The sequence below is a fragment of the Haliotis asinina genome, chromosome 13 (assembly GCF_037392515.1).
Source record: "Haliotis asinina isolate JCU_RB_2024 chromosome 13, JCU_Hal_asi_v2, whole genome shotgun sequence".
Taxonomy (NCBI): Eukaryota; Metazoa; Mollusca; class Gastropoda; order Lepetellida; family Haliotidae; genus Haliotis; species Haliotis asinina.
The window spans coordinates 9,248,139-9,388,381 of record NC_090292.1 but is presented as its reverse complement, the minus strand read 5'-3'; the positions used below and the strand labels follow the sequence as shown (position 1 = coordinate 9,388,381).

Here is a 140,243-nt window from a genome sequence, read left to right as displayed (position 1 = left end):
CGTGCTACACGTGCATACAGAAGTTAACTCCTGTAAATGTACTGGAGAAGTCGCAATCACTAATGCAATAGAGATTGACACTTACTGACAGAAATGCCTCCGAGGCAGTGGAGAATTGTGGGGATGATAGAAGATGATATAAGTACCGTCAAACGGGTGGGGTTGCAACGAGACCTGGGCGTGGTAGACCAAAATCAACGACACCACGACAGGATCGTCTCATTACGTTAGTTGCTCTACGCGATAGGTTTAAATCGGCCCCTGCCATCAATAGAGAATTCCGCACACTCACTGGAAGACGCATTTCAATCTCAACCGTTAAAAACCGACTCTATCAAGCTCGTCTGAAAGCAAGACGGCCTTTTAAGGGTGTGACCCTTTCAGCTCACCATAAGCGCCAAAGATTGGCATGGGCTAGGCAGCATCAGGGACGGGCTATACGCCACTGGCGTTACACCATGTTCTCTGATGAGTCAAGGTTTTGCCTACGATTCACAGATGGCAGAAAACGTTGTTGGCGTCGGAGCGGGGGGCGATATGCCAGATCGATATGGAGGTGGTACTGTCATGGTGTGGGGTGGGATTACACATGACAGACGATCAGATTTGGTCATCATTAACGGAGCCATGACTGGTCAGCGATACGTTGACCAAATATTGCGTCCTGTTGTGGCTCCATTGGCTAGAGTTATCGGCCGAAATTTTGTATTCCTAGATGATAATGCCAGACCACATCGGTCCCGAATTGTCTCCGCTTATCTCCGACAAGAAGGTATCCAGACATTGGACTGGCCCTCGAAGTCCTCAGACCTGTCCCCAATTGAACATCTCTGGGACGTTCTTGGTCGAAGGGTGTGCGCCAGGGACCCAGGACCCGCCAACCTGGAACAGCTTGGTGCAGCTCTCCATGAGGAATGGCGGGCAATACCACGGGCAACCATCCGGAAATAGATTAACAGCATGCCATCAAGGTGCCGTGAATGTGTTGCCCAGCATGGTGGACACACCCAATATTGAACTTGACGCCTAAAATTGATTTAGTGGATATTTAAAGCAGTTTCAAATTCGCTATTATTTCATTAGTTCCCTTATTTCTTGTCGGTAGTATATATGTGAAGATTGTGTGTTGTTTATTGTCATTCTGTTCAGACAATTCAATTACATACAGTCAGGTGGTGGTTGTTTTTTGATGGATTGTGATCCCAAATTAAACAGTACCGTTGTGTGTTGCACTCTTATAAATGTAATGAGTGAGTTTAGTTTTCCGCCGCACTCAGCAGTATTCCAGCAGTCTGGAAATAATCGAGTCTGGACCAGACAATCCAGAGATCAACAGTATGAGCATTGATCTGCACAACTGCGAACCGATGATATGTGTCAACCCAGTCAGTGAGCCTGACCACCCGATCCCGTTAGTCGCCACTTACCACAAGCACAGGTTTCTGAAGATCAGTTCTTACCGGAAAACGATGGATGGAAAATTGTCAATACCCAAACTTACCTTTTTACGACAAGCTTAGTCGCCTTTTATGGCAAGAATGGGTTGCTAAGACCTATTTTACTCCGGCATTCACGGGTCCTTAGAAGCGCAGACCTCAGGCCTACGAACTAAAACAATTGGGCAAAAATAAATCATTTTTGACATTGAAAAAACAGTTCTTACATTGCAGGAAAATGAAGTTGATATTATGAAGTTATTCATGGAGGCATACTGAATAGTCAAAAATGAAACGCCATTTACAAATTTCTCCAAAATGCTCAAAGGTTTAGAAATACACATGACAAGAATTTCATGAGAATTTATTGACCTAATCAGTGTACCTTTTTGTCAGGATGTTTTGGGAGAACTTCGGGCAGCTGACGTTTTTCAATAATTTGTGATGGGTCAACAGACTGCAGTGTTCTGGAACAGGAAATCGTGTATGTGAGATACATTAGTTTGAACGACCCAACCCTGTGTTTGTGTGTATCAAAATATAATGCTGAAAGAGGTGGTGCTCTCCACATCAAGGAGTCGACCTTGAAAAATGTTAGATGAGAATCCTGATCCATCAGGGTATGACTGGGAAAGTGGTCTGGTTGGTTTGTGTTTTGATGGATCAGTCGTGATGATGCTGTGTAAGTCAGACGTGGCAAACAGAATGCAAACATTAGCTCCTCTTGTAGTTGCAATCCACTGCTGTACCCATCGGTCGGAACTTGCAGTTAAAGATGTCAAAAAGCAAATATCCTATTTGGGAGATTTTGTCCAAACGGTTGTGAACTTGGACAAGTTCTACAAGTATTCGCCACTGCTGTGACAAGGACGAAACAGCTGCTGAGGCACTGTATGTAAACCTTCTCAGGCCAGTTAGAATACTTTGTGTGATGTCACTCCGTCACCACGAGTGTGAAGTGAAGACCGTCTCTTGTTCATATGAGGCACTGCTTGTTCATCCTCAGAATGAATAAATAAAGACAGTCAAGAAACAACAAGATGCATACTTCTTTTCCTCCTGTCTCTGAAGTTTGTCACGGTTCTTAAGTTTCTGACCAGTGTCCTGAGAGTGATGTCAAAGCTGAGCAAATATTTCCAATGTGACAAATCTGGCTTGCATTCTGTACACGAGAATGTAGAAAAAAACAGTCGGACCTATTGAAAAGCTGACAAATAGAGAGAGAATTACTGAAGCCATGAGTTAATGAATAGGAGTTGCTGAGGGCGCCATCCAGAGTACAGGTTTCAAGGGATGACACTTAGTTTGCCTGAAAGGGGACTACCAAAGAAAACAGAAAAGCAACCTGAAAAAGGAAGATGCAAGTGAATCGGCTGAAATGATCATACAGAAAATGAGGTCAAATTTGGCATCAAGATCTGATATGACAGATGGTGTGCGTGGGGCATCCTTTGTACTATTTATTTTTTTGTGGCAATTTTGTACAATGCTAAAATTAGCAATTCATCGGTCCGTTTCTATTCAGAAGCATGTGAATGTGTTGACATAATGGCTGTCATTGGTGCAACTGTGTGCTTTTTACACGATCTTGAGGGCTTTCTTCAATTGTGCGTATGCTTCCAGTAGTTTTAGGATATAAAGCGATAGGAGTTTCAAAACAATAATATCATATCTATCTAAATAATCAATTGTAATCTTTAACACGAGGCAAATAGTTCACGTCTCTGGGGAGATGTTTGTCTGACTCCTTTTGGTCATGATTTGTTTGATTGGCATTATTAGAAGCTGGTAAGTGGTAAGAGGGTAAGATTCTTTATGGATAACAACTTCTTTATTACATATGATGCGACGTTTCGGTATACATCACAGAACAGACTTATATACATGGACAGGGATAAAGTAATAACATCATGTAGGTATGAATCAAAGGCAGGGGATTAGCAACAACAACAATGGGTGGTAGTAATGATGAGACAATAAGAGGAAGCCAATAGTGGCTGTAGCTGTGACAAAGTATACATGGCTGATAGGGTAATTAGTAATGGTGGCTGGTGAGCTCTAATCTGTTATTTTTATGAGTTCATTGTATGCAGTTGGGATGAGATATCCCTGATCTCTGTTGATTGAGGGCTTGTGTCTCCTGATTTGAACTGCTTCTGCCAGTTTTCTTTGAGTGAAGTCCTTGTGGTTTTTGGATAATATCTCTACATTGTCCCAAATTATGCTGTGACTGGGACATTTGATGATGTGGTCGGATATATAGCAGATTTCCGATCTGATTTGGTTGTAGATGATAAGTGTTCTTTGATTCTGATGTTTATAGGGCGGGAGGTTTCACCTACATATGCCTCGCCACAGTCGCAGTTGATTTTGTAGACGACACCTTTCGGTGGCTGTTGTAAAGTAGGTTTCAATGCCTGCTTGTTGCTTTAGGAGACGGGTGATGTGGTAGGAGGTTTTTCCAATGAAGGGTAAAGCGATGCGGATAGGTGCTGGTTCAGGTTTGTTGGTGGCCTCTTTCCTTGTTGGGTGGAGCGTGGATCGGATGATTTTATCAACTAACTTTGGTGGGTAGTGGTTGAACTTGGTGAAAACATGGCGGAGGTGTTCTATTTCTGCACTTGGACTGTTGGAGGAGAGGTTTATGGCCCGTCTGGTGGGGGTAGAGATGATCCCAGTTTTGGTTTTCAGGGGATGGTTGGAGCCGAAATGAATGTATTGGTCAGAGTGGGTTGGCTTTCTGCAGACACTGGTTTCTATCTTGTTGTGTGGGGACCTGGTTACAAGGACATCTAGAAAGGGAAGCTGACCATTTGTTTCTGTTTCTAAGGTGAACTGGAAACGGGGGTGCTGTTGGTTGAGGTGTTGCAGGAGGGTAGCTGGGTCTTGGTCTTGACGTAGGATGACAAAGGTGTCGTCAACCTTTCTGTACTAGCAAGTAGGTTTGATGGTCGAGGTGCTGAGGGCTTGCTTTTCAAAGGAGGTCATATAGATTTCTGTGAGTAATGGGGACAGAGGGGAGCCCATGGGCAGGCCGTGGATTTGTTCGTAGTAGTCGTCTCCCCAGGTGAAGTATGTCGAGGGGATGCAGGCAGAGGTCAAGGCAATGATGGAGTCAATGGTGAGGTTGGTGTCAAGGGGCGTTTCCAATTCAGATATGCAACGGCGGAGGGTTTGTAGGGTTTCATCTATTGGGACACTTGTGAAGACGGCCACAACGTAAAATTAGGATTTGGTCAGCTTCGGTAATCTTGAGGAGTTTGGTACAGAAGTCACTGGAGTCGGAGATAAAGGAGTCCGCTGTTTTTCCGAGTGGGGCAAGGATTTCTGTCAGGTGCTGGGCGGTACTGTAGAACACAGTGTCTCTGGAACACACGAGCAGTCTGGCCTTGGGTGGAGTTTTGTGGATTTTTATGGTGGCTCTGCCATACGGTGGCTGTGGATTGGATGTTGTTAGCTTGTAGTATAGTTGCTGGCTGATTTCATACTTATCTTTTAGTTGGTTGAGGCTGGCTTTGTGTTGGTGGTTGAGTTTTGCGGTGGCGTCTTTCTTGATCTTGCGGTAGGTAGTGGGGTCATTGGGGATCTTGTTGACCATGTTATGGAAGTCTGGAGTCTTCAGGATGACTGTGGCCTTGACCTTGTCGGCTGGGGCGATGGTGATGTCCTTGTCATTCTGGAGGTCATGGATGGTTTGTTTTTCGGCAGCTGTTAGGTTGGGTGGTTGAGGGCTGGCTTTGGCAAGGATGTTGGTTATCTGGTGTCGTAAGTAGTCAATCTAACAGAAATCCTTGTTAAGTGTGTGAGAGAAATGTACGAAAGACTTATAAATCACAAACAGTCGGTTTATATAGGTGGCTATTTATTGGTAGCATTGGTAGCATTGGGTGATCAGTAGAGATAGGTCTCTAAGGGCGTACGGTGTTGATGTTGGCGTAATAGAATTTATAGCATCTTGTCCTAATCACAGTAAATAGTACAGATCTAAATTTACAATGAATAGGGGTTTTTTCTTTCTTATTTTGTGAACATAATACCTTAATTTGGACTGTAATATTTGTTCTTGTCACGATATGGCTAAAATATTGCCCATGTGCTGTCTCAGTCATCCAATGGAAACACAGAGGTCTAGGGGACGACCGGCGTTGATGTTGACATAGAGGACTTCATAACACCTTGTCCTAATCACAGGGAAGAGAGCAGATCTAAATTTACAAGCAGGATTTTTATGGACATAAAACCTTCTGAATCCAACGTCATGGATATCCTTAAAGATCTTTAATCTGCTTATGCATTGCCGTCTATCACTGCAATCCCCATGGTATTCTAACAGCAGCTGCTTGACGTGTATGAGTTCTCCCGATGACGTCATTTCCGGCAGTGACGGCCTTGAGGACATTTATCACCTTCTGTAGACGTAATTCATTTAGATTTTGTAAATGTAATACGCATACAAAACAGACACCTCGAACCATCATATACAGTGGAAGCTGTCAAAATCGGCATCTGTCCAGTCCGGCAAGTTGTCACACCGGCATAAAATCACAGTCCCATTTGAGACTTGTACATTTATCATCAGCTCTGCAATCAGGCGCATTGTCTAAACTGGGTTATTTATTAAGTCCCGCTGAGTGCCGGTTTAGACAGCTTCCACTGTAGTTTAATCATTTGTCCCGTTTAATATTTCCACACCCAGATTTCACGAGACGATAGAGGCAACAAAGAAAACACGTGAGAAGTAAAACACTCATTAGCTTTGTCTCGCTTTAACTTTCTCGCTTTAATAAATTTCACTCTGTGACTTTTATGTCAGTTATTATCATCTCTTACTAAATTGCCATTCACATTGTTTTTGTCAAGACAGATGTTTTGAAACAAGCCTTTAAACATCAGTCATAGATCATTCGGTAAAAGTGTCAATATCACCTTAGTACATCAGTGTAGCAGTGTTTGCAATACTTTATAATTTCCAGTTGGCCCTCAGTGCCTGCTGTCGCTGGCAGGCTTTGAATCTACAGGCCCTGAATGAAATCTGCAGGCCCAAACTACTAAATACAGAATAGACTACTTTGTACAGTTTCTGCAAAGTCAGTTCACGAATCCTATGGCGTTTAGAGACATATTTATGTATTCAAGACTGGTGTTGATTTCACTTTGTGCAAAACGCTGAAATGCCAGGAAGTGAAAGTGTATGTTATTGTAACACAAAGGATCATGGATGCTTCCACAGCGTTAATAAAGAAAAGAAAATAAGGAAAACATTCCATTTGAAAAATGAGATAATTTACTGCAGGTGTCTGTGTGTGCGCGCGTGGGGGTACATATTGGGATGCTGCAGTTGGAGTCGGGGGCTGTTGCCAACGAACTTGGATGCATTCGTATCATGGTTATAAGACATATGCGGTGCTACAGACAGGGATCCCCATAGTCCACCATGACGTGAACGTCCACTCTTCACAACGCAGTCAAAAGTTTCTTCCACACTTGAGTAGATTTTACGAAATTCATTTCATTTTGTGGAAGTCGCGGTGGCTGAGCGGGCTAGGCTGCTGACTTTGTGTGCTGGCGATTAGGTGCCTGACTCTGAGGATGCGGGTTCAAATCCCGGATGGGACTCAACCAAATAAGTACTAGAATTTGTACTTTACTAAGAAAGTGAAATCCTAAATATGATATAAGAAACCTACAAGTTAAAGCGCTCACTTGTTATGGTGAAGACCCTGCGTTGATAATGCTGGCATGAAACCTCACTCACTCACTCACTCACTCACTAAATTGGACGCTTCCACAACGCCAGAATAGTCAGTCACTCGCAAACACGATTTCCATGCTACCGAGGCTCCAATGTCAGCTGGGATAAGAACACGATGGAAGCCGTTGCCAAGCAAAGTCACAGGGCACTACAGGAGCCCAGGCACTAACAATGGCGCATTATGTTTAAACAAGTACAGATTCCCAAGCAAGCGGAACCAGGGTAGCTGAATGTTGTTTCAGCTCCTGAGCCATGTGATGCATATATACTAAGGGTGTCACATGTTTGATTCTATTTTGGGTTATTTTGGGTGATTTTGTTTAACACAAGACCAAGCAATATCGCGGCAGCCTGTAACTATATTAAGGCTGGGAGAGAGGTTAAGTGAATTTAGTTTTACGCCTCGCTCAGCAATATTCCAGCACTTGGCTGTTACTATGATTCCTGAATACAGTGAGTGAGTGAGTTTAGTTTTACGCCGCACTCAAGAATATTCCAGCCATATGGCGGCGGTCTCTAAATAATCGACTCTGGGCAAGACAATCTAGTGATCAACAGCATGAGCATAAATCTCAAGGGAACCGATGATATGATGCAGCCAAGCCGACAGCAGAATTACTGACGTGTATGAATAGATGACTTTCTGATACGATAACATGTGGTGATGGAGCCATTAAATCTGACCACTGTTACCATGGATACATAGGGACGTAGTGTTTCCTGTCTTTCAAATCTGATTGAAAAAACATCAGGAATATTTTTCGGTGCTTCACTCTATTATTAAAACTATAAATGACCAAGCTCGTCCATACGATTTTCGCTAAAACGTGCTCTGAGGAGGAATGGTTTACATGACAAGAATGCAATCGAAGTAACGCAAGAAGAGCTTAAAGGTTCGACAAAATCGATCTTATAATGTAGAAGTAAGAGAAGAAACAAACTGCACTATTGAGGAAATAATCAAGTCATGAAACAAATATCCGAAGTCTGGACCTAAATTCCGGAAACGTTCGAAATACCACTAGTTTTGTGTATGCGTTAGGAAAGTGGCACCACGAGGCTTTGGTAGTAAACGTGAGGCCTGCATCCTTGCTCCACAGAAATATTCCAACGCTAAAATATCCACTCATTCACAAGTGAGTATATTTCGTGTCTGTTTGTTCATACTTGATGTGTATATTAAGTTTTATTCATACGACAATGTAATAGAGAAATCTGTGACACGATTCAGTCTGAGATTTCTTTCTGAACTAGATCTAATGAATGGATAACGGGAATTTCATCTCTAAGGTCAAAATCAACCCACGCACGTGACTTATGCATATTCAACACTTGACACATAAATTAGGTTATCTTTAGCTGAAGTCGCCCCACGGCGACACATACTTCCGCCACGTGCTTCCTCGGCTCCGCTTCCTCCTCCTCTAGTGTTGCTACTGAAGGGGAATAATCTCAGGAACACTCCAAGTGTCGCCGCACTCACGCTGGAGTAGGTCTGACACAGTTCCCAGTCATTGCCCCATACATTGTTAGTAAGCGGTTCAATGCCCGCTTGACCAACATGTAATGATGGCACAATGAATGGTTATTACTGAATGAAGATTAGATTATGTGGATATACTGAACATATACTTCAGTTATCAAGCACCTAGCTGGAATCTAGTGTTTAAAGCGTTCGCCAGAGTCTCGTGTTCGATTCTCCACATGGTAGCAATGTGTGAAGCCCATTTGTGGTATTACACCACCGTGCTATTGATGCAATATTGCTGAAAGCGGCGTAAAACGACATTCACTCCCTCCCTCACTCATTCACATAATCTTGAGAAAGAAGTTATGTGTACGCGATATTCAGGTTTTATGTTAGGGCGGTCTTATTATCCAAGAATAGTAATTTAATAAGGTTCGCCTTAATATTCCAGCATAGTAACAGCCTAATACAGCATGCCACCCTCTCGGTGTTCAGAATACCCGTGAAGATCCGGGTTAGAATAGACCTTCAGCAAACCATGCTTGCCATAAAAGCGACTTTGCTTGTCGTAAAAGGCGACTAACGGGATCGGGTGGTCAGGCTTGCTGACTTGGTTGACATATGTCATCAGTTCCCAGCTGTGCAGATCGATGCTCATGTTGTTGATCACTGGATTGTCTGGTCCAGACTCGATTATTTACAGACCGCCGCCATATAGCTGTAATATTGCTGAGTGCGGCGTAAAACTAAACTCACTCACTCACTATTTACAGATCGCCGCCATATGGCTGGAATATTCTTGAGTGCGGCGTAAAACTAAACTCACTCACTCACTGTATTCAGGAATCATAGTAACAGGCAAGTGTAGCAAGGCCCTCTCTCATTATATCAAAATAACAATAGCAACTTTCACATCACGCTCTCAGTTTCCGGGAATCATTATTACAAATACAAAATGTGAACCTTTCAATATCCCTGAATTTTGATGCCAGTCCAATAATTCATTCCACGGTCTGGTTTACAGGAGTCATAACAGCGGCCAAGTATACTGAACAGCAAAAGAAAATGAAGTTTCGAAAAAATGAAACCTTATGAAAGTTTCGTTTCTTTTGTTGTTCAGTATGTAACAATAGCTATATGCAACATACATCCTTGTCAAAATACAGGATTGATATGAAGTTACTTTACCTCACACATAATTAGTGCTGCTTCCTGATTGGCTGAGCGCTTTCCTGTTATTTTAAATGTATCCTGCTTACAAGCAAGGTGCATTTGCAATGCACCAGGTTCCCATTGACAACTCTTTCGGTACTTCGTGGTTGTACTTCTTTATTTCGAATAACACTGACTCACGTATGATGTACGGAAACTGCTGATGTTTTGCGAATTCATGCCGATAGAAGGGAGATTACTCTAAATCTTTCTTTTTTTCTTGTGTCGTCTGCAATATCTAGGGGTGGACACGTGAAGAATTGCCTCGCATTCCTGTAAATAACTTTAGACAAAACGTTCAGTTTTAGTGCATGTGAATGCTAAGAAGAGAAATTACATTGCGGTGACTTTACAAGGACAACATCTGCGGGAAAACAAGATTCATGAATCGTTTCATTCAAACACGATCTGAAATCCGTGCTTAAAACCGTTCAAAATTAACATTGAGGTGTTCGGTAAGATACAAAGACGTTGTTCACTGGTTCCACGGGGCCCATGGATTGATGTACTATCGATGTTTGTATATATTCAGGGCTCAGGGAACATAAACAAGCATCGACGGTACATTATAAGTTGTACAATGGTCGCGTGGGGGGCATGGGTTCATGTACCCTCGAGATTTATCTTCCCCGGGCCCGCAGGGCGAGGGGAACATAAAGAGACCCCGAGGGTACATGAGCCCAAGAACACCGAGGTACCGGTGAACAACGTATTTATCTTACCGAACGCTTTAATTTTAATTTTGAACTGTTTTGAGCACTTCTGTTGAATGCGAGGCGAATCGCCATTTTGCAGACGGCACAAAGTAAACAGATTTAGAGTTATCTCCCTTCCTTCGATTTTCAATCGCAAAACATCGGTCATTTCCGTGGTGGATGCGTGATTCAATGTTATTCGAGACAAAAAAGTACTACTATGAAGCACCAGAAGAGTTCGGAATCCCTAGCGGTGTACATTGAAAATAATACATCGATATCGCCTGTAAGCGGGGTAAGTTGGAAATAACAGAATAGCGCTTAGCCAATCAGAAAGCGACATTCATGTGTGAGGTATGATAATACATCTGTGCCCTTGGTGTCACAGGATACATGACGCCTTCTAATTAGGGGATGATAATGTATGCCGGGTACAAAATGACCCCATCTAGTTATGAGAGCCTAGTAACTTGGGATTGCACATTCTCAGTAAAGCAAAGAATCTAATGGTTTTGGTGGTTTGAGTCCCATCTGGGATTCAGTATAATATGGTGATAACAGTCATATCTCTGAAGCCGGGGATAGTAACAACCCGTACATCAAGTTACCCACTCAAAATCCATTGATGATAACAGTACATACATGATGCCAGACTCTCAGTATTCGGGGATGTTAACATCCCCTAAGTCATGTGACCCTGTCAGATTCCGGGAATGATAACAATCCGTACACCATGTCACCATCTCTGTAACCGGGGATGATAACAGCCCATACCTCATGTCACCTTGTGAGAATCCGGGGATAATAACAGTACATTTCCTTGTTATCCGGGGATAACAACGGGACACAACAGAACACGATACCACCTAAATATCTGGTTTTATCTGATGGACTAGTCTGAAAGACGTGGGTCAAGGATATTCCGGAGTTGCCCTTAGTGAGTGCATTTGAGTCCTTGACGTGCATGCTGTCGTTCACGTTGCCATCGTCGGTGACTTGAGTGATTGTAAATCATCTTTCTCTAACAGCTCACGACACAAGTCACCAGTGTGCCTGTATCAGACTCGAGTGTTTACCTGGAGACACAGTGTTCATAGTAATCACTGTGGAGTACGACGTCACACAACAAAGAACTACAGCTGAATCGTTGAGTGTGTATGCTCCGACAAAGACAAAACTGAACATCCGTTAACATCCGTTAACATCTGGAATAGAACTGGTCTGCAGCAACCCATGTATGTCGTAAGAGGTGACGAACGGGATCATGTGATCAGTGTTGGCTGACACGTGTCATCGTATCCCGATTTTGTAGATCAATACTCCTAATGTTGATCACTGGATTGTCTGGTCTAGACTCGACTGTTTACAGACTGCAGTCATATAGCCGGTATATTGCTGTGTGCGGCGTTAAACAATAAACAAAACAAAAACAAAAAAGCCACGAATGGCTTTCAACACAAGAGGCCATCTCTGTATCCCTGGACACTTGTACAAGCGGTAGCAAACTATCCAGGTTGAGATTTGTCGGAAGTTGATTCTTGAAGTAAGTAGAATGGTCACGAGTGTCTTATCGTCCTGATCTCTGAATGGTGGGTTGTGCCAAGCACGCATGTTAGCAGTCTAGATGTAGGACAATACACGGTATGGAATATGTAACTCGTGCAACAAACAAGGTTAGTATATATTTGTTAGATTATACTACTTGCCTATTAATTTGGTGAATCACGAATGTGAACTGCAACCACACTGTCATACGTTATGCTCAACGCGGATGTCTGGTGGGTAGCAAGCCATTTTTTTCGTGTAAACCCCATAGACTGCAAAGCTATATATTTAGATAGTATCACGGGCTTTCCCAGCCTTTTCGGACACCATGATATGTAATCCCGGGCTTTTCATTTTAAAGGTACTTACGCCACTGCATGTTGTAAGACCTAGCCTTTTAACGCATGTTTCAAACATTCGTTGATGGAGCTGAACCTTACTAGTGTTGCTAAAAATAACGACTCGCTGTGGATGTCTTTTCATGAACTCGACAATTACATAATGTGCTATGTTTAAGACTTCAGCAACCGCTACTTAAAGAAACAGGCGACTGATGAGTTCGTTGGCCCCGTTTACCTGGCGATGCAGGTCATCGTATCCTGATAGCGTTCAAGGTGTCAGTCACTGGATTATCTGGTCCAAACTTAAGAGATAGACAGGGCGCAACTTGTCCTGGTCGTGTACGACGTTAAACTGCTGATATGATAGAATCATGTCAGAGATAAGTCCGATAAATAATTACACTTGACCATATCTATGTTATTAACACCCAATTTCTTCCCATCGCTGTTTGTACAGTCTCCCTCCCGAGTACGATAAAAGACTAAACTCATTCACTCCACACCCACCTCGATAACGGCGGAAACTAAAGAAACACCTTCAATGATTCATGAACATGAGCACTTCATTGAAAATGTCTTTTAAACCCTTGAAGATCCAAGCATAAATACAGTCAGTAGGAAACGACTAACAGGATCGGGTGGTCAGGTTCGCTGACTTAGTTGACACATGTCATCGTATCCCAATTGCATAGATCGAAGCTCATGCTATTGATCACTGCAGTATCTAGTCCGAACTTGATAACTTACAGACCGACGTCATAGATCTGAAATATTGCTGAGTCCGGCGTAAAAATAAACCTGAAGGAGTGAGTGAGTGAGTTTGGTTTTACGCCGCTTTTAGCAATATTCCACCGATATCACGGCTGGGGACACCAGAAAATGGGCCTCACACATTGTACCCATGTGGGGAATCGAACCCGGGTCTTCGGCGTGACGAGCGAACGCGTTAACCACTACGCTACCCCGCTGCCACTTCCACCTGAAGGAGGGATAGACACTAAAATTAAAAACATCTTTAAAATACATAAAAATGAAAATTTTGTTGAAAATGTCTTGATGTTCTGTCAAGGACGTTAAGATAGCCATCATGGTGTAGTTGATGGAGCGCAAAGAATTGCTGGTTAGATACCCTCATAGCGATTTTGGTGTGGTGGCCTACTGCTTAGGGTGCTCGCCCATCAGGCCGGGTTATAATCCTCACATGGGCAGATTGTGTGAAGCCTATTTCTGGTTTTCCCCGCCGTTATATTGCAGGAATGTAACACAAACTATCACTCACTCACTCCGAAGGGCAGCAAGTGATATACAAGCGTTCGGCTTCAGTACATGGATTCAGTATACTGTGATGTGCGATGTCAGCGTTAAACTTACTCCGCCTTTAGCAACATTCCAGCAACATCACGGCGACGGACACGTTGTACCCATGTAGGGAATCGATCCTGGATCTTCAGCGTGACGAGCAAACGCTTTATACCCGAGGCTATACCGAAAAAAGAGAAAGATATATGATTGTAATTAGTTCGTACGAGAACAGCCCGCTGTGACATTGCTAGAATATTGATAAGAGCGGACTCGCTCGCTCGCTCACTCACTCACTCACTCACTCACTCACTCACTCACTCACTCACTCACTCACTCACTCACGCACTCACTCACTCACTCACTCACGCACGCACTCACGCACGCACTCACTCACTCACTCACTCACTCACTCACTCACTCACTCACTCACTCACTCACTCACTCACTCACTCACTCACGCACTCACTCACTCACTCACTCACTCACTCCTGGTAGTGTTCCGATTACTCGTATATACATATATGTGTGCATGGTGGTGTGTGGTCGTGTTAATAGCGCCCAGGTCACAGGGTAAGTTAAGAAACGGCATCGTGACTCCCGAGTGTCACACAACCTGCCCCACAACTAAACATACGGGACACATATGGTCTCACCTTAGAAAAGCGAGTTTGTTCAAAATTGGCTCCGTTCACTCAGCAATGATATCTGTGAGTGAGTGAGTTTAGTTTTACGCCGCACTCGGCAATATTCCTGCTATATATCTGTAAATAATCGAGGTTGGACCAGACAATCCAGTGATCAACAACATGAGCATCGATCTGCGCAATTAGGAGCCGATGACAATGTTAAACCGCTTTGAACATGTAGAACTGCTTGATATAAGCGCGTTATAAATGTCCTTGAAGAACATTATTATGTATTTTGACCTAACATAACTTGTGTTGTGTTCCAGATGTGTCTACATATGTCCTGTACCCTGGCCATTTGTTTCTTTCTGCCTATTATAACCTATGTCCACGGGGCTTATGAAGATTATTCTGACTATGAATACCAAAACATATTCACATACGGTGACTTAAAGGTGTACCTAACAGACTTTGAAACGCGTGTGAAGGATAAGATTGACGCTGATCTAGACACTATAGAATATAGGGTAAATGAACAGCTGAATGCAGAGTCTAGGCAAATGGAACAGCGGCTCAAAAAGGACATGCACACGCGAATGGATTCCTGGATGACGTCATCGCTTGAAGACAGAATCAATGACCTCATACAGTCAGGATCACTCAGCAAATACATTGATAACGCCATCGTAGAGAAGGTCAATAGACTGGAGCGCGGGTTGACCTTGCTTGAAGGTCACGTTAAAGGAAACATAATCGAGATTAGCAAATTCAGGGGGAGATTACTCGCAACTGATAACAAGGTACGCCGGATGCTGAGGAGATCATCGGTTTCCAGGAACAATGGCGGAGATTTGGAAAGAGTGAGAGAGGAGATGGCGAAAATGGGAAAGATGATCAACAGGACCAGTATTGACACGGAGGACATTAAATCAGCGTTGTCCATATTGAATTATAATATGAGCAAAGCCTCCTCCAATCTGACCGCCAACACGGAGAGTCTCAACTGGCTGAAGCTGGAATGGCATATCCTGAAGACAAGCATAGATGGTGCTGAAATTGGCATGAGGAAAATGCGATCTCAAATTGCGAACTTCAGTCGTGTTAATGACGCCACAATTGCCAACGTGACGGAACACCGGCAGCTGATACAAAGAATGGATTCAGAAATTATGGAACTGAAGGAAAGTGGTAACTCAAGCTCTGTTGAAGGGAAGGATACTTTGGATCTGTCGAACAGCATTCTTAATTCCACAGGAATAGTGTTAGATGTCACGGCAAATTCAAAGGACATCGATTCCATAAAGTCTCACTTGACCAGTAAGTAGGAAAGTATATATCAATTGTTTCATCTATCTTGTATATTTGCAGCACTTTTTTTATTAATATTTATTTTACAAAATGTCTTTAATTATTTTAGCTCAAAGCTAACATGTATCACACAGCTTCCCTAATGTTAAAGCGTCCGCTCGTCACGCCGAATACCCGGGTTCCATTCTCGTCACGGGTACAATGTCTGAAGCCCATTTTTGGTGTCCCCGGCTGTGATGTTGCTGCAATATTGATAAAAGCGGCATAAAACTAAACTCATTCACTCACTCATGGATCGCAGGACATCATGGTGAATTGACTTTGGGATATTAGCTTCGTCAGCTCTCCAGAAGCATTGAAACAAGTGATATAGGTCAGTCGGTTCTATCACAATGAATACCTCATCCAGCTGTAAGAGAATCATTGTCTGGCTGCTGAGCACTGTGTTTAAAGACCCGTATACTCAGTCCCACTTTACCGCAAGCTCCAATGACCATCCGGTCACTCTGTTACATTTAAGACAGGAAGCTGACCCGCCAAGGACCTTGGACTGCTAACTGTTGTCTCTGAATCTGCGTGTCCGGTTCTGTGTCAGCTGTTGACATAATCGGGGTATTAACTGAATATACATATCTTCATTTTATTCATACAGTGAATCATTATAAAAGGAGTACGTGTCTGCCCACTTTGATCGCTTTACCCATTACAGTAAATATGGTGGTTAAAGGTGTATATGGTGTATAAAGGTTAGGTCACAATCCAGATGAAGTGAAGCAACGCTGTTCACGGAGAGTCCTTGGGTGGGTGTGACCGTGCTCGACAGCTCGACTCCCGAGCATTGGGGGACTCCTGTCCTGGGTAGAAGCACTGTAGCACATACTTTGTCACACCTTTGGCAAGTGCTTTTGTTCAAAATTGACTTTGTTTACCTAGCACAGAATGGGTCCCCGGTGGTATAAGTCCTATGACTAGTGCAATATACATGAGTGAGTTTTGCGCCATGCGTGAGCGAGTGAGTGAGTGAGTTTAGTTTTACGCCACACTCAGCAGTATTCCAGTTGTATGGCTGCGGTCTTTAAATAATTGAGTCTGTATCAGACAATCCAAAGATCAACAACATGAGCATCGATCTACCCCGAGCATCGAATTGTAACTTGTCAGTGCTTTGAGCATTGTCTAATCCCGGATCTTCACGGGTCGCTTTATAATTATTGGTTTAGCAATCTGTTGATAAATCAGGTTTTCAGAATTTCATACATTTATTAGCATGTAAAAGGTTCATACATTATAATAAACGAAATTCTCATTTCCAAATACTGTAATATTGTTGAGTTATATTGCTAAAAGCGGTGAAAAAACATACTCACTCGTTCATTATGAAATGGATTAAAAGTGAGAGAGTTGAGTCACATTCAGCAATATTCTAGCTATATGGAGACGGTCTGTAAATAATCGAATCTGGAACAGACAAACCAGAGATCAACAACATGACCATCGATCTGCACAAATGGGAATCGCTGACCTGTGTCAAGCAAGTCAGCGAGTGACCACCCGATCCCGTTAGTCACCTCTTACGACAAGCACAGTCGCCTTCTATGACAAGCATGGGTTGCCGATGATCTATTCTACCCCGGGTAGATCTTCATGGGTCTAGATTAACAGGAGGATAGCCTAGTGGTAAAGCGTTCGCTCGTCATGCCGAAGACCAGGGTTCGATTCCCGTACACCTTCACCGCCTGACCACATTCGATTGGAGACATATATCGTCCCATAGTCATATGTGGCGCATGTACCAAATTCAAGGACAAAATATAATAATCAGGCCAAATACGGAAACAGTCGACTTGTATCTTCAACTGCCTGTTAAAACCAAACTTCCACCAACGCAACTATCATGTATACACCTGATGCAATCAAATCCCACCAGTATGCGAAAACACTAAGCAGAATTGCCCCACCAGCTCCAAATTCCAGGTTCCTCCAAAGCGCCTATGAAACATATATACTGTCCATCAGAATTTCAGATTCGTTTAAAGCACTCACTATATGATATGTATGCGTAAATATGGTTCCATTGAACCATCCACTAACTTCGAGGACCAGCTGCAACCTTATGCGGAATTAGACGTGGACAATGCAACAAATTGCTGAAAAGCATGTGAAAAATTGCGAAGAGCTGCGTTTTAGTGTTTTGTTCAGAATTAACCAATTTTCACTCAGTTTGCGATTGTTAAATGAACTCATACCGATAATCCTTTCAACCTTATAAATTTCGTTTACAGTATATCCGTTCATGTGTAAAGAGTATCTTAAAACGGAATGAAGTAAGTGAGTCCAAACGTTTGATGACAGATTAGAAAACTTTAGATTATCCCTGCTTGTATACATATTGATAAGTACTATTTTTTCCAGAAATGGTGTCTGATGTCAACTCGGTGAAGGTGGGCATAGGGAATATCCTCACCATCTTCAATGAAACAGGCACAGGGCTGCATCAAGAGATACGGGGGATTCGGTCCGAGCTGGACGAGGTGAAATGGAACACACGTGACGTAGCAGCAGAGGCAAGGACACTACAATCTTCAGTAGCTGGTCTCCAAACCAACATGACCCGAGCAAAAGGCGATCTGCAGGCAAACACGCAGGAGATCGCGGCAATGAAGTTTCAAATGACAGGTGAGCCTTAACTAAATTTAGATGATGAATATTTCCGCGGTCGTTGCAACGCTTAAATATCAGATTGTCTGGCTCAGCGTCGATTAGATGCAGGTGGCCGTCATATATACTGAAGAGCAACAGAAACGTAAGTTCAAAGAAATGAAATCTCGTAAAAGTAAGCGTTCATGTTTATGTCTTCTATTAATAATTTTGACAAAAAGACAGAGTTCCTATCCTTGTGCTGTTCAATACAGATGGATTAAAACTGAATGAACAACAAACAAATCAATGACGAAACTGCAATCAGTCAATCGTTTCAGAGTTGTACTAAATACTCGGCGTCATTAGTGAAGGGTCAAGCTATTGGTAGAACTATTTCTTAACTGTTGGAATCTTTGTTCTATTTTGAATTAACTGCATGTTTTACAAACCTTTCTTACTGTTAAAAACTGCCGTGACAAAAGATGTAAGAAATCCGATCAGAACCAGCAAAATATAATGCTGAGAAGTCACATTTCCAATAATTTTGGAGAAAGCATAATAATTATCACTAAAAGCACTAAACCTCGTTACCCAATAATAATTATTACTTAATTAATGATATAATTTACAGAAACTACACTCTCGTAACACTGTCTTAGTAATATGGAAAAACACATCAGGACGTTGAAATGTACCTATCATCTCGGACTGTCGGACACTGGGACGACTTGCTCGAAGTGCATATTCCACGGACCCATTGGCTTGAAATCTCCGCTTCAGTCTAGAACTAGCACTGTGACTCACGTTAAAACGGACAGTAGCCTGCCGAGGTTCTAAGAGGTCTACGGCGTGACCCCTTTCAGCAAGTATCAAAACCCGTCCTATTGTTATCTGCGATTTCAAGCAGGTAACTGAACAGTCATCAACTGTGAAAAGAAGATATCAATGCATGTGTATTGTCCTCCACTTTCCATGGATAGAGCGACTAGCACGTGCAAATCATTGACATTAAGTGGCAGGTGCATTTCCATACTGACAATCTGAATGAAAAATGTGTCATTGGAATATGCACTTCGAGCAAGTCGTCCCAGTGTCCGACAGTCCGAGATGATAGGTACATGCTTAACACTGCGTTCTGTAACATATTGCTGGACGCATCAGATCATCGGACAGAAAATGTCAGTGTTAACAATGTGAGGTCAGGGTAGCAGCCAGGGAACGCCACATTTCCCAGCCAGGGAACGACACATTTCCCAGCCTGGGAACGATACATTTCCCAGCAGGGAACGACACATTTCCCAGCCTGGGAACGACACAATTGATTTCACTGTAGTTTGCGGCGTTGCTGGGATTTTATGCTTGAGTGACTACCGTCTTCTGAGGAAGGAGCTCACTGCTTAAGTCTCATATGTATATAAAGACCAATCCGTTTGACACTCAGTTAAGGTTACAAGGAAAAGCACATGATATTGCTAGGTTATCTATCCATGAATAACTCGATCTTCTGGTGAAAAGTACGTTACCAAGTGTTCCGTATATTTCTCTATCAGTTTACATTCGTATATCGTTCTTCAAGCATTGTCCACAATCAGCCAGAACCAAGATACAGAAGTAAACTGACCCCGGAGGAATGGATAATATGAACAAAAGGGTTTCTGTGTTTCCCTAGCATTCTGTTAGACAAAGAAACATATTGGTATGAAGGTTTCACTCATTATTTGATCATATTTTGAGTGATATTGAAGATGTTCATTCATAGTTCTGCCACCAAGGGTGGTGGCACGGGGTGGGTCAAAATAGTGACGTATGCAAATGTCTCATTGAGCAGGACAGTGTTAGAATACAAAATCCCAATGTACTAGTAGCGTACAGTTCAGTAACGTACATTTCTTTCTGCAAACAATTTCACCATATCAGTTCAAATTTGTTATGGATTGAACACTAAATGTTGATATCGTGATAGGACCATAAATGTTTATAATCATCATGCAAGTTAAGTTTGGATACAGTTTGTTTACTTTGATATCATAATCGTGACGTACATTACATGCTTTGCCATTTGACAGGCCCAGTTCAAACAGGTAAAGGGTAGAAACATGCAAATTTTTAGGATCAGTGAGACCTTTTTTCACAACTCTTCAATACCGATGTATTACACTCGCATATAAGTTAAACAGAGCCCCAAATCCATTGTAAAATAAAGAAAACAGGCGCGAATGTGTGTGTATGTATGTATGTATGTATGTATGTATGTATGTGTGTGTGTATGTATGTATGTATGTATGCATGCATGTGTGCATGCATGCATGTATGCATGTGTTTCTAAGTGTGTCTGTATGCATGGATGGGTGGATGGATGGATGGATGGATGAATGGATGGATGGACGAGTTATATAATCATTAACTTATATTGGGTTCCTTTTACATCATTTAGAAATTTAGAAATGAATTTAATGAATTCACGTTTCAGAAAACTGGTCCCGTGTTGATGGAGACGTGAATTCTGTAAAGTCTATACTCTCGTCAATATCACTGAGTGTGGACAAAGCCGGGTCTGACGTGCGAACAATGCAGGAAGACGTAGAGAAGATCAACAACCGCTTGGAGGACATGAGGACCACCGCCAATAGGACATCCGCCATTGTCAACTCACACATCGTGTCCCTGCATCAGATTGTTAACAAATCAGCCCAGGACGGCGAGAAAGCCTTGTCGCGAGTGTCATTATTGTGGCAGATTGTGAACCAGAGTATGTCAAACACCTCTGATATGAGAACAGACTTGATGAAAGTGCAGCAATCTGTGAATACAACAACTTCAAATATCAATGGTGTTTTGTTACAACTTTCCACGCTTCGTCATGACATAAACAGATCAGAATCTGAGGCTGAGGACATAAGGTTAGAATTATCAGATCTCCGCAGTGATGTTAATAGAACATTCGTCACTACAGATACCTTCCAGTCAGGACTGAGAACTCTACGTCAGGATTTAACTATAACAGATAAGAAATCTAACAACTTACGGTCTAAGCTTTCAAAACTTCGAGAGACAGTCATCGAAACTGTCTCAGATAATAAGGATTTAAGGTTAGAATTATCTTCACTTCGTCAGACTGTCAGCAGAACAGCATCAAACGATGAAGATTTCAGATCGGAATTATCATCCATCCAACAGACTGTTAAGAAGTCTGTATCAGAAAATAAGGATTTCCGAGCAGAATTATCATCCCTTCGACGGACTGTAAGCAAATCCGTAATAGACAATACGGATTTCCGATCAGAACTGTCAAATCTTCGAGCAACAGTTAACAGAACTGTCTCAAACACTAAGGATTTCCAATCAGAACTGTCAGATCTTCGAGCAACAGTTAACAGAACTGTCTCATACAATAAGGATTTCAGATCAGAACTGTCAAATCTTCGAGCGACAGTTAACAGAACTGTTTCAAACAATAAGGAGTTCCGATCAGAACTGTCAAATCTTCGTGGAACAGTTAACAGAACTGTCTTAAACAGTAAGGATTTCCAAGCAAAATTATCCTCCATTCAACTGACAGTTAGCAAAACAGTCTCAAGAAATAAGGAGTTCCAGTCAAAACTATCAAAGCTTCGACAGACTGTCAACAGAACCGTCTCAGACAATAAGGACTTTCGATCAGAGCTGTCATCCCTTCAACAGACAGTTAACAAGTCTGTATCCAACAATAAAGATTTCCAGTCAGAACTGTCAAATCTTCGAGCGACAGTTAACAAAACTGTCTCCAGAGATATGGACTTCCAGACAGAATTATCAAAGCTTGGACGGACTGTTAACAAAACCGTCTCAGACAATAAGGACTTCCGATCAGAACTGTCATCCCTTCAACAGACAGTTAACAAGTCTGTATCCAACAATAAAGATTTCCAGTCAGAACTGTCAAATCTTCGAGCGACAGTTAACAAAACTGTCTCCAGAGATATGGACCTCCAGACAGAATTATCAAAGCTTGGACGGACTGTTAACAAAACCGTCTCAGACAATAAGGACTTCCGATCAGAACTGTCATCCCTTCAACAGACAGTTAACAAGTCTGCATCCAACAATAAAGATTTCCAGTCAGAACTGTCAAATCTTCGAGCGACAGTTAACAAAACTGTCTCCAGAGATATGGACTTCCAGACAGAATTATCAAAGCTTGGACGGACTGTTAACGAAACCGTCTCAGACAATAAGGACTTCCGATCAGAACTGTCATCCCTTCAACAGACAGTTAACAAGTCTGTATCCAACAATAAAGATTTCCAGTCAGAACTGTCAAATCTTCGAGCGACAGTTAACAAAACTGTCTCCAGAGATATGGACCTCCAGACAGAATTATCAAAGCTTGGACGGACTGTTAACGAAACCGTCTCAGACAATAAGGACTTCCGATCAGAACTGTCATCCCTTCAACAGACAGTTAACAAGTCTGCATCCAACAATAAAGATTTCCAGTCAGAACTGTCAAATCTTCGAGCGACAGTTAACAAAACTGTCTCCAGAGATATGGACTTCCAGACAGAATTATCAAAGCTTGGACGGACTGTTAACAAAACCGTCTCAGACAATAAGGACTTCCGATCAGAATTAACAGCTCTTCAAGAGATTGTAAATACGTCAACCTCAGACACGAGGAACGTCCGGGCGGATCTGTCAGCGCTTCATGAAACAGTCAATGAGACAGTTTTAAAAACGGATGACTTGAGGTCAGATTTCTCAGCTCTGCGTCAAAAGTTCAAACAGAGGGGAACTGCCATAATGCATAATCGCCAGAGTCTACACAGTTTACACACAGACCTTCTTACGTTACGGGCACGCGTGAACAGGACTGACATGGACATGGAGGACCTAGAGGCCGAAGTCACTGACTTACGTGTGTCCCTCCAGACGGGTTTGCAAACAGGGAGAGACAGTGTTCAGAGTCTCCAGAACGACCTTAGTGTATTCAGGACAGACCTACATAGGACACGTTCGGATGCGGCACACGTTAAGTCACAGCTACCAAAGCTTAGTGTGATACTCAACAGAACTGATTCAACAGCTACTGAGAATACAGAAAGGATATTAAGTCTGCAGCGAGATTCTGAATTAATGCAAGGGAGGTTGAACTCATCAATTCTGAATTTGGATGAAGTGATGACTGATATGTCAGCTTTACGGTTAACTGTTAACACCACAAATGATGAACTTAGAACCTTCAAAGAGCAAGTCCAGACAAGATTTACTAAGCTTAGAAGAAGAACAGATGGTTTGGGGAACAAGATTTTAATTCTCAGTACGGACGTCAATACATCGAACAGCAACATACAGGCAAACGGCAAAGACATACAATCGTTAAGATCTGCATTATTAGTAAGTGGGCAAAGAGTGAACGAAACGGTTATGAATCAGCTAGAGGTGAAATCTGACCTTGGAAGAGTCAACATTACTCTGAGTAGGGCACAGGCCAAGTTGGAGAGAGACTTGGAGGGTGAGTGCCTACATTCATTTCATTTATTTGCTTATGACTACATTCTTAAGGATTAGCGAATAGGGCCATATTCAGGGAATTAAATCCACAGAAACATTTGCTTTTAATTGAGCGAGTGAATGTGTGATTTTACGCCGCTTTTAGGAACATTTCAGAGATATCGTGGCGGGAAACACCAGAAATTGGCTTCACATATTGTTTCCATTTGAATGGGAGAGCTCGGGTCTTCAGCGTGACCAGTGAACGCTTTAATCTTCAGGTACACCACTGCCCCTGCTTGTAAGCAATGACCGAAAACACAATCTCTATAAGAATGATACCCAGCGATTTTCAAGATGGAATCTGATTAACTTTAGATATCTTGTAATTGTCATGAAATGTATAAATAGATGCTAATCTGATACAGGTAATGTATGATTGCATGCATAGTACTAATGCTTAAGATATGTGTTCCATCGGTATGATTTACTCAAAAAACAAATAACAGTGTGTCTCACTTTGTTAGATACAACGTTAGTAAAACTTTGTTTCCTCTTGTCAAATTTGTATTGACAGGTTTAGTTTGATTTCTTTAAGAATACGCTTAAAGCTGGCTAGGGTGACGTCATAAGCGTGCGGTCCACACTAACACGTTGTATTACAACTAAAATACTGTTTACATTAGGTCTGCCGAACTGCCGAATACGTGTCCGAATACGTGTCCTTATTACGTATGCCTGTGGTATGAATGTTGAATAAAGGTATATTTTGATCCACAAGTCAGTGGAGACGTTTCAAGCTGTAATTAGTTTATTTTGAATACATGTCACCATCTGACATTTTGCTGTCATATAATTCCACCTTCTTTGAAGAAAATACAGGTATGTATTTTGTAAAGCAGAGAAACATTCAGTTTTGTTTATATGGTTGGTAGCACTGAGGAAAACTTAATTATTTTTCAAACGAAAGCCCTACTTTCAGCTATACAATTGGACGCAATGTTTGAAGTTCACATCGTGTGTTCCGCTGGGCTGGTGTTTTAGGAATTTTGGTTAAACCATCAAATTCTAACACATTGTCCACTATTTATTTACAGACAAATTGAAAGACGTCACAGAGGAATTAATGTCCTTCAAAGCTGACTTTTCAAATAACACAGCTATCAGTTCCGAGGAGTTAGCCTTCGAGATGTCAGCACTTCGTCGTAGCCTGAACAAGACAGCCTCATCTGTGGCACACAATACAGGGGGGATCTCACAGCTGGAGTCCAAACTTCTGATGCTAAAGAGAGACATCAATAACACAGCCCAGAGTACCTCGGACGTACAGCAGGATGTGTTCCAACTGAGATCAGATGTGAACAGATCCACGTCCCAGTTAAAACAGTTCGAATTGGACATTGTAAATTTGCAGACGGACATAACACGTGTAGCATCAAACGTTAGTGCTATGAACAGAATCAGTGAAGACGTCGTGGGGGAGTTAGCAACGATACAGGTGGCACTGAATACAACGGTGTCGGATGTACGAGCTGCCAGGCAGGATGTCACCCTTCTTAATGATAAAGTCCTTGCCACGAGGACTAAGCTGCGCAGAACTAGACTCGATGCTGAAGAGACAAGAGCCGATGTGTCGGAACTTCGCCAGACAGTGAACAGGACCCACCGTCAAATCAGAACAACCAGTGAAGATGTCGCTACACTGAAGTTGGAACTGGTTCGTGTTGACGATGGTGTCAACACCACGATCCTTGACGGGGAGAAGATAAAATCAGACGTATCACATATACAGTCACAGCTTGAGCAGATGGGATCTGATATTGACGTGCATACCCAGGATATCCGCACTGCCCAGTTAAATATCTCAACACTATATTCAGGTCTGATTAGTGTTCAGGCAACTTCAGTGTCGAACGAAGTGGACATAAAATCTCTAAAATCTACACTGTCAGGTCAGTACATATAGATATCAGCTGCTATTTTGTTTGAGGGGGTAGGGAGGGGTAGTGAGTGAGTGAGTTGTCAGGCCCTAACAACTTTTGAGATATGTTCCATCGTCAAGTGTTTGAAAGACTACACCGATAGTTTCCAAATCGTTTGTGTTCGATTATGAGCAAATGCAATCGATTGCTTGGTCGTTAGGTCACTGCAAAAAATCATCGGTTATTTTAGTTAATCGGAACACTAGCAGGAGTGAGTGAGTGAATGAATGAGTGAGTGAGGTTTTACGCCGCTTCTAGCAATATTTCGCCAATATCACGACACTGAACACCAGAAATGGGCTTTAATATTTGTTTGAACGCGAGTGAATTTGTCGAAGGTTTAGCAATTGTCGTGTTGCGCCCCACTGACTTGCCAGATTCGAGCCTAGACCTGTCCACCAAATGATGTACTGACATCTGTCTTCCGTCGTGCAGGTACAACAAGAGACATCGCATCTGTAACAAAAGACGTGTCCTCCATTTTTACCCATCTCAACCAATCAGACGTAAACACCAGAGAAAACTCAGAAAGTATTAAAGATCTGATGTCCGACCAGGTCGTAGTGAAGGGACGAATTTATGGATTATTGAACGACACAGTGGAAATTAAGTTGGATCTTACAAGGCTCCAACACAATTTAGAAAATACCACGGGGTCAGTGGAAAGTAACAGGGACTCTGTCCGTAAACTGGGATCGGAGATGATGACAATGGAGAAACGTTTCCATGCAACAAGCAGTGATACGTACACCTTGAGGAAAGACATCATGGACTTAACATCTAAGGTAAATACAAGTCAGACTTTGCTGGACAAAACCTTCACCACTGGTGAGGCGACGAGGTTGAAAGTGCAGGGCCTTGTCTCGGACTTGAAGGTGATGGGAGAGAAGATTAACAGCAGCGAGGAAGCTGCTAGTGCGGTGAAATCACGAGTTTCCAGACTCCAGCAAAGAGTGAAAAAGAACGCGGCAGACATCAATGTCAACGCTCTGGGAATCAACTCCATAAAGTCGAATGTCGAAGGTACGTTCTTTGGCTTGAGTGTCTGAGTGGCGGGAAGGCTTTGACTGTGTGGGTGGGAAAAGAGGTGTGTGGTCAGGGATAAGATGGTAGCTCGAGTCTCTGAGAGGGTTCTGAAGGTGTGGATTGGGAAATCAAATTTTGACTTCATGGGTAAGGATAGTGTGTGAGTAAGGAAAGGGACTGACTGTGTTGATAAATGGATGATTTGATTGTGTGGGTAAGGGAAGGGTTTGACAGTGTGGGTAAGGGAGGGTTTCACTGTGTGAGTACGGGAAGGGGCTAACTGTGTTGGTAGGGTACGAGTTTGACTGTGTTGGTAGGGGAAGAGTTTGACTGTGTTGGTATGGGAGGATTAGACTGTGTGGGTAAGGGAAGAGTTTGACTGTATTGGTAGGTGAAGAGTTTGACTGTGTTGGTAGGGGAAGAGTGTGACTGTGGTGATGGGGAGGATTAGACTGTGTTGGTAAGGGAAGGGTTTGACTGTGTGGGTAAGGGTAAGGTTTGAGAATGCCGATGGGAGCATGAAGGTTTTGCTGCCTTGGTTTGATGCATGTCATCGTATCCTAATTGCCTACATCAATTATCATGTCAATCACCGGATTGTCTGGTCCAGAACCCACTAATAACATTGAGAAAGTACCGGATGCATCGTCAAACACTAAGCATTAAGTATCCTCCGACGTCAATATGGTGGAATATTGCTAAACCTCAACTCTCACACTGACTCACACACACACGTCTCAAGTCCATGATGATTACTTAACGCAGTTTACTTTTTCTCTTCAGGTGTGACCCTGCTTCTGAACGCTACAAGCTGGAGCACGCAGGCCAATACTGAGGATATAGGCCAAATAAACTCGCATCTACACCAAATACAAACACGACTCAATGTCACAGTATCACATACTGATAAAATAGACACAGAAGTATTATCTCTGACTGAAAGACTTAACAGAACTGGTATACTTGTTCAAGCAAACAGGGATGAACTTCAGTCCGTTGAGTCGGAACTTCGCGTTCACGGAGCTAGCATCAACAGAACGATACAGACTGGGAGGACACTGAACTCACGTATTAGGAACCTCGCATCGAGTTTCAATGAGACAGCTCGAGAAGTCCAGACTAACATTTATGACATCAAACGTGTTGGTTCCGAGGTCAATGTCATTAGGAAACTTGTCGATAAATCTTCAGTTGATGTGGAAGAAATTATAGCAGAATTGAAGAGCACGCAGTCGAGTGTGAGAGAAACTGCCTCGGAGATTGATTCCAATACTAAGAGAATTAACGCCGTTAAATCAGAGTTTACAGGTAAGAAAAAGAAGCTCTGGTAGCCTGCATAAACCTAGCACGCACACGGTTTGAGCATCCTGAGGTGCAGGTTAGAATTTGCAGCAAGCCATGCGTGTCGTGAGTAGCGGACAACAAGTTACTGAGTATGGTTTTACGCCACTTTTAGCAATATTCCGGCAATATCACGGCGGGGACATAAATGGCTTTACACACCCAGCCATGTGATGAATCGAATCCGGGTCAACGGCGTGACCAGCAGACTGTTCAACCACAAGGCTATTCCCACCACTCCCGGAGGAAGACGCTGGCGGACGTGGTCAGTCCGTGTCATATGCATCTTATCCCAGCTGCACAGAGTAACTCTCATAACGCCGAACTTATAAAGTGGACTGCATCTTTTTAAATGAATATGTATGTTTGATTAAAAAAATGCCAGAGAGTTTTCATGAGAGTTAAAATCCCGACGGTTAATGGTTTATCAAACTTACAAATCGACTGAAGATATGTTTTAGATATAATTTTAATGTTTGGTATTTACTGTTGAAATCAACTAGGATGAGACCGGCATCCGACACCTTACCTTGCACGCGCAATCCGCATGAGCTACCCGTGCTCAGCACGTGCTCTGCCCGCACTATTCTTCTTGTGATGATATACGATTTGTGCGCTGCCGGCACTACCCTTCTTGTGATGGCACACGATTCATGCTGACAAACAATCTCACAGCGATCCTTCGCAGCCAAGTGGATAAAACCGCCTAGCTGGGGTTTCAGGCTGAAAACCGGATATCGTACTGTATTTTGGAAGTTATCGATAATGTGATATTTTACGATCGCATTCAGTGATCGCAAGACAAAGTTCTATGAATCTTTAAAACATATAAAGTCATTAGAGTACCCCCACTCGTAACTACTCGTCTCTTTCCGTGACCTAGAAGGCGACTCGTGCCCCTCTCGTAACTACTTGTCTCTTTCCGTGACCTACAAGAAGACTCGTACCCCTCTCGTAACTACTCGTCTCTTTCCGTGACCTACAAGGCGACTCGTACCCCTCTCGTACGCCATCATTGCCAAGAATCGTGCCAAACCAACCAAATCGCGCATAGTAAAACGCATTTCAAACCATGACCTTTGAAACTTCGCTAAACTATACCAAGCACAATTTAAACATAAACTTTGAGCTTATGGATGAACAACTATCAACACTAAAAGATATATGTAAAAGTACTGACGGTATTGTTGTTATGTCATCGGGATGTAGGATATTGTTAGAGTCATGTTTGGAAATTCAGAGTTATCTTACAATTTACAATACTAGACAATTTTTATCTCCATGTCCGTTTGCGCTTAGACCGGACCCAGTCGTAAACATGGCCACGAGATGGGTACGAGACGCCATCCGGCTTGCCGGAATGACACGAGTAGTTGCGAATGTAGAGTACGCTTGTATCATGAACATGTGGTCAAACGAGAATGATATCACCACTCAATTCTGCAATGCTACATATATATTTTTTTTTTCAGGAAAATGGAAGGGTCTCACAAAAGGGTTAAACACCTTACAACTTCAACTGACCGGTCTCCATAAGAAAGCAAATGTCACCGATACACTGGTCAAGGCTAACGCCGGTAACATAAGCTCTTTGATGGCCGACCTGGGCGACTTGAGGACAAACTACACCCAAGCAGCTGAGGACGTGGAAACAGTCCAGTCAGAGTTGTCTTCCCTTCGTCAGAATATGAACGTGACTGGCACCAACATAGCGGCTAACACGCAGCTTATTCTGACTGTTAGAGCTGATATGAACCGTAAGACGTAGCTTAGCTTGGTGGTTGTTTTACGGCGCGTTCAACAACACCCCAGCAACATGACATCGGTCTGTAAATGGACCACACAATCCAGTGATTGATGCTGAATATATCACTGGAAGATTCCTCTCTGGACATGTGTACATATTAAATTCGATCCAGTTTTCTATATATGGAACCCTTAAAAACACATTTAAAAGGGAAGGTTGATGTAAAGAAGGATACCCGCATAGTTTTGGACTGATATTGTGTTTGGAGCTTTATGTAAATAATTATATGTAGCATAATTTTAATGTTTGAGCGATGATCAGCAGAAATCGACTTTGACATTGTACCAATGCGGGGATTCGAACCCTAGTTTGCAATAAACAAGGCTGCCCTACCACCACCCACATGAATGGCATCAATGTCATTCTAGCAATTCTAAAGTGGGACCTACTGGACATTCTCACCCTGCGAATTCATGGTATTATCGCTGATTTTCAGTGATAACAGACAATAAGATATTTCAGAACAGTTTTGCCTTTAACACACCATTATGTCATGAAATAATCTTGGATAATCCATGGCGGTGATTGTGTTATGTATATAGGAAAGGGTTCAGGGGTGTAGCCTAGGGTTCAAGCATAAATGGGTTCGATTCCCCCAAATCATATTTTTATGACGTATATCATCATATCATAGTTTTATGACAAATAGAAGTTGGCAATGCCTTTAACGCATGCAGGTTTTCGCTCCTTGAGCTCACTAAACTGGTAACTTTATGGTCAAAACGTTTGTTCGTCACGAAGACCCTGGTTCGATTCCCCCCAAAATGGTGCAATGTGTGAAGCTCATTTCCGGCATCCCCCGTCATGATATAGCTGGAAAATTTAAAAAAGCGGTGTAAAACTATAATCGTAGTAGTAGTTTATATGTCACATTCTAGAGCACGTCATGACCTCAAAATATTGACCATACCTCTTCCAGCAGGTACATTAGGCCTTCAGCAACCCATGCTTGCCATGAAAGGCGACTATGCGTGTCGTCAGAGGCGACTAACGGGATCGGATGGTCAGACTCGCTGACTTGGTTGAGACATGTTTATCGGTTCCCATTTGCGCAGATCGATGCTCATGTTGTTGATCACTGGATTGTCTGCTCCAGACTCGGTTATTGCCAGACCGCCGCCATATAGCTGTAATATTGCTGAGTGCGGCGTAAAACGCAACTCACTCACTCATTCTTGCACCATGTGCATCTATTGTGATGCCTTGTCATTCATATTGCAGACCAATGGAACAACATGTCGAAAGATCTCGCATCACTGAAGGACGACGTAGCTCAGACGTTAATAAAGATCAACAGTACGGCATCTGACGTCGACTACAGCCTCGGACGTCTGAGCGCCCAATTCGGACTGATAAAAGCAGACAGCGACCGAGCTACTAAGGACACAGGGGCGTTTCGAATCGAACTGGAGGCTGTTCGACAAACCGTCGAGAAGACGTCATCAGATGTGAAAACAAACTTTGAGGATATTGAGTCTGTTCAGTCGAACCTTGCAGTCCTTCGGCGGAACGTTAGTTCTATCACACCTACTGTATTAAAGACGTCTCGCATTCTCAACAATTTCAGGACGCGGTATTCAAGTAAGCGATGATTGTTTATCAGTGCTTTTGAAACAGGAAACATCTGCACTCACTCACTCACTCACTCACTCCTGGTGATATCCTCTGCACCACCCCATTTGCTGCAGACACTATGATTGGCCACTGAGTTAGGCAAGTAGTTCAGGCAGTTTCTTGTAATCTCTGATTCGAAATTCTTTCGGGATTGAGTGAGTATGGTTTTAAGCCGCTTTTACCAATATTCCAGAGATATCGCGGCGGCGGACACCAAAAACAACCTTTACACATAGTGCTCATGTGGGAGTCGAACCCGGAACGCTTTAGCCACTAGGCTACCCCACTAACCCTTACGTGAACAGAACAGAACTGAAAACGTGATTACAGACATAAATCAACCATTACCAGCGACTTTTCGGATTAGAATTGATCTTTAGCATGTCATGAGTCGTAAGAGACGACTAACGAGATCAGGTGGTCAGGCTCACTAACTTGGTTGACACATGTCACGTATCACCATTAGGTAGATCGTATGTCCTTGCTGTGAAATGCTGTATTGTCTGCTTCAGACTCAATTATTTGCAGACCGGCGCCATACGACGTGAGTATTGCTGACTGCGGCATAAATCTATACTCACCCACTCTCTAATCTACCATTAATCTTCCAGAACGCTGGAACACCATGACAAAGAACATCGGAACAATGGAATCTGACCTTAGGAATCTGCACGTCTCTGTGAATGAGACCCAAACAGCCGTTGGAGCCAGGGCCAAAGAAATCAGCTTTCTACAAACCAATATTTTGGCCATTGAATCCAGCGTCAATAGGTCAGCTTTGAAATTTGAGAACGTTGACTCCGAGCTGTCAGGCATTGAGGGCCGAATGAACACGACTGACAATAAGCTTCGAACCACCTCTTTGGAAGTTCTCGACATGGCGTCTAATATCTCCGTCATGGCCGGAAACCTGACGTCGGTAGCGTCAAACGTCAGCACCAACGCTCACGGAATAAAAACTTTAACAGAAAAAATGCGTGAGTATATCTATGAGCTATCATAAATCTAAGTGTCGGAAAAAATCAAATTCAGATATTACCTTCGAAATGACATCCGTGTACAGTGTTTGCCCTTAACCCTGAAAGACTGCAGATACTTAGGCCCATTTTTAACACATTAGCAACGAACAAAGTTAAAAATTCTTAAGACTACGAACGTTTTGAAATGGACAAATGTCTCTGTATACATATTATTTTGATATTAACACACAAAACCATATACATTTAAATGAAGCCCCAGGGAGACAAGAAATTCGGTTTTAGCATTGCCGAGAGTGCTTGGAAGTAGGGAAAGGAATGTGATTAAGCGACTGTGAGACAGACTAGTTTCAAAAAGAACAAATCCTGTGGGTCCGAGTGGTGTTCAGGACGTAAGAACCGAGGTTAATTTCGAAAGCTGTCCATGTGTTTTCCCACATACGATTCTCTTATCGTTAAGGAATGGCGCTGTTATACGGCATATTGTATTATTGCTTTTGGTTAATCTGGTGGTTTTTATAAGCATTATCACAGGATATTAATATAGCGAACATTTCCACGCAAATAGTGGTATTTTTTCACTCGATCATCGGATGTCAATTTCAAAGATATATCTTATCAATCTCAACTCCCCTGGGAGTATACAACTCGCTGCTCTAGGCGCAGCGAATTTATTGTAGCTTTTTCATCCTAACGTGGTACCCAGTCACAACTGAGTGAACTGGGACACAGAGTAACAGTACTTTGTCCAAGATCACTGTTTTTTATTGCTGTACCCGCAAGGTGTCTGGTATAACAGACATACAGCTTAATGTTGTTTTTTTTCGAAAAGATTCTCAGTGAAATTCATCCAATGTTAAGAAGTGTTTGGGTATGATTACGGTTTATAACTAACATCGTATATTTACATGTATGTCGGAGCCACGTGTACTATAATAGCTAGTGTACAGTAACGTGCTGACGTTCGAGTCAAGGTCAGTTGTGTTGACTTACCCTTGACCGGTCAGTATTGCCATAGGATCCTAACGGTATCATCAGGTCAGTTGTGTTAACTTACCCTTGACCGGTCAATATGGCCATAGGGTCCTAACGGTATCATCAGGTCAGTTGTGTTAACTTACCCTTGACCGGTCAATATGGCCATAGGGTCCTAACGGTATCATCCATGGTTATAACCAATTGATGTCCATTTAGCCGCTCTCAGAGAGATTCATCCGCTATGTCGCCATCATATAAAATCTCCCGGTATTAGCCTATTCTGATACTCCACACCAAATATGATGTGGTTTTGTTTTTGCATGAGTGTGAAAACCGTCCCCAAACCTAATCCATTCACTCATTCTTCTTCTAAACAGCTACCCCGAGACCGGATATAAAATTCCAAGTTCGGAATCTTCGTTATCAGCTCCCGCAGATCGAACAATCTAGCAGCACCACGCTGAAGTTCGACACAGTGGCCTACAACACCGGTAAAGGTTACGATACCACAACGGGGCGATTCACAGCGCCCGTAGCCGGTACATACCTATTCTGGGCGAACGTCATGAAGTATGGCGAGGAGTCACGTTTTGACCTTCACCTTCACAAGCGAGGACCAATTATTGCAGGAGCTATAGCTTTCACGTCGGCCAACAGTTGGTATGACACGGCCGTTATTAACTCTGTGACGGAACTCAACGCAGGGGACGAGATCTGGTTTGCTATTCGCAGTACAACTCCAGACGACTTGCATTTATTACTAAATTCAGTATACGGAGGGGTGTTGCTGTGGGCACGTTAAAGGGATACCAGTCTCGGGCAAAGTGGCAGCCCCAGCAGAATGTTACGGTGTATATACTGCTTATCAAGAACCTGCTCCAACATGTATATCGTGTATATATCCAACAAAAGTACTAGAACCCGTACTTTACTAAACAGTATAATCCCAAGTATAACATATGTTAAACCAGCTCCCTTCTCCAAAATCATTAATCACTACTTCACATGTCCAAATTATACACAGCAAAGTGAAGTATGGTTGTAATGTTGCACTTGACAAACCCTTCAAATTCAGTTATAATGTTTTCAAAATCTTATTTTGAAACAGCCATCAAGAGTACCGTTAAAGATATGAAATGAACACATCGCCCAAAGGTGAGGCAAATATGAGCAGAATGCGATACACTGTGATGCGTGGAGTCGCCATTTTAACTGCACACTGTCACTCCATGGGGGATTCCTAATGTATGGCTGTGGGGTGGGCGGAGGTAGGGGATGATGACGTTTCATATGGAGAAGCATATGCAACATAAAAGACCCCCATCCCTCACCCCCCACCCCCCCTAAAATGTATGCACAAATTGAGTGACGCCCGCAAGGCATGCATAGATTGTTGGAATTCAATGGCAACCCTCCCTTCCCATATTTTTCAAGCATCTTTTTTACTATTCCTATGTACTAAATTGATGCTCCCACTGCCCCAGTGCATGTGTGTACAAAACTGACCACACACGCACGCCCACACACACACAACATCTCCCCAGAACAAAATCGTTGACCCCCTTCAAATCATGACCCCTGGCCATAAATAATGCAAAGTCCCTAACAGATTAATTTATTACATCAGCTCATTTCGCCTGTTGTTTGAATGGCATAATGGTCGGAGGTCAAAATGAAATTCACCATACCACGGAAACAATCAGAGCTACCGTAAATTAGCTAAGGGAATGCAGCATTAAATATGAAGAAAATGGGAGATGCGAAGTTCAATAGTAATGTAAATATCACATAGTTTGTACCATGTTCCATATACCATGAGACACAGTTTTGATGATCTTTAATAAATGTGTTGACCGAAGATGTCATGTGTTTTGTTTACTTAGACAAAGGACGTAACGAGCGAACGCTTTCAACAACGATACGTTTGTGGGCATGGTGTACACGTGGTGCAGACTATATTTGTATCAGCCGTGCATGGCTGTTAGGGGTTTTCTTACACTATGTTACACTATGTATATCAAAACTATATTACTTTCTAAGGTTCATGTCAAAGCTCGTGCTCTGAACCCTGCCCCTTTGTAATCTGAATACTTGTCGCCCACGTCCTCATATCTTACACGTGGACTATCGGAGACGAACGGTTGCGGGTAAACCTTGCTGGCTGTCAGCAATATGGACATTCTGTGGCTAGTTCCATGGCGACAAGAGTTTCTGGAATGTGGAGGGGGTCACAGTGATTCTGTAGCTGACACGTTTACTGCTGGTGAGGGATTCTACACGATAGGCCCTGTTATTAGTTTGGGCCAAAGACGAAGATGTTGCATGTCCTACCGGTGGAGCTGGGCGACGTCTCTGTAGGCTACTGAACATAGAGATAAATAGACTGCGAATTGTTGTGACGATCAATTACTGTTCAGCCCCATGAGCCACATCAAAAGCTTTACAAACATTACACAAAACTGTATGTCTGATGTTTTCGTGTTACAAACTACTTCAAGTGATAAATAACAAAATGTCGAGACAGTCATTTAATATATGAAAGTGATTGTGCAGGTATGTTCACGAAGCCAAGTCAGAGGCTGCACCATTAAAGTCAACAGTGGTTTCAAAGAAACCTGCAGAAGTCATAATTGACGAGACATAAAAATGTACTTCTAAGCAGAACCACTGATCCATTGCGGTTCAGTCTCATGAGCAACAAGAAAAGCGATTTAAACATTACTCAAATTTTATGTCACTAGTGTCTGGCGTTTATGATTACATAAACATGCACACGTGTTTATAAGCTAGGATAATATCTACGGTAAGTGGCAATTTTTTCTCTTCCCACCTTGGTGAATACCTAGCAATGAGTGAGTGAGTAAAGTCACATGGCAAAACACTTCAGCCATGTCGTGACTAGGAAAGTTGTTAATTTATAAAGGAATAAAAAGAAATAGAGAATGCGCTTATCTATCTGCAAAGGACAGTAAAACAGCTAGATTATCAGTTCTATACATTTGAAACTAAACTGAAGTATGCCAAATTAAATCTCAAATATTTTAAGCATAAATGACAATACAGTTATGCCACATGCCACATCATGTGTCTGTGTCTGCAGGCCATAGATTGCCACCAACTGAAGGTAGATCACCATACTAGGGAACATGGAATCCATAAGACCATGGTATCGAGCTGGTTTTACACCATCCATTCAGCTGTTAGCAATTTGGAGCAAATCAAGCCATAAATGAAAGCTACTGTGAACATTTTGAGACTTACCTACTCTCTCAGAAGGACATTACTTTTGCAGTATTTTAACACCTTTGAGGCTACAGTCCTGAACAATCCCATCTGATGATCTAAACTTCTAATTATGGAACATTTTTATATTTACAAATCTTTGTGTTTCTTTTCAGAAACAATAATTGAATAGAAATTACCGTAGTAAAAGATCCTTAACAATTTTTACATTGAAATAGTTATCAATTATGTGGGGGAAAATCAATACACCCAAGCAGTACAACCTAGACGTGATTCTTTCATCACAAGTGATACAAAACGGAGGATCCTCATCTTTTAATAAGCTTAAGTATTCATATGTATATTGCGAATGGCCGGTGCGACATCGTCGCATAATGAACCACCGACAGACACGTCTGTGTACGCAGATTATGACTAATGTGCAACGACCTCTGAAATATCCAGAAAATATCCAGAAATATCAATAGAAAAATGTAACGAAGTGCTACATGTGACAGTGAACTAACTGCAACGCGTAACAATAGGGTGACAGTAAGTCCTACGTAGGTGATAGATAATGAGACTAAAAAAGGTTTTCACCGTGGCCCTAATACGCTTCCGTCGTTTCCTATTTGGTGAAAAGAAGGTGAATATTCTACACAGTAGTTTGAGACATTCAAAACCTTGCCATTATGGTGATCGTATGGAAGATGCCAATCATTTCCTGCTAAAATCCCAAAGCATGCCATCTCACGGGTTATTCTTACTGTTATATTTCACATACTTAAAGACATGGGTGGGGTGGTTGTGGTTGTGGTTGTGGTTGTAACGGGTATATCTGTAATATATGTTTAGGACACAACTCCCTACATCGTGGTCTGAATCAGAGCAAGAGATATGTCCATATTTGGGTCGTTAACACCCATGATATGGTCAAAAATATGTTCTGCTTATCAATCTACTTTCCAACAAAGGAAGGCTTCCCGTCAACATTGCACTGAGAATGTGTCTTCTTAGAAGCAAATGTTATGTCATAACATTGTTCATGATGTCATTTCACCCTGGGAATGTGATATTTTTACTTGATGAACATCGTAGGAAAACAAATGCCCCTGAGAGGTTATAAACATTGTCATTATCATTCTTTGAGGTTAACTTTACCCGTTGACTTCTTTCCTGTATTTTGGGCTTTTAAACTAATATTTTCCTAAATATACCAGTAACAATCAAGGGTCAACAAACATTGTTTACATTACAGAAAGTTTACCTTGATAATGGAGCACATAACTTCGATTCCATCAAACAAACTGAAGCAATTCTTTAGAGTTTCTACATTTTTTTTTCAAATGAATCAAATCAAATACAACAAATGAGTAGACAGGAATAACCAGGCACTTTCCGTTCATGATATCCTTGGCAAATGTACTCATACAAAATACAGTAATATGTAGTAATGTGATGAAGAAAACAATACGAACAAGGCTGCACTGCTATCGCAAGAATACTCGCTGTGACATTGAAAATTACCCGCAAGTCATAGAATTCGAATGGAGTTTAGACAATACACACAACACGTTTCGGTACTAGTTTCATGCAGAATAGATCAATTCTTGCTTGTGATTTCACACTACAAGGTTAAACATGTGCAAAACAATACAATTTTTTTGTGAATTTAAAATGCGCACAATGTCAAGGTCCCCAATTAACTAGTGCAAGGGGCATCCCACCAATACACATTGATTTTTAATTGGATTAAATTCTATTATTTCTTTCTTGAGTTATTCCGCTGACAATCTTTATACTTGCAACACTACCAGTTTTGCTATGTCCCAGCAAACTATCTCAACGTCATTAAATTCAATTGGTATGAGTGAATCTTGATACCAAATTTGAACAAAATCCGTCATTTATTTCTTGAATTATCGCCCTAACAAACCTATATGATATATGAAATGCAAAGTAAAACGAACACACGCGCATTTACGAATGATGACTGTTTATTAGAATTTACTTCAGAATATTTATTACATTTTCCCGCAACCAAACTTTTTACAATTTACGTCAAGGGTAATATTTGCGTATTACAATTTAAGCATTACAATTTGCGTTTTTATTTACAATTGTAAACCAAAAGTCACTGTGTTCTGTAATCTGATTGGTTGAAAAACATGATCAAATGGTATTAGATTCCCGGAAACTGCAAGACTATTCACTGCGTATTTACACGTAAACAATTGTTTTGTTGTGTCATCAACAGTGGTGACGTCATTCAAATCATATTGTGACGTAAAGTTAGAATGACGTCACAAATGAGCAACTCCAGCAACGGCCTGCTGATGACACTTTACTGCTGTACTCATACTCGATGTAAACGAGTGCAGACAGTAAAACCCCTTTGGTTTACTTTTGTGTTTACAATGTCGATAAACATCATGAATATTTCATTTGAAACCTCCGGCTGACGCCGTCGGTTCCAAATGCATTCCCGTGCTTCAAATACTCAATAACACCCGGAAATTGGCCAACACATGATGTTTATCTCCTAATTTACGTCGTTAGAAGGGACACTGCCTTGAGCTGATCCCAGTCTGACTGTGCCTGGGTCACAGAGCGCTCTTTGCTGAATCCGTTTATTTTAGAATGCAAAACTATAGACATAGAGTATCTCACGCGAGTGTCTTTTAATATAAAATATATACTGAAATATTGAAATATATCACCATGAGTTGATAAATTTTATATAAATTGTATAAATTTATATAATACATCCGAGTCTTGCCCAGTGTTGATATATTTGATATCAGAAGAGACGAGGGGGTAATTCTAGTAATGCTAAAAAGATCACTCTCGATTTGTTTTCAAAAATGTACATCTCTGAACGAGGTGCTGCAAAATCATCAAGTTTATGACGTCATAGCGTTGTGAGTCACGATGATGACGTCAAGTCACTATGCAAAATCTACTGTCAAAACGATATTTCACATAAGTCTATATCCCATGTGCAACACAGTTTTGGATGATAAAATATGTTGACTGAACGCTCATGGCAATGGCACTGCAGTCGAAGCAGCCAGTCGTCTTGCTGTGAGTGGAGTCACCATATCAAAGGCGAGACATCAGACATGAGTCACTGAGTGAGTTTAGTTTTACGCCGGTTTTAACAATGTTTCAGCAAAATCACTGCGGAGGACACCAGAGGAGGACACACGTATCCATGTAAGGAACCGGACTACTAGGCTACCCAACCCTCTCCGAGGTCCACGAAACTCACAAATTCAAGCCCGATTCTGTTTCGCGTCACTGCAATATGGCTGAGAGACGTACCAGACGAAACTCACTTGACCAGCGTTCTTGTTACTTGCGAAAGAGCATTATGACATTATACAAAATACCCAGCTTCGCACTTGACCGTTCATACTAATCGCATGAAGTGATTCGTTCCTCCCTGCCCCCAATCTTAGGTAATACCTGAACAGTTCATCTGATTTTAAGCAGGCGACATACACATAGTTCTTATGATACACAACTCGAACAGGAATTTGTCCATCTTCCAGAGAAAGCAACGTTGTCGGCTGATGGTGTGGTAGTAGGAGTCTTTTCACAGAGGTGTCCGTCCCGAAGTACAAAGCATTAATGACAGAATCATAACTGATACCACTTAGCATCTGTCCCTGATAGAGAACTTTAATGTTCTTCCCTTCAGCATCGGCAACAAGTATTCTTGTGGGAACACACACATAGATCAAGCCTTTCTCTACGTCCATTGCTATTGAGGTTTTTTGAGAACTGGAATCTGCTTGGCTCGTTGGGTGGAAGAGAAATGTTAGTGTTTTCCCATCAGTTGACATTGCATATATGGCCGACCTGGGCTCATTGATCACAAGCACAATCACGTTTCGTTTCCAATCTAGCAGCATGTCTGTACATTCAAGGTGAGTCCTGACTACATCTGCCGTGCTGTTGTCGAGAATTAGTGACGCTATGACGCCAACGTTCGTCTTCAGATATAGAGAAAACAACAGTGTTCGTGAATTCGCTATGTACAATAAACACATCACTTTCCTGGGGCTGATCACACTTCTCTGTAAGTGTACATCGGGGAGGGAAAGTTGAAACACTGGTTGTCTCTTAAACGCCATGAACGCTGTGACAAGAAGTGTCGATCTCACACCAGATTCGTCCTGTATCGAAGCTGAAAGGAAATGATTCAATGACTGGTATGTTTGTTTGTTTGTCTGACGCCGCACTCACCGATGTTTCAGGTCTACGACGGTAGAAATAATCAAGTGAGTGACATTCGGATTGTTGCGATTGTTTGTTGTTTACCTCAGCAATATTTCAGCTACATGGCGGCGAGTCTGGATGAAACAACTCAGCAATATTTCAGCTTCATGGCGGAGAGTCTGGATCAAACAACTCATCAATCAGTAGCATGAAAAATCGATCCACAGGATTCGATGACGAGTGTAAATACAATGAAATGATCAACATCATGAACAGTGATCTACGGGATACGATGACATATGTCAGCCAAGTCAGCGAGTCTGGCAACCCGATTGTTTTCCTCTTATGACGTACATGGTTTACTGAAGATCAGTTAGAGTGATTACTGTAAGAGATTTCAGTGGAACGTTTTGTATATTTCTTTACGTTCATGAGACTTGGCAGCTGCTGTAATAGATGAACCTCACACTCATGGAGTATTAATTGGTGGCCGTTGAAAAACCAAATTCACTCCTTGCATATGAAACATACTTTTCGGACATACAGGTATCTGTATAAATTTATCAGACTGTTTTCCCCACAGTGACATACCTACACGTCTCCTGCAACGCAGCTTCCCCGCATGGCTGAGGATGATCTTAGAATACAATGGACATGACTCAGGCTCCAAGATCTGAAACTGACTCAGCTGGATGACTCACTATTTTTCGATCTAATTGTTTGTTTGTTTGTTTGTGTTTTAATGCCGCGCAACACCAATTGTCCAGGTAAGTGATGACGGAATGAAAATAGGACCAGACAATCCTATGCAATTGAAATGATATTGAAAGAAATCAGCAATGCGGTCTGGAAACAATGATATTATGAGCAAAGCTTCATGCAATGGGATGAAACCATACAATCAACAAGGTCTGTTTTTGTTGTTTGGTGTTTTAAGCCGAATGGACCAGACAATCCAATGACTGGCACCATCTATCTATCTATTTGGATGCTATGCCTTTCAAGTCCCATTTTTCAATCATGAAGCTCTTTTTTCGGTTGCTGTTGGGTTGACCAGTGGTGGTTTAAACGTTCCCATTGTCCAAGACCGTGTTCGAGTCTCCACATGGGTATAGTGTGGGAAGCCCATTTCTGCAGTCCACCGTCGTGATATTGCTGGAATATTGCTAAAAGCGGTGTAAAACCATACTCACTTAATGGCTCTCCTTTTACGATCGTGCAGATTGTGTGGGCCACTTCTGACCAGAAACCTCAGACTGACAACTGGTTGGAACAAAACCAGACCATCTACCAAATCATTAAGCTTGACCAGCAAGTTACCATAGAAAGAGCGGAAACAGTTACACACCTTGTTCGTCAAAGGATTCGCTCCCAAGGACTTCCAAGGACTTCCAAGTTCCAGGCTGGTCAGTTCACAAATCAGGTTAGAACTTGAGGACGCGTAGGCCGAACATCCAAATGTGTGTATACACAGTTCCTCACACATCCTGGGGCCAAGTAGTGTCATCACCCGCCTGTCCTCCATGATAGTAGATACACGGACAATCAGAACACACCACCATAGAGCACAATGGACCACTGCTGGACAGCTCATCTACAATTACATACGGGATGTTGTCATGGGTTTCACGTGAAAAATGAGTGATTGAGTGAGTTAGTTTAGTTTTCTGCTGCATTCAGCAGTATTCCAGATATACGACTGCAATGTGTAAATAGTCGAGTCTGGATCAGACAATCCAGTAATCAACAGCATGAACATCGATTTTCGCAAATTGGAATCTATAACATGTGTCAATCACGCCAGCAAGCCTGACCACCCGATCACGTTAGTTGCCTCTTACGACAAGTATGGGTTGCTGAAGGCGAGTGTTCTAACCTGGTACTGCACGACGTCCTTTTCACCATTCATGGCTCGACGGCACTGTATCGACGTGAACACTGAGCTCCAGCTGATAAGTAAGTCAATCAATACACCGTAGACTTCAGTACTTAGGGTTTTTCTCTTTCATATCAGCCTGCCTTGTTTACGACAGTTTCATGTCGGCAGGTTAGCGATGGTCTTCAGCAAACCCATGCTTGTCGCATTGTCATTGTATCCCAATTGTGTAGATAGATGTTCATGCTATTAATCACTTAATTATTGGTCCAGACTCGATTCTTTACAGACCGCCGCCATATACCTGGAATATTGCTGAGTGTGACAAGAAACAAACAAGTCATATCTGGAACATGTTATCCTGGTTCTCAAATAGGTCAAATAGGTCAGGTGTCAAGGCAGATGACTTCACTTATGAGTTGTATTTCATTCTGAATGTTGTCAAGTGCGGTCCTAAACAACATACAACAAATCCCCTGACAGGTAAGGTCATGGAAATTCCAGAGCACTATCTACTTTGACCCGTGCAGGTCCCGGGTTAGAATAGGTCTTCAGCAACCCATGCTTGCCATAAAAGGCGACTGTGCTTGTCATAAGAGGCGACTAACGGGATCGGGTGGTCAGGCTCGCTGGATTGGTTGAAAAATGTCATCGGTTTCCAATTGCACAAATCGATGCTCAAGTTGTTGATCACTGGATTGTCTGGACCAGGCTCGGTTATCGCCAGACCGCCACCATGTAGCTGGAATATTGCTGAGTGCGGCGTAAAACTCAAGTCACTCACTCACTCACTGTCCATCAAATGACAGCTTGCTGAAGATGGAATTACTTCTTGTCCAGAACAGCCCATTTATACAAGGCAGTATATCATCCTGTTTCCTTCCGAGTCATGGTGAAACTTCAGAGGGTAACGGTGGTCTGGGGCTGTATTTCACCGAGCTGTCAAAAACGTAAGACAAGACAGTCGTTTATTATATTTTAGGCTACCGGTCCTCATACAAGAGAGTTACATACAGCGTTGTGATACGTGTTGTAGGGAGATACATTGTGACATGATCAATTGTAAGTGCTCGTTACTACGAATAAATACATATTTAACATAGAGAGCTAGGTTACGAGGGTTGATTCATCATTAGTTGTTAATATACTAGTAAGAGTTATAGATAACAGTCTTGGATGTACTTGTAACGTAAAACTTCATAAAGTGGACAGTCAAGGGTAAAATTTAGTTCATCTTCAGCTGAAAATAGCTTAAAGAACAGATTCTTTCAAATGTGGGGATGGACAGTTTCCTGCATCTCTTTACTGTAAAGTCCAACAAACCTAGTGAATGTGAGTGAGTAAGGGTTTAGGTATTTTTTTAACAATAATCCAGTAATATCACGTCGGAGGATACTAAAAATGTGCCTCAGACATTACACCCTTGTGGGAAATCAAACCCGGGCTTTCGGTGTTGAGGAAATGCTTTATCTTCTAGACTACCCCGCCGCCCCTGCAATGTCTAGCCACAGAAGCGTGTCGATGGTCGGGGTGTTCTGATTGGGTGAGTGAGTGAGTTTAGTTCGACTCCGCTTTTAGCAATGTTCCAGCAATATTAGGCCGGTTGTCGCTTCGAAGCCGAGAACAGTATAACAGACATGGGGATAACAGGGTTCCAGATATTTTTTCAACATGAGGAGTACTTACGTCGTATTTTTTTTAACATAAGAGTACTGGGAAAAGTTTGAGTACTGAATGGAATTTAATTGCGTGTAAGTAATATTTCATATATGCACCATGACACTGCTACTCTTGTGTAAACAGGTTAATAAACAATAAAGCAATACTTTTTTAGATAAATATGTCTGTACATGATTCTTAAACCGTACACCAATTCTAGGGTGCGTATCTGCTACGTTTTCTGATATTTTTTTCCACGGTATCCTGCATAATTTTTATCAGCACATATGCCGATACGGAACCAAATGGGATACTATACTGTAGGAATTAATGTACTTTTGAATTCAAATTTCTCGTTAAAACAAAATTGACAACCATGACGGGTAAAGGACACACATTCTTAGTCTAACTGATCCAAGGCCGGAAATATTATGGCGAATGTGACTCATTATACGATCTTTGTCAGAAGCTAACGCTCATAAAACATAATTGCAGGAGTAATTGAAAGTCCAACTTGTTAATAGTTCATGTCAGACCTTCGTTTTAAAACCCGACACTCTGCAATGTGACGGATTCACACAGTTTGAAATTCTAACAGATTGACGGGTAATTGTTATTCGTTTTTAATGGCTTAGAATCTGCAATGTGACGGCTAAATATATTTTCCAGTGCTACACGAAAGAGGAGTAACTGCTTGTTTAAATAGCTTGGCAGTTAGCAATACAGCTTCACGTACACTAAACACCGAAAGAAAGGTCACTCCCCTCCCTTCACGCACAAACTCACCCACACACGGACATTCAGGCCGGAACATATGTGCAACTGCATTGAACCCTTTGTTAAACCTCATTCCCATTCACACTCTTCATTTTGAAGGGATAGCTGTTGATAGCATTTTCCGAATACTCGGGTGCTATTCACTGCAGGGGAAAAACGTATAAAGCCGATTTTTGCTGATAACGACGGAATATTTCTAGAAGCGGCGTAAAACCATGCTCACTCACCCCCATTAACTCGTGAACAAATAGCAGGCGATAAATTCACGTGACCTTTTGAAGCTTTCGACTGCACTTGTAAACGTTTGAACTTTAGACTCTAAAATGATATACTGACCTCACCTCGTCCCCCATAAATACAGACTCTCGTAGCTGGTGTAGCGTTCAATCTATGAACTGTCTAATAGTACCTAACATTCAGACGTCGTGTACATGTTTTAAAAATTTCAGATTTTGTAATAATAGAATAAGACAAAACAAACGCTAATCTTAAAAAACTAATTTATAATGGAAAATAATGGTTCGATCTGCCGCGTGTTCAGCAGTACTAAAACGCGGCATTTAATACTAAAACGGCCTTTAAAGGTAACATTCTTAAGTAAAAATGTTGATTTTCAAACTAACCTAAAGCAGTAGCTCTGGGCAGATCTACATTGACGCGGAAACCATAGAGTCCAGAGGCTAATTTATGTAATGAGTCAGTTTAGTTTTACGCCGCACTCAGTAATATTTCCAGCTGTATTTCCGATATTATGTAAGGATCAGATAATCCAGTGATCAACATCATGAGCATTGATCTACGTATTTGGCATACGATTACATGTGCAAACCAAGTCAGCGAGCCTGACCACCCAATCCCGTTGGTGTTCTTTTACGATAGGCCCACGTGTCAGTTCGTGGAGGAGGCAAGGAAACAGAACTTGTTCAACACCTGCGACACACTGCGTCTGACTGCACATTTCTTAGTACGGTGTACTAAAAACTATAGGGTAGGTAAAAGGTTACGTTTATTCTCTGGCCTCAGCGCCATTGCATATTGCCAGAAAATGTTTGGAAGCGTGTGTGACATGACGTGGCTTGACTGGCAAACATCCTCATTATCATTAGAAGATTCGAAGTTATCAGACGATTACGCAACATTACTGAAACCTTTGTGCATTTCATAGATATTGATTCTGAAAAGTAAATAATGAAAACCATTCATATTTAATCTTTCATCAAAATATGGATAAAAGATGTCTACATGTTACCCATAGTCGATCTTGTCAACCCTTGCATCAGAAGTGGACAGGTGTGACATTTGACCTAACTATTAATACAGATGCGAAGCAAAAACAGGCATAATTTGACTAAACATTTTTCTGTTATACAACTTATTTTTTAGTTCTAGACGTGTCATGTGATGGTGTACATGGAGCTCAAATCACAATCAGATGAAGTTAAACAGCGTTGGGATCTAAAAATCCGTGGATGGGTGACAGTGTTTGACAGCATGACTCCTGGCAGTTAAAGCTCGTGACAAACCAAAAGTATTTCACTCGGGACTTAAACTTGATATGAAAGGGGAAGCTCGTTTACTATCCTATAAACATTGTAGGTTTTGCTTTGATTTTATCGATCATTTATAAAGGTGTTCACATTCTTTTATCCACTGAGGGAAAAATAAGGGATCACGTGAAAGCACAAGTGTTCTCTTATTTTTTTCAGGTTTCTTCACAAGCTATGCGATACTGAGCGTGTGAAGAAACCTTGGAAAAAATAAGGGAACACGTGTACTTTCACGCAAAACAAAGCGTGTGAAGAAACCTTGTAACATGAAAGAACACCTGTGCTATTATGCGATCCCTTATTTACTTCCCTCGGTATGTACACTATTTCAGTTCAAATGGAAACAGTATCTTTAAACAACATGGGATAGTTTGCAAAATCTAGGATAAAACAGCTGGCCAAAGAATAAGTGGATACAGTTACACTAGTGCGTTTAAACTTTTGATGGGTAGTATATCACATTCCGGTAGTCGTGAGTGCGGCGTAAAACTAAACTCACTAAAGTCCGGTAGTCGTATTGAAGTTGAACTGGTATTAAATGCAAATACAGGCTCCATGAACCGGACTCATCAAATGTGTTTGAAATGTTTGTGTTCCCTCCATAAATAACATTTCGTTATATTGCGACATGAGAAAATAGCCCAAAGTCATGGCTTCATCAGACATCAAGACGCCAATTACAGAAAGCAAAGTTGTAATTGATTTAAATAATTTGTGATAGCAGTTCTACAATGGCGGTTATGCTGCATATTTAACCCATCCTAAATCAACGGAATGTGAAGGCTGTCGTTGTGGAGTGGATTATTCATATACAATTGCTCAAGATATGACCAAACGTGATAGGGAAGTAGTGCTCCCGTTTTCTTCAAATGGCATTTGGAATTTCGCATTCATCTTTTTAACCTCATAATTTATAAATGACCAAAGTTCGTTCATTGAACTCAGATTATATCTGATTCATTGATAGTTATAAATAGTTTACATGTTTAGTTAATGATGATAGCATGTGACGTCACAGAAATGGCACTAAAACCTGCGATGTGAGTAAAATAATCCTATAGACTGTAGCAGAACTGTCCGATGTACTGAACATACAGACGAGATGTAACAGGGGAGATAACTCCCAAGAACAACCGCATGGCAACCGTATGTATGGAACAATGCTTGATGGGAGTGCCATACTTGTGTTCAGCATCTTACGTCATGTTTAGGTCCGATTTTGATGTACATTGTGTTTTTGGTCAAATATGCATCTTGTATTAGTGTTCAGGCGCTACTTTAATTTCGTAACTGTGTTGTTTCCAATCTTCAGGGACAATGGCGTAGCTTAATGATTAAAGCGTTCGCTCGTCACAGCGAAAACTCGGGGTCGATTGTCTACATGAGTACAGTGTGAGAAGTTGCTAGAATATTGCTACAAGCAACGTAACACCATACTCACGCACTCACTCACTCACTACTGTTCCAGTTTTCATGTCATCGTTGTGTTTAGGACCCCTTACAGTTCCATTACTCCATGTTCATTAAATAACTGTGTTTCGTTTCAATTTCCATGTCAGAAATGACCGCATATGTTATCGGCGATGCCCTACTGTTCCTGTGAGGGTCAGCCTTGAGTTACACTTTCAGTGTGGATCGGCCTAAAGTAACTGTTTCAGTTTGGACTGGCCCTAAGTTTCTGTTTCAGTGTGGTTCGGCCGTAAGTTATCGCCTCAGTGTCGGGCAACATTAAGTTGTTATATCAGTATGGTCAGCCCTAAGTTGCTGTTCCAGTTTGAGTCGACCATAACTTACTGTTTCAGTGTTGTCGGCCTTATGCTGCTGTTCCAGCTTGAGTCGACCATAAGTTACTGTTTCAGTGTTGGTCTGTCTTAGGTTACATTAATGTTAGTATCTATAGTGGAAAAAGTAAGTTCGGAATATTGGTACTTTTATGATTGATACTTCCTCAGTGTGTTAATGAATAAATAGATCATTATTCATATTTTCAAAATTTACATATATCCCTAACTTTAGTTGTCCAGTATATTTGCTGTTTGACGCCACCATTATTATACTCACCCTACTTGATTCACTGGCATAATTCACAAGAACTATACTATGTACAGACATCCGACTGCGTTGCACACTGCCACAAAAATCTCATTTAATATATATAAACAATAGATTGGCCTTCGTAGAAGGGTGCATCAAAAGCGGATGGGATGAAGAATTCTTGGTCTCGTGTGATACCCGTGAAAGTCCGGGTTAGAATATAAGCCTTCAGTAACCCATGTTTGTCGTAAGAGGCGATGAACGGGATCGGGTGGTCTGACACACGCCATCGGATCGCAATTGCGCAGATCGATGCTCATGCTGTTGGTCACGGGATTGTTTGGTCCAGACTCGATTATGAATGGAACGACGCCAAATAGCTGGAATGTTGCTGAGTGCGGCGTAAAACTAACTGCACTCACTTACGTGGTCTCGGTTGACGTCGGGTATCATTTGGGAAACATCCCCTGATGAATGTTGTGTATTTTTGTAGCTACCCGGATAGTATAAACATCAACCAACCGTGAAACAACTTGGAGGACTCGCGATCCTTGTCGAACTAGTGAGGTACTTACACAAGGGAAGCCAATGACATTCAACCTGGCACCCTCAAGCTTTGTTTGATACTGCAGCAGTCAATATTACATCTGGAACGTATAATTAACTACAAGACACCCAAGATGTCAGATTTAGAACTCATTTTCAGCAACCCTTGCTTGCCGTAAGACGCGACTAACGACATCGGGTGGTACGGCTGGCTGACTTGGCTGACACATTGTATCCCAGTTGCGTAGATCGATGCTTATGATGCTGGTCACCTGATTGTCTGGTCCAGACATGATGGTTCACAAACCGCCGTCATATACCTGGGATATTGCTGACTATGTCGTTAGTACAAGAATTTCTGAATTTCCCTAATTGACTGCACACATTGTACCAATATGAATTTACTTCTAATGACCTGGAATATTGCTAAAAGGGGCGTAAAACCATTCTCACACACAAATTGCCTCTACATTGTATGGATAACTGAAAAGGTATTGCACCCGACATTCTCTTCATACACCGTTTACTTGTCATAGCTACGTACGAACTTCTGTTCAATACCAAAACATGGGTCTCGTTAACCTATTGAGACAATGATCTACTTTTCAGTCGATCCCAATTTTCTCGTGTGAAAGTGAAAATAGACACCACAAAACTCTGGTTACACTGAATTCCAATTCCCTGTTTCAGAAGATAATTGTATTTACAAATATATTTGAATTTTGTATTTTAGGTACACCGTATGTCTACATTTTATGTCTAGGTTTAGGCAGCATACTTTAACTAAGAACACACTTAACACAGACTGACCCTCTTTGATGAGGTCGTAAAATGATTAACAATGCATCTTGCTTCCTGGTTACACCTATTACGTGTTTTTCCGCTTATTCAGTGTAGTTCTGTAACACACATTGAGACCGATATAAAAGCAATTCCGTACAATTTCCAGGTTTCCGTTTGTCCGAGCTCGCTGTATGACAGAGCCCGCTGTATGACAGAGCCCGCTGTACGACAGAGCTCGCTGTACGACAGAGCCCGCTGTACGACAGAGCTCGGTGTACGACAGAGCATGCTGTACGACAGAGCCCGCTGTACGACAAAGCCCGCTGTACGACAGAGCTCGGTGTACGACAGACCTCGCTGTACGACAGAGCCCGCTGTACGACAGAGCCCGCTGTACGACAGAGCACGCTGTACGACAGAGCACGCTGTACAACAGAGCTCGCTGTACGACAGAGCTCGCTGTACAACAGAGCACGCTGTACGACAGAGGCCGCTGTACGACAGAGCACGCTGTACGACAAAGCCCGCTGTACGACAGAGCACGCTGTACGACAGAGCTCGGTGTACGACAGAGCTCGGTGTACGACAAAGCATGCTGTACGACAGAGCTCGCTGTACGACAGAGCCCGCTGTACGACAGAGCCCGCTGTACCACAGAGCTCGCTGTATGACAGAGAACGCTGTACAACAGAGCCCGCTGTACGACAGAGCTCACTGTACGACAGAGCCCGCTGTACGACAGAGCTCGCTGTACGACAGAGCCCGCTGTACGACAGAGCTCGGTGTACGACAGAGCACGCTGTACGACAGAGCACGCTGTACGACAGAGCTCGGTGTACGACAGAGCTCGGTGTACGACAGAGCCCGCTGTACGACAGAGCCCGCTGTACGACAGAGCCCGCTGTACGACAGAGCCCGCTGTACGACAGAGCCCGCTGTACGACAGAGCCCGCTGTACGACAGAGCACGCTGTACGACAGAGCACGCTGTACGACAGAGCTCGGTGTACGACAGAGCTCGGTGTACGACACAGCTCGCTGTACGACAGAGCCCGCTGTACGACAGAGCACGCTGTACGACAGAGCACGCTGTACGACAGAGCACGCTGTACGACAGAGTTCGGTGTACGACAGAGCTCGCTGTACGACAGAGCTCGCTGTGCGACAGAGGCCTCTGTACGACAGAGCACGCTGTACGACAAAGCCCGCTGTACGACAGAGCTCGGTGAACGACAGAGCCCGCTGTACGACAGAGCTCGCTGTACGACAGAGCCCGCTGCACGACAGAGGCCGCTGTACGACAGAGCACGCTGTACGACAGAGCTCGGTGTACGACAGAGCTCGCTGTACGACAGAGCAGGCTGTAAGACAGAGCTCGCTGTACGACAGAGCCCGCTGTACGACAGAGCATGCTGTACGACAGAGCACGCTGTACGACAGAGCTCGCTGTACGACAGAGCCCGCTGTACGACAGAGCATGCTGTACGACAGAGCACGCTGTACGACAGAGCCCGCTGTATGACAGAGCACGCTGTACGACAGAGCCCGCTGTACAACAGAGCTCACTGTACGACAGAGCCCGCTGTACGACAGAGCACGCTGTACGACAGAGCTCGGTGTACGACAGAGCCCGCTGTACGACAGAGCACGCTGTACGACAGAGCACGCTGTACGACAGAGCACGCTGTACGACAGAGCACGCTGTACGACAGAGCTCGGTGTACGACAGAGCTCGGTGTACGACAGAGCACGCTGTACGACAGAGCTCGCTGTACGACAGAACCCGCTGTACGACAGAGCTCTCTGTACGACAGAGCACGCTGTACAACAGAGCTCGCTGTACGACAGAGCACGCTGTACGACAAAGCCCGCTGTACGACAGAGCTCGGTGAACGACAGAGCCCGCTGTACGACAGAGCATGCTGTATGACAGAGCTCGCTGTACGACAGAGCACTCTGTACGACAGAGCCCGCTGTACGACAGAGCTCGGTGAACCACAGAGCCCGCTGTACGACAGAGCTAGCTGTACGACAGAGCCCGCTGTACGACAGAGCACGCTGTACGACAGAGCACGCTGTACGACAGAGCTTGGTGTACGACAGAGCTCGCTGTACGACAGAGCAGGCTGTATGACAGAGCTCGCTGTACGACAGAGCACGCTGTACGACAGAGCATGCTGTACGACAGAGCACGCTGTACGACAGAGCCCGCTGTATGACAGAGCACGCTGTACGACAGAGCCCGCTGTACAACAGAGCTCACTGTACGACAGAGCCCGCTGTACGACAGAGCACGCTGTACGACAGAGCTCGGTGTACGACAGAGCCCGCTGTACGACAGAGCATGCTGTACGACAGAGCACGCTGTACGACAGAGCATGCTGTACGACAGAGCACGCTGTACGACAGAGCCCTCTGTATGACAGAGCACGCTGTACGACAGAGCCCGCTGTACAACAGAGCTCACTGTACGACAGAGCCCGCTGTACGACAGAGCACGCTGTACGACAGAGCTCGGTGTACGACAGAGCCCGCTGTACGACAGAGCACGCTGTACGACAGAGCACGCTGTACGACAGAGCACGCTGTACGACAGAGCACGCTGTACAACAGAGCACGCTGTACGACAGAGCTCGGTGTACGACAGAGCTCGGTGTACGACAGAGCACGCTGTACGACAGAGCTCGCTGTACGACAGAGCCCGCTGTACGACAGAGCTCTCTGTACGACAGAGCACGCTGTACAACAGAGCTCGCTGTACGACAGAGCACGCTGTACGACAGAGCCCGCTGTACGACAGAGCTCGCTGTACGACAGAGCACGCTGTACAACAGAGCCCGCTGTACAACAGAGCACGCTGTACAACAGAGCACGCTGTACGACAGAGCCCGCTGTACGACAGAGCCCGCTGTACGACAGAGCACGCTGTACGACAGAGCACGCTGTACGACAGAGCATGCTGTACGACAGAGCTCGGTGTACGACGTGTTTGCAAGAATTAGAAAGAGCGTAGTGTTGCAATATACAAGTCCTTAGACGTATGAAATCACACTATTTAATATATATGTGTCCATTTAAATGAATTAGTCTAAAACTTCTGGACTGGTTTTCTTACTAAGTTGCTCAACAGGAGCCCAGTAAACGGGAACCGTGACTGTTTTGTAATCAATGTTTTGACTTGAATACGATTATTTCATGGTGCGCATGTTCTGAATTTGTGATTGGTTGCAGTCATATTTAGTTGTTTCAAAAGTGATCTTTCATATGGCCTCGGTAATTTCCGTATGCCACATCAACACATGTTCCGGGTTGATGACGGATATTTGTGTCCCCACATTTACTTGTATTAGTCAAGTTGGATCTAAGTGATGTAACACTTGTTCTGATTGGGTACAAAGAAGGGAAATAGTTCATGAAGCGATGTTTTGCCGCTAGGAGTTTTAATGAGAACCGAGAACTATGGCCGTATTAAAACAGAGGCTCGTAGGAAGATCTGACAAGTAACCTCTGTGTGAAGAAAATGTGTACCTGACAGTCCGATGATAAATATATGCTCATGCCATTAAGTATTATCCATTTGTGTTTTAAGACATGTTACCCTTTCTCTTGTGTTTACGTCTTTAGTGTTAAAGACTGCGTCCTTTTCTTTCAACCTCGCATGTTGCTCAGATGGGCGTGTGCAAGAGCATAGTTGTTTAAACATGGGAACATCTATATTAAACCAGTTTGGTAAAAGCGTTCGACTCCCACTGCAGTGGAATAGAGAAGCAACCCCTTCCGAGTGTATTGGCTTACGTGTGCTGAAAAAGCCCGCTGTACGACAGAGCTCGGTGAACGACAGAGCCCGCTGTACGACAGAGCTCGCTGTACGACAGAGCCCGCTGTACGACAGAGCACGCTGTACGACAGAGCACGCTGTACGACAGAGTACGGTGTATTCAGGTTCGATTCCAGTGTGAATCTCATTTCGGGAATCGTCGTGATGTTGTCGGCGTAAAACTACACATTCCCTCTATCACATAATAGTGTGATGTTAAGTAATCATAAACTGCACAGGTACAATAATTGGAGAATACTCAAGCAGCACTTCTTGTAAATCTCATCAGTCTTAGATGACGCTGCATATTTTATGTTCTTCAGAAGAGCAGCAATGTTGTAAAATGTTCTTTTCTTTTGCTTATTTTACATGTCTAGGACCAAATAATGTTGTGTTATTTCACATATTTAAGGGGCTTGTGTATCTGATTGTGTGTGCATGCTTGCTTGCTTGCGAGTGATTTGTACTAAACTCCCACCAAGGTCAATTATAAAGCGCATCAAACACCACATGGAAAGGTTCCCTCTGTGTCAGTGACCTTCGTTTCCATGGCAGGAGGGTCATTACTATGTCACAGGGCTGGATAAGAAAGCACATTATTTGTGTCCTCGATGGAAGATGTGAACCGTGACAGTTCATACAAAGAGCGCTCCTGTCGTATGCAAATGGATCATACGGCGATGTTCTCTCAGAATGAGATTGGTGCTGTCACTGATGGTTGGCGGTCATGCCTCTTTGCGTATGTTCTCAACCTTCGGAAATCTTTGCTCCAAGGAAAAAGGGACTAGTCATGCAAGCAAACATTGTGACGTGATACTATATTTTATGGCAACCTGATTTGAAAACCAACCAACCATTATCACTCGACGTTTTCAGAAACATGCATGTCTATTCATTTCCGTCTCGACAATGTGATAAATACGTAGGCAAATGCTGCAAACTCAAAACCGAGTGAGTGAGTGAGTGCATCACTGAGTGACGTTTCATGACATTCCAGCATTCCATGGTTTTATTAATTAGCTATTCGTGAATATATCATTACACCAGCTTATTCAACACGTTTGTTCATATAAGGTTCTAATATGATAGAAAAATACTAACGGTTGGGTTACATAACTTTGTTGTACATTCTGACTGGTTGAAAAACCACGCAATCATGCTACATCCTGTAGTGCTCGCATCACAGCGCGACCCCATTACATTGCAGGGGACACCAGAAATCGAATTCCACCTGATACACCCCCCCCCCCCCCCCACACACACACACACACACACACACCCCTTTGTCTACTTGATGTCTTCATTATGTATGTTTCCGTGATATAGTTGGTAAAGTATTTACGAGAGAGACATAAAGACGCGTTCGTTTTGCCCAGAATGACACAAGCTGTCATGAATTATTAATAAGGTAGTGAAGGCATATTTACCTGTTGCATTGTATGAAAAAAGCAACATGTAAATTTAAAACTTACTTTAACCCATACGGTTTTAGCGTCGTGATCACATAGCCTATTTGTTAAAGTGATGACACCGGTTCGTGTCCCACGTGGGTACAACGTGTGAAGCTGGAGTCCACCGTCGTTATATTGCTGGAATATTGCTAGGAGCGGCGTAAAACCATACTAAATCAATGACAACCATCTTACAATCAGTATCGATTCTATGGGCCACTTCTCACCAGAAACTAATATTGTTAACGTTTTCAGGCCTTAATAGCATCGAAGATATGTTTCTCTGTCAAATGCTTCAAAGACTAAAACAGGAATTGCAAAATCGTTTTGTGTTCGATGTGGAGAAAATGTGAAAGATCGCTTGCTCGTTTGGTCACTGCGACCAATCCTTGATTATTTAAATTAATCAGAATATCACTACTGATGTGACATGATGTTCTGAATTCGGTTCCGTTCTTTTTTTACATGGACCCGGTTTTGTCGTGTTTCGTATGTTTTTTGCGAATTCAGCTTTTTATTATAACCCATGTCGATGTAGTAGAAGATTAATCTTAATTTTTCAACGTGGGCCAATCAAAAACATAACAACTACTGTCAATCACTTGATCGTCTGGTCCAGATTTAATTATTTATAAACCGTTAACATGCAACAGTAATACTATTTAGTGCGGCGTTCATCAAGTTTGTGATTTCAGGGTAGTTATCACTGTCATACGCATTTGATGGTACATCATCACGGTACACCACAGCAATGTTTATGTTTAAGGTGGAAGTATACTTCTGTATCACAAGGTATGGTTCATTAAAAAGGAATTGTTTTGTGACATTATTTTTGGTTATTTTAAGGACAACGGAGGCTATTTTGAAATTGTCGGTCGTTTAAAAAATGCCACAATGCGTGACATCAGTTTATTTAGAATTCTTGTGAGGTGAGCTTTTACTTGATGTATAATTATTGACAAAATATCTGTCTGCATAGTGATTTTAATGATTTTGGCTGCCATCTTGAAACTGGCGACAATTTTGAACATGCCACAAGGCAGAATTTGCAGAACTTTGTACTTTGAACACCTACAGGTCGTGTCTCAGTACTGTGTCTCGTACCCTGATCACCTATAAGTCGTGTCTCAGCACTGTCTCGTACCCGATCACCTATAAGTCGTGTCTCAGTACTGTGTCTCGTACCCTGATCACCCACATGACATGACTGAGTCGTACATTTGAAACGGAATCCCTGGGTCAAATAGATATGCTTAACTTTGACCTCCTCATAGGACAATTTATAAGTCTGGTAGCGCAGCTGAGATAACTGTACTTAGCTCTTTTATTTTAAAAATAGTGGCAAGCCACCTGCAGGCTAGAGCAACATTACACCTCAGTCATTCATAATATACAGGGTGGAGTGGAGGGAGGTAGGCGGATGGGGGTAGGGTTGGGGAGGTGGGGGTTTGGATGGTGGGGTGATATATGGTGGGGTGTTGGGGGGTAGGGGAGGGGTTGTTATTTGGTGGAAATAGGTAGACAATCCAGTGGGTCCAGCGAGACAGGATAAAATTAGTAACAGGTAAACTCTATTTCACCTTGGCAACCCACCAAGCGTGCAAAGGTTATTACATGTACATACATTCTGTGTGACTTACTTCTGAGCGAAGATTCCTTGACGTCACTGCCCTCTATTCTCCAACCTGTCATGATGATAGTATCTGGGTCGGGTAGACAAGGGCCATCAAAATATTTTCTGTGTTATTTCATGCGTTACTTGGGGGGATTAATAAAATTTTATATCCCCCAGACGGTCGCCTCACAAACAATCACTCACTCATGGTATCACGTAAGTGGATTGGATTGGCATTCTTTCATTAGTTCGTTTGTTCGCTCATTCATTAAATTCCTTTTTCTTATATCTTTGTCAGCACCGTATTCATGACAGTATGACAGATTCATGACAGTATGACAGATTCATGACAGAATGTCTCCCCGCGGCAAATAGTCGGTGAGAAACAGAAAACATGTGAAGGTCCTGGTTAGAGAAATCAGTTAAACAAAGCGGAAACGAGTTCAAACAATGTGAAGCCATTGTCGTTTCTTACATAGAGGGGTGTGGGATTGGGGACTAGCCTCAGCTGCCTCTACCTGGATGTTAGGACACGGTGATTTATAGACTCTTTACATTCATATTACTTAAGATCCATTGATAAACAATGTTTAATTGATGCCTAATAACAATATCCAATGAGGATATATCTGTAAATTATTTTATTCAATAAACTGACTATTTGCATGCCTGCAGTGAATAACCGAGTCTGAACCAGACAATCCAGTGATCAACAGTCTCAGCATCGATCTACGCATTTTGGATACGATGACGTGTCAACCAACTCAGCGAGCTTGACCACCCGATCCCGTTAGTCGCCTCTTACAACAAACATGGTTACTGAAGATCAGTTCTACCTAAGATCTTCATGGGTTCTGATAACCATCCACCGCTAGTGGAGGCCCGTGAAGTGATCTTCGACATGCTCAGTTGTTTACACATATCGTATCCCAGTTACATAAATCAATGCTCATGATGTCAGTCACTTGATAGCTTGGTTCCTTTATGTACATATATGTGGAATTTTGCGGCGTTAAACCAACACAAACGCACATAAACTGTTGGGGTTTTTGTGTTTTTTTAGAGGACGCCTTTAATGCTACCCGTAAATGTTTATTTTTGTTTCTCTGTATGACTGATTCCAAGCCTGTAAAAAGTCAATTGTCAACACTAAATTGTCTAGATTGATATTTTGTAGCATTTGTAGGAGAGAGAAACATCAACAATTCGTTACTCATCATTCTCTAACTGACGATACATTACAAACCCAGGCTTAAGGAGACATATACGGTAGTATATAAGCCACATTTATATCTGATAAGCTTTTAAAGTAAGAACGCCAACAGCTACCCATCAAACACATCCACCCTGACTCATTGGTGTCAGATGTCTTCAGAAGAAACCTATTTTCACCAAGGTCGCACAAGGGAAATGTTGTAGCTGTATGCAGCTGTTAGGTCAAGGATACTGAAATGAGGTGTGCGTTGCAGTGGTGTACATATCATGTTGTGATACATACAAGGATAGTGTTACTTACGACTGGCTAACACCCTCGCCTACTGATTACACAGAGTACGTGATATGTTGCACTTTGTTCCAAGTGTGATTTAAACATATTTTATTCCGAACCCTGGGTTGGTAAACAAGTATTTTTATGTTTTGATAAATACCGCCCCAGCAACATGACAATTTCAAGATCGTGACGGCTACAAATAAACGAAAACAACAGACAACTCATATGTGCATAGATAAAATAAAGTGTTATAAGTAAGTGCAACATAGATGAAATTAACAGTACAATATGATGGTAAATGCTGCAATGACGGCAGGTAAACATACAGTTCTAGCTTTGTAGATTTTGCAGTCGAAATACAGCGAAACGTGCCTTTACAAATCGATAACCTTTATTTATGAAGTGATGAACAGATTTTAATATATCCATCTGAACATTTTTGCTTAAACGCATCTTACCATATAGGACAGTTTCCAAATCATATCCGTGGATTTAAAAGAAGGCATTTTTGTCTAATTACACCATATTTTGCACAAGTAAACAAATAAGTATATGAATTCTCGATTTGGTGCCACAAGTGTAGACCGGGCCTTCTGAAATATATCTTTGAAATTTGTCCCAGTTAAGATCACTGCATCCTACTTTCAGTCGGCTGTGAATTATCTGACAGTTTCTTCTACCATAATATACATCAAAGTTAACATTACATTTATCTTGTTCTATGACAAGGGTTTTGAAATCAGGTAGGGACGTGCAATTTCTAAACTCGAGAGGCAGTGGATTCCAGAGTTTCACTGCGTCTGCGATGAATGATTTGATTCCAAAGAAAGAGCTTGCTGATCTGTACTGTTGTCCCAGATTTGAGAACAATATTCAAAAGACGGATTTGAACATAGCCTGTAAGGTTTTCCTAGACAGGCGATATTCAGAGCTTTTAAGGCCATTTATCATGGGACTAACATGTAGTACAAGAATCGCCCGGCATGAATCCCGACTGAAGATTGGAGAGTAAAATTGTTGTCTCTAAAGTGATTATAAACGTGCTTGAATGCACATTTTTTCAGACCATGTCACTAAGACCATGGTTCTGTATTGGAGCATTCATTTGTGCTTCCTTTCTTATGGAGAGGAATTACATTCGCTTCCTTCCACAAAGACGGAATATCATTTGCTGAAAGGAAAGATTAAAGAAATTAGAATGGGTGTTAGGGTATTAGCCGTTATTTTCAGAATTTTGTTACCGATCCCACCAGGACCAGTAGCTATAAAAATATCAACTGATTTGAGGATGTCCTCCACTTCCCCTTGGTGTATGAATATATCTGAAAGTGAGTACCTTTGGCCTGAGATTGGGATTCGGCACATTCGATTGTTCGGTGAAATATTCGTTAAAAGCATCAGTTATTTCTGTCGTATCATCAATAATTAGGTTTTTGTATGACACTGCTGGGAACATAGTGATTCTAGATGTTTCAGTCTTCATATAGTCTTTGACAAGGCTCCACCATTTCTTTGTGCCGCGAGAGCTATTTATTCTCTCCTCTATGTTAAGAGCGTGTTTCTTCTTTGCAGATCTAACAGCTGCGATTACTAGATTTCTAACTGATCTGAACTTTTCCCAATTACTCGCTAAGTTTCTCTTTCTTGCTAGTTATGTTGTCGGTTGGGCTTCCTTATGAATGATCTTATATTATTATTCTGTCACAGAAGACTCGAGGGGCGAATTGTGACTATTTTGTTGGGAGTAAATGTATCACATGCGTCTGTGATTAATTTTTGTCAGTGATTCTGCAATGGTATTAACATTTTTACTTGAAAATAAAACATCGGTTTTAATTCCATTGATGACATTGTAAATACGGTCTATGCCGACTGGCGTGTAATCACAAATCTTTTAAAACGACATATATTGGACAATGATCGCTACATATCGGGTGTTTGAAGCCAGAATCATAGATGATATTTTCGTGGTTTGTAAATATCAGATCAATCAACGTAGAAGAATGTTGGGTAATTCTGATATGTTCTATATACGTAATCTGAATAAGTCCATCTAATTGTTGAAAGTGATCGATTTATCTGTGTTTTTCCGGAGAGGATGAATTCCCAATATGCATCACTTTTGCCTGCCCTGTACACTGTCCAAATCAGACAGGAGCGTGATTTATATTTTATCAGTACCGATATAGCCCTTGTCCTGCAATGTCTAATTGTTGCACATGTTGCACTATTACATTTCCTTCACGTATATTGCCACTCCACCTCCTCCCGTTGATCTATCCTTTCTAACTGGAGGGTGAAACCCCGGAATATGGAGAGTTTTATTATCTATATCAGCCCGCAATACATATTATGTCGTATTACCGGAATTCCGTTTCCGATTTGTCTCTTAGACGTTCCGGTGGACTATTATTAGATGTAAATTAACTTGTCCAGGATTAGGATGAACATCACCACAGCAAAGCAATAGCATTGATAATAGCATACTTACTGTTGGATTGTATAAGTCAGTTGAATATGGTTAAGCGTGTGAACGTTTTCGGATTAATTACAGATTTCCCATCACTGCCTGATGTATTGGTCTATACTAACTGGCATCAGTACAGAATGTAGTGAAAGGTGTGCAGGCAGTGGAAACTAGACCTGATGAATGAATGCATAAGTGAGTGCAAAATTACATGTCACAGCAGCAATATTGTCAAATGTGAAAATGTGTAGGAAGTCCGTTATATGTGTACCCATGGATACAAACCCAGCAGTGCTGTACTGTGTATTTTATACCGGTCTCCAGACAGAGGTTGTGGTTTTCAACATTTCTCTGACGAGATCATTTACGTTTGTATTTACAAACAGGTAAAACGATAAACAGGAAGAACAGCAAACCAGTTTCATCTGGTTGGAAAGTGCAACGGTGGAAGACACGTACAACTATATAAATACAAGTGTAAGACACAGACAAGTCAACGCTGTTGTGTCGAAATTGAAATGAACTTCGAATTACCAGAGGGTTGACACAGATACAAAATTATGACACAATAATGAGCTTGCACGGGACAAACGGTTACTTCGAAACAACAGTAATATTGACGATTCAAAGTTCGACACAACAGTTTTTTATATGTACTCAAGCACAACGTGTGGAGATCCGTGAAGATCCAGGATAGGCCTTTAGCATCCCATACTTGCCACAAAAGGCGACGACTATGCTGTCGTAAGAAGTGAGTAACGGGATCGGGAGGTCAGGCTCGCTGACTTGGCTGACACATCGGTTCCCACTTGAGCACATCGATGATCATGCTGTCGATCACTGGATTTTCTGGTCCAGACTCGATTCTGTACAGCCCACTGCCATATAGCTTTAACATTGCTGAACGTTACGTAGAACTAAACTCGTTGGCTCACTCTCAACGAGTGAATAATACAGTTTCTCTCTCCGCTGTTCGAGGCAACCAGGGTGATAAAAGAACTATTGAATTTGTTTTCACGGAGGTTATGCAACAACCTCGTAAGGCCTCATAGAGGGGAACAAGAGGGGGTTGCAGTGGTGAGCACCCCTTCTTTTCACCTGATGGTTATTGAATAATGGCCATTCAAACACTCGTGACCCCTCCTACACCACCCCCATCCCCCGCCCCAGGGTAATAGGAAAACTGCAGTCTTGTGAAAAAAATCAAGAGAATTCAGATGTGTTCTTATGTTATAACACGGAGAACAGATGACGCATGTTGCTGTGGGCACGTCCTATATTGACAGCGTACCCTGAAAACATACCTCCCGAAAACATCCCCTCCATATTACTACACGAATGATGAAGTTTTCAACTCAGTTTCTCCGTTCTACTAGTCATGCACGATTTTTTTTGAACAAAATGTGCTGAAGATAATAATTACAGTAGAGGCGTGATCTGTAGATGGTAATTACTATTATTTCGCATTATATAATCTGTCATTCAAGATGCATTTTGATTTATTGTTGCTCATCAGCTTCTTTGTTGGCAGACAAACAATGATCATGAGAAAAAGTACATCATGTGAGGCTTGTATAAGATGGATGGAGGTCGAAATATCTCAAAACCAACAGCCCAGACATTGCAAACTAAATGCACTCATGTCACGTTCGGTTAGAGCCGAGTAATACATATCACGTGCAATGGAATGTAACAGTTTATGATGATCTACTTGGGACATCTACTTAAACTGTCGGGAGCGAGAAAGAAGGCACATGGAAAGTGAAGTTCGCCCAAAGCAATCTCCGAAAAGTAAAGAAGTTGACAGGTATAAATCTACTTCTAACTGCCCTTCAAAGATGTTTGTCTTTAGTCAATGTATGTTTGAAGGCCGTGTCATCTGTAAACTGTCGCTCGGTGTTTTGTATCACTCTGTTGTGGTTTGAAAACAGCATGTCTTATTTAGTGGTCAACGCATTTTTTAGTTACACATGGTCAGTCTTTTACCGTATTATGCTACATGTGCACGTAGTCTATGTTCGTTGACAAACAACCGCATTAATACATTTTACAGCGAGCCCTGACTATGGATGCTTATTGTTTGCAGCGAATGAATAATTGATTCTTTTTCGGACGATCAATGCAACTGCACTAGAGCGCCAGGTATTATTCGTCCAAAATGTCGCTATGAACGACTTTAGTCAGGGCGATATGAATAGATCCAGCTTATTTCCACTAGGGATCAAGGTCGTTTGCTTAACAGAGCGAAACATGGAACGATTGGTTGAAATATAACACACCCTCTGCAAAATACGATTTGGATGGCCTTGAGCTGTTTCATCCGGTCCCATATATTCCCGTGAGTGTACTCAGCTACATTCTCAGCGGTTTTAATCGCCACTGTTATCCATTGTGTAAAGACAACATTTCATCACTGGCGTTACGTGACACTGTGAGCAAAGGACTAACAACGACTACGTTCTGCGTGACGAAAGCAGTTAAGTGCTTTGAGAGATAAAAAAGGTAAATTCCTACACTACATATGTCCCCTTCAGTATTCTGTTACCACAGCCTTATCGAATTGTCTAGGTGGCCATAGAGGCATTCTAGACCATAATCATGTGACAGCCTAGATGAGGCGTTTAGACGTGTTCTGTATTCAGGACTTCATTTCCATTGTGAATATAATGTTCAGTTAAATCTGAAAAAAAATAAAACGCATCAGCAGATCGAGTGACTGTTGACAGTACATTGTAACAGGGTTCAGAGAAATGCATTTCTGTTGCCCATTTGCCACAATCTGTGCAATAATGCAGAAGAATGGCTGTTCACTGGGGAGTGTAACTGTATTTTGTAATTTGCGTTACTATTGCTCCTTCGCTTCAGCCTGTACTATACATGCATCCGGGCATTTCATAAGTCTTTTTCATTATATTAATTCTCTGTAGATTGTGATCGTTTTGTGAGTATAGATACAATTCGGTTATGATATGTGAGTGAGTGAGTGAGTTTTACGCCACACTCAGCAATACTCCAGCAATATGGTGGCGGTCTGTAAATAATCGAGTCTGGACCAGAGAGACCAGTGATCAACAGCGTGAGCATCGATCTCTGAACGCTTACTTCATTTGAAACTTCACCTTTGAAACATAAGGCCATCGTATATCCCTGTATTCACAAGCACCTTTCAAGTAACCCGATATCCTGATTTGCTGACATTTACAGATGTGAGTTCAAAAGTTGAAACCACAGGAAATGCTTCATTACAGAGTGTTTCCAATACATTCCTTTCAGTTGTACAGTATAGTGACATTTCTAATCGTATTTACTTGATAGGAAATAGATGAGGAATCATTTGTAAATGTTACAGCTTTCATGCTTTAGAAATTTGCGTGTCATCCCTTATATTAAGAGTATGTATTTGAACAGTTTAATGTTTACGGATCACCAGCGCTCAAACATGTAGGACCACTGAATTTTCCATTGGGAGGCCTGAAAGTTTGTTATCTGACCATTGAAACTAGGGCGGGTGAAAATGCAGTGCACACACACACACACACACACACACACACACACACACACACACACACACACACACACACACACACACACACACACACACACACACACACACACACACACACACACACACACACACACACACACACACACACACCACACACCACACACACACCACACCACACCACATGTGTATGTGTATTCCTGCGCATCAGTTATGCTTGTTTTAAATGTCAGTCTAATTTTGAAAAAAACAATCAGGTTAACTACTGGCTGAAGACGTGCCAATGAATTACGACCTTGCACAGCGACCTCTTGTCCTTTCCCTGCTTCCACTACCCCTTGGATAATTGGAGAACATAATGCCAAACAAAATATCGCACGCGCACATCAGACATACAATAAACGAACCTGTCATCACACATGCGTATAGCCTTTCCTCATTTCATAAAATCAGACATTTTTTCAGTATTTTCCTCAATTAATTAGAAATGATTCAATGAAGTTTAAGATTCGGATGTGCGACACTGCACCAATAAAGAGAACAACTTGCGGGCTAATGGAACATAGGAACCATTATTGCAGAATAATGCCATTATGATTACTGATAAATTGTTGTGCAAGAGCCGTGGTAACAGGTGTTACACACAGCGTGAACACATTCGGCTCTACTATCACTGTGTGTACACACACAGGGTCATCAGAAATACACGAGAATATATAATGCAACTATACCAAAATGCATTCGCCACGTTTTTGGTTGTCAAGAAGTATTTCTGTCTGTGGCAAACATACACAAAGTCACCAGGAACATACGGGGACATATACCGAGGGAAACATGAAAGAACAGGTGTTCCTTTATTCGTTTAAGGTTTCTTCGCAAGCTTTGTATCGCACTGTTCAGTATATAATACAAGCATCACAAATGCATTAGATTCTTCTGTGGTTGTCACGAAATGATCGGTTTCCGCTGCTAAAATAGCTTTATCTTACACACAAGGATAAGCCACGCTGAGTTCAAGTTGAAATCGTGGAAACAACGGCGGCCATAAACGACAAAAAAAACCAACAACATTAAACACATCTGCTTTTTCACACGTCCATCATACAGATAGTTTGACGCAGTTTGACATGCAGGTTAACAGACTATAGACACATGGAATATTGGCCGATGCAATATAAAACATGAATATCCAAATTCCTAAAATGAAGTTGTGCACATCAAATAAACAGTCCGTGACAAAACTTATAGAATGTGCATCATAAATATGTTGTAAGCACCAAATGAAATGCAGTCATATGACTTCAGTGTCTACATGTATCATAGCAGTGAACATTGGTCCATATTTAAACAAAGATCTGGGCAGGTAGAAGCTTTTGTCCATTATGGAACACACGCTCTGCTGATCGCAGCAGGTGACTTTCTCATCTCAACTCCAGACCCAAAGTTTAGACTCACTAATGTAACTGTAGCTACTGACTACAGTCAGCATTTCTGAACTAGAGTTTGCAAACTATTCCATGCTGGTTAAAGATAGTATTTACACATGAACTCGATCATGTATTGTCAGTAAAATTTGTAAGGTTGAAAAGATGATTTTCATGAGTTCATTAAATGACGCAACTCAGTGAAAACTGTTCATTTCTAACAAAGCTATACATCACAACGCACCTGTTACCATGCGTGATATTTGCACATGCTTCACATCAATTTGATGCATGATCCTTGTGCAGTTGCTTGTATGTATGTATGTATGTATGTATGTATGCATGTATGTATGTATGTATGTATGTATGTATGTATGTATGTATGTATGTATGTGTGTGTGTGTGTGTGTGTGTGTGTGTGTGTGTGTGTGTGTGTGTGTGTGTGTGTGTGTGTGTGTGTGTGTGTGTGTGTGTGTGTGTGTGTGTGTGTGTGTGGATGGATGGACGGACGGATGCATGCATGCAGGCAGGCAGGCAGGCAGGCAGACACGCAGGCAGGCAGGCAGGCATGTATGTATAGGTATGTAGGTATGTAGGTAGGTATGTAGGTAGGTATGTATGTATGTAGGTAGGTAGGTAGGTAGGTAGGTAGGTAGGTAGGTAGGTAGGTAGGTAGGTAGGTAGGTAGGTAGGTAGGTAGGTAGGTAGGTAGGTATGCAATCGTGTATGTGCGTGCGTGTGTGTGTGTGTGTGCGTGCGTGTGTGTGTGTATGTGCGTGTGTGTGTGTGTGTGTGTGTGTGTGTGTGTGTGTGTGTGTGTGTGTGTGTGTGTGTGTGTGTGTGTGTGTGTGTGTGTGTGAGTCACTGAGGTTAGATTTACGCCACACTCAGCAATAGTCCAGCTGCATGGCCTGTAAATAGTTGGGTTTGGACCATACAGTCCGATATTCAGTTGCATCTGCACAGCTTGGATAAGATGACATGTGTCAACCAAGTCAGCGAGCCTGACCACCCGAGTCGCCTTTTATGGCACGCATGGGTTGCTGAAGGCCTATTCTACCCGGTACCCTCACGGATCATGTATGTGTGTGTCTGTATTTGTGTCTGTATGTGTGTGTGTGTGTGTGTGTCTGTGTCTGTGTCTGTATGTGTCTGTGTGTCTGTGTGTGTTTGTCTCTCTCTCTCTCTCTCTCTCTCTCTCTCTCTCTCTGTGTGTGTGTGTGTGTGTGTGTGTGTGTGCATGTGTGTGTGTAACTATCAGGGACGTTTTCCCTACCTACTCAAACGTCCTAACTGGACACTGTCCAGTGGTGTAACTTCACAGTGGATAGAGTATCAGAGAATTTGTTCCATATATAACCCGTGCATGTTACTGTAAACTTAGATTATAGTTTTATCAACATGTATTTGCCGTAATATCTGGAAACTGGTATGACGAGGACGGCCACTTTTATGAACAGACAGCTTCTCCATTACAGTTTAGATCCTAACACCATTATCAAACAAATGATTTAACGTTACCTATCCATAGAATAGATCTTATATCACTATACTCAGTGTATGAAACTCAAAAAAGACCAGCAATCCCACGGGACTAATTACTAAAATATGTTGCCGGCCCTGTTAACATGTAACCAGCCTTGTATTAAAAATAGGAAATTAACATATAGTGTTAAAATAATGTAATCAATGAATTACTTTGTAGTCAGGTAAACATAAACATCTGCGAAAATAAATTTAATAAAACCATAACCCGGTGGTCACCCACATTATTCATTGGCTGGACGCATTCTCTGGACAGTCACGGAAAGGCCAGGGAAATAAATGGGGTGGCATGTCTGGAAGCTACGGTTTGATTGATCATGAACTATACAGACGTCGTCAAACTACCACATTTGTAAAATATTTTCGAAACATTTCATGTAGTCAGTGATATTGTAAAACATATGTAAAGTCGCAGAGGGCCGGCCATAAAATGAAGGTGTAAGACCGCTATATAACTGGCAGCGGGGCACACGCTATTTCATACAATGCTATACTTTCTGTGAAGCAAATAACTCTTACTAGTTGGGTGCAATGCGTGGATGAAGTCCCAGTTAACAAATGCTTAGCCTATACAGGAAAGCGTAAATGTATGTTGAAATGAGGATCTCCTCTCCATATGTTACCAGTTACATAATTATGTTAAACGAGCCATGGTAATATGAAGCAGTCATATCACCCAACCATTGAAATCAATTATTATTATCATATAATGGAGGATGTTATCGTTGCAATAAAGAAGTCTGATAAATATGCAAATTAGGACAATACACGATCGACTACCACAAAATCTACACACGCGATGCAAATCCTTCAAGGTTAACATTTCGCTGATGATCGTTGCGGTAATTTTCCATTGCGACATGGACGCCAAGGGCTGGCATAATACCACTGTTATTCCTAATATATATATGATATATGATATATGATATTAATGGTGCAGAATCACACGAGGTTAATAATAATAGTAATATTTCCATGAAGTGTGGATTATCCTATTGCATACGGCTGATGACATCCTGATCTTCACACACACACACCCCAACTCTCAGGAGTCGCGCTACAAAGCACGGTCACCCATCCAAGGACTCTCCGTGCACCTTTTTAACTTCACCTGTTTTTATTACCTAAGTTCTATGTACAGGACGACACACCACCTGCTTCGTTGTGGGGCAGGACTGACGTTCTAGAAACACAGGAATCAACCTGTTAAACACCGTCAACCATCAAAGGACTGTCCGGGCCTCACTTTGCTTAAATTTGTTTGATTTTTGACCTGCGTTCTGTGTACAGGACTACCCACCACCACATTGAAACTGTTGCATGTAGAAAAAACTTTCCATTCGTGGGCTGACTATTGTTACGTTTGGAGACCCGGGCCAAGGACGCAGCAACATGAGAAGATGTATTGCTGTGTATTCTTACTTCCCTTGGGTATTTCACGAAGACCTTTGTCCAAAGTCTGTATGCTTAAATCATTGAGCTACCCGAGGGTAAAAGATGCTCCCAGTTTTGTAGGCCTACACCTCGCGACCCTCCTTGGGGTCTTCTTGTAGTTAAAACGTTCGCACATACGTCAATGATTCGGGTTCTGTTCCCCAACTGGGTACAATTTGTGAAGCCCGTTTCTGGTCTCCCCCGCCGTCATTTTGCTGGAATACTGATAAATGCGACGTACAACCAAAGTCCTCAACTGGCAGAAGTGTATCGGCTGGTCCCACTTCTGCACTCTAATGCACTCTAAAACGCCTGTTAATTTTCTGGTAGGGCTTGTTTCTACGCTTGTGCTCTTGTCTGGTGCATTTAAGAAATTGCTGACATGTCTGTATGCTTAACACGCTGGAATAATGATGTGTTACGTCTGATCCCCCTTTTGTACACTTGTTTCCCCTGGTAAATGAGGTTTAAATCTACTACACTTCTGTATACTTACCTCCTTTTAATGTTGAGGTATGATAGGGTAGCCTAGTAGTTAAAGCGTTCGCTTGTCACGCTGAAGACCCAGGTTCGATTCCCACAGGTACAATGCGCGAATCCCATTTCTGGAGTCCCCCGCCGAGACAATGTTAGAATATTGCGAAAAGCGACGTAAAACTAAGCTCTCTCACTCACTAAACGTACCTCCATTGTTTACATCCTTACCGGATTGCCATAAAAAGCGACGGGATCGGTAGACACATGTCATCGGTTGTTCATGCTGTTAATCACTGGATTGACTGATACAAACTTGATTATATACAGACCGATGCCATATAGCTGACATATTGCTAAGTGCGGCGTAAAACTACTCACTCACTCACTCTTTTACCAGGTTAGTGACGTATGCAGTAAGCTTGCACATGCAACAGTATCTACATGTCATGACACAAATGAGCGTGTGTCACAGCAGCCCATGATCACGCAGAACGGCCAAGTGCAGATTATAATGTTTGCATAACCTACAACTGTACCACTTGCTGGCTGTGTGTTTAGTCTACAAACCTTAACGTGTGGGAGCAACAACACGAAGGTGTTGAGTGATTGTCCATAGACAGCATGCGGTACAATTAGGCCCAGAGATTTATTTGATTTACGTCTTCACGTAAGTATGCTAATTTATGAGTGCCACTACTGGGACCCAGGCAGAAAAGCCAAGTGACGCAACAAATAGTTTAGTACTTTTAACCGTGTTAGGCAGCTTTAAAAAATGATCGACGACACCCTTGGGTCACTGTTTTCGGTCATCACGTCCTGAGGTCACATGGCGGGAATATTGCTGTTATGGGATTGTTACAATTGTAATAACCTTCATTTGTGTGTTAGCCTTGTTTGGGTGTCAAGCAGAACTTTCCAAGATTGATCGAATGGTATGGGATCGAACAAATTAAAGAGTGAAAGACGGATTGCGCTATTCTAACGTCATAAATATTCGGGTTATTTTCTCATGTGATGTGTTCTAGCGTTCGGAATTAACGTCGGTCCTAGGCCCGTAACCGACTGAAAACCAGTCGGACCTACAGATGTTGTTTTCTAGAGGTCTTTATGGCAGACAGGGTATTCATCCCCCAAATCTAAGATCACAGTTTCCATATTATAATTTAGGGTCTAAACATTCTGAACAGGATCCTGAAACATGGTTCTGGGTCGTCAGCAGCTTTTCATAGCTAAGGGAAAGCACTGTTCTGGCGTCACATAGCGAGGACATTGCTGCAGTGATCGACCGCTATCTTGGTTCGCTATTTTAACGTAGGAGACATTAGCTGTACGCGTATTGTGCGTAACGTCACACAGGAATATTGACACGTTTCAGTGGTTGGTAAGATATGAATATTTGCATACTTAAAAAAGTGTAATGTCACGAACAGTAATTCTCAAAGGTTTGCCTGTAGACACATCAACTGGTCCTCTGCAGTGAAAGCTTTGTTTGCCAAAACAGAACTGCACGGCGGAATCAAGTTTTAGACTTTCACGCCTGAATGAAATCTTTTTGCAACCTCTGGACTTAATATTCATGTTATTCTTATACAATAACCAGGTCGCACAATAATCTTCTTTCACACGTTTTGATTTGTCAGAAAGGATCCAGTCATGTTGGTGCAGTTCAGAGTGAACACAATGCACGGGAAGGCAAGCGCAGCCATACACCTACATAAAACCAACTGCTCCACGACAAGTCTGAAGTCCCTGTCTTTACCAGGCATTGCGAATATTAATGATATCATCCGCCTGGATTTATTAACGTCAAGAGATTTCAGTGTCAGCTAACAATGGGGGCGGGCAGCGGCGAAAAGAGAGAGTGCGTATATTAAGAAATATTTTGTTTCTAAATGATTGGTGTAATGCATTTCGTTTTCTAATGTGACGATGGTTGTGATTCTGAATTTAGATTCTGACTTTGTGACCACCCCCGTCTGGTCTTGTTTCAAAAGTAAATATGTTGTTTCCCCGAGGGTTGTTATCAAGGCATAACAAGCTGACTGGTCGACTGTTGTGTGTAAGTTATTCAAATTCAAATGTTTGTTGTGTGGAAGGCCATAGTCCCGTATACATAAAGTGCACATGGCACAGTATAGGATCAATTAAACACAAGACATACATTTCATTTCTGCTCTGGAAGGCATATTTGAAGCTTAAGATAATAAATAAAAACTTGATAGTTTGTGATCGCAAAAAAGCGAACAATTTGTTGCACTGAAGGCCCAACTAAATATTTATTTGGTATGCATTTCTTTCGAATATTCTTTAAGGATGGACATGAAATGGTGAAGTGGTACGGTACTTCGACAATGTTACATGAACAATGTGTGTATACCATTTCAGACTGTTCAATTTTTAGATGTCTCCCGTTATCAGTGTTTAACTTTGCACACCCAACTCGAGAACGAGCAAAGTCGGTTGCTTATGTACACGAGGTCAAAATTATTACATATTTCTCATAAAGTTTAGTCTCATTTCAAAACTTCACAGTATGTTATGAGGCCTGTGTATGTGGTTACAATGTAGACTGATTTCTCAGCTAACTTTTCAACCAGCTGCAAACTTTATGCAGATGAATTACACGAGGATCATGGCTGGAAAACAGATATCGTGCATAAACAGCTGCGTTTGGCTGTAACGTTTTATTAACAATTCGCAAATTTTCACCGATTTTTACCATCTGTTAAACCCGTGACAATCTTTACGCTCTTTTTGCAAAGCATCAGTTCATGTGTAAACAGTACCTATAAACAGTGTGGGATATTCGGCTTTATTAGTTTGGAAGTGTTGCTTGACGTAAGTGGCGATATTTACTCTGCTGAATCTAAACATTTAATGGGCATTATATATTTGTCCATTCATGAGTGTGCACATCTTTATCCCTGTCTTTATCGGCGACAAGGCCAATGGGTGGACTAACACTCTAAAACCGGCATATGTCAAAAAACGCCATCATGTACAGCCCCCACACACTTGAACTCGACCGTCATCTCAGTTTTATCTCACCCTCCGTCAGTTGTCTTCTCCCAACCTTTGACCTTTATGGGGAAGGTAACACGTGACAGCATTGAACCCCGGGGTAGCTGAGGGGATTTTTTTCATTTACAACCTACCCGGAAGGAGAGAGGCAGGCAGAACGAGCGTTCAAGAAATGTATGTACATATTCCGTCATATAGCTATATCTTGATTACCTTGTAGCTTACAGTTTATGTTCCATACATTGGACTTTTACACGGTATTTATGAATTGTTGCCCGCTGTGTTGTATTACATGACATTCTGTTTCATGCTGCATGTTGGATACGACACGAGATTTGAAGCGTGTCCAGTTAATTATACACACCAAGGCTACCCTTGAAGAAGTTTAATGCTATGCATTGCCAGTTGATGATATATCTGTAGGTGGTGATACGTTTAACAGTATGCATTGCCAGTTGATGATATATCTGTATATATTGAGACGTTTATTAGTATGCATTGCCAGTTGATGATATATCTGTATATACTGAGACGTTTAACAGTATGCATTGCCAGTTGATGATGTATCTGTGGGTACTGAGATGTTCAACAGTATGCATTGCCAGTTGATGATATATCTGTATATATTGACACGTTTAACAGTATGCATTGCCAGTTGATCAGTTGATGATGTATCTGTGGGTACTGAGATGTTCAACAGTATGCATTGCCAGTTGATGATATATCTGTATATATTGACACGTTTAACAGTATGCAGTTGTAAGTGTAGAGACTAAGGCCCCCCCTTAACAATACCGTGGTGTAGTTGTTGTAGTGCACCACACTACTCCCTACAATGGAAGTAATCGACAAAATTATTACCATGCATTCATAATACTCTTACGAAACAGCTGGACTACACCGTCTGCGCATTTTATTAATTGTGGACCGGTACCATGTCATATTTTAGTAGGGCAGAGGCATGTCATATTTTATTGGAGCAGCGTCATGTCATATCTAGTGGAACACTGTCATGTCATAGTATAGTAAAGCAGTGTCATGTCATGTTTGGTTGAGCCATGTCAAGTTATAGCTTAATGGAGCATTGTCATGTAATATTTCCGTGAACCAGCGTCATGCCATATTTTAGTGGACGAGTGATATGTCAGTGGTATGTCAGTGGTATGTCAGTGGTATGTCTGTGATTTATTAGAGCAGTGTCATAAATACATACGGCTTCTAATGTCATTGGAAATCTGAAAGAGAGCCTTGTATGTAGTGTTAGTTATCTAGAGAGCTTGGATGAATGGTGTGCGTTTATCCCTGGTTTACCAGTAGGGAATAACTGCCTGCAAAGTAACATTTGAAACAGCGGGTCAGTGTGGACGGGTCACTGTGCCCTATACGACAAACGTATGACAACACAGTAGGTGTCCCGCAAGTGTGACATGAAATGGGTGTTTGGTGTGTGTGATATGTCCAGCTATGCCTGTATTGTAGAGAGGGTATTCCATTCTCCCTTATCTGTACCTTTGAATTTGCAGATTGTCTCCCAGAACGAGTCACTGACACTCTTTAAGACTTTTTTTGTTTCGTGAAACTTTAAGACGAAATTAAAGAACTTTAGTAATGACGGTAGTAAATGTGAATTATATAAATGCACAATATATAGTTTAATTCAGTGTCCTTGTAGAAAATATCTGTATCAGTGATTAACGAACAATTTGTTTTTTATCGCCTGTTCACATTGACACTGGTTTGTCATTATAGTCACAGCGACACTGAGGCCGGGAGAGTATTGTGTTAGGCTGTACCAGCTATTCTCCAAATATGGAATCAGTTGGTGGTGATCTGTAGCCTGTTTTTGCATTCATAGCATTAACTGTTAGTTTTGAATATAACTGATATTCTAGTTGTTTCCTAAAAGGAAACATTTAAAGTACATAAAAACTTACCACTGGTAGCATATGTGTAATTTTAATTTCTGGCTAGATGTGTCTAAATTGCAAACAGCTGAAGGGATGGTGCAAATCCAACTAGGGTCCATGCAGAAGCAAATGTACTGTAACTCCCCTTAGTCTCTAGTATGGTGATCTACCTTCTGTGGTTGGCGATCTGTAGCCCATTTATGTACTGTTTTGTCCGCATTTGAAATCAAATTTTACATATAGATGCTACTTATACTTCTAAATTACTATGATATTCTTGTTGGTTTAGCTGTCCTTCGTACCCATTTGTGTCATAATTTAAATGTATTTATGGAGAATTTACAACGTGTTTTAGTCATGATATAGCTGAAATATTGCCGATGTGACTTTAAAGTTTACCTCACTCACTCTCTCATTCTGGTTGTTTTGCTGTCCCTTGAGGACATGTTTTATATTATTCCCCATAAACGTCAAAATGGTTAACCTCAGGAGACTGCAGCATGAGCCGGGTAACAAAGGCTATCCCCAGCCCGCCTGCCTAGACGCTGTCTGAAGGTCCAGTCCTCTTGCACAAAGCATTCTCTATTGACCCATGAAGGTCGATCCCTGGTCAGACTGTCACACGTGGCTTTGTGACAGATGTGTGGTCAGTCTATAGTATCCCGTACCTCTCTACACTATCATGCTATAGTGGCCAACCGGTCATTGTATAACTGTTATTATTCATCCAGTTGACCTGCAGATGACTGGCCGTGACCTCTTAGCCATGGTTGTCACGTTCAAGCTGTTTCTATTTCGTTTGTACTGATAGCAAGACCGTTATTCAGAGATATAGTCAACTCAGGCAATGTACTGAAGATCATAAGAAACAGAAGTTTCGAACAAAGGAAATCGCATAAAAGTAAGCGTTCATGCTTATGTCTTCACTTTAAAAACTTGACAAGGTTGCGTTTCTTTTGCTGTTCAGTATGTTAGAAAACTCAAAAAGTCAAAGTGTCCATGATACTTTAAAAAATGAAATGATTTCAATCAAATCACCATTTGGCATAGCAGGAACATATAAGTTAAAAATAACGTTATATTTCTTAACGAGAGTCTTGTCACGTCGAAATTTGTCAATCATTGTAATTTCTCGGTATTTTATTCATTTTCTCGTTGCTACGATATTTTCTTTCGCTACGTATAGTTTCTTTCAAAAACACGAAATCATATTTTTAAAAGAATCTTGAAGCAAAGCAAAATTAACCGCGACAGCGACAAAATAATTGAAGTTACTACAAAATACCCGAAGCAACAAGTAAATACCCGAAATTTCAAAATGTGACAGAAACGTGAAGTATTAAATGAGAAAGAGTCGAAGTAACGAGAAAATATTCGGAGTAACAAGGAAATGATGTGATGTACCACCAAAAAACGCCCAAGCACAGACAAAATATTCGAAACAGCAACTAGTATTTTATGCTACAAAAGTGGCAGCTTTAGGCGTCCTTACTTATCACGACGCAAAATGGGAACGCGATCGGATCTGACAGTGACATCAGCCCCTGCTCAGCCTTGACCTGAAACACGATGCGTTTCACCAGCTGAGAACCTTGCACGTCTTTACTGAAGAGTTTTGGGGCTTTTCATTGTTAATAGAATGTAGTGTTGTCATGACGTCAGCGGAAAATTCGATCTGTAGTTGTAACTCAATGCCCTCAAATAAGTCGACATATTTCGTGGTTGTCTCAGCTGCTTGTTTGTTGGTAAATGTCGACCTTTCTGTGCTGAATTCGTGACTGACATATAGGACGTATGGTTCCTCAGTTACTATAACTCCAAAGTTTTTAAAAAATATACTATAACTCAGTAAACTCCATTCAGTAAACCAACACTCGGTGGATATGTATTTTCACATAAACGCCATTCGAATACATAGTTTGATCACTGTTTGAAACCACACGTAGAGGGAGTTTTGGGCTGGTGATGTCCGCTCCCTCCATCAAGTTTTTAAAAAATATGCACTTTAAAGTTCCAGTTTCCATCCGACCTGTTCCCAGGAATGCAATCTCTAAAACACACGAATAATGTGTGTACGAGTGTGCAACATACATTAGAAACACTCACTCACACTGCCGTACATCCCAATACTACAACCACAACACTACTTCAGTAACAGTCACACAGAAACATGGACGCCCGCACGTACCCACGCACACACAAACATATACATATACGGTGATCGTAATTCTATGTGTCATTCACTCACTGACCCACCCACCCACACCCACCCCACGACTCCACTCACTCACTCACCCACCCACTCTCTGACCCACGCACCCACTTACCTACTCAAATAGATACCAATACTAACACGTATTGCACTCCACACAGGAACGAACACTCATACACACACAAACATACATACCGGTACATACATACATACCGATATATACATACGTGCGTGCGTGCGTGCGTGCGTGCATCCATCCATCCATCCATCCATCCATCCATACATACATACATACATACATACATACATACATACATACATACATACATACATACATACATACATACATGCATGCATACAATGTACATGTATATACGAGGGGATGTCAATAAGTTTTGAGCCTTGGGCATTTTTCATACCCAGGTGTCACAGCCTTATGGTACGACATTGAACCTTGGGGTGTAGCTGATGTGATATATAAGTTTTGGTATCCTACTCTCAGAAGTTATTGAACAGCTCACACTGACAGAAAGAGATCCCTCTCACGACAGTGAAAATGAATAAAATTGAGTATAGAGAAGTAATTAAGTTTTTAGTTCTTAAAGGAAACTCGGCGAAGAACATTGAAGAAAGGTTTTCAGCAGTTTATGGGAAGTCTTCCCCTTCATGTTCAAAGCCTCCAGATCAGTGCAGAAGGTAATGGCGACAGTCTTCTGAGATAGCAAAGGCGTCATCCACATAGATTGTTTACCAAAAGGAAGAACAATGAATGGGGAATATTACGCTAACTTGTTGAGGCAAGTGCGACAGTCACTCAAGGAGAAGCGCCGGGGCAAGATCAGACGTGGTATTCTTCTACATCAAGACAATGCTCCAGTACACACCTCTCGCGTTGCAGCCGCTGCTGTCCAGGAATGCGGGTACGAAATCTTGCCGCATCCCCCCTACTCTCCAGACCTGGCACCAAGTGATTACCATCTGTTCCCAAATCTCAAGAAACACTTAGTAGATTGCAGGATGATAATGAGCTTATTGCTGCTACTCAGGCTTGGTTTGAGGACCAAAATGGAGCCTTCTACAGAGATGGCATCAGCGACTGGCAGAAAAGATGGAACAAGTGTCTTGACTCACAAGGGGTCTATGTTGAAAAATAAATGTGGTTCATACAAATATTTGGTGTTTTTCTATGCAAGGCTCAAAACGTATTGACATCCCCTCGTATCAATACACTTGTTCCATATGGAATGATCGTAATTCTGTGTTTCCTTTTCTGTTACAGCAGCAAGATGTTTTTGTCTCAGTTCCAGATTGAGAAGTTGGAGTATTATTTCAACTTTTTTGGTGAGAGAACATTACCCACTACCAATACTGCAACCTGCACGCCGAGTCTGGTTTTATGCCGCTTTTAGCAATATTCCGGCAATATCACTTCGAGGACACGAGAAATGGGCTTCCCACGTTGTACCCATGTCGGGAATCGAACCCTTGTTTGTCGTGACAAGAGAACACTCTTATAAGAAGCAGACATCACCGCCGCTGCCCATCACAGCTGGTCGGACAGTAGCAGTGTATATTTCAGTGATTGAAGTCACAAGAGTATGGATACTATAGTGCATAGGCAAAGACTGCTGTCACTGTTGCCTGTGAGATTCTCTATACCCGAATACCCATTACCCAGCTTATATGTTCAAAATACGTCCACGTCCCATTTCTAGTGTCCCCTGTAGTGATATTGCAGGAATATCAATACATGCGGCGTAACACCATACTTACTCTTCAATACGTGTCTGAGAGCTGAAGTATATTCATCAACGGGCTCCCATTATCACTTTCGGGTTGATTGACTGTAAATACGGGAGACTACTACAGATGAATTCCTCCCGTGAAGATCTGATCTTCATTAACCTATGGTCATGTTTGTCGTAAGAGGCGACTAGCGGGATCGGGTGGGCAGGTACAAGACTTGGTTGACACATGTCATCGTATCCCACTTGCGTAGATCGATGCTCATGCTGTTGATCACTGGATTGTCTGGTCCAAACTTGATTTTTAGAGATAGCTGCCAGTTAGCTGGAAAATTGTTGAGAGAGTCTTAAAATTAAACGCACTCACTCACTCTTCCTTGTCTCAGTTCGTTATAGTTTTATTGTCAAAATATTACTCGTCAAGAGGCAAGTGAGTGAGTTTTATTCGGGTTTTATTCTGAAATCTATGGGCAAGGGCGTAGTGCTGTTATTTGAAATTACAATCAGATCGGGATTCCAGCCCACGATCATATGATTTAGGTGTCTGTATGTGATCATGTCATTCTGAAGTAATAAGTAACATTCAACACAAGTAACACAAGTAAATTATTCAAAACGCAGGAGTTTATGACCGTGTCCTCAACTTGTTTTCAGACGCAGATGGAAACGGGAAACTTGAGCTGCGTGACCTTGAGTTCATCAAGAAGGTAACAGTATAGTGTACCTTTACCCTGTCCTTGTTTTTGTGACCGGCAAGCCAGAGCAACCATAACTCTTGTCAAATGTATATTATCATTTGAAATTGTCATACGATAGATACACCGTATCAAAATACTGGCACTAAGTGAGCACTCTAGATTAATATGGTTTTACTCTGTTTTTAGCAATACTGCAGCAATATCACTCCGGTGGACACCAGAAATAGACTTCACACGCTGTACCCATATGAAGGTGGTGGAAGGGAAAAGTCAAGTAGAATAAATTGTTCGCTCGTCACGAATCAGGTTCAATTCCCCACATGGGAACAGTGTGTGAAGTCATTTTAAGGTTTTCGCCGTCACGATATTGCCATGTTATTGCTAAAAGCGGGGTAAAACAAAACCCACTCACTCACAATACAGTGTGGAGTTATTCGGGGAACCACAAAACAGTATCGGAAAAGACAGTTGCCGGTTTATACAGTGTCTATTCTGTATTATTTACGTGCTCCAGCAATTTTGAAAATTACTGACTGTTGGCCGGCACAAACTGACATGTCAAAAACAACCTAATACCCTTGCCAAACTGTCTCCTAAATTACCCATAAACTGTCACCGACATATTTACACATTGGCTATTCTAAAGCTCACAACCACATATTCCATGAAAATGTCAGCGTTCTGTGGGGGACCCCGTGATAACGTTTTACGAAATGTTTTGGCTTTGTGAAACCATGTGCGAAATCAGCTGGATTGGAAGCGCTCGTAAAATCGTGTTATCATCTGTGTTTCAGCGTATCCTGGATTTCACCGGATGGACGGAGAACTCTCAACAGGCTCTGAAGTCAGCTGAAGTCCACGAAGCCTTCTTCGAAGTGTTGTTTAAGCGGGTCGAAGGGGATTCTGCAGAGCCGAAGCGTGAGTATGACTATTCTTGAAATGAGTTTCTATTTCGTAGTTTTAACGGCAGTGAAGTAGTGAATAGCAGTTTTAGCAGCAGCAGCGGCATTAGTAGTAGTAGTGACAGTAGTAGAAAGAGTCGTAGTAGTGGTAGTAGTGAGAGTAGTAGTAGCAGCAGCAGTAGTGGTAGTAGGAGTTTTAGTATCAGGTGAAATAGTTGTAAAAGTAGTCGTCGTCGTCGAAGCAGTAGTAGTAGTAGTAGTAGTAGTGCCAGTACCAGTAGTAGCAGTAGCAGTAGCAGTTCCAGTAGTAATAGTGGTAGCAGCACCAGTAGCAGTAGCAGTAGCAGTAGTAGTAGTAGTAGTAGCAGTAGCAGTAGCAGTAGCAGTAGCAGTAGCAGTAGCAGTAGCAGTAGCAGTAGCAGTAGTAGTAGTAGTAGTAGTAGTAGTAGTAGTAGTAGTGGTAGCAGCAATAGCAGTAGCAGTAGCAGCAGCAGTAGTAGTAGTAGTGGTAGCAGCACCAGTAGCAGTAGCAGTAGCAGTAGCAGTAGTAGTAGTAGTAGTGGTGGTAGCAGCACCAGTAGCAGTAGCAGTAGTAGTAGTAGTGGTAGTAGTAGTGGTAGTAGCAGCACCAGTAGCAGTAGCAGTAGCAGTAGTAGTAGTAGTAGTAGTAGTGGTGGTAGCAGCACCAGTAGCAGTAGTAGTAGTAGTAGTAGTAGTAGTAGTAGTAGTAGCAGCAGCAGCAGCAGCAGCAGCAGCAGCAGTAGTAGTAGCAGTAGCAGTAGTACGTAGTCTTTACCTCTCCCTGAAGGAGCCAGGGGATAATCTTGATCATGTTGTGGTTGTGGCTCATGCAGAGGAGGTTACTCTCACGGAGTGGATGAACATGTGGGAGAAGTTGCTGCCGTGCACTATGGGGATGCAGAACTTCCCGGTGTGGATGAGGCTGCTGCCAGAGACTCTTTTCAGGATGATCGACAGGAATGGTGAGTCGAGACCTCAGGGAGGAAGGGTCAGCGATGACAGTAACGATCAAGGCAGAAATTAGTACTACAGTAAGATTGTAGTGTATGTAAGGCGGTAGTGATGAAGGCAGACTGCAGTAAGAGTGTAACATCAGCAGAGTGGTAGTATGAAGGCAGACTGCAGAGGGACTGTAACATCAGCATGGTGTTAGAGATGAAGGCACACTCCAGTAGGACTGTAACATTAATAGGACGGTATAGATGAAGGTACACTGTAGTAGGACTGTAACATAGTTGAAAGGTAGAGATGAAAGCAGACGTGAGTAGAATTGGAACACCTGTAGGACAGTAGAGATGAATGCTGACATTTGTAGAACTTAACACCAGTAGGGTGGTAGAAATGAATGCAGACATCACTAGGACTGTAAGATCAGTGGGGCGGTAGAGGTTAAGGCAGACATTAGCAGAACTGACACGACATTATCATAATCATTATCATCAGTGTGGTTAAACAGCAGGGAATGGTCGATATCCATGGGGCACTGACAGAAATGAATATGAGAAGCTGAAAACAGGTAAACTGAACTCTTTTACCCATTTTGTCTAGACTATATCACTGGCATATTATGACACTGGCATGGCCTGCTCAGACAATATGCTGTACTAACTCTGATCATATGCATGTTGCAGGGGATAACGAGATTGACGAAGACGAGCTCGCTCACTTCTATGAAAAAATGTGTGATGTGGAACCAGATGAGGCCAAGACGCAGGCCAAGAAGGCCATAGACCAGATGACTGATGTGAGTAAAGCATGAATAACTACAGGTCAAGAAGGCCATAGACCAGTTGACTGATGTGAGTATAGCATGAATAACTACAGGTCAAGAAGGCCTTACACCAGATGACTGATGTGAGCATAGCATGAATAACTACAGGTCAAGAAGGCCATAGACCAGATGACTGATGTGAGTATAGCATGAATAACTACAGGTCAAGAAGGCCATAGACCAGATGACTGATGTGAGTATAGCATGAATATCTACTGGTCAAGAAGGCCATAGACCAGATGACTGATGTGAGTAAAGCATGAATAACTACAGGTCAAGAAGGCCATAGACCAGATGACTGATGTGAGTATAGCATGAATAACTACAGGTCAAGAAGGCCATAGACCAGATGACTGATGTGAGTAAAGCATGAATAACTACAGGTCAAGAAGGCCATAGACCAAATGACTGATGTGAGTATAGCATGAATAACTACAGGTCAAGAAGGCCATAGACCAGATGACTGATGTGAGTATAGCATGAATAACTACAGGTCAAGAAGGCCATAGACCGATGACTGATGTGAGTATAGCATGAATAACTACAGGTCAAGAAGGCCATAGACCAGATGACTGACGTGAGTATAGCATGAATAACTACAGGTCAAGAAGGCCATAGACCAGATGACTGACGTGAGTATAGCATGAATAACTACAGGTCAAGAAGGCCATAGACCAGATGACTGATGTGAGTAAAGCATGAATAACTACAGGTCAAGAAGGCCATAGACCAGATAACTGATGTGAGTATGTCACCGTACACCAAAATATCTAATGTATAAAACTTATTATAGATATTAAACAACAAACAAAGCCTAAACGAAATGACTCAGTTTTCGCATTTTGCAGAACGGTAACTACCCGTTGGACGCAACAAGCTACGAGCAGATCTTTGCCAACTTCCTGATAGGAAGGACACCATTCGGACCTGGTCGTTTTATCTTCGCCTGCTTCAGCCACAAGGATCCACAGTTCCAACTCATCGCTCCCGTGGTAGAGGAGGCGAAGCCGGCGTCCCGGGCTAGGAGGGGCAGCAAAGGGGTAGAAATACCGAGGATCAAGAGACAGGCTTTACAGTGAGCGCACCTGCGCGCACCTGCTATGTGGGATGTTCATCTCGAGACTAGAGGAGTATCATTTCGCCACATGAACAATACGTCAGTTTGTGTAACTGTAGTTCTATGTTGGAGTGTGGTCGCAAAGTGATCTGTGGTGGGGTGTCTGTGGCGTTATTTCCCTTACCTGTAAGGATCTGCCGATATTCTCTTTAAGTGATTCCGTGCTTTTTAATTGGTTAACCAAGCCATCTGTCTATTACATTTACTAAAACTGTAACACTATGTTGGTGTGTTACCGTGAAGCGATCTGACAGAAATGCCAACCCCAAAGTGCTGCAGATAGTAGTTTCAGGGATCAAAATTAGTAGGTTGACCACAAAATTAGTAGCCCGCTAAATACTTAAAATCATGATGGATTTTGAGAAAGATAATATGACACAAATCAATTAAGTTCACATAACCAACAGCAGATTTCAAAATTATTAGCATTACATTTCTTCTTGTCTCTCTTTGGCAAAAATTAATTTAATCGACGGAAATATATGTTTGCACATATCCAAATTTTAATGGATTTTCGAAAAACATTCGTAGAATTTCACATTGTATTGGTGTTGTCTGAGGCTACAACTCGTGGTGACTATGATAAAGTCATATCTGTGCATAGATTTGCATATCTGTCTGAGGTGGGACTGTGCAAAGTTATGCCCCTTGCGTGTAAGGATTCCAATACAGTGATTCTGTGACATTTGTTTGGCTAACCAATGTTGTGTTTTGGTGTTATGGTTCTGAATGACCTCCAGGTGACATCCATATGACAAATTGCGAACGAACTGTATATCTTATAACAGAACGTTAATGTTTTCATGATGCTTCCCCAAACACTGTCAAATATTTTGGAACCGCCTCCAAATTTCTTCTGACTCATTTACCAATATTACATGACCGTCCCTCACTAACAAATAAATACACAAAATCCTTTTGAAGAAGTCTTGGAGATCAGCCCTTTCCTTTCTGAGTCTTCAGACAACCGTATTTGCTTCCTCCTTGATAGCGTGTCTATCAGGTCACACTGCACCACGTGTATTCATTCAGCATAACCAGATCCCCATATTAAATAACATATGCAGACTGGCTTCAATGGCTCGACACTTTCTAATTACATGTATATAACTTTCACTAATAAGCGCACACAAGAAAGTACACACGTATGCTTATGAACAAGGATCATTCATCCTGTGTTGGGAATGAGCGCCACAAAGCTGTTCATCCTTAAAGCAACAACAACCGCATCAGTCTTAAGCTGTCGAGACTAGCATGCGAAACAGCCACTGACTCGCTAGCCCTTGGCTAGTAAAACTCCAGTCGGGGTAGTACATGTCCAGAGTCACTGGTGAATTTTCATGAGGTCATTTTGTGAAAATATCACTCTCTCCGACTTGTTACGCTATAACACATTTCTAAATCATGCGTGATTATGTCCTGATAAAAAATGTTCATCATACTCATAAAACAAAAACAAAAAAAAAACATCTCTACATTCGAATTTCGAACTAGTAAATATATTGTTGGATGGTAACTTTCATGCATAGCTAGCCCGACTGGCTAGCAAGCTTTGGCAACTATTTCGTATACACCGGTTGGGACCACTCGTTCACCAGTTTTCCGTCCTCAAAGAACCATGGGATAAACTCTTCCACTTCTGGAAAATATTTTTGTCACAGATACTTCGAACTGTAATTGTCTTGCCGATATCATAAAAACTATCACCACTGTTCTATCTTTCAAATTAACGCTAAATACACACTGGTTTGATCAGTACTGGAAGTTCCAGTGTTGTACTCTCTGCTGAAAAACAGAGCACAGAGCACATCACAATTGTGAATAATGTTTGTTATGTTTTAAAGATGCATGAACACATGTATCACTATCTTAATAACATTTGAGAGACGGACGTTTATTTATGACCTCCACTGTACATAAATTGTAGAAAGTCTTATTGGTCATTTCATAAAATAAACCTTGTAAATTACTGTCTTTAGTCATCATTTGGGGCAGTGGGCGGCGTAAAACCATACTCACTTACTGAGGCATTACTCCAGGTTCTACTGATTGGTAGAATATTGTTTTATGCCGCAAACGTCAATGGTCCATGCAGTTAGTCTGTGAGTTGTCTCCCCTAGGCCTAGATTTTCGAAGCTCTCTTAGCGCTAAGATAGTCGTAAGTGCCATACATTAACATTAACTTACGACTATCTTAGCGATAAGAAAGCTTCGAAAGTCTAGTTATAGTCTAGTCTAGTTATATATATATATATATCACTGTATCCCAGGACATACTATTTTCAGCAATACAAGCCCATGTGGCCGCGACAATACCTACACCTAGGACACTTTAAAGGGAAACTCTGGAAAATCCATAGATCAGATTTGCTGCTCATAAAGCCTTGTGGGATACATAAATAAATCAGGGATCTGACCCATGAGGGAGTTTAGTTGTACCCCACACTCGGCAATATTCCAGCTATATGGTGGCAGTCTGGACATAATCAAATCTGGACCAGACAATCCAGTGATCAACAGCATGAGCATCGATTTGCGCAATTGGGAACTGATGACCTGTGTCAACCAAGAAGGCAAGTCTGACCACCGGATCCTGTTAGTCGCCTCTTACGACTAGCATAGTCACCTCTTATGGCAGCATAAGGCCTATTCTACCCTGGACCTTCATGGGTTCTGACCCATGAATAATCAAGCAATGTTTCAGCAATATCACAATAGTCTGGACAAGGCAATCCAGTGACTGACATCATGAGAGTGTTAGCATTATTCCAGCAATATCACAGGAACACCACTTCACACTTTGTACCCATAGGAGAATTGAACACCAGTCTTCTGGGTGATGAAAGGAAGCTTCAACCACTAAGCCACCTCACTCAATTCTAAACCAGATCTTGAAATGTTTCTGATGACTCCATAAAACAGGGACATTAATTAGATAACCACTAAAAGACATCATTTTCTGAAAGATATTTATTAAAATACATTTCATCGAATGTACAATGACGCATATATAATATCATTTTATGTATATTTGATCTACATAAGATATGAACTGGTTCCAAAAAACATCTTATGCTTGAATCAAAATCAAACAATCAGGCATTTTGTTTTAAGCCTAAACTGGAAATCGGGGCTGGGACAGGCAACATGGAGAGTTGGACCTGGGTACTTGTCTCAATACTCACACCCATTATGATCATGTGACGAATATATTAAACAATGTAACATACTATTCTTTCATGATTAAAAGGTTATATTGTCTTTGAAAAGTTAGACATTTATATACATAGATATTGAAAAAATTGATATTTTAGCCTCTGAGCTGAAAAATGTACTGCCATTTCTTACAAATTTGATTTGAATTAACATAATGGGTATCTGTGTAGGGTTGTGTAATGGAGGGTGGGGTACAGTTGAAAAATATTTAGATCCGTCCCAGCCCTACTTGGCCATGTTCTCTCAACATACCAGTGAAGGCCAGATTCAACAGCAAATGACAGTTTGACCATTTGTAGTAAAAACCCTACATACTCAGTCCTGGAATGTGAACAAGGGGAGACAAGCATGTTTGTTCCACACCACACTCAGAAATATTCAAGCCATATGACAGTGATCTGTAAATAATCAAGTGTGGACCTGACAATCCAGTGATTAACAGCATGAGCATCCATCGCAGTCAGAATATGATGACATGTGTGAACCAAGTCAGTGAGTCTGACCACCAAATCACCTCTAACAACAAGCAAGGGGTGGTGAACACCAATTCCAAGTCGGATCTTCGTGGGTAGGAGATAAGTTTTGAGTACTAAGGATCGGCAAGTCCTTAAATCTCTGAATACTGAAAACGTCATGTATCTCCTTGAGATGGATCTTCGGTTAAACTATTCCCCTTGTTAATTCTCCCACTCACAACTGTGGCTTAAAGGCTAGAAAACAAACAACTTTTCAAACGATTGCGTGACAGCCCAAGATCGTGTGTGAACACTCCCAGTAGGGCTAATCTTGCATGGTGTAGTTGCTGATTTATGAGTATGAAGCTACGACGCCAGAGTGTCCATCATTGAATCAGCCTGTTTCAACTCTGAAAAACACAAATCAAAACACATAAGGAACATTTAGAACATGCTGCCTGCATTTGTCAGTCCTCTGAACAAAGGGAGGCAATTTGTCCCATTTGTGGAAGAGTTCAATTCGGTAATGAGAAATGACCTTATCTAATGCCACACAGATGCTGCATCTCTTGTGTAGATACTGTCAACTTGTTCAGTGTCTCATTCAATCATGTCAATCATGTCAATCATGTCAAGAAGATATCCACACATACTCCTACTTTTCTAATTTATATTCAGATCCATGTGGTCTTATTTATTATCAAACCTGAACGGATTGTGGAAATTCATATGGTCAGTAATAATCAGTCCATTTATACTGCTCTAAATCCACACTGATATTTCAATGCATGGTCATGACAGACTCAAAATCCACAGAGACACCCTCCTAGTATGTTTAACAGATACAGTGTTCGCTCATCATGCCAAAAAGTTGGGTTCGATTCCCCACATGGGTACAATGTGTGAAACCCGTTTCTGGGGTCCCATGCCAAAATCCATGTAAAACCTGATTCACTCACTCCAAGAGATACAGTGAAGGACGTGAGTATGGTTCACGTTGTGTCTATTCTACGTCTTATCAGCCACAGCATTCCCTACCACTGCTCCAGACAAGCAAGTTCAGCTGCATATCAATATATGATTTTTTATAAGATGTTTCGGTGAAAAATCAAAGGTGCTGACAGTTATTTATCAGACAATAATGTGCACTTTTTACATTACATCACAATGTACTAGTGTCATTACCCCATTGTAATCAACCCATCGTAATTGAATATGTTGCATTGTGTCACAATGTAACAGTTGTCATTGCCTCCTACAGTAAACTTATCTGTTCCATCCCGTTTCTTGGATTGCAGTTGCTTCACTCACCTAACATCACAGGTGGAAACAGTATATTTATGTTTTCAGACAGATAAAATGTCTCAGATAAAATGTCTCAATGGAGATAAAATGTCTCAGATAAAATGTCTCAATGGAGATAAAATGTCTCCACTATTTAAGAGCAGCATGGCAATGTTCACAATGTTTAAATTCCCACAATGCAATTGTGGAATGTCCTTTGACTAGTCACCTTCATCTGGCTGTACATGGTAGTAGATGTGCAACGCTCATATTGCCCTATATGGTTTAACATAGATGTAATTACAATACTTTAGAGACGTGTGCTTTGTTACACTGTACATGGTGGTAGAGCGAACTGTATTTCTTAAATACAAAGCTTGAAGTTTGGTACTGATGACTTAGAACATCACTCAAACAAAACTGTTTTCAGCAAAACTAGATTACATTATTTTACTTCATAGAATGTCAATGCATGAACAGTGGCAACCACTCCACTATCCATAAAGTCATTATAAGCTTGTTCCTAGTCATTCTGTTTTCCAGCTGAAATCTCTTTTCTTTGAACAGAAAAATGTTAAGGTGGTGCAAATTTATATAAACATAATGCTGCACTTTGCACTTTGAAGGTGAACCAGTGCTTAATACTTAATACGATTTCCAAAATTCAGTTGATATTCTGTCTGGGTTCTTCATCTTATTGCCCACAATATCACCTACCATTCAAGAGAACTCGGAATTTGTCTGCAGACACAGTGAATGCCACAGGTTCGCTTGACAGTGTGTCTGGGTTCTTCATTTCAAGCCTAATTTGTACGCAAGGCTCGTTGATATCCTGGTGAGAAGAACAACTCATTATCCATCATAAAACAAACTGGATTTCATTTCATTTCTAAGACACTGACAGAATGTCATCAAAAACTTGGTAAGATCTCATAAATGCCATGTGAACCGAGCCAAACCCTGTCATTGATTAACAATATTTCACAAACTTCACAAATGAATTCCAACAGCAATTTATCATTCTACTCCAAATCGAGCCAATCAGCAAAATACTTGCAAAGCTAGCCACATATTTAATCTCATGATACATAATACATAGAATTAGCATAAGCTGACAAAATATAACTCACAATAAAACAATGGATTACACAATTGAAAGGGTGTATCATGGGCCTTTACTCAAGCAGACAAAACCCTGAGGAATTTAAGGGGAGACAATTTCAGGTACTGGGGATCCAGGTAGAGACAAGGAGCCACTACACTAAATCAGAACCACATGCTCCCTGAGCGAATGCCTTATATAAAAAACTGAAGAAACAGAGACATGTGACAGCTAAGATTGGATGAAATAGGAAAAGATGTTTAACTTATTTAAAAACACATTAATCATGAAATTAAAACTGACCGCAATTTTTAGTATTTAGTGCTGTAATTTATCATCTTCACTTACACTTACGTGTGCATAGATATTTTTAAGTAGGTGACATTTGGTGCAGAAATGGAGTTCATGCGTTCAGTTTCCTGTCCTGGGAAAGTTAGCTGGACAAGTTAGCCAGAAATTGTATTTTAATGTAGGTTGAAGGCCAGACTGCACCCATGTGCACATAGAATAACTGTTCATAGCCTGGATATTTTTTTTCTAAAAAACATAAGATTACTATTGGCGTGTATGGGAAAACATTTGGTGTTGTGTGACCACAAACATGCTGACCACTGACCTTCAGTTCACTGGAGCTGAGGATGTAGTCCACCCTCCACTTGACATTCTCTAGGGAGGACACTGTAACACAACACGCATAACACCATATTCCAAGGCACCCAGAAATGACACACTGAATACAATATCTTCTACGTCTGTGTCCACAGTCCCACAATGCTCAGAATAGGGGCATGACTAGTCAGCTCCATCTGAATGTACTGATCTAAACTTATATTAGTAGTAGAAGTGTTTATATTTACCATATAGTCAACATGTAATCACAGATGTTCTTGAAATAATAGAGAGAAGATATTCAACCAAGTAGTATAGGGAATGATAGTCCGAAAACACTTTTCAAAAACCCCTCTAAAAAGCCTCATTTACTAAATGAGGCTTTGGTGGGACCCTTAGCTCTTGCTACTATTGCCCCTACTACAAAGCTACGCCATCACGTTTACCGTGACTTGGCAGGCGGTAACACTGTGCCGTACGGTACGATCAATAATTCTTCTCTTACAAATCCCCTACCCGGCCCACCCCTCAAGTAGTATAAGTTAGGTTCGTCGGCTTTCATATCCACTTTATCTATGTTGTAAGTTTTGACTGACCATATAGGATCGGTGGCTCGCTTACGGCTATCGCCCTCGTGTTCCCCCGGCTGGTATAGATACCTAACTAAGGCCCTATCTGGTATCTGTTTCTCCTTTCCACGCAATGGAGCAGACGACTCTGCTAACACTGATTTTAGTTTGATAGCGTCTGCCGGTTTCTTACCAGTGAGCCGGGTGACTTCATGGTTGATTGCCGACACCACCTTGGGTAACCTCGTGACCCATTCGGTCGATCGTTTTCCAGTGGTTGTCATTTCCCTAGCATATTGATGACCGAACAAGCGCTCAGCCAAAGTCCTATTAAATCTCTCAACTATAGCTTGGCTGCGATGGGCTCCGGCCGTGCCACGTCTGACCTTTGTATCGTGTTTGGCTAGCAGTTGTGAAACGGCACCCATGAACTCCCGTCCGGGATCAACTTGCAGCTCTGTTGGCCAAGTCAGCGGGCTGCGTTTGTATATGTGTTCTAATCCTTTGGCTACTTTGGCCGAATCTTTCGTGGTCAAGGGTTCGGCTTCCTTGTAACGACTGGCTACGTCCACTACGGTTAAGGCATACTTGTACCTCTTATCATGAGGTAGGAACAGTAGGTCTGCCTGGTGAATGCTATTAGGTATGTTAATTCCGAAACTCCTTCTAGGTACGTAGCGTGGCGCCGGCAAATAGATCTGCCACAGGGCTTGTTTTTCAAGCCACGCTTTGGCTTTCTCTGGTGATACTCGCGCTATTTTAGCTAGCTTATCTACTGCGCTAGCTCCTTTCCAATATCCACGCGGGCTGTAATAAATAGCCTCAAATTTTTTCATGTCCATACGCGTATGTGTTTATACCATCAATAGCTATCCAACGTTTCGTGTCCATAGGTGATAGGGACGTCTTGTTTATAGTCAGTCCGTATATCTTATGTCCATCACTTCTAAGCGTGTTCATCTTATGCCTAAAGGTACGGGTCTTGAACAGGGCCTCCTTGAATCTGGCGTGTTTGATGTGTTGTTTCACCACATACTTCTTAACCCCTTTAGCTTTTCGGATCTCACTATTGTCGGCTTTCAATATGGAGTACATCTTAGGCCTCAAACCTATGTACTCAGCTATTGGCGTGCCAGCACACTCGTCCTTCATCTTACCTAGGACCTTTTTATTTACCGTGCTGTGTATAGTATGGGTCTTAGGATAGTCGCTGGTGTCGTATAAATCGATGTGTTTTTTCATGTCCTCGTACACGTCCTCGGTTCGAATCTCCATCAGCAGGGAATCCGTGTCAGTGTACAACACTTCGCACCTGTCGCCGTACTGTTTCTTGAGCTCGTTGTAGTAAAAGTCGTACATCAGGTGTTTGGATAAATCGAGGATACTCATCCCAACGTAAACAGGTCGGTTGAATTTTATGTGGCTTTTCTTCATGTGTATGGCAACTAGGTCGTCTGTGAATATTTTATTACGGTTGAATGCCGGACTGGCTATCAATTTCCTGAGCTTGTCTTCCTCACTAGATCTAACCAGTTTCACGGTTACGCGTTTCCTCAGGTTTTCCATAGTCTTACCAAACACCGAGTTGTTCATGAGCTTGTAGAGATTTTTCTCAAAATCACTGGTGGCTTTTTTTCGTAGGTCTGTGTTCATTCTGATGTAGGGCTCCATCCATGGGCTCTGGTCGAACATGAGCACCCTGTGTATTTTGGTCAGCCTCATACCCAATGACAGGTACAGCTGTAGGTTGCGATAGTGAACTATGTACTTGGTCTTATTCATTAAGTTAGGCACGAGTTTCTCAACGTCCGCCACACGACCACCTGACAAGTTATGTTGATACTCAGACATCCAGTCTGTGTTAACCTTCATACGTTCGGGTGCAAGGGGATAGCTGTTGTGCGATGCGTGTAATGCCTTGGGATACTCTAAATCAACCTCGAGGATATACCCTTTGTTAGAATCTGATGCAATGCTCATAACATCAACGTTTGGTACCCATTCGAATCCTCCTGTAGGTAGATACTGGCTCATGGCCCAGCCGTACAGGTTATTTGCGTCGAGGTAGAGAATGTGATTGGTTGGTTTGTTAGGATCGTAACCTTTCACGTATTGATTATTTGCTTTAGCGTATCGTTTGGATGCCATGGAAATCCCACCTCGCAAGCCTTTCTCAATGAATAGGTGCATGTCGTAATCTGTAAGCAATTCTAAATTAACTCCGGTCTTTCTAAGCAAGGCGTCCCACGACAGACCTGGGCTGGTGTAATACCATGCGGGGTCGAGTTTATACTGCTTTAAACAGGTCCGCCTGAACGTTTCAAACACGTCGGCTAACAGCAGTACATCTGTCCTCAAGTACAGATCGTGATAATCGCCCAGGTTCTTACAACCCAGTTTATTCCATACGTTAATCGCGTGCGAGTAATCGTCTCGTGAGACTGACGCCTCATTCAGCTTGCTATAAAAGCAGTCGATAGGAGGTAGTCTGGTCTCTGTGAACTTAGCCCAGCTATCCATGTACTCATATGGGTATACGCCCTTCCTCATGAGCAGGTGTCTAGTCTCGGCGTCTGTGTATCGATCTGTGATAGGGAAGGTATTGTTGGCCTTGACCAGACTGTCGAGTGACGACAGGAGGAATTGAAACGAGTCAATGAACCTAAGTCCGTTTAAGCTGAAGGAGATGTATCTCTCCATGTTGTTTGGTATGCACGATATATTACCATCGATTTTCGCGATGGCCTGCATGATCAAGTGAGAGTCGTATCCTCTCAAGTTGTGAAAGACAACGGGGATGTTTATTGTCTTAGGATTGATTTTAAGCTTGAGGTTGCACGCGTTGTGAGCGGCGCCTCTATACTTACCAGTTATGTGGCAGTGATCTCTCACCGAATCACCGTTAAGTGGTGAGTCGCACACGTGACAGTTAGTGCTACTGGCGTGAGCTAGCTTGTCGGCTCTGGTCATACGCATTGGAGCGATTTTATACAATGCATTCCTAATAATTTTTTCTTCCTCCTGCAAGCACTTTAGAAACCTTTCAGCCGCGTCAGGACCCCTATACACTACCGGAGCTTTCGTTTCCCCGTCACAACGGACGACAATGTATCCAAACGAACAGGCTTTATGCTCTTGTGTTTTGTGTGTGAAACTCCCACTAGTGGATGATTCCCCAACCACTAAGGCTTCGAAGTCGGCGTATATTATATAAGGCACAGACATTTGGTTCTTGTGATTGTCGAATTTTAGGATATTTTCACCTTCCTTAGGCATGTCGACTCGTATGGCCGTCTGCCCAACACCTTGGCAATCCTCCAGGTGGGATTCTAATAAATCAGCCCGACTGAAACAGTGTAGGCATCGTACACAAAAGTGTTTTTCCCCAACGTGTTTCGACTGGTCGTGCAACAACCGGCTGAGATGTTTTATCCACGTGTAGTGATACGTTTCACCTTTTTGAATCATGAATAAATTAATAACTTGACAATCCTTCACCGGGCTGACCCTGTGTATTATTGTTGTATTACCTTCGTGTCCAAAGACATTTATAGCCAGATTATTCTGTTTTTCTACTTTAGTGATCTGGGATATTGGGGTGGGTTCATCTATACCATCCCAGTTGAGCCCATCGTCCTGTGGATAATTAGAAGGCCTGTTCGGATTAGTGGCAGCTGGAAATAAGGCTGACCTGATAGATAACCTCAAGCAATCGTTTCCTCTATTCTTAACGTTTACTATAGCTTGTTTGTTCTTATAGTAGGGAGGCAAGGCTAGGTATGACCCACCTCTGAACGGCACGTATTTAGCTATATCTAGATAGACATTATCGATTTTATCTACAGCCCACCCGGACCCCATGTGTGTGTAGCGTTCTAGGTATTCTCGTATCTGCTGAAAACTATTATCGATTGATGTGTCAATGGTCTCTGCATGTGTGACGACCTCTTGTTTACCTCGGAAGTAAGGTTGAACATACTCAGTGGTACTCCCAACCTGCTTATCGAGTGACATTTTCACTGTGATCTGAAACTTGATACTTCCTAGATTATTTAGTTCCTGGTTGACCTTATCAGCTATCAGAGGCTTAATATCTGTAATGTCTATGTTTCTATCAATGTGCATGCGCCAACCTCTCAAATAATTGCCTACGGCGTGCTCAGTGCGCACGAACTGTAGGTCAATAGCTCTATTCTGTCGTAATAATTCTACAAGCTGTGGTTTTCTCATACGAGAATACCCGCCTAAACCCAAATCGTGTGCCTCGGCTTTCAGTTGTTTTACAGTTGGACGTGCTACTGGGGTATGTGATAACAATGCGGTTAACCCGGCTTTCCCCAATTTTGAATAACCCGTGTATCCAAGCTGTTTCGCTTGAGCTTTTAACTGTTTTACCGTAGGAGGGACTTCTAAACCTAGTAATCTCAACAATGCTGGCTTCCGCATTCTAGAATACCCGATAACACCTCTCTGTTTTGCGACCCTCTTGAGCTCGCGCACAGTAGTCATTGTGTTTACACCTAAGAGAACTAATGTCTAATTGGTTCACAGTAAGGGGAGGTAACTCCTCCACTCTTGATAAAAAATATTTTATTTCTTGTAATCACTTATTAACCAAACTCGGTTTGTTGGCCACAATTCTCGTAAGTCTTCCAACAGCTTGTGTGAATCTATGTAGGCATCGATCAGTGTTTGGTTATTTGATAACAATTCGATTAACCCGGCTCTCCCCAGGTTTGAATAACGCCGGCATCCAAGCTGTTTTGCTATAGCTTTTAATTGTTTTACCGTAAGATAGGCTTCCATATTCAAGAATGTACAGTAGACATGTTTACACCTAAGAGAACCAATCTCTAATTGGATTTTATCTTGAGCAGTCGCCTACGTTCTTTTATGTAGTCTTTTTTATTCTCGTATATGAGTTGATGTCTGACTACGTTCGCTCCGTGAGCTTTACATAAACAGTAGTGCCCTTTAACCCCGATACCACACACAGAACACGTGTAGTTAGGACTTCCCATATGGAAACAACAGAACCCCTGATTCCTGCATTTCCTACCACAGGCCTCGGTCTTCCCCATAAGTATATATTCGCATCGGTATGGAGCGGGTCTCATGTTTACTTATATAGGTATTTTAGTTTAATTGTTTAGCAACCAACGCAGTAGCTGCTATACCCAACACTATGAAGCCCAGTTCACGATTCATTTGTCCCTTGGATGGTGTGTAGTACTGAGCGAGTGTGGGTTCATTGAGCGCTTCCAATCGTTTACCAGTTAGTAGGTAGTATTCTTTCATTGCTTCATCGACATCGTTGAATGTTTGAACGGCATGGTTTTCACGCTGGAGTTGTTCGTTAATAAAATCGAGCCTCTGGAGGCGTTTTTTAGCGTACTCGGCCTGTGCTCTTTGTAATTTCTCAGTAGCGAGATCGTGTCGCTTCCTTTCTTCCTGTATTTCAGCCGCGTGATCATCTCGTAGTTTCGAGAAGAGGAAATTACTCCCGGAAAATGCCAGGGCATTCACTAACGCCCCACCAACCATCATAGCTATCGTGGCCATCCCTATATTTATTTCATTATATTATCAGGTATTATTCCTTGTTTTACTAGGATGTCTTTTGTGGCCATCGCCATACCAAGGTTCATTATGAGCATACCCATATCCTGCAGGTTGAAATCTAGCTTGATAGTTGGTTGTTTAAGCACCATTTTAGTCAACCGAGCGTACCCTACTGCTAAACTGGCTACCACTGTGGCGTGGTATGCGTCGTTGACGAACGTTTTCCCCTCAGACATTATGTATATGATATAAAATATTTTAAATTATAACATGATATGCGGGTCTACCATGGGGGATACCCCCATACCCTCACTGTTCTCACTGTTGGGTTGTGGCTCACTGTGGGAGGTATATAACCATGTTATAACCACGGCAGCAGTTACGCCTACAGCCAACAACAGTCGGGTTGGGTTGGTCACTTTATGTTGGTTACACCACCGTTTTTTACCGGCAGCTACTCTCTTAGGATTCTTCTGCCTGGTTACTGTTGGAGGTACCTCCACTGAAGGGGTCACTGTTGGGGGTGGGGTCTCCTCCATCACTGTTGGGGGTACCTCCACTGGGGTTTCCTGTGCAGCATCCATCTATACTATTATTATTATTCTTTCTCTCAAATTGGCAATGTTTTGCTGTGATAATCGCCGCCGTCACTGGAGCCAACAACATACCATATTTGTGGTACAGCCCGCAGCTGATAGAGCTCACGGCGTGTTCGATAAAAGGGTCTTTCTCGAGGTCCTCCCACAGGTAAAGTCGGCGCTCTGGTGGAATGGGAAGGAAATGTGACACAATACCGGTGTACATCTGGGTCATAGCCGATCCTATTGTCTTTGTCATTTCTGCTCCGAGCCGGGACTCGTATCTAGCGTACAGCTTATCGATTTCTTCGGCTGACATTTTGTTAATTTTATCCGGAGTGTAGTCTCCAAAGTAATGTTTGGCTTTGCCGCCAACAGCCAACGCCACCAGTTTCTCTCGCTTGGGGGAATCCCCAGTTGGGGAACCCTCCACAGACAATTGTTCGAGCAATTCCTCACACTCCATCTTATAATATAACAAGTAAGATTTAGTTTTAACTATATAATACCCAATACAAACAAAACACAGAGAAATGAAAGTTAAGTTGCACACGACAAATACTTCAAATATCATAGCTATGCTTAGCTTTGCTTAGCTTTGCTTAGCTTTTGCTTAGCTTTTACTTAGCTTTGCTTAGCAAACTATATATGCTACTGGTTGGTCGGTCTTTAGTACGAGCTTAGCGTGTTTAGTTTCAGCGAGCTGTTTCTTTACCCGTTCCCGTTCTAATTTACTCATCACATCGTTCTCTCTCAAACACTCCTCGAACGAATCCCTATCCTTGCAGTGAAATAAGGCCACCCATCGCGTCTGCTCCCTGAGGTCTTTCAACACCGAGTTGAACTTCTGCGTTAGCACCCAGACGCTGTGATTTGCATGCCGGCCGGAGAAGGCCAGGTACGATAGCATGTCTCTCTTTTTTGTTATCTCGCGATTAGCGCTGCAGTCGTCCAGTATAAACAGCGTCGGTTCCCCTTTAAATTTCTCGTGAAGAGCTTTCAACCAGTCCTGCAGGCGTGTTCCAGGGTCGATTTTGTGTACGTCCGGGTCCGTCATCACCCAAGGTCGCGCGTACGTTTTATTCATGCCCAGAGTAGGGCACATGATAACGATGTTATCGAACACATCCTTGTAGTAACCCTCCAACATATCCAACACGAAAACGGTCTTCCCACAGCCAGTCTGCCCGCATATGATAGCGCAGTGTGGGTCAGTGGGTAGGTGGGGGAGACCCCCACTAGTAGATGGCTTGCACGAATCTCCCATTGTCTATATTAAGTTGCGCGTCCATAATTACGTACAGATATAATTTCAACTTACCAGCGGTTTGGGCCTTCTTATTAATCTGGATGGTTATCCCTTCGCTACCGTTATCTATACGACGCCCGCTACCGTGCAGTTTATCATCATCCGTGGATCGCATGTCCAACCATAGGGCGTACTTGGTGGTCAGGTATTCACCGATCTGCACGGAGCCGAGGTCCAGGTCCTTTGTTATATAATCCCCCACTGGTAGCTTTTTTATCTCATCCCACTGCTGGTGTGGTCTCATACCATGACTGAACAGCTGGTTGGGCACGCCCTCGATAGTCACTTCCACCTTTTCAATCTCGGGGTTGAAAAACTTTTCGCTGTCCCTCCGGAATGGATCATAATCCTCCACGGGGACGACCAGGATACCTTTCATCGATCGCGCCGGCACGTTCAGGTTGATATTCCACACAGTGTCGCTCTTATCTCGCACGACTGATCTATGCCTCAGTACGCGATCGTACAGGATGGCCATCTTCCCAGAGTACTGGCTTCGAACCTGCCTGGCCAGCTCCGGGCTAGTGACCATGTCGAACTCCAGAGAGATGTTGTCTATGGCATAACTGGCCTCATCACCGTTCGGCGTACGCACTACTTTGCTATAGTCGTTAAACGTGAGCTCGTATTCGAGCCTATCACCCAGCGCGGCCTGGTAAAACGGCGCGTGTCCCGTGAGCAACTCGAAGTCGAGCGGCACGCAGAATCGATTCCCGTATGCTAGAGCGATGGCCTTTTCACCGTCCGATAGCTTGTCTTGTTGGTCTTGCGTGAAGACGTATCCTATGCGCGCCCGGGTTGATTTGCTGATACCCTGGTACACATCATTGACTCGTTCTCTCTCGCTTTTCCAGAGATCCTTGTAGCAGTGAAACACGTCGCTGTCGTCGATGCTCAGTACCTCGTTACCGCTGATCTTGACGGTCGTTTTCTTGATGATAGCTCGACCCACGTTCCGCACTAGCTCGCGTTTGTCGTTGTCGGAGGTCAACGTGATATTGAACGCCAGTCGAACAGTGCCTGGTACAATGAGGTCATTCTCACCAAGGTTTGGAAATCTAACCAGCAGAGTTTGGTTCTGGTCTATCTTGCTGGGATTGTTGGTGATGGTCACCGACTGTCGCACGGCTCTGGCACCTAATGGCTCTCTCAATTTTCTGAAAGGATCTAATTTTCTACCGTACATTGTTATATATAAATAAAATATATTTAAATACTAATGGATGAAGACATACCTATGGATGATATGCGGGGCGCTAGTGCCCAGGTATACGATGATGAGCAGGAGACCTCATTTACTAGTTTGCCATTGAGCCAACAACTTTTAGAAACAACGGTAAATGATTATTACGAAGGATTAAAAAACGATAAAAACTACGTTGAACCAAAGGGTCGAGACTACAATAATTTTTTTATTGATAAAAAGGGTGTTCTACGTCTTAAGTCTGCCCCAGAGGTCAACCTCTTTAACAAGATCAATAAAAAACCACTGGCCTTGTCAACTCTAGCCAGCCGCAATGGTGGTGGCGAATTTATCCATGAACATCTAAACATGCCTGATTACGGTGGTGCAATACCTAAGACCGTTAAAGAAGATCTGCAAGCTACCAGATCCCACCTCACCACTATAGATGAAATGACGCCAGAGCGTGCTACAGAAGCCTCGGACAGCATAGAAAAACTATTGAGCACCTACTGGGACAAACCGTTACCGGGGTTTGACTTTCCGGTAAGGGAACTGTACGGCTTAGACGAAGCCGTGAAACGCGTGCGTGGAGAACTCGTGAACAACATGGGGAAACTGAACGAAATCGACGAGCACATTGCTAGGGAAAAAACCAAACTCACCGAAACTGACGACGATGATATGAAGAATCGTATCAATGAACGAATACGTGATTTAGAAGACGAGAGACGTACACGATTGGAAGCCGCTTCCTCGAATCGTGAACATCTTCGATCCCAGATCAGCCGTATTCGGGAAACAATCGATAGAATACTGAACGAAGATACAACTTTAGCCAACAGGATTCGGATATTGTTCCGGGAGCAAGGGATCACCATCGCCAGCATTCTGACTGCATTGGGTTTTATTATATCAACCCTGGTGGTGTCACTGGTGGGAGGAACCCCTATGGGGCCTGCCGGCGGCGGGGGAACTCCAGGCGGTGGTGGGGGTGTTAAAGACTGGATTAAAAAACTCGGGGAAGGCCTAGCTAAACTGGCTGGTAAAGCCGCCGAAGCCCTTCCCGGCATCCTGGGTAGCATCGTCTCGTGGTTGTTGGGCGCTCTGTCTAAAACTGCCATGTGGCTCAGTCAAAACATGTGGGCAGCCATCGTCGCCGTGGCGGGTCTGGTGTACGTAGCGGCTAAGAAATCTTTAACCAAATAAGTCCCAAAGTTACCCCACCAATCACTAAGGCTGTTTTATTATCAATATGCTGTTGATAGGTGGTGGAAACCCCCACACCCCCAGGGGGTACCTCCACATGAATTTTAGGCTCCGGAGGTGGCGCCACTATACCCTTTTCACGTGGTTGGGTGCGTGGGATATGTGGGGTGTTAATATCGGGGTTGATACCCAATTTTTGGTCCGCCGTGGCTATAACTATTTTGTTGTTATAACCCACCACTTTTTTTATTCTCAGTTGCATATCACTCGGAGCCATGTATAACCCCACGCCGAACACGTAATTGACTTTCGATCTGGCGTATTCTAACACATTTTGGTAACGGTCGATGGCCCTCGGGAGATCAACTGGAGAATTGATAGCATCCTCAACGTTGGAAACGAATTGTGTCTGAGCGTCGTAAGCAGTTCCCTTACCGAGGATGTTAGAACGCGTCATCGACTGCGCACCCAACACCGCCCACACGTACGTTCGAATCGAGTCGTTCAAGCGTATTGTACCAGCACGAGTGAATCCTTTCGATGTTTTTGAGATCATTTTAGTCCAGGCTGTGGCTGCATCAGGACTTGTTTGTTTTATACAGCTGACATGGATCTGTTCATTCGTTGTGGGGCCTGTAAATGTATGACGGTGTGGGTTGTATGAACCATCTTTAGAACCAGCATAATATTTTCCGGACCTGTAGAAGTACACGAGAACTATACCGAGACCATGGTTCACACCAGGAAGGCGAAAGTCTTTATTCGTTGGAATCTCAAACTCCCCACAAATACGTTCATAAGCGCGTCTATCATAGGGGTTATTCGTCATACTCCACGCTTTATCTTGGGGAAGAGGAGCACTTATTTCCTTCAATATTCGTCTCGTTTGATAATAAATATGAAACAAAACAACCGCCTTACTCAGTTCGTCTATACCATAGTCTGGTGTCACACCCGACCCTGTCGTCGCACACCACACAGCAAAGTTGAGTTGGTTCTGCCAAAACTGCATTGGGTTTTGATTCCAGTTTACCACCGCCTGCGCGTTATTAACGGACACGACATACTTTTCAAAGATATCAATAAAGGTTGTTTTAAACCCAGTACCATCTGCATTCACCACGATTTTCAAGTGTGCTAAATCCATATTATAATTTATAATTCATATATTATAATATGTACATAACACTTCCAGGAATAACTAGCGGTGAGGCCGTTCAGCTGACGCACGCGATCGATAACACGTCAGGTCAACTCGAAGTCGCACTCTGCGATATCACCTACCTACCGCAATGGACTAACATTAATATCAACAACAATAAGCTGTTCGTCAGTGGAACTCGCAGTCAGATAACTGACGGCTACTACAGCGTGTGCTCTCTAAACGACGAGGTCTTCAAACCCCTGGGAGCCGAACTCAAGATGAACGACTCGAACGGCACAGTGGTGTTAATCAACAATGGAATAAACCCTTTGAGGCTCGGCCGACCATTAGCAAGGATGCTCGGTATGTCTCCTGACGAGATAAAACCAACAACAACCGTCACAGGCACGAAGTTACCCGACCTAGTACCGTACCGAGAGCTGTACATTCATCTCGGTCAGGTGAGCACAACGTATAACATTCAAGGAGGTCACCCTTCCACTATATTGAGAGCAGTGCCGGTGAAAACTGAGAAATTCAACGACGGTAGAACCGAGTCGTTTTCACCACGGCAGTATAAGAGATTAACCCAGGGCAACATACCTGAGCTGACAATATCGGTGTTAGATATAAATCATAATCCTGTAAATATAGGATACCTCAGCTTAACGCTTCACGTAACATGACCAGCGCACAAGGGCCCGGAGTGAAAAAATGCGTCAATATCGGGATCTCCGACCTCGGAGACACACGCGGTTTCGACGCTCCCGGAGTAGATGGTAAATCATACGCCTAGCAACTAAAAAACAACATTTACAAACGCGTTGAAATCCCCTCCGGTGGAACCCTAAGTGATATGATAGATACCACAGGAGCAACAGCCAACACTAAGTACGCCCTCGTCAACACCGGTGATGACAACTGGAGAATATACCCATCATTCGGAGGTAAACTGTTCGACTTAGACGATGTTGAGAGCACTACCGTCGTCAAAAACAAACCATATATGCTCGTCTTCACCGAAGATGACAAGTGGGTGTTGTTACCCGATAACAAATGGTTTCTCAATATTAGACTCGTCTCCCCTTACGTGTTCACGGATAACAAAGACAACCACCTAAACAAAGTCGTGAACAATGGAACCCTGCTCGTGGCTTACATCCCAACTCAGAGACGTAGCATAGTCGTCAGCCCAGTCAACACTATAGCAGCCCACATGCTATCGAGTAAACCGGCCATGCAAAACGTGAAATTGCAGTTGGTGTCTGAATTCGAAGGCGTGGTCAAGATACTAGAGGATCTACCGGCAAACTCAACACTGTTCATCAAAGTCTATCTAGGGGAACCATCGGTGAATGATGTCGAGATCGTGAAGGGGATCAAACTCGGGTGGGTGAAACGACACCAGTTTCAAGTTTGCAACGTTTACGTGCGGGTGGGTGTCGACTCCAAGACCAGTCTGCAGGGGGTCAACGTGATCGTGGAAAACAAGATATCACTAATCAATATCTTCCTGCCTGACAACATACACTTCATGGGTATTAAGTTAACCCCTGAATTATTATCAGAAAACCAGTTGGAAATTATATCGTAATAGTATAATAATGACCAGTCATCATCCCAACACTACACTTAACGACCTGGGAGATACAGAGGGGTTCGATCAGCCTGGTGAGGAAGATGAATTCTACATCCTACACTTCAAAGACAACGTGTACAGACGGGTGCCGTTACCAGATTTTAAAAAACCTAAATGGCTGATCAACTTAACACCCACCTCACCTAATATAATATTAAATAATGGGTATATCTCTAAGATTAGGAACAACGGTATCTGGCCCGGGGATTTCATTCCGGAGAATACATTAGTAAACACAGAATCTATTAGTTACGAAAAAAATGGGTTAAGGGCTCATCCAGACAATAAATTAAAATTTAGCAGTAGTTATTTACACGAAAGGCAGCTTGAGATATTCTCCCCTTCCACCCTCATCATAGAAGTCTTCTTTACGTCTTTCTATAGAACCATCCCAATATCACACCAAATTTTACCCGGGGTGTCAATACACTGGGCTAAAGAACACATAAACCAATATTGTCGTATTGTTATACAACAGGATACCCACGGGGGTCCTATAAACTACTTAATAAGCCTCAGTGGGGTTTATGTTACAACAAGAGATTTTATTTACCTCTCACCTATTTCCCTGACTAGTGGTATAGAACTTGTAGACTTCAAATTCATTGATAGACTTTTAATTGAAACCCAATTAAAAAATCTTTCAAAATATATATTATAGGATGGGTCTGTACCCAGTCGTAGAGGAAGTAGCGAAGACGCTGGAAACCGTAGATGGGTTCCGTTTGAGGCAGTTATGTGATGTGAAACGCCAACTAGAACAAGACCGTGACACGCGGAAAGCACTATGTAAAAAATATAATAGAGCTTTCAATATCGTAGACGGGGCTGACACTATCCTTATTACAACCAGCATGGGACTAGGGGCGGCAGGCGTTGGGTTGTTAACCACCATCGTGGCTGCACCTATAGTGCTAGGTTTTGAAATAACAGCTGGGATAGCGGGGGTGTTAGGGTTGACGCTTAAGTTGGTATCACGCAGACTGCATCGTAAGGCATTGAAACACGACGAGATCAGGGTTCTGGCCGAAGCAAAGCTGAACACAGTTAGTGAGCGTATTTCCACGGCACTCTCTGACAGTAAAATCTCAGAAGAGGAGTTTCGTTCAATCCTATCTGAACTCAAAAAATATAACGAAATGAAACAAGATATTCGATCCAAGTCTCGTAAGTCTGCTATCAGCGAGGACGAGAAAAAAAAGTACATAGAACAGGGAATACAAAAAGCCCAGCAAGCCTTTATTATGAACACCAAAGAGATCGTAGGCGGTTCACGTTAAACTGTTTCATCGATATAAACGTGACATAGGGCGCCAAAGTGAGGTATCTATACCAGCCGGGGGAACACGAGGGCGATAGTCGTAAGCGAGCCACCGATCCTATATGGTCGGTCAAAACTTACAACATAGATAAAGTGGATATGAAAGCCGACGAACCTAACTTATACTACTTGAGGGGTGGGCCGGGTAGGGGATTTGTAAGAGAAGAATTATTGATCGTACCGTACGGCACAGTGTTACCGCCTGCCAAGTCACGGTAAACGTGATGGCGTGGCTTTGTAGTAGGGGCAATAATAGCAAGAGCTAATAGTCCCACCAAAGCCTCATTTACTAAATGAGGCTTTTTAGAGGGGGGTTTTGAAAAGTGTTTTCGGACTATCATTCCCTATACTACTAACCAGGATGTAACCCGTCTCCAAACTGTCAATCAGTTCCTTTCGTGGTAATGTGAGTCGTAGCATGTACTGCCCATCAAAAGTTTTGAAACACTAGTGTACATAGCTACTTGTTTCAGTCAACTGCTCTAAACTAGATTTTGCAAAATATTCCATTCTGTTATGAGGTATTGTTTACATATGAACTGATGTATTGTAAAATAATTGTCATGTTGATACGATTGTTGTTAATAGTTCAATATATAATGAAACTCAGTAATAACTGGTGAATTCTTAGCGATATTTTACACCAAAACCCATTTCTTCATATGCACTATACCTGCAATACCTATACCTTTCAGCAGTTTGATGCACAACCCTCATGTAATTCATGTGCATTAGGTTGGCTCCTCCATGTTCGCGGAGAAATTCATCTTAATGTAACCATACATACATAACATATAGTGAGTGCTTTAACTGATTTTAAACTTTAGTAACCTATAGTTTGTATAGGTGGACAGACACACCAATTGAACATCACATCAGTTAGATTTCAATGAGGATTTTCATAGTCATTTTTCTGTTTGTTCTCTCCCTAAGATTAATTATCAGTAAGCATTAAATATATAATCTATGAAGTTATGCCTTGAGCTAGTATAACATTAAAGCACTCCGATGCTAGCATCCTCATGCTTTAAGTGTAATAATTGAGGGCAAAAGTGCATTTTATTACATTACAAATGGGGGTAGAGAGTACTGCGTTTCTTAATCAACCAAGAAACCAAGATTTACCCTCCTGTCCCCAATTTATCTAATGCAAGACACTTGTTATGGATGTGCAATTTCTTTATTATTTACACACAATGTTTCTGGGCTAATACCTGCCCATACAAAAAGTGAATGACTGTGAATAGTTACGGAGGTATATATAGTATGTACATGAAGCCACAAGTGTTGCTTTTACAATGGGTTAGTCAGGGAATTAAGTTGAAAAGGGATCAGTGTAAGTAAACATATCCTTAGTATTTTTTGTTACACTCCACTACTGAGTCTAACAAAACCTTATGGGAGGTTGCGTCAGGCAACCTTTGAGACTGACCAATATTCGCCCATACCTTTTGAACTTTTTATCTCGAAAAGGTTCGTATCCGAATGATTCCGAATGCTATTTAGCGTACGATCGCTTCTGGGTGATTCACACGGCGTCCGTACAACCATGACAACAGAGAGTAAACAGCCGCAGAAAATAGTGCTTTTGGCATGTCATCTTGGATGAAATATTAGGTAATGGTAACCATATCAACAGAAACCCTAACGCGTACATAATGCACATCAAATAACTGTGTTATATGCAGATTTTTGTATGTGGAATATTTTTTAAGTCCCTCCGATCCCTGAATAGCACCCATTGTCTGATTGGTTAAATGTATTTAACCGTCTCGCGTTTGATTGGACGGCCATTTGCCGCTCAAAGCTTACCTGGCGCGACCTTCTACTAGGTTTTGTTAGACTCAGTGGTGGAGTGTAACGAAATACACTGAGACTAAGTTTTCTTAGACTGGATGTGGATATACATAATGTTTGTACAAGATGTTTACATAGAAAGGATGACCATAGATGACCATAGATGACACCAGTAAAGTATACAGTGATAGAAATTGGGATGTACAATAATAGGTGAGTGTCATGCATAGAATGTTTGGGTAAAGACTATTGTTCAAGGAAACCAGTTAATGCACCAGGCATTGGGAAGAAAGACACCCTGGTCCTTATTCAGACACATTTAGTTGCACACGCATTACCCTGCCAAATTCTTAATGCTTATCAAACGTGATCTGATTTATCTTGTCTTCTCAGACACATTTAGTTGCACACCCATTACCCTGCCAAATTCTTAATGCTTATCAAACGTGATCTGATTTATCTTGTCTTCTCAGACAGGTTGCTGTCAATCTGAATTCTTACTCCTCACAGTTCAGAGTTAAAGATCTGATTTCACTGAAGTGGGAAGGCAGCACTACTTACAGCGGAGAGACTGTTCCTGCAACCGTATCTGCAGCTTGTCTAGGCTGTCACTGTAAGACTTGGTAAGAGAGGTTGCGTGTTCTGTGAAACAGAAGAAAAAACTGGTTTTGCAAGTGAGCCTGTTTTGCATTTGCCCTTGTTTGTCGCTCAGTGCTGCTCTCAGAATATTCCAGCTGTATAACTGAAAACAGTGAATAATCTGGACCAAGCTATCCAGTGATTGTTATCAACTGTCTAACACACTGGTGTATAACAACACACACTCAACCAAGTGCTGGATCACTGTGACTGCTTCTCATAACAAGCAGAGATTGTTGGGTTGGCTAGCAAAGTTTCAATTTTTTTAAAGCAACTTGCCACAGAGCAAGTGACCTAAAATCAGGGTGAGTCAGTGAGTTGAGTTTTACACCACACTCAGCAATATTCCACCTATATGGCAGTGGTCTGTAAATAATCTAGTCTGGTCCAGACAATCCAGTGACCAACAACATGAACATTGATTTCTGCAATTGGGAACCGATGACATGATGCAGTCAAGTCAGCGAGCCTGACCACCCGATCCCGTTAGTCACCTCTTACGACAAGCAGTCGCCTTTTATTCCAGGCATGGGTTGCTGAAGGCCTATTCTACCCCAGGACCTTCACGAGTCCCTAAAATCAGGAAATATAAACTATTTAATAATGTCTCTAGAAGCATTTATACTTTATAATGTGATTGTCATCTTCAACCTCCAAGATATATTTAATGTATGTAAATTATTCAATGAAATTTCAAAATCTAGATCACGTGGTTATAATCTTTAAATCAGATTACAGTGGAATCTGCCTATTACAGACTGGCCGGGGCCTGACTTAATTGTCAAGATATAGTAAACTTTTGTCCATTACCACTATGATGAATTACCTCTCTTTATTAAGGACAAGTCAGTCTGAGAACAGGAGCAATGGAGATGTTCATATTTAACATATTGTTACATATTAGATCACGTATCATTGCTTTCATAGCAAGCTGATTGCTGTAATCTGTAATAGAGAGAATCAAGGTAATAAAGCAAGTTTTAGTGATAAATAAAGAATACATTTTATCAAGACGCAGAGAGTTGTCCTGATTATGGAGAAAAACCGGTTTACAAAGAGTCCGAATTTGACAGATTCAACTGTATGATGTGACAGAAGTTGCTTTGCTTCAGAAGCAACTGGTTTATGAAAATGAAAAACTGACCTGATTTGTTTTCATAATGTGCAATGGTAAGAACATGTTGTTCATCACATTACAGAAAAGTGAGATGAGAAAACTTTTCATCACATTATGTTGGGGTGACAATTAGGGAGACACACAAAAAGTGTCAAACAACCTGACCTTGACAGATTTTACCTCATTTATGACTGTTTGAGGAACATATTTTGACTAATATAAATGGACAGGACCCCTCAAAATACAAAGAGTCATCAGAAGATTACATATCCCCCCGGCCCCCACATGTTTGAAAGGACAAATCATCTGATAGTTATTTGATGTTTTTTAAGACAAAGTTTGAATTGTTTCCATTGAATTCATGAAAAATATAAATGCCACATATCTGTAATCAGCAAAAGTCACCATTTCAAGATCTGTCTCATATATATGCCAAGATCTGTTGAAAGATATGAAATGGTTTTCAAGTTGAGCTCCAGAAACAAAGCCCATCCCTCCATTTTGAGACACAGTCTGAAATGTTTCCATGGAAACCAAGAAAATATTAAATCACAAATATCTGTACACAGCAAAAGGCACCACTTTGGGGTCTGCCACACATACTGACCAAATTTTGTTGACGGATATTAAGAAGTATTTGAGTTCTGCTCCAGAAACGAAATACACCTCTCACTTTTGAGACTATGTCTGAAACATTTCCATGGAAACCAAGAAAATAGTAAATCCAAAAAAGTTGTAAATAGCAAAAGGCACCACTTTGAGTTCTGATTGATATATCTACCAAGTTTTGCAGAAAAATATTGAACGTTTTTTTAGTTCTGCTCCGGAAACGAAGCCCACCCTACCATTAGACTAACACCAAAATGTTCCACGGAGAAACAAAAAAATAAAAATGCCAAGAATCTGTAAATAGCAAAAGGCACAACTATAGGTTGAAATTATTATATCTATCAAGTTTGGTCTAAAAATATTGAATGTTTTCTGAGTTATGCTCTGTAAACAAAATGATTACGGGCAGACGGACTGACAGACGAGGCGTTGACTAACCCCCCGCATTACATGCCAGTGGGATAACAACTTTTACAACCGTCATACTGAACAGCAAAACAAATGCACCTCTGGTTTTTGTCAAGTTCGTAAACAGAAGACACAAACACAAACTCTTACTTTTGTAAAATTTCATTTTTTTAAACTTGTGTTTCTTTTTCTGTCCAGTATAAGCCTGTTCATGACAGTCTAGCTGATTGTATATGTACGTGTGACTATGATCAGATTGTTACCTTTAGGAAGGCCAAGCTGTTGAAGCTCATTAGACAATGTATCCCCATCTACGCTGTACTTGCCCGCACTCGTCAAGATAAACGTCAGGGCTGCAATGCTGGCTTTCACATCACCCATCTCTGGAAAACATCATCAGTGAAGATGACATGTGAAAATTGACAAACCATACGGCAGGAGAACACAAGGGCTACAAGGTATACAAATATGAACATAAGATTTACATCCCCATGAAACCAGTGTGCAAAACAGCTACTTGCCCTCTAGCCTGTGACTAGTAAAAATCCTAACATTACGAATTAACATTACAATATTACAATAAAAAGTTCAAAAGAATTAATGTAACATTTCATTTAAATCGACTAAGTTCCCTGTACAGGCTAAACACTGGGTTTCAAGTAAATCCCATAGTGCTATGTCTGTACAAATATCCTGTTACTTGTGGTTGAAACCACTTCGGCAAACACCAAAAACACCATGTGAGAGAGTTTTAGTTGTACAAAGCAAATGTTTACATTCCCTACATAGCAAGTGTTCTCTGTTTGGAAGCTGTTCGCCTCGAAGTTTTAGTTATCTATTTTAGACAAGTTGTAAGGGATAAAAATTCTTTTATTGTATCAATATGAAGCTAATGTGAGTGCATATGCCCCAACTATGCCACTTCCTTCAATCTAAACTAAATTTCGAAAAATATTTCGTACTGTTTAAAGTTAGTGTTTACACATGAACTGATGTATTGTAAAACAAATTCGTAACATTGAAAAGATTATGGCTATGAGTTCAGTAAATGATAAAAGTCATATAAGGAGAAGAGATACAGTATAAAAGAAATATCTCACCAAATTTTGCATCTGATGTCAGCTTGTAGACTTTGTCATACTGCAGTGTATAAAACGCAGTGCATGTAACAACACAATGATAAACACTGGTGGACAGATATCTAATATATCCAATATATTCCACGCACACAGGAGTCTTGTATCCTCCATTAATGTCTACTAAGAACAACTTAGTGAGTGAGTGAGTTGAGTTTTATGCCACACTCAGCAATGTTCCAGCTGTATGGTGGCGGTCTGTAAATAATCAAGTCTGGACTAGACGATCAACAGTGATCAACAACATAAGCATCGATCTGCGCAATTGGGAACTGATGACGTCAACCAAGTCCGCAGGCCTGACCACTCAATCCCGTTAGTCACCTCTTACGACAAGCATAGTCGCCTTTTATGGCAAGCATGGGCTGCTGAGGGCCTATTCCATCCTGAATGTATAATCCAGACAAACTTCATGGATAACTACAGGGCTGTTACGATCCAGCAAACTATCTATCGATGGACTGCAATTGTTAAATCTTTGATAACATTTACTCGATGGCAGAAATGGAAACCTACTGATGCATCGATAGTATGTGTGACTATCATTGGTTTAGTAAAATGCACAACATACATTGAGTCTATGCTTCAAGTGATTACTTCATGTGCATTTCAAGTGTGACATGAAGAACTGTGTGACATGAAGAACCGTGTGACATGAAGAACCGTGTGACATGAAGAACCGTGTGACATGAAGAACTGTGTGACATGAAGAACCGTGTGACATGAAGAACTGTGTGACATGAAGAACCGTGTGACATGAAGAACCGTGTGACATGAAGAACTGTGTGACATGAAGAACCGTGTGACATGAAGAACTGTGTGACATGAAGAACCGTGTGACATGAAGAACTGTGTGACATGAAGAACCGTGTGACATGAAGAACTGTGTGACATGAAGAACCGTGTGACATGAAGAACCGTGTGACATGCCCTTAATTAATTCTCCTGAACCTTGTAAACTTAAAAGATTCTCACAAAGTCAACATGCTTGTAAATTTTGTGTCCCTTGCTTTTGATGAGTGCCTCCTGATTTTAAAAGAGTTATTTTTAATCATCTAATTCCAATAACCATTACTACTGAAAGGAGTATACCGTACTTACGTCTAGCCCTGACCCTAGAATATCCTTGATGACCTGGGCACATAGAAGCTTCATTTTCACAGATGTCTGGAAAGCAATCATCATCATTAACACCACATTCAGTCATATTCCAGCCATATGGCAACAGTCTGTAAATAATCAAGTCTGGACCAGACAATACAGTGATCAACATCATGAACATCAATCTGTTCGGACATGATAATATGTCAACCATGTCAAATCTTACCAACCAATCCTTTCAGACGCCTCTAAAACATGTACAGATTACCGAGGACTAATTCTATGCCAGATCTTCATGAGTTCATCAAAAAATATAAAGTACCAAGGACATGGGGATGTTCTTCCAAAATATGACATGCATAAATTTCTTAGGAGATAAAACACACATAATATCTTGATCACACATTAAACTGGTACATAAAAGTATATTTTGATGGACACGAAAAACTCTGAGTAGGGAATGGTGATGTCAATGCCATATTAGAATGATTACACGTCACAACATGTCGTCAAAAACCCTCTGAAGACATTCATGGATATGTACAGTGGCTTATTGTACACCATCCTCGATATCTCCAGGGTCTACGTTCCGAAAAGTCTCCACTATACCCTGGACGCATCTACGGGTCGGCCCGATAATTTTATCACCTCCCGTTGCTGACTCCGCTTTCTCACAGTAGCCAATCAGAGTAGTCGCCGTTCTAACCGAACTTGCCAGTGTCAACAAAGGTAGCAGTTGCAGCTGTGAAGGTTTGCTCGCCGTGCGACTCACAATTTGCGGAAATCATACTTGCAACTTTATAGGTCCGAAACCTTTTTTAAAACATATGCAAGAAATCCATCCAGTACTTTCAGAGAACCTACGCATGGTTTGTTTGCCAAGTTTAATCGGTTACAGAATTTAAAAAGCGAAAGTGAGTTGTCATTGGTTCGCTCAACTTCTCAGCGTAGACACCTGATTGGATAAAAAGCCAGCCAAGGGAGGTAATAAATTTATCGGGCTGAGCCGTAGATGCATCCAGGGTATAGTGGAGACTTTTCGGAACGTATACCCTGGAGATATCGAGGATGATTGTACACACAATCAATAATTAATTCCAATTAGGTCCAAGTACAACAACTCAGACGGAAGAAAGCATGCCTGGAGAGTAACCTTCGCCAGACCTCAGCTGACTTAGAGTCCACCCTCAGCCCTGACCTCCTACAGAAAGTCCAGTCCCTGACTACCATGAACAACGCCTCCCTCAATGACAAGATTAAACAACGCCAAAGTTCAACAACCTCCAGCAGCAGACAGCATCCAAACCCATCGGCAAAACCATCAGTCATGAAACCTACACCAAGAAAACTGTCATCAACCTGAGCTCCAAACAACTGACCGCTGCCCAGACATCCCTCCTCTGTAAAGGCCTGAAGTTCGTCCCCACCTGCAGTACCATCAAAACTGACGAGTACATCACCGGCATCGAGAGCGGCCTACAACAACTGGCTCCCAACGGCAACATTGACTACCTCCGGCACCAGATAGCAGACCTCATTAAGCAGTCTCCTAAGCAACGCAGCAACCTGTCACCACAAGAGATGGAAAGCCATCAACGAGCTCCGCAACGACAAGAACATCACCATCACCGAGGCAGACAAGGGCAAGGCAGCCGTTATTATGGACACTCCTGATTTCCATGACCTTGTGAATAAAACTCTCAGTGACACTTCGACCTACAAGATCCTGCCCAAAGATCCCACCGCCAAACTTGAACGCCAGCACAAGAAAACTCTCAAAACTCTCCATGACAGCAACCAGATTAATGACAGTGTGTATAATCTGCCAATCTCCATATGCTCGTGCAACCGTTAAGATTCACAAACAACCTGTAAAAACTAGAATCCTTGTGTGTTCCAGAGGGTCAGTCTTCTATAACACTGCCCAATTCCTTGCCAGATTGCTTGCCCCTTTGGGGAAGGAAGGTAAATCCTTCATCAGTGACTCCTCATCCTTTGTGAAAAAACTCTTGGACGCTAAGTTATCTGGCCGTATGGTCAGCTATGATGTTGTTGATTTGTTCACTAACATCCCTCTACCTGAAGCTCTTGATCTTCTCCGTGCTAAGTTAACTAGTTGTATTGACACCCTTGACACCAAACTCACCATTGACAGTATCATCAACCTTGTGTCTAGCTGTTTCCAGACCTCGTACTTCACATGGCAGAACAGCATCTACCAGCAGATCCATGGCCTACCCATGGGCTCACCTCTCTCTCCGCTGATAACTGAAATCTTCATGACCAGCTTTGAAGAATCTGCCCTATCTACATCGCCATTCCAACCGTTATGTTGGTATAGAAAAGTTGATGACACTTTCACTATCCTTGATCCCAACCAGAACCCTGCAGAACTCCTTGACCACCTTAACAAACAACACGCCCGCATCCAGTTCACGATGGAAGTAGAAGCCCAACACAAGCTGCCATTCCTAGACGTATCCCTTGACAACTCATCTGAAAGAATCGTTCCGAATGAATATCGAAAGCCCACCCACACTGACCAGTATATCCACTACCTATCCAACCACCATCCACAAATAAAGCAAGCCATAGTCTCCACCCCAGCCAGACGTGCCAAAGCCATCTGTGACCCAGCCCACCTCCAAGACGAAATTGACCACCTCAAGAGAACTTTCATCACCCTCAATGGATACCCAAAACAACTCGTTGACCAGACTATAGCCACAACTCTCCAGCATCAGAACGACCGCCTCCCTAAACCTGAGCCTGCACCCATCCGAGTCAACATTCCATACCAAGGAAAGATAAGTCATCAAATCAGCCGACTTCTCAGAAAAACTGCCAGTGTTGATGTGACCTTTTATTCTGATAAGACATTGAAAAACATCCTTAGAGCAAATGGAAGAGGAGGCAGTGATCAAACCAACCCCAACCCCAAAGGCTGCATCTACAAGATAAACTGTGATTGCGGCAGCAGCTACATAGGTGAAACCTGCAGACCATTCAACATCAGACTCAAAGAGCACCAAACTTCAGTAAGAAAATTAGATCTGAAATCGGCCCTCTCTGAACACATTGTCAACTATCCAAACCACTCCATCAACTGGAAAAACACCGAGATCCTGGCTTCCAACATCAGTGATTGGCGGAGAAGGAAGCTTTGGGAAGCAATCAACATCAGAAGATTAGAACCTCAGATCAACAGAGATCAAGGCGTGTACCTACCCTCTGCCTGGTGTGTTAACAAGGACTCATAGACTCTCAATCTATCAGCTGTGTAAACAACTATGTACTGTTAAAACTTTCCTCCTTTCATCTCTCCTCTGTGATTGTACATACCTAATTACATTTATGTGCTTGTATATACATCTTACCTCTCTGGCTTCATGTATACCTATATATATTCTGCTATGTTACCTATGTTCATTATCCACCTGATGAAGGGGCAAGAATTAGCCTTGAAACGTCGTGTTAAAAGAATTAAAGAAGTTGTCATCCATAATAGTGTCTTGTATTAATAATTAATTCCACGTCGAAAAATAGGAATTAATATATGCTATTAAACTGGTAGCTTTAGCTTACTTTGCAGATAGCCAGGACAAACTAAAAGAAATTGCTTTCAACGCTTTACATTGTATCCCTCTGAAAATAAGAAAACATCAAACAAGAAAATAAAATTAAATTAAACCAAATAAGGCAGTACAGGTTTTCAATATCATTTAAAACACAAAAATACACAACTCACCATTTTGGACAGAGTGCTGATTTCTGCCAGAACCCAGTCTGGACAGTCAAGGTCCCCACAGAATCTGAACCTCTGTAATACAAATAATGAAGAATACAAAAAATCCAAAAGTTACGTAGCTGGCTGGGTGGTTGTTGTTTAATGCTGCACTCATCAATATGGCAATCCAATGATCAGTATCATGAGCATCGACCTTCGCAATTGGGATACAGTGACATGTGTCAAGCAAGTCAGCGAGTCTGACATGATCCAGTTAGTAGCTTCTTATGACAATTACTGAAGGTCAGTTCTAACCCGGAGAGAGTGATTGAGTGAGTTTAGTTTTACACCATCCTCAGCAATATTCCAGCTATATAGCGGCGGTCTGTAAATAATAGAGTCTGGACCAGACAATCCAGTGATCAACAACATGAGGATTGATCTGTGCAATTGGGAACCGATGACATGTCAACCAAGTCTGCGACCATGACCACCCGATCCTGTTAGTTGCCTCTTACTTACGACAACCATAGTCAACATTTACGGCAAGTATGCATTGTTGAAGACCTAATTTACCCCAGGCCATCATGGGTCTCTAACCTGGAGCTTCAAGAGTGTCAGTATATGGAAGTTCATCATAACAAACTCAGTTGAAGCTCATACGTGATAATCAAAAACACATGCACATTACAGTCATTTTGATATGCTGAAACCGTGGCCCAATATGTGTCCAAGCAACATGGATGAAGTATGATTACAATCCTGATGCAGTGCCTCGTACATGAGCAAAGTTTGTCTCCCATATTGCAAATCAACTTTAATCCCGAGTCAGTCGTTGACTCCAAAGATGTGATACTACATGAGAGAAACATACAGACTTCTTGGCACTGTACAGATGTTGGATTTATAGTGAACCAGGAAATTCTAGACTATTTCTACATGAACCGGTTCTTGAACAAGTTCTTATTTTCTGTTCCTACATCAGTATATCTTGCAGTAATGACTCATATTGTGCCACAGGGGTTGAAAATCAATGTTTTGTGTCATAGAACTCATATCAATAGTCTCCTGACACATAATTACGGAGTGTATTTGACACTGCTCAGCTAGCATCACCTACATACCAGCACTAATTTTTGCCCAGTAATACCTTTGGATTTTGAATATGTCGTACGCTTGGATGTTCCCAGAACAATATGTGTAGTTACACACATAATCACTGGGGTTTGTAACACTAAAAACTATATAAAAGGACTATATAAAAGAAAAAACCTGTTAGTGGCACTATATACCTTGGTGGGTTTTGGGGGGTGTTACAAGGCCATGTGCACATATAATTGCTTTATATGAAGTAGATACTTTTACAGGTAGAGTTATTTGCTAGAGGCAAGGTTTTGGTTTTTCTTTCAATCTGAGAATCCAAGGAGATTATCCTGGTCGTAAAGTTTGTGGAATTCCGGACGCTAAGTGGTAACTGGTGACAGTGATAATCAGCATGGTAGGGGCTGCACGACTGTTGGAACATCGGTTCTTTAAATATTTAGGAAAATGATGAGCAGCTTCAAGAATGCTTCTCGAAAACGATTTAACTGTGATTTATCTTTCTGTACATAATTTAAGATGCAAGGTTTTAAACACTTGCAATAACTAAAACCTGAAGTCATGTGACACCTCACTGAGAAACAGTTATATTGGAAAGGTTTGCTAATTTCACAAAACATTGGCAATAAAGTCAGTCCTACTATACATTCGTTTCAAACTAATTATGTTGCATGAACATATCACAGTCCTACCATCTTTGATTTTGAAAAACGTAAAGGAGAAAGAAATAGGCATTCGTATCAATAGCAGACAACACCCACCATCTTTGTAATATTAAATACCGGACAATCTAAACTTTACGTTGTTTGTGATGTTGTGGCGGAGATCTATCATATGGTTTCTGATTGTAGCGGCTCCATTTGCATGCAATGTACGTTTTATGTTCTTATTATTTTCACACACATAGTGATCTTTCTTGAAATCACAAAATTAAATTTAACATTATTCAAAGTTTATGGTTTCGTCCGAGTGTTAGGTGACGCTCTGTTCGACTGGGTTTTTGTAAACTTGTAGACTGGTCTGCTATCCTAATACCAATATATGAACATATCGAAAGCGAAGGCGCTTGAAGACAGGAAAACTAGTCTCGTATGCTCGCATGCGTGAACCAATAAAAGAACCAGTTTATAGAAAATATAATCCAGCAGCGAATATGTCAATGAAAACAATAGCCCAAGAATATTTTAATAAATAAATACTAGAAATGAAGAAAGAGAGGAAAAGAGATGTATTTTGGTCTTGTTTGTAAGAATCCATTAATAATCATACTTATAACGGGGAATGATCGGTAATGTTATGAAGAGTAAGGTCTGTGTGTTCTTTAAGGCATTCTGATTTGAATAAAAGAGAATTAATTCATCTAGTATATTTAGCATGTCATAGCTAGTAGTAAAATTTGGAGATAATCTGAGTCTTGATATATTTCCTCAAGCTCTTGCAATGAGAATTTTAGGTCTCTGCACGCCTGGTGGCAAAAATAAATCAAGGGCAGTCACTCTAATTTTGACTGCGGTCCTACGACAGCATGTCATTTGCTTCCGGTTTAAGAAGTCGAAGTCGTTGACAGTTTGGTATGGCACGTTGCGGCATTTGGTTCTTGTGTGATTGAAGTTAAGACAGACATGGAATGCCTGGGAATAGATGATTTTATAGAAAGCCAATCCTGAACCTAATCCTAACCCAAATCCTGACATAATATAAAGTCTAACCTTAACCCCAACCCCACAGAAATAATCATATTAAATGGAACACATTTCAGTCGGGGGTTGTGGAACTCTTAGCGTTGGATTTTCACTTTCACGTTTGGAAACATCAGGTGATCAGAGCTACTTTTACAGTCTGACATCCACCGCTCACTGAGACGGCGAGACAGTAGACTGTAGAGAGCGCTGTTACTGCATTAGCCATTGTTTTTAGGCCGTGTGATACGGATACTTGGCGATACGATAATCTACTGCCATCTTTGTTGTACAGGATTAGCCATGGTTTTTAGGCCGTGTGATACGGATACTTGACGATACGATAATCTACTACCATCTTTGTTGTACGGGATTAGCCATTGTTTTTAGGCCGTGTGATACGGATACTTGACGATACGATAATCTACTACCATCTTTGTTGTACAGGATTAGAAATTGTTTTTAGGCCGTGTGATACGGATACTTGACGATACGATAATCTACTACCATCTTTGTTGTACGGGATTAGCCATGGTTTTTAGGCCGTGTGATACGAATACTTGACGATACGATAATCTACTGCCATCTTTGTTGTACAGGATTAAAGTCAAAGGGCGGGACGCAAAATATCAGACTTAGTGACCAAATCTAATGTCAGCAATGTTAAGATTTCCTTCCAAGATGGTTTTGTGACAGCGTTGATAAGTCTCTCCCATGTTATAATCCAAAACAAGCCCCAGCACTATATCCCTTTGCTTTCAATGTCTACCATTGAAAGTATAACAAGCACATATGAATTTCCCCTCATCTTTTATAAACAGAAATGTGTAAACCAGTAGGAAAAAACCTTGCATTCCAAAAATATTGCATGTGCATGCATCTAAGGGCTTGGTCTCTAGGGAGGTATGGGCATAGCCCCCTGTTGTAAAATGTTATCATCAATTGCAAGTCAAAGTGGCTGAGAAAACTTTAGTTTATTTTATTCTTTCCTTGCAGAAAAATTGTTTTCAGTCACCTGCTCCAGACCTTCACATGGCATTTTAGTGAGATCACTATTTATAAGACTGTGGAATTCCAAGTTTTGCTAAAATCCCCACATCAAAATGGACGATGTGACATTTCAGTATTATGAGAAATAAGGAACTAATTTAGAAATGTAATGCAAAATGCAGATAGGAAATGTCATTAATGAAATGAACATTTATTTGTGTGAAACATGTGGCTGAAGCTTTTTGTATAAACTTGAACACTGTTAAACCCTAACTGTGTAACACCATATGGTATGTACTTGTATCACATGTTGTTAGTCTTCACATACGTCTTTAAACATTATTTGCATTAAAATTTCTGTTTGAAAATATAAGGGGAAATTTTGCAGATTACATTCTCAAGAGAAGTATTACAATGACAGCTCTTAGTGCATCCTGGATGATCTCCAGGGTATACATTTCAATAAATCTCCACTTCTAACATTGGTGCGACCCGTGAATGCCCCGGGGTAGAATAGGCCTTCAGCAACCCATGCTTGCCATAAAAGGTGACTATGCTTGTCGCAAAAGGCGACTAACGGGATCGGGTGGTCAGCCTCGCTGACTTGGTTGACACATGTCATCGGTTCCCAAGTGCGCAGATCGATGCTCATGTTGTTGGTTACTGGATTGCCTGGTCCAGACTCGATTATTTACAGACCGCCACCATATAGCTGGAATATTGCTGAATGCGGCGTAAAACTAAACTCACTCACTCACTCACTCTAACATGGGTGCATCTACAGCTCAGCCCAATAATCTCTTAGCTGAGTCTCCTTTCTCACAGAAGCCAATCAGATCAGCCTTTAAAACACAAATTGTCATTGTCAACAATTATAGCGACCACAGCCATGAAGGTTTGCTCACTGTGTGACTTCGATATAGGAGAAAAATCATACAGGCAAATTGATCAGTATGAAACCTTAGAAAGATGTATGCAAGCACTTCCACCTCTAACTTTCTCAGTATCTCTGCAATATTTGTGTTGCCAAGTTTAATTAATTAGATAAAAGAAGTGAGTTGTGATAGACGCCTTGTGATTGGTTGCTCAACTTCCAAGCGTAGACATCTGATTGGATAAAATGGTAGCAAAGGGAAGTAATACACTTTTGTGTATATGCATCTAATGTACTAGTGGAGATTTAGTGTAATGTATACCCTTGAGGTCATCAAGGATGCTCCAAGTGATGGATTGTTATTATGCTGCTCTATGGATCACACATGATTTGTCATTCTCAGCTCCATGCAGAGAAAACAACCAAAGGTGTTGAGGGGAAGTTATCTGCAGATTTACCATCTAATGCTAGTCATCTTATCTTAATTTGTATCTTTTCATCGCTGGATGAACGCAGACATGGTGGGATTTCTAACCAACCACTTGCCCCAGAGAAACAAATGTTGGTCACATTGCAATCTACAACCTTTTACCTTTTACCTTTTACTAACAGACTTTGTCAGTTTGTTGATGCTGGTTGCAATGGTTACAGGTCAAGATGTTGAGGAGCAGCCTCCAGGCAGTGAAAGAGTCAGGTCAGCTATTGAGGTCAGCAGTGAGAGGGGCTCCATGTCTCAATGTGGCACAGACTCGGGTAATATATTCAGAGGAGAATGTCCTCAATAAAGTTTGAATCAGAGCTCCAGATAAGATATAGCTCACATGGGTACTGTACCCACTTGTTTGGAGTGGGTATCACGAATGTTGAGTGGGTAATTCATTTTCTGTTACCCACTGCTTTCAGATATGTGATTATTTCAGTGATTTTACTCACGTAAGTATATGTCATGAAGTAAGTTTATTAAGCAGGTATTTACTGCCTGATGTCATACCTAATCAAAACCAACTTACATATAATGGAAATGATTTTATAAAAAAAATCACTGATCTGATACTCACAGTACTACACTAGTTCCATAGTAACAGTGCAACTTGCCTGCTAACTGTCTTTTTCGTTATACAGGCAATTTTTATAAATATATTATTCAGCTAAGATAATGTCCTGAAAAGGTAGAACTCTGTGTTATGAGCCCAACGTTCCACAGAAGACCAAGTCAAGTCTTCACTGCTGGTTCCAGGTGTCTTGATTTCAATGTGATTGATATTCATAAGCCTGTAAAGAATCAGTTATATGTAATATAGAGGAAACTGACATACAGAGCCTTCAGAGAGGCCAATACGATTGCACTACACCAATACGATTGCACTAGAAATTCTACGAAATTTGAAGAAAATTGATTGAATTCGTATAGACAGATAAAAACATATTTTCATGAATTGAATAAGTTTTCACCAAAGAGAGATGACACGAAGAAATGTAACGCTGATTTGCTGTTTGTGAAATTAAAACTTCATTCTTGAAGTGTCTTAGTTATCTATCTCAGAATCCATCGTGATTTTGAGTACTGTAAACAGCCAAATTTTCGCAGCCGTTTAATTTTCGCGAACTTTGCATCAGACTTCACGATGTAAGAATAAATACATGCGATAATATAGATATATCATACACGCTGTTCAGTCACGTCAAAGACACAAAAACAATACAGGTGTCATTGCTCAATCACGTGTCACCATTGGGCTAATCTGGATTAACATGGCTCAATCACGTTCTATTTTCATTGCTCTAACACCTATTTAAAAAGGATTAATTCTAAAATCAATTACATTAATCTGTTGTTAGATCATTTCGCAAATCTGTTTATTTTATAACAGCTCAATGGTCACGCACCTACATGTCGTGCAAAAACATTTAGAGACTCCCTTGTAACAAGATCACCTAGCGAAATTAAGAAGGCGCGAAAAGGTTTAGTGACCATCACTCCTGAAAATTTAAAGGCGCGGAAATAAGACAGTTTACAGTATGTAGCTCACATCTAGTTTTATGATCAAACAACAAGTTTTGATCCTTTGGCTTTGGCATCTTTGAGTATTTCTTACATAAACAGGAGTGTTGGTTATATGCACCAAGCAACACACACTTTAATTTTCAAATGACGTTGCTGCACTCCACATGACTCGCAATGTAAAGCAATTGCAGCCATTCTCAAGGTGTATCCTTATAGGACAGAACATTCTGAGTGCTGTGATTGCACAATCCGGGATGGGACTCACCTAAAATAGTACTAGAATTTGTACTTTACTTAAACAGTGTAATCCCAAACATCTGTTATAAGTAATGTCGTGTGTTTATGCTACAGTCAACGGTGGTGGTGGAGCGAGTATATCCAACGCAGCTAGGCAAGGTGGGACAGATGCCCCGTCTAAAGAACAAGCACCGTGTATACAGACTGAAGGAAAGGGTACACAGCAAGCCTGCTCCACCCATCAAGTGTATTCTGCTGCAGGATATTAAGGGTTGGTACCTACTTAAAGAGCAGGGGTTAAAAAATTCCATAGCCTGACGCCCCGGCATTTTGGCAATCAAATAATGGTATCTTTCTTGTCTGTCGGCTACTAGAAAATATACAGTTATAGTTTCGAATTGCAAATAAACCTGGATTGTATTTCATATCTGCAAAAAATGTAGCTATAATAATAAAGTAGGGTTATCTTCCTCTGCTATTTATCACTTTTTGGTAAATAGTCCAGTAAACATTAACATCGCATACTTCATTGATTTATTCTTTCGTAGTTTCATTATCATGAGTATGTCAGAAAAATCAGGGTGAGTGGGAAGTTAACTTCTTAAGGTCCAAAAAAATTTGATCCCCAGTAGAGTGGCCCAGAGTGTTGTTATACACGACTGAAGTTATAGCAAGATCATGAAATAAGTTTCATGATGTGATTGCCTCTGTTTGTGGTTGTTTTATGCTGCACCCAGGAGGGTAGGTCGGTTGGGGGGAGTAGCTTAGGGTTGGGGGGTAGCCTAGTGGCTAAACCGTTCGCCCATCATGTCGAAGGCCTTGGTTTGATTCCCACATGGATGGTGTTTGATGTTAGTAAGGATACCATTAATTGATTGCCCAATATTGAAACTGACTTGTCCTGGGCATCGGCCTATGGGATTTTTGAACCCCAGTATTTATTTTCAAATCGGACACTTACAAATCAGCACTCTCAATCATAATCTGCAGGAACTCGTTTAAGTGTCATATATAGTGAAATAAGAAATACATAAATGAACAAAAGTTGTCGTACATATTGAAACTGTTTCAAACTGTTGTTAAAATATTGGCCTTTATTAACCCATGCTTGTCGTAAGAGGCAACTAATGGGATTGGGTAGTCAGACTTGCTGACTTGGTTGACACACGTCATTGGTTAGCAATTGTACAGTTCAGTGCTCATGCTGTCGATCACTGGATTGTCTGCTGCGGGCTCAATTATTTACAGATCACCACCATATATCTGGAATATTGCTGAATATTGCGTAAAACTAAACTCACTCACTCACCTGTTGAAAGGTATGTTTACTTCTCCCTGTCAGGTGTTGGAGTGAAGGGAAGTGTGATCAGTGTGGACAGAAGTCTGTTCAGGAACAAGCTATACCCTACCCAGGCAACGTACGCCTCCCCAGAGAACCTGGCTGAGTTGGGGGATGAGGTATGTGTCCTCAGATCATATTCTTCTGCCTACTATGTTTATGTAGGGGCATGTGGTCCTGTGCAGTTCAGGTCCCATATCAGTTTGGTTCAGCAACGTCAAGCTCGGACAGGTCCTTGGATGGGTGACCATGTTTGGCAGCTTGTTTCCTTAGAGCTTCTAGACTTGGGGTCCTACGCCACCTGAAAGCACAAGTGACACATGTGGTCTCACCTTAGGCAAGTGAGTTTGTTCAAAATAGCCTCTGTTCACCCAGCAGAAAATAGGTACCTGTTTAGATAAAGTCATGTGACTATAACCTTTCAGCACCCTACACACAGCTTGGGGTATTAATAATCAGATTCTGATTAAGCACTGTGAGCTATCAATTGGTGAATAGAGACTATATGTGCACTATAGAGGATGACTTATTATGATAATAATTAACTCAGTAATCACTTTTTCGTTTCATTAGTTAATCGTTTTTATTTTTTCTGCCAAAGTACATTTGATTAAGATTGACTTATGACATACTCACTTTGAATGTCAGAATCTGTGAGACAAGTTGTCTGCTGAAATGTCTTGTAACCATGGAAGCTGCTGCATGGAATCAGTTATGTGCTGTCTGTTGCTTTTTCCTTTTTTTTGTTTGGGTTAGAAATGGTCTTCAGTAACCCATGTTTATCGTAAGAGGTGACTGATAGGGTTGGGTAGTCTCACTTGCTCACCTGGTTGTCACGTGTCATTGTATCTGAGTTGTGAAGATTGATGCTCATGCTGTTGAGCACTGGATTGTCGGGTCCAGACTTAATTATTACAGAGAGCAGCCATATAGCTGGAATATTGCTGAGTGTGAGGTACAGCTAAGTACTCTCACTCATTCTTGTCACCCTAAAACTGATTTTTCAAATATATTTTATGACTTAATGATGGTGTCACCAGTTGCTATTGCAATATTTCATTTTCGATTTCCTTCCCAGTAACTGATTAAAGTGCGCCCTTCTCATAGTCTTCATCACTAGCAGTTGCTTCAAATTAAATGGAGGCACCTGGTAAAGACCATCCTTGGAAACCCTGAATCAATTTAACTGATACAGAATTCAGGAAGGCATTTCACTCTCGTCTCTTTTGGTTCTTCAAGTGATTGGACATTTTGTGTTTTTCAAGCCCATGTTAACCCATGACAAGATACAGTGTGGTGGGGTAGCCTAGTGGTTAAAGCATCCGCTTATCACACCGAAGACGCGGGTTCAATTCCCCACATGGGTACAATGTCTGAAGCCAATTTTCTGGTGTCCCGTGTCGTGATATTGCTGGAATATTGCTGCTACAGGCATAAAACTAAACTCACTCACTCACTCACTCCCATGACAAATAGACATGAACCTTTGACGTGCAGTGCACATTTAGGATTTAGGTACTTGATGTGCAGTTTCCTTGATTAGATGTTGCTGTTTGATCAGATTGTTTAGTCATCTGTTACCATGGTAATCCTGATAAAGATGAATGTTGTTTCTTCCAGAGAGTGGATGAGACTAAAGCCACGCCCACAGCAAGACAGGTGAGACATGGTGCCAAACCTTAGTTTCTTGTGCTTTGTTACTCAATTGTTGTATGGAGGTCAAGGAAATAGGATTACAAGTTTTCAACTCATGTAGAGTTGCTTTCTTTGTACTAGAATAACACTGTTCCCAGTACACTATGTTTTGAAATGTTTTTCGTGTTCAGTCAAGATGCTGGCCAGGTTTGGAGCACGCTTGTGCGTACAGTTACAAATGAGGAATAGCAGTCATTGTATCCTGAGGGACAAGAGCAGCATGAAGCATGGACCCCAAAAAGGAAGTACATGTTGATGGGGGCATACATCAAGTCCTTTCGTCTGCATGAAGGCAGCCTCAGCTGCACCAGGCAGTGCCAGAGAAAACAGCAACATGCCGTATCTCACCAGCAATGAAACCATCACCTGGATGGTCCCTGTTGGAATGGGACAAATTGGCTACTATACACCTTACCCTCTAGTGAAAATCTGCACTCTAGCCTGCTGTGAGAAACTGCACTCTGGCCAGCAGTGAGAATCTGCACCCACGTCGCTGTGAGAATCTGCACCCTAGCCAGCAGTATGAATCTGCACTCTGGCCAGCAGTGAGATCCCCCCCTTCATTTTACAACAGCCTACCAGGTTTCTCATTATTAGCGTGACTGATGTAAATTTGTGAACAGTTTGAAAATCTGGCACGGCATCCATGGCAATCATGGACTGTCACATTTGTTCATTCAGCCCCCTCACATCGTCTCACGTCCATCCTGTTTTGTCCCATATGTTTCGGAGAAGCAGGCTGTCATGGGAATGTAGTGTCGAGGAATTTAAAGTAGCCCTTGCATAAGATTTGCAGGGATCCATTAACTGTTGGTCCAGATTCATGACTGGCCATGCAGATGTTGGCTGAGTGCACCAACATAGTGCATACCATTGGCACATCTAGGGCTGTACAATATAGCCAGTTTACTTATTTATTTACTGGTTCAGACATGAAACCGATACATATTGTGATACACTGATCGGAAACGGGTATTTTGATATGCATTTCGAAAACTTTGTAACACTTGGAAATCTTAGAAAAATTCTGTTTTTCACACCCAAAGTTATGCCTTTGTGGTAAAATGGCAATCCAAAAACAGTTTTATGTGGTGCCCATGAATACTATGGCAAAGGCCTCGGGATTGCAGTATTTGAGTTGAAAACATTCAGGGTTTTTGTTTTGTAATTAATCTTTTACTGTTAGTAAAGCTTAATGAAGCATTGTGATTGTGTTGTGTTCTTGCTAAATAAATAAGGCATTAATTCAGTTATGAGCAGTTTGTCAAAAAAATATCTTGCAATATATGGCAATACATATCGCAGTATGTGTTTTTGTATCACAGTATATCGCAATCCTCTGCAATACCCACCCCTAGGCTAAAAAAATCTCTGATTATAGGTTTGAATCCTGGTTTTCCTGGATCATATTGCTATGTTTGTCAACAGGTGGTACATTAAGACCTGCAGGATTTGAGTTTTCCTCCCACATACGGGATTTGAGTTTTCCTCCCACAATAAACATACATGCAATAACAACAGACTTACAAAGTTATTTTAAACCCAGATGTTTCCCAGTTTCCCTGACAAGACGTTTCACCGTTATATACTAGTGGCTAATAAGCTCCTCATGGAAAGTACCTGCATTAAATATTCGTAAATCATTCAGTCTTAAAACATGTAAGGTATATTGGAACTCGTTTACCCTGATGTGCGATGTCGTTACAGACACTGGAACAACTGAGTTGGCTGCATTTACGTGTACCAATGAACGGAGAGAGGTCATGGACACTCAGCAAAACCAATGTGAAGGTCGCCCTGAGGAAGCTGGTGAGGGTGTATAAACTATTACAGGGTAGACCAATGTTTGTTTACGATGAGAAATAATCACAGTGCTGAATATTTGTGCTATGACTGGACTCACCAGTTGAAGGCATAACGCCAAGGCGTTCAGAATGTGTAGCTTACACTAAATTTGTACATGGACAAAAGGATTTGTTCACACAAATGTATTGTTTAGTCATTGTACTAATTTACTGCACAGGTAACTACAGAGGTTATTAGGTTTTAGTTTGTGTACACAAAAACACACCTGACAACAACTTACTTCATGGATAGTCTCTTGAGCATGCAAAAAGCATGCATTTTCGCCATGTGTGGGTTTGAAGTGGAATCGTAGTTTGTTTCGAGACGTTGATAACGCAGCACACCTTGAGATTGTCGGTTTGTGGAACTTGTTTTGGGTGTTACCATGTTGGTTAACGAGGTTGTTGTGTTTGCTTGTTTCAGAATTTGATTGTGTTTGTATGTTCTTTTAGGGAGTTTATTCTGTTCTCTTGTTTCAGACAGCTGATAATGAGAGTTTGTTGTTTCAGGGAGTTGAGGTGGAGGAGGGCTGTCTGACAATGCCTGAAGAGGCCATCACAGAGCCACAGGAAATCACAATCGGCATTACGGTGAATCACTAGTGTTACTACGCTCAAACCTTTGAGAGTCTGGGTTAGAATTGGTCTTCAGTAGCCCACGCTTATCATCAGTGTGTGAAATAGCCACAGGCCCACTAGCTGTTGGCTAGTGAAAATCCAGTCAGGCTAGTAAATCCTCATAGTCACTGGCCTGACTAACTGGTGAATTTTCATAGGGTCATTTTGTAAATATACTCTTAAAAAAATAGAGGAACCTGAACTTTGAAGTCTGGTAGAAACAAAACCCATAAGGGAACGTTACAATGACATTCATCTTGTGTATGCAGCATCATTTCACATTATCACCACACGGAAACACAATACATGGCAGCATGTGAACAATGTGGGAGCCTCCTACACGTGCATGGGGTGTCATTATCTTGACGCTTTTCAGGTTGATAAATCACTGTAGACCATTTTTTTTCCAATAATTTTCTTGCATCTCTGCATGGTCAGGTATTCCAGGGTCAAATCACTCACTACGGACTAAAAATTGTAAACCTGAAATTTTCATGTCATACTCCAGTCACCTAGCAAGGGGGATAACTGAACAAACAGCATGCTTTGAATGAAATCCATGTGGTGATGGATTTTCAAGACATCCATGATTATTGTGTCAACATGGATTCAATCCCATATCTCTCCCAATGTTAACAGTCGTACATTGAAAGTACAGATCCCCTACCCTTTTTTTAAGAGTATGTATCAATACATCACTCTCTTTGACTTGTTAAGTTACAATACACTTTAAGATAATGCAACATTATGTCCTGGTGAAAAAAATGTTAATCATATCAGCAGCTTAATGGTGAAATCAGTGTCATGTTGACAGTTTTGGGCTAGTGAATTATTTTGTGGAATAGAAACTTTCAGGCATAGCTTGCAAAAGCTGGCTAACAAAATCTGTAAACTGTTTCGGACACCGCTTGTCATAAGAGGCGACAACAGGAAAGGGCTATCAGGTAACACATGGTAGGATAGACACATGGTAGGATAGACACATCATAGACTTGGTTAGGCATTGTATCCCAAAATTTGATGCTCATGTTTTTGATCACTGGATTGTCTGGTCCAGGCTTGATTTGTTTACAAATCACCGTCATATATCTGGGACATTGCTGAGTGTGACATTAAACAGTGCATGTTCAATTCTTCGAAGCATTATAGTACTTGTTTATGTGAAGGAAAACAAGTTCTTTGTATAATCAATTTCTTTTAATCATTATTGCAATAAGTGGATTTCAGCATGGTACTAACACCAATACTTGTTTGATAACGGTGTTAATAGCTATGCTGAAACCCTGCACTCATTCAATAAAGATGTTGACTGTTCATAGAACTCGTTTTTCCAATTTGAACTTTATTCATTACTTACTGACATTTTTGGCATTTTTGGTCAAAGTTACGTGTCCGATATCATTGATAGTCAGCCGATATTTAGTTCATCTTTTACCTGTATCAATGGATCAAGAATATGTCTTCATATATCCATACTGAATACTGACTGTGAACATTTTCAGGTGAATAACATGGAAACCGTTCATGTGAAGGGTACCGTGTTTCACATTCAGAAAGACCCTGGTGAGGGATTTCTGCCAACATTTCCACCGGTGTGGTCAAAGCCCAGAGAACCAGAAAACAGCTAGTTGTGTGGGAACATTACATCATAAGTCATATACTTTTTTGCAAGAACATCATGGAATTGTTGAGAAGATCCACAAGTGTCATCTGTTGTTGATGATGAATGTTGGAGAATGTTGAGCACATTTTGCTAATACAGTAGGTGATTAACACTGACGTCACTTCTGTTAATCACAACAGGAACAACTTTAACAACTGGAACATGGATCACTGATTTTCATTGGATGGTGATGATAATGCACAAAACTTGTCCCCATCAGAGAGCAAAATAGTCGCTGATCCACTAGTCCGTGCTTAGTTAAGCTACAATCGGGCCAGTAAATTTCACAGGCCTGACTGACTAGTGAATTTTCATTGACTAATTTTTTTAAAATATACCACTCTCTCTGACCTGTTTTAAAGATTTTGTGCTGATAAATGATGGTATATTACCTTTTTGTAATTTTTTGTTTAGTTTCCACATTCAAAATGAGAATTATATTTTGTTGGCTAGTAACTTTCATGCATAATTAGCCAGACTGGCAAGCAAAAGTTGGAAACTATTTTGCACTCTGGTCCCCATTCATACTATATCTCCTACAACCAAAATGTTTCCCTCATATTGAAGACTTCACTGATTCCATGAACTAATCATGGGCTGTTGTTAAAGATTCTGGTTTGCCATGTTCTTCGTACCTGAACTCGCAATAAGAAAAGGCATTTTTACTGGTTGATGTGTTCAAGATTGTGACCGAGAGAAGTAGGTTAGAAAGGTCAGTGATGGGAGAAACAGCCAAGATGTCACTTCCGAAGCGAAGCCGTTGTGTCTTGTGGGTCAAGGGAAGATAGGTTATCAAGCCCTGGCTGACAGAGGATGGATCATTCACCAAATTTGTGATGTGTTGACAGAAGCAAACCATCTTCCCAAACAGGAGGTACATTGCTGATAGGTATCAGGTGTTTGTGTTGAAACATGAATACAAATGTGTTTTTTCAATGAATCTCTTTGTTTGTCAATTATTTCATGTGTATGAGTTTTTATTTGTTAGACTGGTTTTGACATTCCTATGCAGAAGCATAAGTTATTCTAATATGAAGGATTGTGGATGATTCCCGAAAGTTAACAAAGAAGAACGGGGAAACATTCTGGCTGAAAAATAACTGGCAGATAATTTACTGAAGGCCATAAGGGCCTACACACATTTGAAACTGCCGGCCTGATATGATAACAACCGGCGTTGGGCCTCCAACCCATCATCACATCACCATGGCAACATCAACACATCACCACAGCAACATCACAACCACATCATCATGGCAACACCAACACATCACCACAGCAACAACAACACAACCCATCATCACATCACCATGGCAACATCACCACATCACCACGTTATGGTTGTGTTGCTACGGTGATGTTAGGTGTTTTGATGGTGTTGCTTCTCTGGTGTGATGATGTTGTGGTAATGAAATTACTGAAAATAATGCGACATTTTAGTTGACGTCACGGCATGTTTTGTGCATTTTGTGACGTCGGAAAAAAGACGACTCTGGTTGCTGATTAGTATATATGTAACCTTATTTCCACTCAATGTGTAAAAGATCTCGGCTTCTGTGTCAGAATTCAACACTTTTTAGCCAAAATATAAAATGAGTGGTTTTACCACTGAAATAGTGTTCTGAATATATCAACAATTACTACGTATCTTATTGTGAGCAACACGCGCACCTGTCTGGAAATAATTTAGCGTAAATGAAAATTTCACAACACCTGACTATTCACTGAAAATTCATTTAGGAAATAGACTTTTCTTCTTATGATTATGAAATTATTTCACTTTTTCAGTACAGAAGTATTAGAATATGGACGTAAGGTTTGTCCAAAGTAAGACACGACCTGGTTTATAAATTTTTAACAATTTTCGTATAAATATTGTTTGAGTTAGATATTCTGCCATCAGATATATTTTAATCCAGTTTGAATTGACTCTATTATCGAAAAAAAATGATAATGAATCATGAAACGTTTTTGACAGACTCGCACCTCATCAATTAATATTCATAATTGTTTTGTCTATAAAAACGACACAAACCAATACAATGAACAAGACAATTCCTTTAAATAGTAGTATGTGTGCCCCTACATTTCATAAAATGTACAAACCATTTTCATTAATATTATCACTTTTACTTGTAAGTTGGAATTAAATCGCTGTTTAATAACCTGTTCATATGAAACTGCAATATTTGTCCCAACGTATTTAATATTGCACATCATGGGAACTGAAGCACATGTTGCAGTTATGGCTACGTGTGATCTTCCAACACTTGTGTAGAGGCTTAAAATGTGGTATAGTATACTTACTGGGTCAATTTCCCATGTAAATATTATTCAAACAATCAAAAGCTTTCAAAGAATAAAAACGCATACCTTATATCCACACGTGATGTGGTGTTGAACATGGATATATGTAGATACTGAAATCAGTTTCATTAAAAAGTATCTGAACGATGCGCAAAATATGCATCACAATACTAAAAGTGCAATCGGAATGGTATGGGCATTGTGTTTACCCTTGTTCAACCGACCTTCACCTCAAAGAAACTGCCTAATATGTGCAACAATGTTGACATGTGACATCACTACCGATGACCGATTCTTTTTTCAAAATGGCGGCTTCGCTGAGAAGGGTACACAGGATTTGCGACGACGTTTTGCTTGATTCAGGGATCTTTTGTATATGAATGTGAGATGTAAGTAGAATTATTATCAGAATTATTCTGACTACCCGTGTATTGTTATATGTTCTTATCGTTTACGTTGTAAATGACGGAAGAAGCAAGAAATGCCGATAAGTACCGTTTGCGTCAGTCATGGCGTCTCGCTGCACTGAAAGTTTGACAGTTTCTTATGAATTACAAAATGTTTTCATTGTATCTATTTTCAGTTTGCTTTTTCTTGCTACGATACTCTTCCACTGAATATACTAAGCGTATTGAGCCATTGTAAGCAATGATTAGACTGCTGGATATTGGAAAATTTCCGAAAATGCTATGCAGTGTAAAATTGGAATTTTTCTTTGTTTACATTTCAGTCAAGCACTGTCTTTCGAGCACAGCGTTCGTTTTCATACCAAGTATATTTCGTTTCGTTTTGTCTAGATAGTTGGTATTGGTGACAAAGACCATTTGTAATTTGATTCTAAGATGCTTGGGGAATTCAATGATGCATTTGTCGCAGGTAACTATGAAGTAAACATGATGTAAAAGGCGTCTCAATACCGGCTTTCTCGAAACGTGATTTTGTAAACACTATCCAATATCGGGGAAAGCGCATTTCGGCGTTCGTGTAAGTGTATTTTCGAAACCATCCCAACCGATTCTGGGAACATCGGTGACGTTTCAGAATTACCATTACTGGTTACACGAAAACTTGATGTCAGTGATCATTAATATGCTATTTTAGAAGTTCATTACTCCCAGTAATTATCCGATTTTCACATTTAAAAACATACTGCAAATAACGCCGTGGATCTCGATTTTGTACAGTTTGAAAAATGGCGACATGTGCGATGAAGCCTATTTTGAAAGGCGATTTTAAGCACTTTAGCTTGGTCTGAGATAATAGTGGATGGTATCAAGAAACAGGGAATTTTCCGCAGAATTCAAAAGTGTGAAGTGTTTATATATGCGTGGTATATTTAGAATTTTAATGGACTTGCAAGTGAGGTATGTAGAGGAAGGACATATATGTCCCTGTGGCATCCAGGGGGTTAAGGAATCAGAGGGCCTTCATCATTTGCATCTGACCGCTCATTGCTGATAACCAGAGGTCGGTTTCATGTGTATTCATTTTAAGTGGAACACTATGGTATACTCATCATTCAGTCTGTCAGCTTTAGTCAGTGTGCACATAACATACGTGTTGGGGGGGGGGGGGGGGGGGGGGACTCGATATGATAAACCGTTGACCAAGAGGAACTTTGACCTGCTTTAAATAATGATTTAATTTTTACGAAAAACCAGCGTAAAACAAGCTGAATTAGAATGGGGATAATTGTGCTGTGCTTGACGAATCGCGGACGTATGGCGGCGGTTACAAAGCCGCAAATTTACGTGTCGCCGATATAACTAAATTTGCGGCTGTACATGTATATATAACCACCGCCGTGCATCCCCAATTCGTCAAACTCAGTACACTTATCCCGTAAATGAAACGATATCACAAACCAGAATATGGATAGTTCGGGTTGATTCAAATGAGATATAATACGAAACAAACGTGAAACAATCACACATTGAAGAGTTTTACTTGGTGGCGTCCAAGATGGGGCAGGATCACATCCCACGCAACGGACACATCAGCACTGCTCTACTTGTTTCCTTGATGAACATCGTGTGCTTCTTTCTGGAGTTGTCCTTTGTGTAAACACTGAAAATTGACTTTGTTCTGTACATACTGACGTAAATGTAATCGTTATCATAGGAAATGTTAAATATTATTTCCTGGAAAGAAACTGCTTTCGTTGTCGTCTTGGTTCTCAGGGACGTCCTCATGAGGTCATGTTTCCTACCAAAGTACAGAACGTCTTGCACAGGATCAAGCCCCATACCTTGTAAGGATGTGTAGCGGAATAGCACTTCTACTGTCTTCCTCTCCAGATCTACGGACAGGATGCTTTGCTTAAGACAAACATACACACACTTTCGTTTAGGATCCACAGCCAAGGCAGATGGATAGTTAGCATTGTTCGTTATCGGCTGGCTGATATTGCATAGGAATGTGTAAGTTTCTCCGTCTGGTGTTATTGTGTAAAGCGCAGAGAATGGCATCGCTATTGCGATGACGAGACGACCACCTGTCACGTCCACAGACATTGCAATGCATACGATATTCCACTTGATCGTCTTTATAACACTGGTGCCCAAGGTGAAGTAGGCAATACGGAAAGTGTCAGCGTATGATACCACTACCCTGCGCAAAGACGCTAGGTAGGCTATAGCTTTCACGTGGTTCAGCAGTGGAGTTGGATATTCAGTGAAAGTTTTGTTCTTGGGGAAGAACTGAAACAAGGGTTGTTTCTTTCTGGATTTCAGCAGAAGAAGTAGAGTTCCAGTTTCGTGTTTGGTTTGTGCTGTCGTATCGGAGGCTGTAAAATATACAAGAGAGGTGGAATTAACATGCCTGGAAACCAGATCAGAGACGTTTCATTCGATAAATGTTGAAGAATGACGAGGTCATGTCATCTACGAATATCCCATCCTCGATACCTCCAGGGTATACGTTCCGATAAGTCTCCACTATACCCTGGATGCATCCACAGCTAAGCCCGATAAAGTTTCTACCTCCCTTGGCTGGCTTTTTATCCAATCAGGTGTGTACGCTGGGAAATTGAGCGAACCAATCACAACTCACTTTCACTTTCTAACCGATTAAACTTGGCAACACAACCGTGCACAGGTTCTCTGAAAGATGCAAAAGGAGTTATTTCTTATATTTTTTTCCTTTTGAATTTGTCGGACCTATCGATGTGTCTATATGATTTCCCCCAAGTCTGTGTCGCTCTGTGAACAAACCTTCGCAGTTGCGACCGCTATCTTTGTTGTCATTGGCAAGTTCAGTTGTAACGACGGTTTAGCCACTTGGCTACTGTGAGAATGTGGAACCAGCAAAGGGAGGTAATAACATTTTCGGACCGAGCCGTAGATGCATCCAGGGTATAGTGGAGATTTATCGGAACGTATACCCTGGGATATCGAGGACGCGAGTATCCAGGAGGTGACTAAAACTGATGTCACTTCAGCATAGCGAGTGAGCAGTGGTGAGTATGATTTTACACCGCTTTTATTTATATTCCAGCAACAACGCGTCGGGGAGACACCAGAAATGGGCTTCACACATCGTAGCCATGTTGGGAATTGAACCCGGGTCTTCAGCGTGACGAGCGAACGCTTTAACCACTAGGCTATCCCATAGCCAACCACTGTACATCACAACATCGTTTAAACGTATTACTTTGTGTTGGAGAAAAGATAAATTGTGGCCTGCACTCCTCTGGTTACAATACGGTTAAGAGACATACTGTTTCAGTTGAGCTCAACATATGGGTGGCAGATGTAAACGTATGGGATGGGATGCTAAAGCAGAGCGCCTGTAAGTCACGACTTACACATTTTTCCATTCTCTCTTCTGAAATATTGACGGGAGGTGGAGAGTATTTAGCAGGTCAGGGGTGGCGAATGTTTTCACTCATGCACGCACGCACACACGCACGCGCGCTTCCATGTCTGTTGCCACTTACCACAAGATATAGTCCCTGCTCTGCTGTAGAAGATCTTTGAGTGCTTGGCACAGGTACAGTTTAATTCTGAAACAGCGCTGACGTTCCACTGCAAACGGGTAAGTACGACTTCATTTGATGTGTACATAATGCACAAACCCCATATTTGCAGAAACCCCATATTTGCAGAAACCCCATATTTGTCTGTGCAATAGACGGAAATCAGAGACCTTACGAAAGCGGCCAAAATTAGAGAACGCACAGTGATCCAGATCTTTCAATGCACCAGTTAAGTACCAAATCCACCCAGAACATAAGTGCAGATTACAACAAAGCAAAACCGATAATGACAAAAAAGTGACAGCGAAATGCCTGACCTGCCTGCTGTGGGCACGTATGGTCCAACCTCCAGATGGATCCGTTATGCTTTCATGGTCCTGCAGTACCCGACACATGAGATGTTGCTGTGAAAACCCGTACCTTGAGCAGCCTAACGTAGCCCCACACCTCTGCTGGCACATCAGCGGTCCCATGAATTCCGTCCCACCTGTGTCGCTTACCAACAGAGCATTCACCAAGCCAGACATGCACAGATGCCCAATCAATTGTGACATCTGCACTTTTATCTTTTGACAAAAAATGTTATGCAATCAGAAGCTTGTTTCTGTTTTTGAATGGAAATTCCAAAATGTTGGTTACATTTGGCTCATTGTAACTATAGGTGAGAAAGAAAGATATATTCCTGGAAGGGGTTGTCCCCCACCGTTCTTTGAAGATGGATGCTTTTCTCTCATCATTTACCATCCAAAGCACTACAAACGCGAAATCACAGGTATTCATGTGCAGCTATGTTTCAACAAAATCGACTTACGGCTTTTCCAAACTTGGAAAATTCATTTGGGAATATCGTTGAACGATAACACTTGGAAAGACGATGGTAAAAGACTTTCTTCAAATTCGATTTCGAGCTCAGTGGAGACTGTAATTGTCTGTCGTATTAATGTTCATTATTATTATAGAAATGATCATAACCATATCTATTAGTATTACGTACTGTAGTATTACCATATTACATGTTAATATATTAATATCATTTCGACAATGGGATTTTGCATGAAGGGATATTAGAAGATATATACTCCATATTTAGAAACTTATAAGGAGATAAATCAGCTGTGCTTGGAAAAAGAGGTAGTTTAAAGGAATTCTAGTACAATTAAAAAATGAAGAACATGGGTCACTTTTAGAACAGCTGTTTCGTTAGTCTAAAGGCAAATGTTCATGTACAAGAAAGGCCATATATATGTTCACGTACAAGAAAAGCCATATATACGTTCATGTACAAGAAAAGCCATATATATGTTCATGTACAAGAAAAGCCATATATATGTTCATGTGCAAGAAAAGCCATATATATGTTCATGAACAAGAAAAGCCATATATATGTTCACGTGCAAGAAAAGCCATATATATGTTCATGTGCAAGAAAGCCATATATATGTTCACGTGCAAAAAAAGCCATATATATGTTCACGTGCAAGAAAAGCCATATATATGTTCACGTGCAAGAAAAGCCATAAATATGTTCACGCACCCGAAAAGCCATATATATGTTCATGTGCAAGAAAAGACATATATATGTTCATGTACAAGAAAAGACATATATATGGTCATGTACAAGAAAAGCCATATTTATGGATGTCAGCTTGTTTATTGTGGATAACACAATAAACAAGTTGACATCTACACATCTGGCTTTTCTTATGCTTTCCACTCCTAAATGCCCTTCAAAGATTTCAGTGTTCATGTAATTTCAATGCTGAAAAGGTGAACAACTTGAATCCCCATATCTATAGACACAGAGTTCGCCAACACAGTAGCAGCCTCCATTGTGTCCCTGTCTACTTGAGTCCACACGATGACGTCAAAGTGAGATCTTTCTATGGCCACTATTGGCAGCAATAATTACTACTCGGCACCGTTTGGCACAAATTAGATTAAGGGAGGAAGCTCTTCTGGAATTCATCCCAACTGCTCCTGCAGTGCGATGGCCAGTTGTCAAACTGTCTGAGGCGTGTTTTGGCGTTGACGTGCTCTTCGATCAGGTTCATCTCATAGGTTTTCCGTCGGGTTTAGATCTGGTGATTGAGAAGGTCATAGCAAAACGCTGACGTTAGAATTTGCACAGTGTCGCGTGCTGTATGTGAAGTAGCGTTGTCATGCTGTCATGTGTTGTTGATCCATAAGCTTGGGACGTAAAAGAAATCACTTGATGTACCGATTCGCTGTCAAATTCCCCTGAATCAGATCTTTCTGCGATGGATATCGCACGTTACACCATGACACTACCTCACCAAACCGGCTGACCTGTCACATGCAATTCATTTCCCAATCGGGAACCACGTTGTTTTCCATCTAGCCACTGAAGCAGAAATCGTGATTCGTCAGTGAACCGTTTCCTGTGTCTAGGGTTCCATATCCGGTCTACGGCACCAACGCAAGCGTATGCTCTGATTGTAGTCTCTCAAAACAGGGGCGACAGTGGGCCTTCTTGGTCGACTCCCCACTTTCATTTGGAAATTCCCCTCCAACCAGGGATGCGTTTGGCAGTTTCCATGGCAAACATTGATGCCTTTCTGCTTACTTGCACGCGCATTTTCCTTTGTATGTCTTGGTGACAGTCTGGCGATTATTTTTTTCAGATCGTTCTAAATCAAGGGAAAAGGTTTAAAATTGCCGCGTTTTGGTATTGTTCAGGTGTCTATGTACAATCATTCAAAGAATACGTTTCTTAAAGAAATACAATGTAAGCTGTCTAAACCGGCACTCATCGGGACTGAAGGAATAATCCAGTTTAGACAATGTGACGGATTGTAGAGTTGATGGTAAATATACAATCCACGGACGGGACTGAGATTCTATGTCGGCGTTGATATCTTGCCGGATTGATCAGATGTCGGTTTTGGCAGCTTCCGCTGTAATATAAATGTATTGTTTTCGCCGCTGGTACATGGGTCAATTTTCGGAAAAGTACCTATTTTGTTCCGATGAGCGTAGTTTAAATTTCAATTTAAAAGCGAAGGCGTCAGTTGGTTTATCTCCTAATGCTGCCATGACAATTATATGAACACTTTCAGTTAGAGCACTTTATTTGGTTACGCATCAATACATGACGTGGCCTCACATTCCAGTCTCAAATGGTCTTGGCCCAAATGGGGTCATTGGTGATCCGTAACTATAACAAACATCAGGTTCGGTGTTAACAACGTTCTGTTTTTCACTGTATTAATCACAAATGATTACCTGATTGGTTTGAAAGCATGTATCGAATAACTGTCAATGGCCATTCAACAAAATTTCAGAACAAAGGGGATGGGGGTGGGGGGTGGTTTTGGAGGTTTCTGGTTGGGGGGATAGCGCGCCCTTACAAACCCACCTCCCTACCACCCCTCTGTATCCGCCTATGGAGTGGCGTCTCTTACACAACCACTTATTTTCAAATTCGATTCTATTATTTTCAACAATTTGGAAATTGAGTTGTGACCCTGCGGCTTCAAATGGCGCCGAACTCGCTGGTTTGTTCACGAGGCCGCTGACAAAAAGCTGTATTTAGGGGGATACTACTGTGAGGACTGACCAGGACAAAATTGTGTACAGGGTGGCATTAACACGGTTCAACAGACTGCTTTAAATCAAACAGTGTAATGGACCAGAGGGACCTTGACAAGGATATATTAAGTTTTTTCAACCATATTCAGATTCTATTCCTTTAGCAAAATACTTTTGTCCAAGCTGGGCGAGTTTAAGAGAATTTTGCAATATTTATCCGGTTATCCCACTGTCTATTCTTGTGAGAACGGAATGCTTGAGTTCCACGTTAGATGTTAATGCATTACCGGATCAAGATCACAGGCCTGTTTATCAATAATTGGTCAATAAATGTGACATGAAATTATTTAACAATGTATCGCTCAATCTATTTTCACAAACAAGAAGGAAACACATTTTTGTCGCTCTATTATTATTTGGAAAAGAGACGATGTTTTGATATTATTCGGTGAAGTATTGTTTTGTGTTTTGAAACACCTTTTTTCTGATATTTACGCAAGTAGTTAGTCAAGCCCAACATCGATTAACCAGTCTCCAAAGTCATATGTATAATTTCCGACAGCGAAATCGTCGTAACCATTCCATGTATGGGTAGTTTGTTTGGTGTCCGCCATCGCGGTGTGCAGACAAAACCGGTGCATTGCTTTGTGTTCACTCTTAATTTTTCGCTAAAAATTTGAAAAATTGTATGCGTTTACTTACACTCCTTAGACTTTGCTTTCTTAAAATCCTGTTTCCGAATTTTTACTTTCTCTTAAATGAATAAAATAACCCTTGAATAGAACTACATAACAGTTGGCATTCCGAACTTCCTTCACAGTTATGGAAGCATTTATTAGTGGTACTAGATTACTGTTGATATGAGTTGTCTCCCTTCATGACCCTGTCCTATGAAGTCAACCTGGCAGTGATGACTTGAAAACACGTGAAGATTTGAAGATGTTGGGTCAAAAGGACGACACCCAGTGGATATCACTTGAAGGTCAGTGTTACAATATTTTGCAACTGATGATACATCCCACTATATAATTTGATTTGAAAATGTTTTTTGTACAATAAGACATGAGTTGGATCTCCTCCTCGGCATCGTCGGCTGTGCAACGAGAACTGGTCGGCTCCGAGTCAGTATAATGTGACTGAGAGGGATGTTCATGCTTAACCGTGCCAAGGTATCTCAGTGAGCCAGCACTGTAAAATCAGCTCAAGTTTGGGGCTAGTACAAACAGCCACACGTGCACAGTACATTCCCAAGTACAACCTTAAACCCCATTTCAACTCATCTCCCCTAGTGGTAAATTGTTTCATATTTTTCATAGCATTTGACATGCCATCGTATAAAAAGAACAGTATATATATGCATAAATAACAGAAAATCAGAGTGTTTGGCCTTTGTGTTTATATGCACCTAGGGTCCTGTTGGGGATAATCCATAATTGATTTGTACATGTGTTCTTAAAGCTATTCTGGTGATATTATATATCAAGTATACGTAATCAGTCCACATTGCAATATTGATTTTTTGGACATGTATTGACATAGGAAAACGCGGTTTGTGTTACAAATATATTGCGCTTAAGACATCCTCCCTAAAAGGGGCCTTATGTCATTATGCCGTCATAGATCACAATTACATCACAACAAACTATAACAGTGTTTCCTTAAAGGGTTCTGAGGTGAACCAAATTACAAAAATATATAAGTTTTAGTTTACAATTTAATTTACATTGCTTTGTTACATTAGGTGCAGTGAGTAGTGTCAGTTATTGTGTATACTGTTGCTAATCTCATATCTTTTAGAACGAAAATATACATAATATAATGGACTAAAACCATCTACATTTGCGCACC

General features: G+C 41.7%; 4 protein-coding genes across 10 annotated transcripts; 3 read left to right on the top strand and 1 right to left on the bottom strand.

Annotated features, from left to right (window-relative positions):
• The first annotated feature begins 12,183 nt into the window (after positions 1-12,183).
• Positions 12,184-35,377, top strand: LOC137260192 (uncharacterized). Its single transcript, XM_067797890.1, has 11 exons — positions 12,184-12,236; positions 14,704-15,694; positions 18,098-18,361; positions 20,796-23,816; positions 24,892-25,746; positions 26,212-26,799; positions 27,586-28,110; positions 29,616-29,900; positions 31,172-31,531; positions 32,176-32,541; positions 33,897-35,377. The coding sequence occupies exons 1-11, from the start codon at positions 12,207-12,209 to the stop codon at positions 34,319-34,321; spliced, it is 7,710 nt and encodes a 2,569-aa protein (XP_067653991.1). The 5' UTR covers positions 12,184-12,206; the 3' UTR covers positions 34,322-35,377.
• Positions 35,378-62,743: 27,366 nt separating this feature from the next.
• On the top strand, positions 62,744-84,774 carry LOC137259793 (sarcoplasmic calcium-binding proteins I, III, and IV-like). 5 transcript variants are annotated; one of them, XM_067797405.1, is made up of 8 exons: positions 69,960-70,077; positions 71,051-71,271; positions 77,830-77,891; positions 78,950-79,002; positions 79,788-79,911; positions 80,750-80,878; positions 81,548-81,660; positions 82,536-84,774. In XM_067797405.1, the coding sequence occupies exons 2-8, from the start codon at positions 71,243-71,245 to the stop codon at positions 82,764-82,766; spliced, it is 741 nt and encodes a 246-aa protein (XP_067653506.1). In that variant the 5' UTR covers positions 69,960-70,077; positions 71,051-71,242; the 3' UTR covers positions 82,767-84,774. The 5 variants fall into 5 exon arrangements, with proteins under 5 accessions (XP_067653505.1, XP_067653508.1, XP_067653509.1 ...); XM_067797404.1 differs by lacking the exons at positions 69,960-70,077; positions 71,051-71,271 and adding an exon at positions 62,744-62,835; XM_067797407.1 differs by lacking the exons at positions 69,960-70,077; positions 71,051-71,271 and adding an exon at positions 63,161-63,530.
• A 985-nt stretch (positions 84,775-85,759) lies between these two features.
• Positions 85,760-116,405, bottom strand: LOC137260098 (COMM domain-containing protein 4-like). 3 transcript variants are annotated; one of them, XM_067797790.1, is made up of 9 exons: positions 116,381-116,405; positions 114,540-114,611; positions 110,792-110,857; positions 109,655-109,694; positions 108,818-108,937; positions 106,343-106,423; positions 89,478-89,539; positions 88,477-88,591; positions 85,760-86,885 (listed from the first exon to the last, which is right to left on the bottom strand). In XM_067797790.1, the coding sequence occupies exons 1-9, from the start codon at positions 116,381-116,383 to the stop codon at positions 86,842-86,844; spliced, it is 603 nt and encodes a 200-aa protein (XP_067653891.1). In that variant the 5' UTR covers positions 116,384-116,405; the 3' UTR covers positions 85,760-86,841. The 3 variants fall into 3 exon arrangements, with proteins under 3 accessions (XP_067653891.1, XP_067653892.1, XP_067653893.1); XM_067797791.1 differs by having other exon boundaries at positions 116,312-116,389; XM_067797792.1 differs by having other exon boundaries at positions 115,669-116,381.
• A 705-nt stretch (positions 116,406-117,110) lies between these two features.
• Positions 117,111-129,503, top strand: LOC137259934 (large ribosomal subunit protein bL9m-like). The gene is made up of 8 exons (XM_067797587.1): positions 117,111-117,190; positions 119,814-119,915; positions 121,519-121,675; positions 122,747-122,862; positions 124,364-124,402; positions 126,146-126,247; positions 126,793-126,873; positions 128,403-129,503. Exons 2-8 carry the CDS (start codon positions 119,820-119,822, stop codon positions 128,526-128,528), a joined length of 717 nt encoding a protein of 238 aa, XP_067653688.1. The 5' UTR covers positions 117,111-117,190; positions 119,814-119,819; the 3' UTR covers positions 128,529-129,503.
• Positions 129,504-140,243: the final 10,740 nt, after the last annotated feature.

Bases quoted from the DNA above. Each gene is read 5' to 3' on its own strand.
- LOC137260192 (XM_067797890.1), top strand. From the start codon at position 12,207: ATGGAATATGTAACTCGTGCAACAAACAAG. The intron at 29,901-31,171 runs GTAAGACGTAGC...TTCATATTGCAG, and splicing joins TGTTAGAGCTGATATGAACC to ACCAATGGAACAACATGTCG. The intron at 31,532-32,175 runs GTAAGCGATGAT...TTAATCTTCCAG, and splicing joins TTTCAGGACGCGGTATTCAA to AACGCTGGAACACCATGACA.
- LOC137259793 (XM_067797404.1), top strand. From the start codon at position 62,783: ATGGAAAGTGAAGTTCGCCCAAAGCAATCTCCGAAAAGTAAAGAAGTT. The intron at 79,912-80,749 runs GTGAGTATGACT...TGGCTCATGCAG, and splicing joins GGATTCTGCAGAGCCGAAGC to AGGAGGTTACTCTCACGGAG. The intron at 80,879-81,547 runs GTGAGTCGAGAC...TGCATGTTGCAG, and splicing joins CAGGATGATCGACAGGAATG to GGGATAACGAGATTGACGAA.
- LOC137260098 (XM_067797790.1), bottom strand. The intron at 110,858-114,539 runs GTGAGTTGTGTA...ATTGCTTTCCAG, and splicing joins TCAGCACTCTGTCCAAAATG to ACATCTGTGAAAATGAAGCT. The intron at 89,540-106,342 runs GTAAGTAGTGCT...GTTGTGTTACAG, and splicing joins GCAGGAACAGTCTCTCCGCT to TGTCCTCCCTAGAGAATGTC.
- LOC137259934 (XM_067797587.1), top strand. From the start codon at position 119,820: ATGTTGAGGAGCAGCCTCCAGGCAGTGAAAGAGTCAGGTCAGCTATTG. The intron at 126,248-126,792 runs GTGAGGGTGTAT...TTGTTGTTTCAG, and splicing joins AGGTCGCCCTGAGGAAGCTG to GGAGTTGAGGTGGAGGAGGG. The intron at 126,874-128,402 runs GTGAATCACTAG...GAACATTTTCAG, and splicing joins AAATCACAATCGGCATTACG to GTGAATAACATGGAAACCGT.